The sequence below is a fragment of the Rhinolophus hipposideros genome (genome assembly GCF_964194185.1).
Source record: "Rhinolophus hipposideros genome assembly, chromosome: 17".
Classification (NCBI taxonomy): domain Eukaryota; kingdom Metazoa; phylum Chordata; class Mammalia; order Chiroptera; family Rhinolophidae; genus Rhinolophus; species Rhinolophus hipposideros.
The window spans coordinates 38,475,983-38,620,161 of NC_138063.1; the positions used below are offsets into that span (position 1 = coordinate 38,475,983).

Consider the following 144,179-nt stretch of genomic DNA (forward strand, 5'->3'; position numbering starts at 1 on the left):
TCAATTCAATGTTAAAGTAACTAAGAAAATTTAGTACTTTAAAAAATATGTATTCCCTCCCTTGAGGTGGGTTTGACTTATATGGAGAGTCTAGTCTCTGAGTAAACCCATGATGAAAACCAAACATTAACAAATTGTGTGTTATAATAGTTCTGTTACTAGAGCTAACCTAAACCAAATCCAGGACCACAGTCTTGGTGAATTTCACATTTTTTGTAGTTCATGTAATAGAAACTCCAAAAACACTTTAGCTCCAATTTTCTTTTCTTTTCTTTTAAATTAAAGTTTATTGGGGTGACAATTCTTAGTAAAGTTACATAGATTTCAGGTGCACAATTCAGTAATAAATTATCTATATCTCACATTGTGTGTTCACCACCCAGAGTCAGTTCTCCTTCCATCACCATATATTTGATCTCCTTTACCCTCATCTCCCACCCCCCTTACCCTCTGGTAACCACTAAACTATTGTCTATGTCTATGAATTTTTGTTTCTTCATTTGTTTGTCTTGTTCTTTTGTTGTTTTCAGTTTTATGTATCACAATCAGTGAAATAATATGGTTCTCTACTTTTTCTGTCTGAATTATTTTGCTTAGCATTATAATCTCAAGATCCATCCATGTTGTCACAAATGGTACTATTTCATGTTTTCTTATTGCCGAATATATTTCATCTTTTCTTACTGCCATTGTATATATATACCACAACTTCTTTATCCACTCATCTATCGAAGCACATTTTGGTTATTTCCACGTCTTGGCCACCGTAAATAAAGCTGCAATGAACATTGGAGCACACGTGTCTTTATGTATAAATGTTTTCAGATTTTTTGGGTAGATACCCACGAGAGGAATTGCTGGGTCTTATGGTAATTCTATTCTTAATTTTTTGAGGAACCTCCTCACTGCCTTCCATGGCGGCTGCACCAGTCTGCATTCCCACCAACAGTATATGAGGTTTCCTTTTTCTCCACAGCCTCTCCAACACTTGTTACTATTTGTCTTGTTGATGATAGCCATTCTGACTGGGGTGAGGTGATATCTCATTGTGGTTTTTATTTGCATTTCTCTGATGGTTAGTGATGTTGAGCATTTTTTCATATGTCTATTTGCCATTTGTATATCCTCTTTGGAGAAATGTCTCTTCAGGTCCTCTGCCCATTTTTCAATTATGTTGTTTGTTTCATACAACTCAACTCATACAACAGTTGAGTTGTATGAGTTCCTCATACATTTTGGATATTAGCCCCTTACCAGAGGCGTTGTTTGCAAAAATCTTCTCCCATTCAGTTGGTTGCCTCTTTATTTTGTCGATGGTTTCTTTTGCTGTGCAGAAGATTTAAAGTTTGATATAGTCCCATTCATTTATTTTAGCTTTTACTTCCCTTCCCTTTGGAGTCAAATTCATAAAATGCTCTTTGAACCCAAGGTCCATAAGTTTAGTACCTATGTTTTCTTCTATGCAGTTTATTGTGTCAGGTCTTATGCTTAAGTCTTTGATCCATTTTGAATTAATTTTGGTTCATGGTGACAGATAGTCCAGTTTCATTCTTTTGCACGTGGCTATCCAATTCTGCCAGCACCATTTATTGAAGAGGCTGTCTTTCGCCTATTGTATGTTTTTGGCTTCTTTGTCAAAAATTATCTGTCCATATTTATGTGGTTTTATTTCTGGGTTCTCAATTCTATTCCATTGGTCTATGTGTCTGTTTTTCTGCCAATACCATGCTGTTTTGATTATTGTTGCCCTGTAGTACAAGCCAAGAGTCAGGGAGTGTGATACCTCCAGCACTGTTTTTTTTTCTTAGGATTCCTTTGGCTATTCAGGGTCTTTTGTGGTTCCATACAAATCTGATGATTTTTTGTTCTATTTCTTTGAAAAATGTCATTGGGTATTGATGGGGATTACATTAAATCTGTATATTGATTTGGGTAATATGACCATTTTAACTATGTTGATTCTCCAAATCCATGAGCACAGAATGTCTTTCCATTTCTTTGTGTCTTCTTCAATTTCTTTTAAAAATGTCTTATAGTTTTCATCATATAGGTCTTTCATATCCTTGGTTAAGTTTATTCCCAGGTATTTTATTACTTTTGTTGCAATTGCAAAAGGAATTGTTTTTTTAATTTTTTTTTCTGAGATTTCATTGTTAGTGTATAGAAATGGAATGGACTTTTGTACATTGATTTTGTAGCCGGCAATTTTACTGTATTCGTTTATTGTTTCTAATAGCTTTTTGGTGGAGTCTTTAGGGTTTTTTATATATAGCATCATGTCATCTGCAAAGAGTGACAATTTAACTTCTTCATTCCCAATTTGGATGCCTTTTATTTCTTTCTCTTGCCTGGTTGCTCTGGCGAGGACTTCCAAGACTATGTTGGAAAGCGGCGGTAATAGGAGACAGCCCTGTCGTGTTCCTGAACGTAGAGCAAAGGGCTTCAGTTTTTCACCGTTAATTATGAGATTAGCTGAGGGTTTGTCATATATGGCCTTGATTATATTAAGTATTGTCCTTTAATACCTATTTTATTAAGTGTTTTAATCATAAATGGATGTTGTATCTTGTCAAACACTTTTTCTGCATCAATTGATATAATCATAAGATTTTTGCCCTTTATTTTGTTTATGTGATGTATCACATTGATGGATTTGCAGATGTTGAACCATCCTTCTGCCCCGGGGATGAACCCCACTTTGTCGTGATGAATAATCTTTTTAATGCATTGTTGCATTTGATATCCTAGAATTTTGTTTAGGAGTTTTGCATCTGTATTCATCAGAGACATTGGACTGTGATTTTATTTTTTTTGTGTTATCATTACCAGGTTTTGGTATCAGAGAATGTTGGCCTCATAAAATGAATTAGGGAGTACTGTGTCTTCTTCAATTTTTTTGGAAGAGTTTGAGTAGGACAGGTATTAGATCCTCTTTGAATGTTTGGTAGAATTCACTAGTGAAGCCATCTGGTCCCGGATTTTTTCTTTTGGAAAGGTTCCGGATAACTGGTTCACTTTTCTTACTGATGATTGGTCCATTTAGATTTTCCAATTCTTCCTGATTCAACCTAGGAAGGCAATATGTTTCTAAGAACATGTCCATTTCTTCTAGGTTATTGAATTTGTTGGCATATAGTCCTTCATAGTATTCTTGGATGATCCTTTGCATTTCTGTGGCATTCGTGATAACTTCCCCCTTTCATATCTGATTTTGTTTATTTGTGTCTTTTTTCTTTTTATCTTAGTGAGTCTAGCCAAGGGATTGTGAATTTTATTAATCTTTTCAAAGAACCAGTTTTGTCACATAAATTTTTTCTACTGTCTTTTTGTTCTCTATTTCATTTAGTTCTGCTCTGATTTTTATTATTTCCTTTCTTGTACTGTCTTAGGTTTCATTTGTTTTTCTTTTTCTAGATCTTTAAGGTGTAACATGAGGTTATTTATCTGGGATTTTTCATGTTCCTTGAGATAGTCCGGTAATGATATAAATTTTCCTCTTAAAACTGCTTTCGCTGCATCCCCCAAATTTTGGTAGTGTGTATTTTCATTGTCATTTTTCTCTATATATCTTTTTTTTCCTATATATCTTTTGATCTCTCCTCTTATTTCTTCTCTGATGTGGTTGTTCTTTAAAAGTGTGTTGTTTAATCTCCACATATTTGTGGCTTTCCGGGCTTTCTTTTTGCAGTTGTTATCCAATTTTAAAGCCTTGTGATCAGAGAATGTGCTTGGGATGATTTCAGTCTTCTTAAATTTGCTGAGGCTAGTTTTATGTCCCAATATATGGTGCATCGTTTAGAATGTTTCATGTGCACTAGAAAAGAATGTAAAGTCTGATGGTCTAGGATGAAGTGCTCTATAAATGTCAATTGTGGCTATTTCATCTAATGTGTCATTTAGGGCTGCTTTTTCTTTCTTTATTTTCTGTTTGGATAACCTATGCATGGCTGTCAATGATATAGTTAGGTCCCCTACTATAATTGTCTTTTGGTCAATTTCTCCCTTAAGTTTTGTTAGTAGTTGCTTGGTATATTTCAGTGCTCCCTGATTGGGGGCATAAATATTGATAACTGTTATGTCTTCTTGTTGTATAGTCCCCTTTATCATTATGAAATGTCTATCTTTGTTTCTTGTTACCTCTTTTATCCTGAAGTCTGTTTTATCTGATATCAGTATGAATACACCTGATTTTCTCTGGATTCCATTTGCTGGGAGTGTCAATCTCCACCCATTTACTTTGAGTCTATATTTGTGCTTGTAGCTGAGATGTGTCTCTTGGAGGCAACATATGGTTGGGTTCAGTTTTTTGATCTAATCTGCTACTCTGTGACTTTTTATTTGTGAGTTTAGCCCATTTACATTTAAGGTGATTAGTGATATGTGAGGATTTCCTATCATTCTGTCTTTGATTTTCTGGTAAGACATTGTCTCCATTGTTTCTTTGCCTTTTGTTGTTGTCTATTATTTTTGTGTGGTTGTATTCTAGGATTTTTTCCTCTGTTTCTTCTTTTATTATGTTATATATTTCAGGTCTGAGTTTTTTTTTTTTTGAGTAGTTACCATTAAGTTTATATAAGAGAAAGTTTCATATTTGAGTATTCCATTTTCTTCAGCATGCTTACCAGTTCAGGCCTTTACTCTCCCCCCCTTCATGTTTTTTTTTTTTTTTTTGTCACAAATTATCCCTATTTATGCTGGTCAAATACCCTCTGTCAGTATTTCTTGTAGTGCAGGTCGTGTGTTAGAAAATTCCCTCAGTTTCTGTACGTCTGGAAAGGTCTTTATTCCTCCTTCATATCTAAAGGATATCTTTGCTGGATATTTTATTCTTGGCTCATAATTTCTCTCTTTCAATAGTTTGAATATTTGATTCCACTCTCTCCTGGCTTGTAGAGTTTCTGCTAAAAAATCTGATGATAATCTAATGGGCTTTCCTTTGTAGGTTACTGTCTTCTTTTCACTGGCTGCCTTGAGGATTCTTTCTTTGTAGTTAATTTTTGACAGCTTCTATACAATGTGCGTTGGAGAAGGGCTATTGGGGTTGAGGGAATTAGGAGTTCTATTTACTTCTTGGATTCGAGGATCCAGTTCTTTCCACAAGTTTGGGAAGCTCTTGTCAAGTATTTGTTTGAATATACTTTTTTTTCCTTCTCCCTTTCTTCTCCTTCTGGTATGGCCATTATTCTTATACTGGTGTTTCTGATGGAGCCAGAAGAACGTTCTTATAGAGTTCTCTCATTTATTAAGTCCCAAGTCTTTCTTTTTCCATCTATGTCATTTCCAGACTTCTGTCTTCAATGTCACTGATTCTTTCCTCCATCTGGTCAACTCTAGTACCTAAGCTGACTATTTCATTGTTCATTTGTTTTTCCACTTCCCCCCTTTCCTTTTTCCGCTTTCCCCCCACCCCAACTCCAGTTCAAGCCATTGTTTCTCAGTCTAGTTGTGTAGGGTATAGCTCCCTGACCCATGCTGGTATTACGAGCCTTGTGCATCTCGGCTGAGGCAGTCGGTCGCCAGTCATAGGTTAGCCACTCACAGCAGCTCATGGCAGCTTACTGCAGCTCACGCCAACCTCCGGCTGCTCATGGAAGTCGAGCTCCAGGAAGAGCTGTTGTTCCCTATCTTAGCTGTAGATGGCGCAGCTCACTGGCCCATGTGGGATTCGAACCAGTGACCTCAGTGTTAGGATCATGGTACTTCAACCGCCTGAACCACCAGGCCAGCCCTCATTTTTCATTTCTTTTATTGAGTTCTTAATCTCCAGAAATTGTATTTGTTTCTTTTTAAAAATTTCAATCTCTTTGGCAAAATGTTCATTTTGTTCTTTGATTGTGTTTCTGAGTTCATTAAACTGCCTGTCTGTGTTTTCTTGCATCTTGTTGAGTTTTTTTTCAGAACTGCAATCTTGAATTCTCTGTCATTTAAGTCATATATTTCCATGTCTTTAAGTTCACTTTCTGGAGACTTTTCATGTCCTTCCTGAGCTATCTTGTTACCTTGGTTATTCTTAGCTATTAATGATTTATTATTTATCTTCCTAGACAGCTACTGGAGTGGTTTGATAGAAAGAGGTCTTTTTGTTTGTTTTTCAGTAGGTGTTGGTAGAATGTTTTATTTTCTCTCTGACTACAGCCTTTTATTCTCTCTCACACTGTAGTGTTATATTTTCTCTGCACTAGTCCAGGTTCTCACATGATGGGGGGATTCCGTGGAAGGCGGGCTTCTCCTCTGTGAACAGTTCGCCTAGGTCATAGGGTACCACTTTTGTGGAGGGATGTGGAGAGCTTCTGAAGTTGGAAAGCTCTTCCTGCACAAGATTCAGAGCCTGTGTGTTTCAGCAGCTCTGTTTACTCCTGCAGGGATCGCCCAGATAGGTGGGGAGAACAGCATGGTGGATTGTGAGTGGTGGCCCAGGGCAATGGCAGCGACCACCACCACAGCCGATCCTGTTTCCATGGTTTCTCCCCTTTGCTGGAACTAGTTGGGCTGCGAGTCCATGTCTGCTGACCACAGTTCTCAGAACTGCAAATATTCTGTTCTTTTGATCTAACACTGCTACTGTTCTGCTCTAGCACTGGGTAGGTGGGACCGTGGCAAACTCTGGGTGGGTAGGGATGGGGCAGCTAGGCTCAGTGCCTAAGGTTTCCATTCTCTACTCGGCAGTGAGGGTTTAAACCACTGTTTTCAGCCTTCTTCCCTGGGTCTCTGCTGTGAGCCCTAGGTTCAGTCGTGTTATATGCTGTCCTCTCAGCCCTGTGCCATAAGCAGAGCCCTAGCAGTATGAGCTCTTTCCTCTCCCGCAGCTGCAGTAGTTCCGGAATGCAGCGAGCTTGGAGCACCAAGCTAGGTCTGTGTCCTTCGCCCGCAAGGCCCCATCTGCACACTTTTTCTTTCCCTTGTCCCCCACTCGTGTAATTTGCCCATCTTTAGGTGATTTCAGTAGTGGACCTCTTACTCTTGCCTATCTGCTGTGCAGGGAGTCCTTTGTGGAGTTGTAGTTGTTCAATTTGTTGTAAATTCCCAGGGAGATTTCAAGAGGCTTACCTTACGCCACCATTTTTATGACGTTCCCCTATTGAATACCCCAATTTTCAAAATGATCGGGTTGCCTTAGTAGGAAATCAAGGACTGTGAATGAAAGCTCTGCTTGAGCGTCATCTATATGAAAAAAGCACGATGGGATATAAGTATGGGGAGAGCTTGTTCTCATATGAATTCAAGAATTAATTCCACTGCTATTCACCAATCTTTAGGAATCTGGAAATAATATGCCTGGTGGCTATTTTTGTTATAATAGGTGTAAAATTACGCAGTCTAGCTAATAGTACCAGGTCTTCCTTGGCCAGTAAAAGATTTAAAAATAGTTCTGCCAACAGAGGAACCATAAAAAAGGCCTCCAAATCACATTATTCGTAGGCCCAAATATTGTCATTGCATTATAGTTACTCATGTTTTTCTTCTCATGAATCATTTTTACCTTCTCCCAGGAAATACAAGGTCATTTCCTTTCAAAACTCTCCCTTCCTGGAAGGCAGTTTTCCTGGCCACTACATCTGTGCCTTCTTGGAACGCTTTGGTAAGAATCATATATGTGACCTGAGCAGCTAGCTCTTCAGCTGCTCTTCCAGGATTCGGAGCCTCTGTCCCTTGAAAGACTAAGAAGCAGGGGATGACCCTGTTTGATTCCAGAGGACATACCTGTACTCTGTTGGCCATGGTATTTGGAGAAATATACACCCCCCCCACCAGTTCTCTGCTGCTTCAACTTGCCCTTTTGCTGCTAACATAAAAACAAAGATAAATTATTTCAATAAATATTCTCGATTCCTTCCCAATCATCTTCCAAGACTGAGCAACACAGGGAAGTTGTTAATTAAACTGTTAGATAAGAACGACATCTACAATTCATGAAACACATTAAAGGAAACCAAGACTTTTATACCATAAAAAACAATGTTGACAGCATTTAACTTTGAGTAGAAGACCTCAGCTTGAGATCTAACGTCAGTATTTTTAGACCAATCCCACCCAACAGCCAGTAAATATAAATACTGGACACGTGAACAACTTTGTGGTATTTATCCAGAACCCTCCTTGCTTGGTTTTTTACCACAGTCTCCAAATATTTTATTTTTCTATCTTGTTCCTCTTTTAACTGTCAGCATTCCTTATAACCTAGATTCAAACTCACTTCATTGCAAGTCAAATTCACTTCACTGTTAGCCTCTTTTAGCTAAGTTTTCCAGCCCTAACACCAACCCCTGGTGACCTAGTTCCCGCACTGGCTCATCCAAGAGCCTGTGAGAATAGGAATTACACATAAATTCTCAGAGCCTCAAGTTTCCTCATGTATAGAATAGAGCCTAAAATTTATCTCACATGATTTTGTGACATTAAAGCACCATGTTAGCTCAATTTTATTCAACAAACTTACTGACAAATGTACTTGGTACTGTGATCTACAGACATATAAGAGTTTTCTGGTGAAGACAAACAAGAAGTCAAGGCTTATAGAGGAACAGAAAGGAAGTCATAGGAATGGGAGATTGGTCAATAGAATATCAATTTATTAGCTTGGGTAAGAGAAAAGGTGCTTGTATAAAGGCTTCCAAAAGAAAGTCACACTTGAGCTGAGTTTCAGTGCACATTTTGGAGTTAGACAAATGAGGAAGTAGGGTAAAATCCTTTTAGACAAAAGGAACAGATGGGTGTTAAGAAACAATGGCCATGTCATAAAAAGCAGGCCTCTGTGGTCCTCGGCAAGTGGCTTAACCTCTGTGAGCTTTAGTCGCCCAAACTATTAAAACAAGCTGGGGGGAAGAGTGGGCATTATTTATGATCATGGGGTTGTATATTGAGAGTTGGTTATTGTTGTTATTTCTTATTTCCCCTTTCTTCTTATAACTGTATGCGAAGTTTGCTATGGAGAAACCACCCATTTCTCACATTTGGGTGAGCCTCATGAGGCAGAGTTCATTCCCAGCTTCAAGGGGAGGCAAGTATCCTGGGCGTGGCCATTCAGAGCCTTGTGTTTTCCTATGGCAATGGTTGGTTCAGGAATGGGCACATGAGGGCCAGCAAGACTCAATTTTGAGAACTTTGAGTTTGCTCTTTTGGTCTGAGAGGCTTGAATCTACAATAATATTGGGCTAGGCCTGCCACAGCCATCTAAATCCCATAGAAATACCAATATCAGGAAAACAGCTCAGAAGTGGGAAAAGGAACTCTGTACCTCAAATTCCTTGCTGTTGCCCCAGTGAGGCCAAGCCTGACACTAGTTTTCCTCCTGTATTCTATTATGAATCAAATCTCCTTTATGCATAAGCCAGTTTTTTTCAGGGTTTCTGTCCCTTGCCATAACAACTGAAGTTCTAAGATAGGCTACTTTGAAGACTGAATGAGACAATATATTACAAGTGCCTGGTACCATGTTTGACCTACAAGCTTCAAGAAATGCTAGCTCCTGTTAGGAGCAGAGGCCAGAATGCTGAGAGCGTGCTGTGCATTTGGGGGTTTGCTGGTAAGTTGCTATGGTGGTGATGAATTGTGCACATGGAGAAGTGGCAGAACCTGAGCTGGGCCCACTAGCAGTAAAAGCCATATGTTATACCATAGTAAAGAGTTTGAACTTCCTCCTTAAGTGGTTTCAAGGGTGATGAGAGCCATAATAAAGAAAGGCAGGACACTATGAGGACATCTGACCTGGGCACCCAATGCAGTCGGTAGGGTGAGGAAAAGCTCTCTTAAGTACATGGCATTGCAGCTGAGACCTGAAGGATGAGTATAGAGTTGGGACCATCCTTCTGACATTATTGTGGAGAATGAACTAAAGTGATATAAGACCCACTAGCCTATAACCTGCATGAGGGGGAGATTGTTTTACCCCCGTTATATCAAAGTCTAGAGGAGTCTTTAGCTACTTAGCACAAAGTAGACACTTAAATATTTGTTGAATGAATGCTGTATGAATGGGAGCAAGGACAACTTTTAGAAGGGATCTTAGTTTGGACTCCTATAACAGAATAGCATACTTGGTTGTCTTATACAAAACAGAAATTTAATTCTCACAATTCTGGAGTTTGGGAAGTCCAAGATCAAGTTGCTGGCAAATTCTGTGTCTAGTGAGAGCCTGCTTCCTTGTCAGAGATGGCTATCTTCTTGCTGTGTCCTTCTGTAGTGAAAGGGGCAAGAGAGCTCCCTGGGGTCTCTTTTAGAAGGGCACTAATCGAATTAATGAGAGTTTTAGCATCATGACCTAATCCCCTCCCAAAGGCCCCACTTCAAATTCCATCACATTTGGGCTTTGGTTCTAACATATGAATTTTGAGGGGACACAAACATTTGGTCTATAGCAGAAAGAGAGAAATTCGAACAAATAATTCAGGCAAGAAATAATAAGGACCTGAACTGAGGTAGGGGAGGAAAATGATTGGTATGGATTTAATAGGTACTGACAGGATAGATTGGATAGATCTTAGTGACTGGGATAATAATGAAAATATTTCAATTTATTGAGCAGCTACTGCGTTCTGGACTCAGATTAAGGATAAGACGCTTTATATAGTTAATTCATAGTCCACTAGAGTACGTGTTCCAGGGCATAGACATTTTATAGTGTTTACTGTTGAACCCTAGTGACTAGCATAGCACCTGACACGTTTCTTTTTGTAAAATGATTAAATGAGCCAGCCCTTATGACAATTCTTAAAGGTAAGTATTGTTATTAGATAACAGATATCTCCATTTTACATTTGAGAAAGTTAAGGCTCAGACAGTTTAATTCATTTGCCCAAAGTCACACAGTCCAAATTTGAGCCCAAGTTTAGCCTGCCCTGCCCCTAAAGCCTCTGCTTTCCCACTCTTGTTTGCTGAGCCCTCTCATATAAAAGTATTTTGAGGGTAAGAGGAAGGCCCACATTTTTTAATTTAGTTGACTGGGCATATGGTAGAGAAGGAACGTGGAGAAGAACAGGTCAATTCTGGGCATGTGGAATGTGAGGAGCTGTGAGACATCAAATGGAGACGATATGTGAGCAAGTCAAAATAAAAGTGAAATTTAGAGGCAAGAGCTGAGCTGGAGACAGAGACTTAGGAATCATCAGTTAGAGAGGTGGTAGGCTGAGCCCTGAATATCCCAGCATTCAATGAACAAGCAAAGGAAGCTGTTTGAGGGGAGATGGTGGTGACTGAGAAACCAAAAGGGCAAGACTCTCAAAGTGAAATGAGCAGGCAACCCCAGCAAATGTGGCATGCTGGTGGAAGGAAGGAAGAGAGGCAGGGCAGGAGGAAAGTGGGAGAGGGAGAAGAGAGAAAGAGGTGAAAATTTGTCCATTTGGATTTAGCGATTGAGTGAGAAGAATTTCAGTGCTGTTGTGTGGCATGGTGGGGCAGAATCCAGGCTGTGGGAGTAGAAGAGGGTGCCTGTTGAAATGAAGGCACAGATTAGTCATATAAGAAGTTTGACTAATTCCTTCCAGTAAACTGTAGAGTTCAGGAAATGCATTTTCTCCTACTTGAAACTTTTCTATAGAGATGAAAGCAGGTTAAAAGGAATATTTAGTACAGGTTCAGTCCTATGAGGCAAAGTCTAAGGGAAAAGTGAATATGGGAGTGTGGATTTTTACACTGATAATGTAGTTGTGAGAGTGTGTTTATATGTACATTGTTTATGGATTGGTATTCATTTGTTTATTCAACAAATACATATTTATTAAGTACCTCTCCTATGCTAGACACTATTCTAGGAATTGGGGAAATAGGAGTGAACAGAAATGACAAAATTCCCTTTTCTTGTGGCACCTATATCCTAGTGATGTGTGAATGTGTGCGCATGTGCGCGCACAGAGACTTTGGAGAAAAAGAAAGCAGAAGAGGGTAGGGGTTTGGAGTGGAGGAGTTGCAATTTTAAATAGGGAATCAGGGTAGTCCTCTCTGAGAAGGTGGCAACTGAGTGACCTGGGAAGAGGTGAGGGAGTGAGCCATCATGACACTGCTTGAAGAGTATTTTAGGCAGAGGGAACATAATCATATGAATAGCTTAGATTTTTTTTTTTTTTAAATGTTAGCTACCGAGCCATTTCCTCTCTCCTTGAGTCACTCTGCAGAACCAGTGCAGGGTGGTGAATATGAAGCACTCGAAAAAACAATAGTTCTACTGAGAGGAACTTTCCATTGGGGCCTCTTAGTCATTGCTTCCTTTAGTCAAGTATATGGGCCCTGTAGGTTCTGGGCGTAAGACTGACCGAAAGAAAGAGGCGTAGTCACCCTGAAGAGGTTAGAATAGCAACTGTCGAGACTGGTAAAATTTAAAATATCAATTTTCCTTTCAACTTTTATGTGTAAATTTACAATTATGCTTCACTAAGTATAAATGAGTTCATTTTGCCTTTGCACAGAGCAAGTTTATGAGGGAAATGTTACAAATCATCTTTTTGTATTTGCTAAATCTGGACCTAATTCCATTTTCGAGAAGTCGTGTTTGCAGAAATAAGGCACATGGAAATGAACAAATAATGAAAAATAGAATATAACAAACCTCTGAAGTCCTAGAGAATTAAAACTCTGTCAGAATTATTTATAAAATGTGCACCAGCATCCAAAAGTATTTACAATTTGCTGCATGGCTTATAAAATCTGGTGCAACCCAAACATACTTGGTAGTTTCATGAGACCCAAAATATGTTTCTGAAATCCTGTGCCCAACTCCAATGCAAAGCAAAGATCTCCATATGGTGGGATCATAATTATGACATGCAAAATTCTTTGTAGCTAGAGTCCTTTAGGATTATGCAGAAGAGAAGTTGAATTCTGCGTGTAACTGGGTTACTCTCTAAGCAGTCTAAGCGTAGATGAATATCCAATTTCCAATAACTCAGTGAAGTTGATGCAAGCTCAGGGAGTCAGGAATCCTGAATTTGAGGTTGCTGAGGGTGAAAGGATGGATTGCAAAAACATCAATGTAGGGAAGAAAGAATGAAGATCATAAGGGCCTTTGAAATACAGAAGGGTATCTCAACGTTAAATAGTCAAGTGATTTGTTAATGTTTGAGTGCTGTAGAAGCAGCTCAAGCTTTAAAAGTTCTCCAGTATATAGCAGTGTCGGGAGGGACACTGGAGAGATTTCGGTGTCATGTCCTCCACCACACATCCCTTGCTCCCATGACCCATTCAGATGGTAGAAACACAATGCCATCTATCTGTACCTCTTTGAAATAAGAATCTCATGTTCAAGTGTCCCTTTTAAATGGTGGCTACTGAAGCCAACTCTTGCTGCTAGCACAAGGTCTCACAAGGCTGTTAATCAAGTACTGATAGCTACTGTTCCACATTGGATGAATACTAATTAGAGAGCTGGGGCGACCTGAAGAATGGAGAGGAGAGAGCAGTGGGGGACTGGCTTTGTTGTTTTGGGGAGGGGTTGCCAAAAAAATATTACCTGGGGCGCCAGTGCTCTTCTCGCCAACCCTGAGGGGCGACTCATGCAAATGGCAGGCTAATTTACAAAGTATAAAGTAGGGGATATAACAGAAGCATCATATTATTATTAATAGAGTTTGCTTTTTCTATACAGTTATGGCTGAATCTTATTTGTTTTCAGTTTTTTCTGAACTTTATCATTTTGTTTGCATTTTCTCTTATGGTTATCTCCTAAAAGAGGTTGTGTGAAGCCCCGGGAAAGATTAGAAGGAAAGGTTCTGGAAACAAACAAACAAAAACAACTTATCATATACAAAGGAGAAGAATTCACCAGGGACTGTTTAAGAAAACAGAATAGAGTTGTTCCAAGTTAAAGAATGTCTCCATAGGAACACAGTCCAAATTGGAGCAGGTAGGTTAAACCAGTAGGGCTTTCATCAACATGAGATTTTACGTGCTCCTGTATATCTCTCTACTCCGCCAATGACGTACAAAATCCAGCGTTCATTGCAGAGACTTGGTCTCTTGAGAGGCCCCTCCTTTGTCTTGCTCAAGTCCCTGCCTGGCATCAGAAATCTCTCAGCACCTTTATTATCTTTTTAAATTAGTTTCAGGTGTACAAAACAATGTACTGGTTAGGCATTTACACCCCTCACAAAGTGATAACACCCCTCCCCTACTCTACTACCCCTCTGACATCGTATATAACTGTTACAAGTCTATCGACTCTATTCCCTAAACTGTACTCCACATCCTCTCAGCACCTTTGGATGCATCTTGGGGACAGTGATTCTCAATATGATCATAGGGTTTTATGACCAGCTACTCTATGTCAGAAGCAAACTTGTTGAGAACCAACTACATACTTGGGACGAAGGAAAGAAAAACATATTTCCCCCCAGTTTATTTTAGCGTTGTCTTCCACTGTCCCAGAGTGCTGAGAGCACAGCGTGGAGCTGTTCAGAAATCCTGATTAGGTCCCATAGTGCTAAGCACATAGAGTTTCAAGAGGCTGGGAAATTGTTACCATTGGAAGTACTATAAAAAATGGTCCATGTGGGGGAGGACAAAAATTAAACTGAGATGACTAAGAAACATATTAACTAAAATTATGTTTGATTTGCCGTCGAGGGCTCTCTCTTCTAGATGCTTGGGAAAGTGCCTCCGTGGGGAGCTGAAAAGTGTTCACGGCCTCTTCTGAATTGATAGTACTCCCAGGGCTGATGTGAACAGTTTAGGAGTAGGGAGTCACGGAGACCTTTCAATTAGCTGGGAGGCCCTTGTGGTGGATTTGAGAACAGGTTGAAGAAATAAGAAAAATATTATTTAGCTGTAAGATTTGTTCCTTTGTTCCTCTGTTCCTTGCATAGGCATTGAATAGATATTGATTGAATAAAGGAATGTTTATTCTAACATATTAAACTAGTATGTAATTTGAAACCAAGTAGTGGATCTGGCCAGATGTTTGTCAGATGACAAGAAACACTTCACTCCGTGTGAAAATAAAGTCAAAAGGTTGCTTTGTAGAAATTTCCCTTGGATTTGAGTTTATTGGCTCAATATTTGCTCAAGTGATTCATGATCAAGAGATCGTGGAAGCCATAGAGTACTGAAATTGCCAAGTAGAAATAAGAGCAAACCCTGTGTAGCAAAATCTTGGATTGAACATAATCATGGAGGCAGCTGAGAAGGAAGTATATTTTAGGGAGGAGAAGAATCTACAAAGGCTGCTTCCTGTACAAAGCAGACGTTGGCCTTTTGGTTGATATACTAGTTACCATAGTGATTGATTGGACTTTGCTCTCCTTCAATCTTTTTTTGTACCTGTGAACTCGATGCAATGGACCTGATGTAGCTGGGTTTGTGTTTTTGTTTTTCGTTTCTATTAAAGGTCATTAGAGGGTATGTGCCCTCATATATTGATGCCCTTTGCAATCTTCCAACAGAATCACAGAGGATAGGAGACACTGTTCCATTTCTGTTGATAGGGTAGGGTGAAAACGTGGGAGCCTGAGAAGGACCTGGAAGAAGGCCTTTGAAATCATTTTAGGGAGAACACATTCCTGATTGGCCCTCTCTATAAAGAACAAATGTCACTTTACAAAGAGTTTCTTTTTGCATAAAGACTATCAGACCAAAACCAGTTAAACCCAGACAAGTGAAGAAGAGAAACAGAAAAATATCTGAAGAAGAAAAACTGGAAGAAGAATAGAAAACTTCATATACCTGGGCTGCCAAGTTGCAGCAGATTGTGAGATCAGGGGGAGACATATGTCAAGCATAGGGAGAAAAACAATCCATCCCAACAGCTATTCAGGGGCAGAAAGATCAGACCAAGGACTAAACTGAAAATATATAGCATCAATGTCTTGTCAATGTTTCTGTGAGGAGCTCAGTGAAAGCAGTTCTTCTGAAAAGAAGAGAGGGGATTCAATCCTTTGGACCAGTGGTACTGGGGAAAATTCTTGGAAGCTGCCAAAATGGAGTGTGACTTTTGGGAGTTCCACCACATCGTGAAAGTCAAGGAAGTGATTGACAAGTGGGGAAGTAGAGAAAGGAGACAACTGTGCTGTGATGTAAAGGCTTAGTGCCTGAAAATAGGTAGGATGCAAAGGGTCTAGGTCAGTGCTTCTCAAAGTTAAATACATGAATGAATCATCTGAGGTTCTTGTTAAGATGTAGATTCAGTCAGTGTTGGGTAGGGCCAAGGTTCTGCATTTCCAACAAGCTTCCAGACTGTGCTCATAGTATTGTTTAAAAAATCATACCTTTAATAGCAAGGGGCTAGTTCCAAAGACCATCGTCTGAGTAGCTAGTGTCAAGAGGCGGGACCATGATGTCTTAGTTTGGTCAACACAAATTGTTGTCAAAGAAGAGTTTAACATGGTGCCATGTTCATGATTACATATGTTAATTTTACTAGGTAATTAGTTAACATGTTTTCATTGTTAATATTCCAAGTATATTGGATTATAGGTTGCTTAAAACTGCCTTTAGTGACAACTATTGTATCAATGTCCTATTCAGATTACTGACAATTTATATTTTGGGTTGTTGGGATTTGATTGTCTCTTTCCAGATGGTATTATGCAGGGAAAATTCTGAGAAGTGTCATTACCTTTATCTAATTCTAACTGCAACAGGATGTACTAGGACTCCTTTCTTCCCCTTTTCTTCTCTTGATATATTTTTTTAAACCACTACTGAGTCCATGGATCTCAGCCAAATCCCTGGAAATAATCCAGACCTACACATTTCTCTTGCCCATTACAACCAAAACAGGAGTAGCAAAATAGATATAGCTCTATTTACTAAGACATTTTCCCCCTACAATTTAAGATTACAACTGGCATGCCAAATCAATATTAGGGACATGTTTAATACACTTAGGTATTTTGGGGGTGGGGAATAGAAATAACACCTTTTATTTCGGAATCAATTGGAAGGGAGCTGACTTTATACGCTGAATAGAGATCTCAGCCCATAATCTTGGGTTCCTGAGCACATAGCACCAGTTTAGCTTCTAATTTACTCTCGGGTGACTTAATGCTATTGCTTAATTATAACAGTTGCAAATTCCATCCCCCAAAATATATCACAGGCAGCCAAACATCTGTGGGGTTTTGTAGTAGGGAGGATGCCAAAATGAAATGCTCATTTTTTGTATTATTTTGCTTTTATTAGTTTTTAATACATATATGTAATAAACAAGATGAGCAAGACAACACTTACATATGCACCAATGGTAATCAAATGTAAGATATTAAGTTGCAAAAATGCCCATTCTATGGAAAGGAATATGCTCCTCAGGAGAATCTAGGCAGTGACAGGGGACATTTTAAAATAACATTAACTTTTCAGTGTAGAAAAAAAGTAGGAAGACTTCTCAACATGGGAAGTGCAGATCAGAGCTGGAAAAAAACCTGCAGAGTATACTGAACACTAGCGAAAATTTTGTTTTTCTGAGAAGAGGAGGCCTAACTGTTGACTGATTGAAACCCCTTCATTACTCAATACTGTCTTCAAAATAGGTTATAGAGAGGCAAACGGGTGTCAATAAACTCAGAAAGTTAAAAATAGACTAGCTCTGGTTTGTCTCATGCTTGTGAGTGAGAAATAATAATTAAAATAATCTGGTTTTTTTTCAATTAGAGAAAAGATGTTTTCAAGATAAGCACATGATACATAACTATCATTTCTAGAAATTAAAATTATACCTTATTGGCAAAGTAATGAATTATATAATTCTACATATACAGTAGTTTTAGAAAGTATTTTAGAGCCAGTTTTTCTTTATTTTGTTGTTCAAAGATATTTCCCATCATTAAGAAAAATGTATATATTTCTAAATTGTCTAGGTCTAAAAAGAATATTCTTTACCATAATGCTTGAAAAATGTCCTTAACAAATAAAACTTTAAATTTCACCAATGACTCATCTCCCTTGTGCAATAGTATTTGTGTAAATTTAAAAAGAGAAAAAGAAAGAAAAGTACAAAATATAAAAAAAATAGCCAATTAAAAAAATTGCTTCTGTTTATGCTCAGCAGGGATCTGGTAAAAATTAAGCTGGGGCTAATGAAGCTCCAAGCCCCTGCATAACGCCACAGAGGGAGGAAGACTGAATATTGCCTGCTATGAGGCAAACTGCTTAAGAAGCTCTGTGAAAGTCTCACTGAAACCAGCTTAGCAAACGCTCCTGTCCCCCAGCCTTTATGAAGATCAGCGCCAATCAGACAATATTGCTGCCACCACGGAGCTAGGTGTGACTCCAGTGCATGCTTACTGCTTAGTCACCTCGGTGAGATGTTAACCTGAGAGTCAAGGGAGCCTGGTAAGTAGGTCTTATTAAACAATCCAGGGCTCTAGGCTCTCATCGAGCCCCAGGTGGGTGCTAAGCATCTAGATGGCTCTTTATAAGACTTACCCATTCCCTTTACTGAACCCCACTTTGTGGTTATTTTTTTCTTTCTTCAAACTAGGCAGATTTCAGCAAAACAGATATTTTGGTGCCTTGCCTTTTCTCTGCCTCATGACCATAGTCAGGCCCTTCCTAGAGGATTTTCAGAATGTTCTACAGTAGGAACCCCCCCCAAGGCCTGGCCTTTCTGAATCTGGAGCTCCTGCTGAAGTCTCATTGCGAACAGATCTATGCCTGTTCTCTTCCCGCTAGGTCTTGTCTGGAGACTTGTTTGCTAACTTCAGACAACCACTCAAAGGTGGTCCTCTCAGGCCAGCAACATTACAGCACCTGTGAGCTTGTTTGAAATGCAGAAACTCAGGCCCCACCCCAGAACAACTGAATCAGAAGCTGCTTGGTAATAAAAGTCCTAGACGAAGGCTGTGCACAATTGTCTGAAGCACTGTTCAAATTTATTTTAATAGTGACTGAAACAAGTCCTACCCAGGTCTTCTTTCTACTAGAATCAGAAAAAGGGACTTCTGGTGATGCAAAATTTTGTACTAAAGAACAAAACTATGTGATAAACAGAAATCTCTACAAAAAAGACTTGGAAATTGGGTACACTTGGGCGTTGCCATACCCACCCCTCTCGAAGTTCCACTACCTAAGGGACCCCCCACCCCATCTCAACTCAAGGCCGAGTTTTGGGAAAAGCATGGCCAGCCATGATGATGGACTTGAACATATTTTCCTTGAAGTGTGCCCCTATTTTTCCATGGAATAGGAGATTAGTACAATGATTCAGCAATTATTTATTTAACTTATGACCATAAAAACTGTACGCAGTGTGACAATGGCAGTAATAACACTGTGCTGGGAATCCAGAGACCTAGGTTTCAGTCCCAGCTTAGCTCTAACCAGCTGTATTGTCTTGGGCGAGTGACTTAATTCAACCAACATTTATGGAGTTGCTACTATAGACTAAGACCACTAGGGTAATAAGAAAATAAGCGCCTTCTAGTGGCTTTTGTAAATAAGTGTACCGCTTTTGATCAGGATTTTGTTTTTCCAAGGAACCCTTAAAAAAATAAAAATAAAAGAAAGAAAAAAAGAAAGAAAGAAGGAAGTGAAGGAAGGAAGGAAGGAAGAAAGAAAAAAAGAAAGAAAGAGACAAGAAAGAAAGAAAGAGAGAGAGAGAGAGAGAGAGAGAGAGAGAGAGAGAGAGAGAGAGAAAGAAAAACATGTTCTGGAAGCCTAATACAAAAACAGGTAAAATTTGAGCTGTTCTGTTTGAAGCTGAAGTAGGAAGTCTCATGCTCAGTCTCCCCCTTACTCCTGGTGGTGATGCTGAAGCATTTCTTTGGAATTCCATGTTTCCAGAGTTTGAAAACAATTGAATTTGATGATATCTATAGTCACCTTTTGTCACTGCCAACTTTAACATTCCCCAACTGTCTATGTATCTTATTACTATGGAATAACTGTGGTTCTGCTGGAGCCAGTGCCTCCCTTGACTTCCCTCATATATATCACTCCACTCTCTTTTAAGAACTGTGGGCACCAAGTAGTACTGTGGACACCTGAAAAGGAAGGAATGATACATTTGATTCATAAACAATTTTAAACTTCTTTTTGGCAGAATAAAAAGCAACACAATTAATAACATAGAAAAACCAAACTGATAAACTGGAAAAAAAACAAAACAAAACACTTGCAATTTATATGGCTAAAAATGAGTACATTTATTTATTTTTTAAAATTTTTATTAAAATACAGCTATCATACAACACTATATTAGTTTCAGGTGTACACCATAGTTATCCAACATTAATATACCTAAAAGAGTGATCACTATAAGTCCAGCAACCATCTGACACCATACCACACTATCACAAAATTATTGATTATATTTCCTATGCTGTACTTTATGTACCCACGACTTATTTATTTTATACCTGGAAATTTGAAACTTTTACTCCCTTTCACCTTTCCCTCATTTTTAAAAAATTTTCAATTACAGTTGACATTCAATATTATTTTAATTTTATGTTAATTTCAGGTGTATAGTGTAGTGGTTAGACATTTATACAATTAAAGAAGTGATCCCCCTGACTAGTCTAGTACCCAGCTGGCACTACACATTGTTATTACCATATCATAGACTATATTCCCTATGTTTTACTTTACATCCCCATGACTTTTTTGTAACTACCAATTTGTACTTCTTAATCCCTTCCTATTTTTCACTCACCTGCTCAATCCCCTACCCATCTGGCAAACATCAAAAAGTTCTTTGTATCTATGAGTTTGTTTCTGTTTTGCTTGTTTATTTTGTACTTTAGATTCCACATATGAGCAAAATCACATTGCATCTGTTTTTTGCTGTCTGACACTCCGCTCAGCACAATACTGTCCACATGCATCCATACTGCCCCAGATGGCAAGAACCCATTCCCTTCCATGGCCACACAATATTCCATTGTATATATGTACCACCACTTCTTTATCCATTCTTCTATCGACACCCATGCTGCACATATCCCCTGGAAGTAGCGTTTTGGGTTTTTTCGGATAAATACCCAGAAACAGGATTACTGAGTGCTTCTTTGTCTCTTGTTACTGCTTTTATTTTAAAGTCTATTTTGTCTGTTATAAGTATTGCTACCCATCTTATTCGTTTATTTACATTTTCATGAAATATCTTTTTCCATCCCTTTATTTTCCATCTGTGTGTGTCTTTGGATCTGAAGTGGGTCTCTTATAGGCATAGGCAGCATATGTCAGGGTTTTGTTTTCTTATCCATTCAGTCACCCTATGTTTTGATTACAGCATTTAATCCATTTACATTTAAAGTGATTGTTGATAAATATGCAGTTATTGCCATTTTATTATTCATGTTTTTTATCTTTTTTTGTTTTTTGTTTTTTTCCATCTTAAAGACGTTCCTTTAACAGTTCTTGTAATCCTGGCTTGGTGATGATGAACTCCTTTAGCTTTTTCTTGTCTGGGAAGCTCTTTATCAGTCCTTCAATTCTAAATGATAGCCTTGCTGTGTAGAGTAATCTTGGTTGTAGGTGCTTGCTTTTCATCACTTTGAATGTTTTGAGCCGATCCATTCTGGCCTGCAAAATTTCTGTTGAGAAATCATCTGACAGTCTTATGGGAGCTCCCTTATAGGTAACTAACTGCTTTCTCTTGCTGTTTTTAAGATTCTTTGGCATTTTAATTATGTATCTTGGTGTGGGCCTCTTTGGGTTTATCTTGTTTGGGACTCTGCACTTCCTGGCATTCTGTGTTTATCTCTTTCACCAGATTAGGGAAGTTTTCTATCATTTTTCATCTAGGTTTTCAATTCCTTTCTCTCTTCTCCTTCTAGTACCCCTATGATGCAAGTATTTTTTTTTTTTTTAACTTGATGATGTCCTTAAACTATCCTTACTTTTGTGAGATTCTTTTTTCTTTTTGCTGTTCTGTTTGGGTGTTTTCTGCTACCTTATTTTTGAAATCACTGATTCAATCCTCTGCTTCATTTAACCTACTGTTGATCACCTCTAATGTATTTTTCACTTCTGACTGATTCTTTTTATGTTTTCTATCTCCATTTTTATGTTTCCTATCTCTTTGTTGAAGTTCTCTCTGAGATCATTAACCATCCTTATCAGCAGAGTTTTGAACTCTGCATCTGGTAGATTGCTTGGACTTTTGGCAGCTGCCAGAAGCTGGAAGAAGTGAGAAATGCATTCTCCCATAAAGCCTGTGGAGGGAGCACAGACCTTCCAATACCTATATTTTGGGCCAGTGATACTAATTTCAGATTTACAACCTCCAGAACTAAGAGAGAAAAATTTTATTTTGTTTTAAACCTCTGGTTTTGTGATAATTTGTTACAGTAGCCATAGAAAAGTTATATAGGCAGTTTGGAGCAAATTATTTCTAAAGTCTATTTTGTTCTAAAAGTATTAAATTATATAATTTGCTTTGTGAGATGGAGAGAAATTAAGGAATAATTATTTCCATGCAATAATTTGGATAAAATGGATTCTTCCCCTATTGTATATTATCTGTTTCTTTTAAAATAGATGTGAAGGTAATTAAATGTTACAAATACAAAGTTATGTAAGGGAGCAAGTAGCTTTATATTAGCTTATTTTATAGAGAACCAAATTGTGCTATTTATTATAGTGAATTGTGGGACCATCTTTATTTGCAGATACTTGTAGACCACATTTAGCTACTTCTAGACAAATTGGAGAAGGGTGAAAATAAAACAAAGAATAACATAGTTATCAGAGGTGTATGCTCATTCCCCAAGTCTCTGGTGGCAAGGAAATTCTTCATTTAGTACCATGTTGGGGACTATGAATCCTTCTGTAGTGGTCCTGTGGAGCAATGTGGAGAAATGTGAATGCATTTGGTCCGAGGTAATTATAGATGGAAGTCATACACCTGGATATGCCCCTTTTAATAGTTTCACTAGAACTTTGTGTTATGACAGGAAGTTGCATTAACATTAATATAAATGTAACATGTATTTTCCTCCTTTTAGATGTACCTCTACATGTAATACGAGGTATGATCAAACAATATGGTGAATGTTTAAATAAAAAAGAATTCTTACCGTAAAAGACACATTGCCATTAATCCTCCTCAAAATATTCCCCTTCACTTTGAACACACTTATCCCAGTGGTCTTGCCACTTTCTAAAACAGTTCTGGAAGTCCTCTTTCATGAGTGTCTTTAGTTGCACTCCCATGGCTGCCTCGATGTCCTCAATCATTTTTGACTTTGTGGAAGAGCCAGAAGTAGCACGGTGCCAGATCCAGTGAATAAGGTAGATGAAGACACACCGTAATGTTTTATTTGACAGACGTTGCCATACCAGAAGCGAAGTGTGACACAGAGCCTTTCTGTTGTGATCACAAAATACAGTGAATGCTGCTGCCAACTGCCATCCAAAGGAAAAGCAGGGAGCTTCAATATGGGAAGTGGCGAGTCAAACCTTAGTAACAGTGTGTGACAAGTTTCAACTTGTTCAGTGCTGTCAGTAGGGTGTAAACTATAGTTAAAAGAAGGTATGTTTTAAAGTGTGCCTAAATAATGGATCATGAACAATGCAGTAACATGAAATGGGGAAACGGTTTCAACTTCCATCATAACAATGCTCAGTGTCACACATCGCTTCTGGTATATGGCAATTTCTGTCAAATAAAAACATTACAGTGTGTCCTCATTCACCTTATTCACCAGATCTGGCACCATGCGACTTCTGGCTCTTCCCCAAAGTCAAAATGGTGATGAAAGGTAAATATTTTGAATCAATTCAGGACATTGAGGAAACCATGACAGCACAACAAAAGACACTCATGAAAGAGGACTTCCAGAACTGCTTCAGAAAATGGCAAGAACAATGGTGTGTTTTCAAAGTGAGGGAAAGTATTTTGAGGGGGATTAATGGCAATGTGTCTTTTATTGTAATAGTTTTTTAAATTAAATTTAAACATTCACCATAGTTTTTGATCACACCTCATATTTCATCTAAAAATATTGTATTAAAACAGTATAAGCTGAATGTTTACTACCATATTTTCCAGTCCTTGCTTTATCATATTCTGATGTATTTTTAATGATCTCAACAGATATTGTAAACCTATTGAGAATAGAATGTTAAAAAAATGTGATCAGTTCTGGCTCAGGTTACCAAATACCAAGGTGCCAAATAACTCCAAGTTCCAGACCACCAATAGTAATGGGGTTGTCTGAGAACTGGTTTAGTAACTTTTAGCTGATCACCCATCTCCAGCCTATCAGAGCTCTTGGAGAGGCAAAGAGGAGAAAAGGAACTCCTACCATTCCAAAGGGAGAGGAAGAAGGGAGTTCACTCTCACTTCATGCCTAGGGAGATATACTTCAACAGCGCTGACATTGTTGCCTTGACTGAAGCGGGGATTTTGGCTTCTGGGTAGGGGACACAATCAGGATTTGTGGAGGGAAAAAAATAAAAGCCTGATGGTTTCTCTGGAGCCAGTGTGGGAGGCAAAAGAGAGAAAACTGGTGCAGGATTGTCCAAGCTCCTTCCCTAAAGATCTAGTTGGATGGGTGAGGAAACCTTGGCAGGAAGATGCTAGAGTATAGCCAGATGGCAGAGACTGAGGGAGGAGGTGTGAGCTCCAGCCTAAGACAGTACCTTCCCTGTGTCCCCTATGTGGGAACTGCACATACGAGAACTTCTATTGCCCAAGAACCCACTAGAGAGCCCACAAGAGAGAGTCAGCTCTACAGGTTTTCCCAAATACAGTTTTATATCATATTGATCTTGCCCCTTCTCTCCCATTCCCCTCCAACTCTGTCAGGGCTGAAGCTTTAGCTAGAGCTGAGTTGAGTGTGGTGAGGAGGAGAGGGGTAGCACTGGCAGAGTAAACAAAGATGTCAATCAGGCTTATTTTTGCCACTGTTGATGTCCAGCCTGAATCAGACCTAGCTGCCAAGGGGAAGAGCACTTAACTTTAAGCATGGTTGGAAAATTTGACAAATAACAGGGGTTGAGCATTTTATTAATGAACCGAGACTGTTTGAGGGACTAGAGTCACCATAGGAACTTTTGTTACTTAAGGGTATCGTGAAAAACTATGCAACACGCCCTAATTTTTCATTCCTGGAGGAGGGAAAAAACAGCTTCAGAAAGGGCTGATTTAATGGTCATGGGGGACGCATATGGTTGCTTTATGACTACCAGTCCTATTTGTTCAAATGAATAGTTTTACTTACAATATTAATTTATTAATATACTAATAGATCCCTTTTTTAAATCTAGAAAAGGTATTACAAAATCAAACAATAACTGTATTAAATTCTGAAACCTTGTGAGTTTAAGACATTGTAAGTTTAATAAATGGTTGCACATGTTAGTATAGAACATGTAATCAAGGTAATTTGAGAACATGCCATTGCAAAGTCTCATTTTAGGTTATAAATTATATTGTTTCAGGTTAAAACTTTCCAAACCAACTGGTAGGTGTCTTTTTAAAGCTTCAGTTGGGTCACTTTAGCCATATTTGAGTCATGTGAGGGCAAAAAGCACACTTTTTTTTTCCCTCTAAAAAAAGTGCTCTGACCTTTTTGGGGTTTATATAACTTAAAGCTGAAGCCATAAACTTCAAACTGAATGTGAGTAGAGCTTTCATTGAGCAAGGAAAATGAAGTCAAATTAGAGGACAAACAGTTTCATATATTTTAGATTGGAATATTAAAAATTTAAGCCTGTTTCCACACATTTAGACAATTCATGACAATTCACGTGGCTTTTTAGAGATTTTCACGTAAGGCTAAAACAAGACACCATTTGTGTTAACTTTTAACTTTGCTTTGTTCTCTACTTCGGAAGTTTTATATTCACAAAATTAAATGCAAATATTTATGTTAATGAAGTGTTTAGATTAGAAAATGAAGAACTTTGGCATGAAGCTTCACTAAAACTGAGAAAAATATAGAATTGGTAATGTGGCCAAATTATTAATATTTTATAATGAGTTCCTCTTATTGTAGACTGGAGAACTTTATCTAAGGGAGTGAGGAGACAAACTCATTCTCCTAGACATTAATGTAAAAACTAGGGACATTAAAAAAAGTCATATTATTAAGTTTCTGACCAAATCACTAATATTAAATACATAAAACATAAACCAGCAGGTATATGCTTCTCTTGGTTTTGCCACTGGATTTTGCAGACTGCATAGACAATTGACTTCTTTGTTCCAAGTACATTCATCTACACGGATATTTTCCTCTATTCTGCAATTTGGAGTTAAAATAAAAGAGCGAGTGAATCTCATCCTTCAGAAGGAGGGATCCACTGGTTGGTGTAAAGGACATTGAAACACTCTTACATACTCCTAGAAAATCATTTGTTAAAGCAATCACCCAGTGAACGCAAGCCTAGGACCCGGTTTAGAGCATTTTTGTGCTGGGACTTCTATCAGTGACGGATATTGATGTTTCCCTTCCTATCAATTTCCTCTCCCCAAACTTCCTCTGTGTTTAGCATAGCAAGGAGTGGGGAGGAATCTTGCTCTTTTAAAAGGTACTGATATTGTGGGGGGATGATCCTTTCCTTTGTTAATATCTTTGTCCCTTTTCTGAAATAAGCCTCAGCTTTTAAAATACATTTATTGCTAATCCATGAGAAACCTATCCATATTCTTGAATCTTTTTCCAGATATCAAGCTGTGAATGTAATGACCCCTGTTTTGTTTTTCTTTTAAACTTCTTCTTGTTAGATATTTCCTTCTTGAAATAGTGCTCCCTCATACATATCTTTAGGATAAAACACCTTGGCCTTTTAATGTGTTCCTCTTATTAAACGCTGCCAAAGGCCTTGTAGGAATGCATATAGTAAAAAATTAATTTTATATGTTTTACTTTAAAATATTTTTATTTTCTCTTTATTTTGATACAATTTCAGGAATGTCAGATTCGCAGAGACCTGGCAAACATAGTACAATGAATCCCTGTTAGATTCTCCAGATTTTTATAACACATTTGCTTTATCGTATATGTCCTTCATTCTGTATGTGTGTATAACGTACATATACACACATATACGTACTTTATTCGTTTTTTTCTGAACTGTATTTTGAAGAGTAAGTTTCGGACACGATGCTCCTATACCCTTCAATATTTCAACATATGTTTCCTAAACAAGGACATTTCTTGTACATTAACCCAGTATGATCATCAAACTCAGAAAATTACCCTTGTTATAGTACTATTATTGAATCGACATTATTCAAGTTGCTGATTTTCCCAATAATCTCCTTTATAGCCAAAGAAAATCCCAGATTGATGCATTGCATTCAACTGTCAAGTCTCTTTAGTTTCCTTCAAGCTGCAAGTCTCCCTTCCGTCTTTGTCATGACCTTGATATTTTTGAAGATACAAATCAGTTATTTTGTAGAATGTCTCTCAATTTGGGTTTGTTTGCATATTTTTATAAGTATAAAATATTCACTCTGGAGGAGCTGGAAAATTCTTCTTACTCTAGAAACCCATAACTTCAAAAATGCATTGACTTATGTGAGCTCAAATATGTGAAACACTAAAAGGATCTATGTAATCTCTGAATTTACACACATGGTTCCTGAGCCATGTGCGATACGCATATATTCTTTAGATTCTGTACACTTTGTTCTTAAAAAAAAAAATAGCCAAACTCATGAGTTTAAAAATTTGTGATTCCCTTTTAAGAGAAAAGTTCCAAGTTCTTTATTTTAGTAAACATTACTATACATTTTTTTCTCCTCCTTGGGCTATTTGTCTCACACTGTCTTAAGTAACAGATAGGAATTAAAAGTTGCTAGTGAAAGGTTCAGGACAGATTTAATAGATAATTGAACTAGTTTACTGAAAAAGTCCAAAAAGATATGCTGTCAACTGAAGGCCTTTTTGAGGGACAGCTGACCCATTGCTACCCAGGGATTCTCTGTCTCTTTATTCCAAGACTGCTCTTCAGTCATGGCTTTGTTTGGGTGAGTCTATAACATGCAGGGCTATTAGCAAACATGACTTTCCACATACAACATTGTAGGATTTGTTTTTAATTATCAAGTCAAATTTTGGAATGTTTTTTTCTCTTTTATTTTATTAAATTTATTAGGGTGATATTGGTTAATAAGATTATATAAGTTTCAAGTGTTTAATACATCGTCTGTATATTTCATTGTGTGCTCACCACCTAAAGTTAAGTCTCCTTCCATCACCATATATTTGACCCCCATTACCCTTTACAACTTCCCTCAGCCTCCTTAAATTTTGGAATCTTGAGATCCTTCAGAAGTGCAGTGTGGGCTTGAGAATCAACATTCTTTCTCTTCTATGATAATGAATGAACTGAAACATGACGACTAGCTCAGGAATCATGTCTCTCCTTAAACAATAGATTTTTACTGTAGAGCTGAGGGGGTGCTGCTTGCGGGAACACAAATGTTGTTATTATTATTGTATTGTTAGGATAACATATGAGCATAAAGCCCTTTCGCACTGAGGTTAAAATTTACTTCCTAGGATACAATAAATTCATTCATTTCTTTCTTTTTTTTAATAGAAAGTCAAAAAGAAATGATGATAAATAAATTTAAAAACCACAAATAGGGAGTGACATTCAAGCCCCTATTGATGGCTGTTGACTTTGGTAGAACTGTCAACTAGACATAAGGAACATTTTTGTGCTGGACCTTTTGCAGGTCTTGTGCTCCTATGACCACCAATTCCCTCTCTTCAAAGAGTTTCTCTATAATAACAAATAGCTAGTGTAAGAATTATTGAATAACTGTCTTGTAAAGACAACTGTAGTCTTCTTCACCATTATAAAATATGACTGGACACTTAAAGTGCTATGCTTCTGATTTTAAAAAAACAACTATAGCCTATTGTACAACCTTTCTTTTGGATTTATTCTTTTTTGCAAGTGAAATGATTAAAATTACAATTCTCTTAATTGGCCTCAAACATTGCAGTGCTTCTTTCCCAGAAAAATCAATGCAAAAAAACCCTTTCTTCTCCTGTTAATTGCTACCACCTGCCTTCTAGAGGTGCCTGAATAATTATTATTATTTTTTGGTGGTCTTAATATTTACCTGATTCTGAGCAATAGTAGGTTACTTTGCCACTTACTTACTTCTCATTCTCCTAATGTCATCCAGAATTTTCTTGCTGAATCAACTTGAGCTCTCAACTTTCTTTTCAGTCATCTCAACTCTGTTGCTGATCTGTCAGGCTTAGGGATTCAGCTCTGTTGCACAAACGCACACTTCAAAGATGTTTCAGAATTCGCACTTCAAAATTAAAATATACATTTTCTTTTCAATGACTGAGCCATGAAACAGAATCACATGGGATACGGAAGTGGAAGAGTAGAACAGAAAAAAAACTACAACATAGAAGCAAGCACTTCCCAGGGAATTAACTTTCTCAAACATGTGTTTCCCAGAGCTCACAAAACACTAATTTCTGTGTTGTTGGTATTGTTTCTTTGTTCTACTCTGCCACTTCCTCATCCCACATGATTCCATTTCACACCTCAGTCACCAAATAAGAAAATGTGTATTTTAGGTTAGATTTTAACTTTAAGCACATTTTTGAAGTGAGCCCTTAGTACTTAAAATGCTAGCACCGGGGTTTTAGCTAAAAGCTGAGTGATAGGATATGAAAAGCTCCTTAAAATCAGAAAAACAAGGGTAAATACATCACCTGGAGACAGACTATAGCTCCTTCCATAGAGCAGGGAACTAGAGTCCTGTAGGGACCAATGGAACCTCAGCACCTGAGCTTCCTGTTGTCAGATGTGGGAAGGTTCCATATTTCAGAAGTTGCACAATTGTAAGGCTGTTCTGATGGGGGTGATATGTCCCACTGCTGTGTTGATGGGTGGCTGATTTCAAATGATTCCATCTGTTCCTGCCTATCAGGGTCTTTCCCTTCCAGCCATCACCTGAAGGTGGTGATGTTCACTCTCTATTTTGAGCGGTTCCAGAGCCATTTTGGGATGAGAGCGTTGTGTAAGAGGACGGGTGGGGAGCGAATGGGTGGGGAGAGGAGAGTAGGCGAAATTTATGTGACCTTATGAGAGTCACTCCAACCCAGAGAATCCCCGGGTGATTGGCTGGCTGCTGTCAGCTGGCGGTCCGGGAACACAGGAGCGAGAGGGTGTTTTTCTTCTCAAATGCTCCCCATAGTGTGATCACTTTTCCTTCTTTTCTCCCATTTGAAGCTGAGAAGAGAACGTTTTCTTATTTCTAGGAACAGAAAAACCCACTTTGCAAGTACGCATTTGAATCTTTCACTTTGGATTTTTGGATTAAGGTTAGTAGATTCCCCCCGCCCCCTCCCCAAATAGTTAAGTGCCTGAAGCTTTTACTTCTTGTTCTATTAAAAAAAATATTCAATGATACTTGAAAAGATAGTAAGGCAGGCTTTATAAAGGACCATTGCAATAGGTATAAGGACCACTGCAATGGGATTTTATAGTGGGGAAGAGAGATTGGGTTCAGCTCCAACTACAGTATGAGCAAGTGGGAATTTATAACCAAGGAACAGTGTGGGGGTAAGTGGATGGAAAGTTACTAGGAGGAACCATCAGGGCTAAGGGGGGGTTCTGGCTAAACCAACCTAACAGGATTCTTGCTGAAGACAGGCCGGAATGATCAGACATCACTGGCAGATGGTGGAGAGACCGGATCAGATATCAAGGGTGATAAGATATCAAGGGTGGGAGTGTACTGGTTAGACTGACTTAGCAGGGTTCTTGCTTAAAGTAGATTTTACAAGGAAGTACACAGATGGGTCTAGAAGAAGGTTCAAGAGCCTGACAAACATTTGGTTAAGCCAAGTCCTTGTTTCGTAGTGAGAGACTTCTAACCAGGAGCTGAGGAGAAAAGAGGTTCTGGTATATAAGGTAAAATTCAGGGGGTCTGTGGTGGGAATGGGGAGACGCAGGCAATAACAAAGTAAATATTTCAAAACACTTTCTGTAAATATGTTCTATAACTTCACTGAGCACCCAGTTCTTCTTTATCCCAACTTCTCACCAGTGCGGGTCTTGAATTCTAAAAGGTTAAGTCTAATAAGTCTTAAGAATCTAATTTGAAGTATGGTAGACAGCATTGGAAGTATGAAGACCTCACCCAAGCCATCTGGGAGCCTGGCAAATCCCTACTGTAACATTTGGAATTTTTCATCAGACTTAAAACTCTTGTTCAGATAGTTCAATAAACCCTAATTAAGCCCTCAGAAAATGGTAAGCCCTTTGCTAGCATTGAGGATTACAGAGAGGGGTAAAAATCTCTGTTTTTGTGGAGTTTAGAGTCAAGCATGAGAAATAAATACATGAATGAGGCAGGCAGTAATAAAGTCTATACAAAGTAAAGAAATAGGACAGAGCTTGGAGTGATTTATTCTCATGGAGAGAAGGAATTGTCAGGGAAATATTTCTAGAACTGATAATGCCTGACCTGAGTTTTGAAGGATGAACAGGATTTTGACAGACAAACAAGAGAGAAGCAGGCCCATCCAACTGGAAGGAACATATACTACACTCCTCTGCTGGCTGCATATTGGACCTTTGAGGCCCGGAGTGATTTAGGGAAAGAAGTTTAGAGCCTGCTGGGGCTTTCCACATCTGCTTGTGGATCTAGGAGAGTCTGGAGAGTTCAGGGTAAGAAGTGGGTTCTAAATCCTCCAGAAATCTCTTGTGTAACCAAGTTTGGAAAGCAGTTATTGGAATCCTGTCTTACTCCGGAAGTTCCACTTTTGGTCTCTGAAATCCCTATTTTTTTGAATAGCATTGGGTGCTGAGCACTGTTGCTCCTTTCTTAGGGATTGGAAGCTAGGTGGCCTCTGGGCAGATGTCTGGTGATAAGGGCTGGTCCAAGCCTGAGACGTTGCAGGGACAAACCAGTATCCATCCAGGGGACTAGAAGAATACATGCTTTTAAACTTTTAGAGAGAGAACGAAGAAGCATCAGCAGTCCTGGTCTGTCATGTAGCATTGTGGAAACGTGCTTGGTTCTTTTGGGAAGGTTATCCAGTGCTTCCAATGGGCTTTCAGTGAAGTTCAGAGCCCTCAGAGTGTAGGATGAGTCCACTGAATATGGAGGCTGTTTCTTCGAGAGAATTCTTTGTGATCCTGTGTACTAGTATTTGGTGGACTGTTTGGTATTACCTTGGTCAACTAGTCCACCGGTGTTGACTGAGAATTCAGAGAAACCCTCATAGTCCTGTTACAAAATTCCAGGTCACACAGAAGTGTATCTGTGCAAAGTGACAGTTCAGCTGGGTGGGCAATTGAGCTTAGGATATTCAGTTTTACAAAAGATTCTCTAGGATAGGATCTTCATTTTTCCCCAAACATGTTTCTATTGTTAGCAGCAACATTATATTAGGTGGTCCTACACAGACTATTATTTGATTATATGCTTTGGTATTTTATTGAGCATTGATTTAAGGTATTAGTAAATCTGTTCTTGACTATATTCTTCTCAAATTGTTCAATGTTGCTTCCATAAAGATTTATACAATAAGTTCTCCTCAAAAATTATAAAGAGATCCTGAAAAACTGATATTCTTCTTTGTTTGTTTAATTGGGGAATATTGGGGAAGAGTGTATTTCTCCAGGGCCCATCAGTCCAAGTTGTTGTCCTTCAGTCTAGTTGTGGAGGGCACAGCTCAGCTCCAAGTCCAGTTGCTGTTTTCAATCTTAATTGCAGGGGGTGCAGCCCACCATCCCATGTGAGAATTGAACCAGCAAACTTGTTGTTAAGAGCTCGCGCTCTAACCAACTGAGCCATCTGGCCACCCCTCTGGCAGCTCAGTGGCAGCTCGTTGTCTTCAATCTAGTTGTGGAGGGTGTAGCTCACTGGCCCATGTGGGAATCGAACTGGCAACCCTGTAATTCAGAGCTCATGCTCTAACCAACTGAACCATCCCGCTGTCCCACTGATATTCTTCTTTTTATTAGTTAATGAGAGCAGTGTAACCCAGGATGTTTTACATTTTGCCTTAGCTAACATGAAGCTCAGAGATAAGTCCTAACTTAATGTAGTTGATTTGTAGGTTCTTGGAACTGTGGCAAAATGACATTTAATGAAACCAATTTTACCATAGGCCAACTGATGTAAACAAGAGTTAAGTTCCTACAGCATTTCATCAGCAAAATGAAACAACTTTGAATGAAACGTTATTTGAAGACCTGCTGTATTCTTATTAATTTAGTCATTCTAGTTTTCTGTTATGTCTCATCCTCTCTTGTCTTTTACAAAATCTTCCTATTATATAGATGTTTTTCATTATAAGTGATTTCAAATCCATTTTTAGAAACAGTGGGGGTGTAGAAAATAAGTATGTGCAATGAAACCATAACATTTTATTAAATGGTATTGTCTTATTTTCTAATGAAACATATATGTGGAAACTCTTTGTACTAAGCACAATTGAAGGCTCTGATTGTGGCTGTTATTCACTTGGAAGTATTATTGACAGGAAAGCACTCTCATTCCTACTGGAATGCCTGTGTGGGCATTTTTCTGTTAAACCCTCCTAGATTAACTCGCTCATCTCCAGACACTCTTATCGAGTCTAAGCACCCCTAAGCACTCATGTATATGTGTCTGGGTAACCATAACTGTCATTAGTTATGTATTTCATAGAACGTAGAAATTTAGAGCTGGAAGGAACGTAATCACCCAAATCCCATTTAGCTAAAGTGATAGATGGGCATTTTGCAACCACTAAAAGATTACAACAGAAGTTAGTGCGCTGTAGGTTATTGCATGGGCTCTATGGGACCCTCTTCCAAATGTGTATACTGGGCCTAGGAGACTCTGGGTGGTGTTTGCCTTGTTCTTCCTTGAATGGCAAACAGAAACTTGGCTTTGGGACTTTCTTCTTGAAAATAAATTTTCATCTAGTTATTTGTTTCTGGTTTTTATTTATACGCTACTGTCTTTTCTGGAAGGACTGGGCCTTGAGGGCAGGGGCCATGTCTCAGTCATCTTTCTATCTCTGGCACTAGGTCACATCCCGGTACAAAACAAACACAATAAAAATTGACTGAGTGAATGAATGAATGGCATACTGTTTCTTTGGTAGGACTGTATATTCACTGAAGGGAAGTCCTACTCCTGCCATTTATTTTCTGCCTTGCAAGATGAACTGCTCAAGAAAACACAATGGTCAGTGACTGACAAAAACAGAAGATACAGCCAAGACAGTGATCAAAGCGTCATGTTATGAGGTTGGCAAACAGCTTTAGTAGCTGCTGTCACTATCACTGCCAATCAGATAGCTGCTCAGGCAGGGCCAGGTTAGAGGGAAGAGCATGCAGTGATGAAAGAATTAGAAAGATGTAGCGAAGGGTTTGCTGTCTGATGACAGAAATAAGGGAGCTGAGGAAGATGCCAAAGTTATGAGTAGTTTTGTGTCTGGGACTCTGGTAATGTTGTATCTGGAGACTGGGGAAGCCTAGAGGAAGAAAAATTGAGAGGAAAAATAAAATCATTTGTGAGCAATTTTACAGAGTTGTCAGGGGCCCAGGTTCCATCCACTTCCCTGGGGTGCGGCCCTTATCTGTGTGGTCCCAAATAGCTGCTGGTGTTCTGGCTGTCACAGTGGAGTCAGACACGGAATGGAGGAAGGGCAAGCCGGAGGAAGAAAAAGGTCATGGGTAAAGACTAAATTGTAAAGAGGCTTCCTGGGAGTCACACATTTGTGCTTAAATCTTATTGGCCAGAACTTTGTCACGTGGCTGTATCTAGCTACAAGGAAGTTTAGGAAATGCAGTGTTATAGTTAAACACGTGCACTAAATAAAATTGGGTTGTCTTTTACTATGGAAAAGATGAGGCTGAATACTGAGGGTCCACTAAAAGTATGTCACACAAAGCTAGATGTGGAACTCGGTCTCAGACTCCTAATCCAGTGCTCTTTTAACTCTACTACACAACTGATGATGGGAACTCTATTTTGTGGAGGCAGAATGGGGGACAGAGACATGCCTGAGGCTTAGTGGTCAATGTCTTTGTTCTGTCATTTAGTGTTATCTTGGATATAACATATAATTTCTCTGAATCCTTGCTTCTAAGTCTGTAAAATGGTTTGTTGGATAAAATGATCTCTGAATTTCTATCAGCTAAAATATCTTATGGTTTTTAAAAAATGATGGTAGTTAAAACTGAGAGAGCAATTGAACACATCAAAGGAGTCTTTGCAGTCCTCTAATTAATGGCCATTCTGGTTTGAGAGCCATTGTGGAGCCCCATGATTAGGCTGAATTATAAATACACCTCTTCTCTTCACAGATAATTTACCCAAATGGGGTCTAAGGTGGTTGTCTACTCAACAATTATTTCTCCATTTTTTCCTTGTTAGCAGAATCCCATTTTTATTTGAATGTTGGTCAGAAATCCTGTGGTAACTTGATTTTAAAGATGGCTGCCGTGAATTCCTTCCCCCTGTTTAAACACATGCTACTCCCCCTATTGAGAAGTGGAGTCTCTAGAATCTGGGTTGGATTGATTTGACCCATAAAATATGGCAGAAGAATTTGACACAGTAGAATATGGCTAGTTCTAGGCTTAACATTAAAGAGGGCTGGCAGTTTCTTCTTCTTGTCTTCTGTAGCTGCCATGTAAGAGGCTATTCTGATAGAGAGAGAGGCCATGTGGAAGAGTCCCCAAGGACAGATGACCAGATGTGTGAGCACGGAAGCCATCTTGGAAAACATCGCAGCCCAGTGGAGCCTTCAGAAGACTTGAACCCCAGTCATTATCTGACTGTGGCCACATGAGAGCCCCCAGAAATGCCTAACCGAGTCCAGTCAACTCACAAAACTGTAAGAGATAACAGAAAAATTGCTGTTTTAAACTACTACATTTTTGGATGGTTGGTTATGTAATAAGAGATAACCAGAACAAATGTACTCAGGAAATGGCTTCTTCTCAGTTCTAGGAGGCAACTCATGATTGGTTTAAGTCAACTTTGGTAACTCAATTTCCCCCCCAAGTATTTTAGTGGGATACATATGACCATTTTCAGTCGATGAATGGCTGGATGGCTTTTTCTTATAGATAAAAAAACACTTATGGGGGGAAATGTGTGTGTGTTTTCAGTCTGATATTGTTGTGTCTGCATTTGACTTCTGGAACTATGGCAGCTATATTGTGACCATAAGTGGGTAGCTCTAAGGATCCAGCCAGTAAGCTAAAGATGACAGAACAAAAAAGATGGAGGAATTTGTGTCCTGAAATCAATCTCCAAACCTCCCAAACTCTAGACTTCCTGTTACATAATATAATAAACCTTTTTGTTTAAATCAGTTTGAATTGGGTTTCTATTACTTATAGCTCAAATCATCCTAATTGATAGAGTGGGAAAAGGAATCTCTGTACTACTCCCTTCCATTGATGGAGAAAGAAGAAATTGAAATTACAAAGACTCTTCTCTTTCTTTTATGCTATTCAACTATGGGCCTCAGAGTACATAGACCTTTTCTGGAAGCCTTGGATATACGAAGGTAACAGCTGAGTTGTGAGTGAGACCTACGTTGATTTGCATAATTAAATGAAAGGAATTAAATTTTGAGAGAAGAAGGTCAGAGAACACAGAATCAAAGAGGGAGAATGAGAGTCTTGGGCTGGATGTGTAGCAGACTCTGGATAGACTTATACCCTTGGCTCTGAAAGCTCCTAGCCCTGGGAAGGAGTCACAACCAGAGAAGGGTCAGAGTGGGTTTGTCTATAATCCAGTAGCAGGAGCAGGAGCAAACACTTTCCTTCTTACTTGGGTCTAAGGGTGCATAGTGTATACTGATACATAGAGTTAGAATGAAAATCTCACCTGATTTCCTTTCACTTTCACCCCTGCCCCAGAGGTACCCACTCACTATCAATAGTTGGATATGTATCCTTCTGTGATGGTGAATTTTATGTGTCAACTTGGCTGGGCCATGGTACCCAAGATATTTAGTCAAATATTATTCTAGATATTTTCTGTGAAGGTGTTTTTGGATGAAATTAACTTTACATTGGTAGATTTTGAGTAAAGTAGATTACTCTCCCTACTTGGATGGATGGGCCTCACCCAATCAGTTGAAGGCCTTAATAGAACAAAGAGTGCCCTTCCCAGAGAAAGAAGGAATTCTGCCATCAGATTGCCTTTGGACTGGAAATGAACTCTTTCCTATGTCTCCATCCTGCCACCTTGCCCCATCAGATTTTGGATTCACCAATCCTCCACAATAGCATGAGCCAATTCCTTAAAATCAATCTCCATCTCTCTATATACACACATCTTGTTAATTATGTTTCTCTGGAGAATCCTGACTAATAAGCCTTCCCATCATTTTCCTGCACATTTTCAAATGTACATACTCAAACAAAAACACACACACATGCACACACACACACATACACACACACACTTTCTTTTGTTTATTTGTTTTTAACTTAAATGGGATTCTATTGCCCTGCACTTTGGGTCTTCTTTCCATGAAAATAGCTATGTTTTAAGTGATATAATGCAATGAAGTGTTCAGCACTGTACTTGGCAAAGTTAGCACTCGATAAATGTTAATGCATTGGTGCATGGAGCATGCAGGGCTATCATCAGAAAGCAAATGTTTATTATCTCCTGACCATTTAAACTTTATTCAGTGGGGGATGTTTTCCCCTTGTTCTAGAAATCCCACAACTCTTCTGATTATCCTTAGGTAATGTAAGGTCCTAAAGTCACTTTAAATTGTAAATATAGAGTCAATTCAGAAATTAAAATATCCAGGACCATGTAAGAAACAAAACTCTGAACTTGCAAATAAACCTAAAACCTCTCCTCTCATTCAGCTAAGACCTGTTGTAGGTGGGAAGTCTACTCCTGGGAAAGGTGGGTTGAGTTCAAGTTCGTTCTCCACATTCTTTCTCCATCCTATCCTTCTACCCCCCTTCTGGCATATTCTATGGTCTCTGACACATACAGGGTTGAAACAGGGGAGAATAAGTAACCACAAAGGGGCAGGAAAGTTATTTCATAGTTGGGTGATTTTGTGCTATCTGAATCTGGCAGCTTGTAAATGGACTCTTTTTCTTATCGATGTTTGCATGGGTTCTTTTGGGATATCCCGAGTCACTAGGGACGTCCCACCTGTATTTCCCTTGACAAGAATGATGAACTGGCTTCCAACTGGCTGCTTTTCCATTATGCGGCCCCCGAAACACATTGCTACCTTCAGCTTCTCTCTGCTGAGGCCTGTCCACCCTCTTAGTTGGCCCAATTGGACAGGCCCCACAGAAGATATTAGGCTTGTTTGTTCTCCCCAACAGCCCGCATCTGACCCATGGAAATCGTTCAAGCCTTTCTACTTCCATAAACTCTGGCAGTACAGGTCACCCCCAACACAGTTTCTGTAAGGGTTTTGTTTTTGTATTCATTCAGCCCTCCTATATCTTTTGATTGAAGCATTTAATACATTTACATTGAAAGAAATTGTTGATAGGTATGTAGCTATTGCCATTTTATTATTTATAATTTTGATCATCCCCCCCCCCCCTTCTTAAAGAAGTCTCTCTAATATTCCTTATAAGACTGGTTTGGTGTTGATGAATTCCTTTAGCTTTTACTTGTCTGGGAAGCTTTTTATCTGTCCTTTGATTTTAAATGATAGCCTTGCTGGGTAGAGTACCCTGGGTTGTATGTCCTTGCTTTTCCTCATGTTGAATATTTTGTGCCAATCCCTTCTGGCCTGCAAAGTTTCTGTTGAGAAATCAGCTTACCATCTTATGGGAGCTCCCTTATAAGTTACTAATTTGCTTTCTCTTGCTGCTTTTAGAATTCTCTCTTTTAACATTTGCCATTTTAATTATAATGGGTTTTGTTGTCGGCCTGTTTGAGTTCATCTTGTTTGGGAATCTGCACTTCCTGGGCTTGTATATTTATTATCTTTGCCAGATTAGGAAAGTTTTCAGTCATTATTTCTTCAAATAAGTTCTAAATCCCTTGCTTCCTCTCTTCTTCTGTTACTCCCATGATATGAATGTTTCTATGCTTGATGTTGTCCAAGAGATCTCTTAAACTATTCTCAATTTTTGGTGTTCCAATTGGATATTTTCTGCTACCTTGTCTTCCAAATTGCTGATTTGATCCTCTGCTTCATCTAGTCTGCTGGTGATACCTTCTAGTGCATTCTTCATTTTAGTTATTGTTTTCTTCATTTCTGATGTGGTTCTTTTTATGGTTTTTATGTCCTTTTTTATGCTTGCTATCTGTATGTTGAAGTTTTCACTAAGCTCTTTGAGCTTCCTTATAACCATTGTTTTGAACTCTGTGGTAGATTGCTTGCTTCTATTTTGTTTAATTCTTTTTGTGGAGTTTTCTCCTGTTCTTTCATTTGGGATGTATTTCTTTGTTTCCTCATTTTTGCTGCCTCTCTGTGTTTGTTTGTATGTATTAGATAAATCTGCTATGTATCCCAGTCTTAGCTGGGTGGCCTTATGTAGTAGGTGCTGTGTGGGGCCCTGGCACAGTCTCCCTGGTTACCTGCTCCAGGAGTATCCCTTATGTGGGTTGGGTGTGCCCTCCTGTTATAGTTGAGCCTTGATTACTGTTGACATGTCAGTGCATAGGATTGGCCCTAAGCCTGACTGGCTGTGGGGTTTGACCATGTCTACAGTTGTGGGCTTCTGTGTGTGGGGTTTATCCCACTGAGTAGGATTCTGCCCAGTGAACTCTGATGCTTGTTGAGACCATTTTTTGTGTGTGTCACTTATGGGGCTAATTGGGTGGTGCTCTGCTGAGGTTTGAAGCTAACCTCCAAGTTTGTTGGTTCTGCATGTTCTTGGGAGGGACTCTGGTGCAGGCCAAGGTCATCCACTGCTTGTGACTGGCCAGGGACTACCGATAGAAGCTACAAAGCAATCCACAGATTTTTGCTGCCTGTGCTAAAGTTTGAGGCACATGGGAAAGGCCATGCTGCGAACCGAGGATGGCTACCACCAGTTCCAGGCCTGGCGTAGCTCTGCAAAAAGCCAGGACACCCTGAGGCCTGCTGCCAAATGTTGGCTACTTTAAATTTCCGCCACTCATCTATCCGGAGAAATCCAAAACTCCAATTCAAAAATCTGTATGCACTCCTATGTTTATTGCAGCACGATACACAATTGACAAGACATGGAAACGACCGAAATGCCCATCGGTAGATGACTGGATTAAGAAACTGTGGTACATTTATGCAATGGAGTATTTTGCAGCCATAAAGAAAAAAGAAATCTTACCATTTGCAACAACATGGATAGATCTAGAGAACATTATGTTACGCGAAATAAGTCAGAAAGAGAAAGACAAGTACCATATGATCTCACTTATATGCGGAATCTAAAGAAAAGAATAAGTGAATGAACTAATCAGAAACAGTTCTGGGGACAAAGAGGAAAAACTGAGGGTTGTTAGATAGGCGAGGGGGGGGTGGGGATAAGGGGAAAGGTGAGGGGATTAGAAAACAGTCGGTAACCACAAAATGGCCTCAGGGTTTTTGAAAAATATTTTGGGGAACGTAATCAATAATGTTGTAAAGATTTTGTAGGGTATCTGATGGACACGTGTCCCATTTGGGAGACCACCTCAGGGAAGATGTAGATGCTTGATCAATGTACTGTACACCTGAAGCTGAACAATAATGAATGCCAACTATAATTTTATATATATAATGTGATGGCTGGGTGTTATGTTGGAGGGATAGTGGAAGGGGGGATGGGGGGAGGAGGGTCCACAGTGTGAGGGATATAAATGATGAACGTCTAAGTATTACCTTGTCTTGTGCACCTGAAACTAATAAAAAAAAAATAAAGTTCCACAACTGATAAAACCTCGGGTGATATGTAGTTGGGTGAGGCAGGGTCTCAGAGAGTCATTAGAGTGGGAAGAGCTGTGATCACCAGGTTAATGTAGACTCTCATTTGGTGCCAGTGCTGAGTCTGGAGCTACTCAGCGAAAATCTCAGAGCACACTGAGGCCAGTCGCCACCCACCTGGGGCCCGTGGACTCTGATAGCTTTCCAAGAAAGAATGCAATGTGAGTGGGGCTAGCTGCTCGGGAGGAAGTGTCTATATGTGTTGTGGGTGTTCAGTGGGGCAGGGTCCCAGCAGAGATCACCAGGCCTATCATTCAGATTTGGCTGTGTGGGAGAGGGCTCAACACAGGAAGATAGCACCTGCCACCCAGCTGCTTGGGAGGAGAACTCCACAGTGAAAATGGTGACTGTCTCCAGCTCTTGCTCTGAAGCCACACACCTCAATCTGTCCCCGGTATGCCTCTGACACCCCGTTGTCACCATCCCTATGCTGGAGTCCAAGATTAATCTGTGAGTGGGCCGTTTAAGAGGATATCTGGATTCCCACATCCTTCCTGCCCACCTGGATGGTTGGAATCCCCACTATTTTTTCACAGCCAGATATTGTAGGTGTTCCTCTTCCAGGCACTAGTACTCCTGGCTGGGGAGTCTGGTGTAGGGCTGGGGTCCCTTGATTTTCCAGGGAGAACCTCTGTGGCTGAGATATCCTTCCTGATTCCCAACCACCACAAGGAGGTTTGGGGCCTGTTTCACATCTTTGCCCCTCCTACCAGTCTCAACATGGCTTCTTTTGTATATCCTTAACTAAAAAACTTCTGTTCAGCCAGACTTCAGATGGTTCTCCAGGTTGATTTTTCTATAATTTAGTTGTAATTTTAATGTGTTCACAGAAGGAAGCATGCACAATGTTTATCTACTCTGCCATCTTGGATTTTTATTTACTTTTATTTGCAATGTAGATTTAGTTCCCTTCTCTGTAACAAAACTGCTTCCTGATGTTCACTGGTAACTCTCTGATCTAGAGTCTTCAGCTGTATTCTCAACCTGGTGTTTACTGTAGTATACGATACCATTTTCCCCCTGTTTTCTCAAAGTTCACTTGAAAGCCTTTGTTTTGGCGATAATGCCCAATGTCCCTTCTTGTATGTCTCTGGCCCCTTCGTTGACAACTTCACAGACTCCCTCTCCTCTTTTGCCCCTATGATAAGTCTATTCCTGAGACTGTCTTTCACTGTCTTCTCTTCCCTCCCTTCTTTTGGAAATGAGTCCTTTATTTCTATATCCAGACCTGATCAGGCTTTAATCCAGCATTTGTTGTTTGTTCAACATCTCCACCTGGCTACCTCCTCTACGTATCCAGCACCTAGGTGTGTTCTATTTCTGTTAATGGTACCAGTGTTCTCCCGGTCACCCAGAGTTCAGCATTGTATTTGACTCTTCCCTTCTTCTTGACCTCTTGAATCTGGTAAATCACTGAGTCTTTGTGTTTCTTCTTCACATTTCTCTGTCTTTTTTCATCTGTCTTCCCACTGACTTGAGTGACCTTGTACCCCAGTTTGCTCAGGATAGTTGGGGTTTACACTCAGCACCCCATTCTGTTAGCACCTTCTTTCACTCACAAAAGTGATCCAGTTAGGGCCAGAAATTAGATAGTCACCCTACCACTTCCACAACACTAGTTCAGATCTTGAGTGGCTCTTGCAATACCTCCTAAGTGGACTCTCACTTCTAGGCTGTACTTGAATGTATGCTACTGGAAAAGACTCATATGTTTAAAGTATTTTTAAAAAAGAAGTTTACTTGTCTGCTTTAAAATCTTTGCTAACTCATCACTGCCTTTTAAATAAAGTAAATGCCCATTGGTCTTATTTAAGGCCCTCCACAATTTGGCCCCAAACTGTGTTTTCAGTCTTATTTTCTGCTTCTATCTAAAGGGAAAGAATGAATCATCAAAGTATGAGGCACATATGAACCAGCATTTCAACATGGTTGCCAGTGTGGGCATATAGAGAATATTTTAGGAACGTTCAGAATTGGGAATGAGTCCTCTTTCTGAGATAAGCCCAACTTTGGTTCCTTTCGTAGCAATGAGACAGAAATTTCAGGGCTCCAAGAGACTACTTACTCTGTTTTTATTGTCCCTTTATTCTCAGTTCAAGGAAATGTGAAGATACTATTTCTGAGTCCTCTGCCAAAGGTGGAATGCTTCCCTGTATGAACACTCTAGCACCTTAGAACCTAAGTGGTCCCGTTGGGTGAAGGGATGCCCACTGAGGGCATGCCCACAACCCACAGCTGAGTTTCATGGGAATCACCAGGCAAGTACTTCCAACAAAGGAGATGTTTTGGCCTCCTAAGGCAATTACAGATTCTGAGGTGACATCCAATCACAACTTTTTTTAAACCTCATATCATACTACCTTTTAAATTCTCTGCTGGAAACATTACCCAAGAAGCAAGTATAGTGTCAAAGTATAATTTCAGTGGACTTGGCTTTCTCCAAGAATTTTGGATACCTTTCCTTGCTGCTATGCATGACTTTTTCATATCCTTTGTGCATAGAAAGAACCACTTATAATACTTGTTTTAAATTAATAATTTATAAAATTAAAAAATTAAATCTATTTTATTAAGCTTTTAATTTTAACTTTTAAATCTTGTGTTCTGCATACAAATCTATTAAAATAAGAATAAATAACTCCACTTTTCTTAGATTAATTATTTAATTAACTCAAGTTGAAAAAAACTAGAAGTCCTGAAACAACCAGTCCTATTTACAAATCTAATTTAATTAAATTCCTTAAACACTTAAAAATGCACCAATATTTTTAATAGATTTTATTTTCTTTGATAGAACTGTGAATGCCTGAAATCTACTACATAGGGAAAATCTTGTAAATCAAGCACATCAAGTTTGCTAACATAGAAAAACAAACGATAAACATAAACAAATTCTCTGAAACATTCCAATATTATTTACTATGTTTTAAAAAAATTCTCTTAATCTTTTGAAAGCAATTCTAAAATTAAACATTTTGTTGAAATCACAAAGCTTAATAACCTGCCACAGTCCTTAATATGCTTAATTCTGTTAAAATTAAAAATAATTTAATACCAGATAACTACCAATTGTCCCAATGATATAAAAACTTTTTCTGAATTTAACACAAAATTGTTACTACTATGGGTTTGATTTATTATATTTATATTTCATGATAACCTTTCCCAATCTGGAAAACACACTTGCCCATTAGAATATTCACTTTAGTGGGTGAGCTGAGGTTGGTTATTGAATTGACAAGTCATGGCCAGAATGTCATCAGATGTAGGAGATAGGATGTGGGGCTTTAGGGCTACTTGCTTCTGTGATGATTCTTTATCACCAAGCGACGTCTTAGCTAATTTTCCAAGTTTCTATGGCAAGGGGAGAACTCCAAATCCACACTTTGACCCAATATTGTTCTGTGATGTGAGTCTTCACCTCTGTCCGGATTGCAGTTAACTTTATTCATTACTTTTCTTTACTACTCTGTTTAAATCAGCATCCTTTTAAAAGTGTCTAGGGAAACACTGTCCAATAGAAATATGATGTAAGCCACAAATGTGAGACATACATTAAAAATTTCTGATAACAACATTAAAAAATAGACAAGTGAAATGAATTTTAATAGTATACAAGGTGTGATCAAGAGATACAGTGAATGTTTAAATTAAAAAAGTTTATTACAGTAAAAGACATATTAATCTCCCTCAAAAATACACCCTCTTGCTTCCAATACACTTATCCCATTGTTTGTGTCACTTTCTGAAGCAGTTCTGGAAGTCCGCTTTCATGGGTGTCTTTACTTCATTCTCCGTCATGACAGTGCTCTGTGTCACACATTGCTTCCGCTAGGGCAATTTCTGTCAAATAAAAACATTACAGTGTGTCCTCATCCACCTTATTCACCAGATCTGACACCGCGTAACTTCTGGCTCTTTCCCAAAGTCAAAATGACCATGAAAGGAAAATGTTTGAATTGACTCAGTACATCGAGGCAGCCACGACAGCGTAACTAAAGACACTCACAAAAGAGGACTTCCAGAACTGCTTCAGAAAGTGGCAAGAATGATGAGAAAAGTGAGTTCAAAGTGAGGGAGAGTATTTTGAGGGGAATTAATGGCAATGTTTCTTTGCTGTCTTAAACTTTTTATTTATTTATTGTTTTTAACAGCTTCTTATTAGTTTCAGGTGTACAAAACAATGTAATAGTTAAACATTTATCATTTATATCCCTCACACAGTGATAAACCCCCACCCCCCAACACCCCTCTGACATCGCATTCAGCTATGTAATAAACTTTTTAACATTTAAACATTCACTGTATTTTTTTGATCACACCTCATATTTTATTTAACTAACTATATCCACAATAGTATTTCAATGTGTGATCAATATGTAAATTATTGTGTTCCAAATCACTTTTTACTTTACTACCAAAGTCAAGAGCAGTTAAATTAGGATTAAGGTAGAGGCTGAGTGGCTGTCAGCAGAGTATGTTTCAGAATATATTTTAATAGAAAATCTAGAGATTGCTTCTAGGATCTGTGTGACTAGACATTTTTTCTCTCCTTTAGAAGATTAAGCATCCTTAAGGTAGAAACCATTGCCTGCCAACACCTGCTTCATTAGCTATTGAACTCTAAGTAAATATGTTTTGAATGACTGAATGAATGAAAGACAGAATGGCTTTACTCTTTCAGAGTTGACCTCATCAGGCCTGAGAGTAAGGATGCCTAAGGATAGGAAACTTTCCACATTACTAGTGCATTTGGGACTTGGGACGTGTGTCTCTACCAAGGTTGTAGGTTCAAATTCTGAGTCTTAAGGATAGCCTGGGAAGGAGGTCTCCTTCAGCTCATAGATATCTCAAATACCACATTCTACTCACTGAAGAAAAGAATCATTGAAGACTGTAGGAACCACTCAGATGATAGGTACAAAACAGCGAATCCATTTTGGGGGCTAGTGAACATTGAGAAGGTAGACAGTTTACCATAATATGTTATTGAATGTGAACTAAAGAATAGTCAGTGTACTAGCTCTTTGGCCTAGTAAATTCATTTCTGGGAAGTGGCATAGGGAAATATAAGAAAAGTCTGTATTAGTTAGCTTTTGCTGTATAACCAACCTCTCCAAAACAAAGTGGCTTGAAATAATAACCATATATTTGGGTCATGATTCTGTGGATCACTAGGTGTTTCTTTTTGTTTGGGCCAGCTCTGCTGATTTCAGCAAGGCTTGCTCTAATCTGTGTTCAATTGGTGAGTTGACTGCTGGCTGTGTGACCTAGGGTGTCTGTTGGTTGGTAGGCCTGATGAAGGGATGGGAGCAACTGGGCCATGTGTCTCATCATCTAATAAGCTAGCCTGGGTTTGCTGATATGGAAACCCAGGAAAGCAAGGGGGAAAGCTCTAATGTTCAAGCACTTGCATGCATCAGGGTTGCTAGTAATAGTCTATCTGCCAAGCAAGTCACATGGCTGAGCTTAGAGTCAGAGCAAGAGGGTGGGCACTCAAAGTTCCACGGCAAGAAGGTAAGGGGAAGAACTGCTGACCTTTTTGCAAAATCTATCTACACAAGCAATCAAAACATATGCATTAGGATATTCATTACAGTGGTTTTTATAGCATAGCAATACATAAACGTAATTCAAATGTCCTACAAAAGCAATACAAAATTATGACACACTGGGTAACTGTATTTGGTAACTGTATGCAGTAACATAAAAAATGCTTCTGATATGCTGTTAAATGGAAAAAGGATACACGATTTTATGAACCCCATGATAACAACTATATAATAAACACTAATTCAAATAAAATTGTTAGAAAGGAGTAGAGAAAAATTTTAATAATTGTGGGTATTGAGGAATGACATCATGAGTCAGTCTTCTCTTCATTAATCAAAACTTCTGAAATATTATAAGGCATGTTTATATATAAAATTTACTTAAAATCATATTCAAAATCAACTTTCAATGTTCCATGTTTATTAAGAAGAAATAATTCTGTACATCTTCAAATCATTTAACATGTCATATTACAGAAATTCAGAAAATGTGGTTCAGTAACATTTCCTCTTGGTAGAAAGGAAAATTTTTATAATTTCTTCTTATGAAAGAGTAATATAAGACTACAAGAGCAAGAAGTAATTTAAAAATGTTCAGGGACCATTTTCTTCTTTAGAATTAAGGATTATTTTAATTTTGCATTGTTGCCTTTTCTCTTTACTTTCCTTTTTAGTTTTATCATTTTAGGATTCCCTATTTTTAATTTTCATATAGAGATTTCTTTAATTGATCATTATAACTAAGCATAAAGTCATAAGTTACAAAGTCATATTTTGCTGGATCCTAGAGTTTTAAATTATTCATTCCACTTACTGTTTTTAGATTAGTTTATTTGAAAATTTCCAGTTTATTGTTGTTTTTTATTTTGTATGAATAAGACGGCAGAAAAAAGGAAGGGCATTATAAAATGGATCTCTAAGTTTGTTGATTTTAAAGTTTATATTGCTTGATGCTCTTGTGTCTGTATCAGACATCAATTTCTCCCAGAAGTTCTTGATTTTGTCTTCTATAAATCTTGATGTACTCAATGTATTCCAGCAAACCCTCACCGTTTCTTCTTGGACCTTAACTTCTTAACTAAAGCCATTTATTGATATACTACGTTTTTTCAGTGAGATAGAAAATCAATAAATTAAAGATTAGTTCAGCGTGTCAGCTTTTCCTAAGCATTCTGGGACTCACTTACTACTTTGGTCGACATGGAGGCCAGGTGGCAGCCTCACACAGAAATAATGGGTTTCCCTGTCAAACATTTTTAGAAGTTACCTTTTATACTAATTATTGAGTTTTGAAACTCCTTTAAATGAGAAATTGGATGTAGATCATAACTTCATATGTACTAGCATTACTAGTTAAAACAATTATTTTCATTACATCCCATTTCATATTACCCTACCAGGCTCAAATCCAGTTTTAGAAGGATTCTTTGGGGAGATAGTTTGTTCATTACATAAAACAAACCTGCTGCCATGGCCTGACACAGCCTGCATTTTTTTCTGTTTTTCTTTTTTAGGACACACATTTCCATAAGCTCTCTTTCACAATCCTATTTATATAACTATGTGGGTGGGATATATTAGTGCTACACTGGATTTCATCAATCTTATCTCTTGGAATCGGTACAGTCTATTTACTCTGATATTGTTCTGTTCACTACTGCTAGCTTTTACCCAGCTTTCATTCCTCAGAGGTCCGTTCAGGAATCTGAGCTGTTTACTCTTTAGATCTTCCTGTTAGTATCACAGTCATTGCCGAGAACTCTCCTCTCCACTGACAGTTTTACAATTCAAAACCTCATTACGTTTTATAGAACCATATTTGGAATCTCTTTCCCCAACAGTTTGAAATTGCCTTTATTTTTACTTAAGAGCATTTAGATATCCAATCACAAACATTTTGTGTGGATGAAAAAGAACAGATTAGCCATAGAAAGTATGGATCTGGAAGCCACATTAGAACAGTGTCCAGTGATCAGCTTTAACATGTTGACAGCCAGTTTTTGACAGGTTTACGAAAGACATTGTGGGAACATGTTTAACTCTAATCATTCCCATTCATTTATTGGTTTAGAGACAATGGTCAGAATAAGTTCTATTCTAAAAAACAGAAGATCAAAATAATGGGAATCCTAGTGCTGAAAAATAGGAAAAATGCACTTTGTTAATGGGAGGAATGTAAATTGGTATAATCTTTCTGAAAAGCAATTTTACAATATATAAAAAGCCTTAATAATTGCCTAATCCCAATGACTCAATTTTAAGATTTTACCCTAAGGAAATAATTCTGGATTTAAGCAAGGATAAAAGGATAGGCAACATAATTTAGCTGATGATAACAAAATATCGGCAACAACTTCATCATCCAACAATAGGGGATGGTTAAATAACTTCAGGTATATGTATTGTATAGCATAATACATATCTTTTGGAAATCATGCTTGAAAGAATATTTAATGATAAAGAAAAATGTGTGTGACATATTAAGTGAAAAAACTGCTTATAAAATAGTATAATGCAGATATCAAATTATAATGTACACTTGAAAAAATATGTATTCATAGTGTAATGCTATTTTGGAAGTAAAACATGGATTTATGCATAGAAAACCAGATTAGAAGTGTATGTACCAAAATGATGAGTGTTTATTTCTGGGTAGGGGCTTATGAATGATTTTTATTTTCTCCCTCGTGCCTTCCTTTACTTTCTAAATTTTCTATAATAAACAAGTATTCCATTTGTGAGTAGGGAAAATATTATTTTAGAAAATGATGGGTATCAGGAGGGCAGATCGCTCAAAAACTGTATATAGTGCATATATATACAACCACTACAAGAATTCCCATTAACAAAGAGACATTAACATTTGCAAAGGAATTCATGCAGGCTGCTAAAATGTGTTGTGTGGATGTATGTGCAGAACCAGTGGTCTGAAAACCCAATGATTTTTATGCAAAAAGGCATAAACAGAATTAATAATCCATATAATTTTCTCTTTCCATAGACGGATTGACTTAAACATTTTATAAAAGCAAAATTAGGGGTTGGTAAAATAAACAACGCAATGCAATGTGAAACTTTATACCTCCCAAATTATGATTTATTCCACCCATGTCCTACCTGCCCAGACTCTCAAGAGCTGTCGGGATTTCTGGGTGTGTCTGTGTGTATCTGTGGTCTGGGGGGATAGAACATAGCCCCAGGGACATGAGCTGGGAGAGATCTGAAGAACTGATGCTGCCCATGGAGTATTTTTGAGCTCAACTGCACAGCCCTGTGTCCTAATAGTGGAGATGGAGCAGGAGAACTTGACAAACACTCTCTCACTTCCATACATAAAATAAAAACAAATAACAAAATTGTAAAAATAATTGGGAATATTTTCTTTCTTCTGTTTCAGTTCTGTAACAAGGGACCATGAACTCAGTTGGGGGTCATGTTCACATTTCCCTCCTATCTGCTCTTTCCCCCCAGGACACCCTGGGTGACTTTCCTAAGAGGTCAAATAGGGTAAAATGCTCTCCCCTATCACCAATTTAGCCTTTATTTCGCTTGGTAAACCTATTATCATTGAACGGTGGGCTGAACATCCTACTTGTCCAGCTGCTTTGTGAGCCGTGGCGCTAGGGCTGCTTCTGTTCCTAAATACCTATTTTCAAATCTGGTTCATTTACAGGTATTAGGATTAACCTTCTAATAGGCAAATCCAAGAGGCCATATGATAATTTGGAGAGCCTGAAGCCCCCCTCTCTTTAGATTTCTCCTCAGTCTGACTCTTTTACAATATAACCTTGCTCAGTGATCTATGGGGAGACAATCTATGGAAAATGGTAGCAATTGGAGAGTTCCTAGGGACTAGTGGGTTCACCCTAGAAATTCAGAGCGTTCACCCTAGAAATTCAACAGTAAGCTTACCTCATCTGAGACATCTGCATTTCTCTCTGTGAAATATTTGGGGGCACATTTTGAGAAATTTACTGGAAGTCATTTGTATGATATGCTAAATTTTACTTGCTCATTTTAACAAATTCTCCTTTACTTAACTAATTAAGGTACCATCGAGATTTATACCACTTTGGTCAAGGGAGTGGAACCAAGGCAGCCTACCCGTTATTGCTTTTTTGGTATCTCTGCACCTTTCCTCATTTTTCCTGTTACTTCCACAGACCTGGCTGAATCTATCAAACCCACAGCTGGGAAATCCCTCCTGCTCTTTTCTTTTCTTTTTTTTTTTCGCCAATCATCATCGACCATCCCCTGCTCTTTTCAAAGGGCTCCTACAAGCCTACAAGCACCAGTCTTTGAAAACAGGGGCTAATGTTCATCTCAAAACTCATTTTACTGTCAGGAACACATGTAATGCTTTGGCAGTAATGACAATTGGTGAGTACAGAGACATCATCTTGGATTGTTCTTCAGGTGACCCTGGGTGAGGTGACATTAAGACATGCTGGACAACTGTGTTTCATTTCCTGTATTCTTGGCACTGATTTGAGTTTCCTGTTTGTGATTCCTTCGTGTTTTTTTTCTCTCAACCTGTTGACATTGTGCCTAACTGTAGTGGTATGTTTTAGGGGTGCTGGAAAACCATGGCATTTGTTCTCTATTTATTGCTTCTTATAAAGTACTTCCTACATTCTTATGATATCAGTAGATTTTTTTTTTGCTATATCTTTCATTTTTCCTTTTCTCTGGGTCCTTCCCTAAAATATGCAAAATGTTCCCAGATCTCCCTTTTCTCAAATAATTCTCTCTTTGGCCAAGATACTGCTATTTATCGCTATAGCCTATTATAGCCCTATTTCTTGAAAGAGTATTCTGCCTAGCTTTTGTCTCTTCCTCCCTTTCACTCAGTCTTCACTGTATTCTGGTTTTTGCTCCCACAAAACTACCAAGGTGCTCACATCTCATTCATCAATTGCTCCTGATTGCTCACTTTCAATTTCTATCCTACATGACTTTTCTAGAGCATAACCTGAGTTGTTCACATCCTTTTTCATGAAACTCTGCTTTCTGGGTGCCCGAGATACCATTTACTCTGAGTGTTCTTGTTTCTGACTATTGCTTCAATTTTGTATTCTCTAGTGTAGTCTCTTTGATCTTATTCTCTTGTCACTGTAGTCTACATAGTCTCCCTTTCTAGACAACCTCTTGAAAAATCTGTGGCTTTAAACACCACCTATGCATGACTTCCAAATCAACAACACTGGTTCTGATATGTCTTGACATCCAGAAACGTTCCCAGCAGCTGCCTGCCTTGTTTCTTTGACTCCAGATCCTTTCTACTTAAGTTAAACCTGTTGCTGACGTTCCTCTCTTCGTTATAAATATCTATCTCCATGTTGCCCAGAAGTGAAGCCCAGAATCCTTAGGCTGGCACTCAGGGCCCTTCATGAATCAGTCCAAGTCCAGTCAGTACCTTGAGAGGCAGGCATTTCTCTCTCATCATGGCCCTGAACTATGTCACATTTAATTAGCCAATCTGCTGGTAATTATGACAACATTTTTGAGTGTATCTCCCTCTGCACCTTCACCCATGACATTTTTCAGCACATGTTATGGCTCAGCAAGTATACACTCAGTGAATAAATGGAATATCTGCTCAGCTATTGAACAGTATTATCATTCTTCACAGCCAAGTTTTGTTCTATCACCTTTAGGAAGTCTTTCCCGATCTTTTCCCTGGAAGGCATCTCTCCTTTGAGCGCCTCTGGCACTTATTTTATTATATTAGTCCGATGACACTTTGTGCATTTTTGTAGTCTTTCCAATGCCCATCATACTACTTTATACCTACACTTATTAAAGATGAAAGACTTAATGCAGTCTTTTAAAAACTGTATAACATGAAGCCCTTGGGATATGAACTTTGTATCCAAATAAAGTTTAAAAACCCCACTTAATAAATAATTTAATAATTAGCAAACTAAAATAAAAAAGTAAATCTCTTTCTATGTTTTTTTTTTTTTGTAATATAGATATATTCCTAGAATCTACACAGAGTAGATTAGTATATGGATTTGACAAAGGAATTGTAAGGTATTAAAGTAAAACCAAATAAGGTTGAGAGATTGGGATAGTTTTCCATATATTAACAGTCAGTGATTTTCAACATAGTTTGCCATTTCAACAATGTCTATCATAGTTTAATTTCTAATTCAACAACAGTTTGCTCTAATGCACGGGTGTCCAAACTGCGGCCCAAGGGCCAACTGCAGCCCGCAATCCATTTTTAATTGGCCCACAGCAAATTCCAAAAATATATTTAGTTTACTTAAATAAACCAGGTGAGGCAATACGTACTTCACCTCGAGTGAGTGGCCTGGCTGTTTGTGGATTTTACCGCATGTGGCCCTTGGTAAAAAACGTTGAAAAAAGTTTGGACATCCCTGCTCTAATGTATTAGACAAGTGGAGCCCTAATACAGTTAAAGGATTATGGCCAGATTAATTTAAGTATTAAAAAAATCATATTTGATGGCTATATGATAGCATGGTTATCAAAAGATGTTACCAATTTCAGGATCATCTAATCCTGTATCGATATGTACATAATTATGGCTTATGCTGACCTTTTCATCTCTATCACATGAACATGGCAGCGATTGAACAGAGTTCTTTGCTACTTAGCAATGAAACACATTTCTGAAAGTCTTTGGGTTAACTCTATTTTCAATAAACATGTAATTGGTGTGTATGTCATGTGGTAACTTGGCATGAAGCCGCAAGTGATCTGTTATGCACAAATGCAAATGAGATCCTATGTCTGCAGTTGTAGACCTGGAGTGGACACAGGACAATTTGGACAATATGCTATTGTGGAAGAATGGGGATGGGGTTTTTTAATCTTTGACTTTAGCTAGATTTCTGATGGCCAGTATCACAGAAAAACCTGCTAACGAGTAGGCCACTTATGTAATCTTTTCTATCTTAAAGTAAAATGTAAAATGTCAGGCAACTATCCATGACTTACTTTTGGGAAAGGAAACAGCTAATGATTACTTTTCTGTTTATAATTAAAGTCTGATTTCTTTTCCTAATTTTGGTTCACTTGCTATTGGTCCTCTGGACTCCTAATAGGCCTTGAGAATTCTAAATAGATTCTGCTTTGACTCCTAATTACCATACAATTAAAGGACCTCCAAATGCTACCCTTTAATTTTGTTTATGTTCATTTTCTCCATGCTTTTGTTCTATAATCTACTTTTAGTACCATATCACTAATTTATAATTTTGTATTTGTTCTTTGATGATATACCACCCCAATTTTCCAACATAGCCCTTCTTTGTTAAGAAAAAACAAACAACTAAGAAAATCACCAAAATGCCTGCATAAACTTGGGTGGAAACAAGTGGTGTGAAAATGGACTCAGTCAGGAGAGGATGAGCTTAAGAGTATGGGTTTGGTAACTAGCTCCAGCCGTGGAACAATGGGTGAATGAATACCTTCATCTTTTTGCACTTAGCCTCCTAGATTTAACTGAAGAGACAGACATTTTGTTTGTTTTCCAAAGTAAGGGTCTATTTCGTCCATTCTCTGGGAGTCTGCGCATGAACTCAAATAGTTAAGCAGCTTAATAATGGATAGTTAACCCCTGTCCTTTCACCATATAGGATATAGTCCTGAGGTTATTTACAAAAACTCCCCTTTGCAGGGTCAGAGTCCCTGAGCCTTCCTAGGTGATCATTAGTTAAGCCGATAATGGAAGAAAATTAGGGGAGAGGCCCCAGGACAGGCAGGCCACAGATATACATACTTTCTATCAGTGACCTTTAAGGGGCCATGCCCCAAACTCCCAAAGAATCACTCAAATCGGGACTAGTAAAGACTTTTTCTGAAAGCAGTCTAAAAAGCGACTTCAATATTGGGGATTTCAGGAGTGTAAAGTGTAAAACACCTGGTATCTGCTGGGGCCTTTTAAATCACACTTGGTCTCCTCTAGCTCTATAGAGTGGTGGCCCTAGACCCAAAGATCTTCGAAGGTCTGAAAGGCTGTAGTAAGAAGGCAGGGTACCAGCCCTTAATGAAGATGAGTTCAGCACCGTAAGCGATATTCACCATCAGGCCTAGCAAAAAGTGCTGAGTTACTTTTCCTTCTTCTTCTCCTGATGATTCTGGAGGGTAGAGGGGAAAAGTCACTGATATGGGTTACCCCAATCCATAAATAATTGAAAGAATATGTAATGCAAATTGAAATTCATTTTATTTCATAACAATCTTATTTAAATAGCTCATTCAATTATGTATGCCAGTAAATGGAGTGGAATTGGAATTGGCAGGAGGGGTTTCTTTTGACTGTGCTTTAATATACCAACTGAGATGCAGAAATGCTTTCTGGGGCAAAACAAAGAAATCAGCAAATGAAGGCAGTTGTTTTGAGCTATCCCACTTCTTTCTTCCCTTCCTGATGAAGCACCTAATGAAATGTAAAGTGGTCCAGGAGCTGTAGGCAGAAGAATGCCTAAGTGGGATAATAGAGAGAGAGATGGTTGCCATAAAAATGGGTGAAGGTGAAAAACGCACTTCCAGGCTGGAAATAAGCAAAGAACAAGGTTCGTAATCTGAGAATCTAGGAAAATACTCTGCAGGGAAGGCTTCTTTCAATCACTAATGTCTTCTGAAATTTAAGAACAAGACAATTCCAAATCAGGTAATAGCAGATGTAAACATGATGGCATTTAAAAATATTAACTGATGTTTTTCTCTTTCTTTCTCCCCTGATATTATTCTCCCCTTTCCTCTACTGCTCCACCAGATTAAGTAAATCTTCTAGAGTCATTGCTTCAAGGGAGAGTGTGACAGGTGTCAAAGAAAAAGAGGAAGTGGCTTTGGTTTCTAAAACCTAAACACTGAGGAGCACCGACAAGGTTTGGGATACAGGTAGAGGTTAGTAGACTAAGGTTTGAGGAGAGAGGGATTTCTTTTAGACTGGGAAAAGTTTCCCTCAGGCCAGAGAGTGAAGGGAGGGCTTGGGGAAAAGATATGCACAGAGATGTTGGTGGGCACTGGAGGGAGGGCGCTGTGTCTTGCTTCTCAGGCATTCCAGGGGGAGGTAGCAAGACTGCCAGCACCCAAGAGTATGCACAGTTTGCAGAGATGACTCAGCTAAAGTTGGTACCCAAAGAACAAAAGGTTCTTGTGTCCTAGCAAGTGCCATGGCAGCTGGGGACAGAGCCAGTGGGCTCAAAGGGGCACAAAGGAATAAAGAACAGACCCTTCATATTTTCCTATAAGGACCAAAGATGTTAATACTATCTGAAGTCCCCTTGGAATTTAAGCGCAACCCTGGAGAAAGAAGATGGATTCCAAATTAACTAGGACTCAGTTCTATCCTGGAAGAATGTGGTACTAGTGTAGAAATGAAGCAAGTTAATATAAAAATAAAGAGTTTATGAAAATAAAGTGTTATAAACTATTATTTGTACCTGCCACGAGTGGGCCAGATGTAGGATTTCTAAGCCTCCTGAGAGACTGCGTGAGAGACTCATTATAATCCCTTAGTCTAGAAGGGCAAAGGCCATGACCCAGGTAGGCAATTGGTAGGCAGAGATGAGGTGGACTCTTGAAAGTAACAATGAATTTCAGAAATATGGGTAGACTGTGAAGAAATCAAATTTAAAATAGTGTCACAGACTGCTTTAACCCCCAGGGACAGACCCAGAAAAAGTAGCAGAGAGAACAAGAAGAGTAAGAGTTGTGGTGGGTAGAAAGCAGAAGGAGAGTGCCTTATTGGGAGCTATAGAAGAGATTAAATTATTTGATTCTTGGGATAATCTTCTAGAAAGGAAAGGAAAAGTGACCTTAATGGCTCCAGCTCAGTTCCTGACACTAGGGCTGATGGAGTAAACGGATAAGCCCCAAATGACACTTCTCAGGCTTTTGGGGGGGAAAGCAGGTAGAATCCCCCTTTCCCAGAGCTGCCCCAACACACAACACACAACACACAAATAGGCACACACCTTGCTGCAGGGGCCTGGAGCCTATGAGCTGGCCGAGACTGTGCCTTGTCTGCAGAATGCTGCCAAGCCTCAGAAAATATTTCCAGAAATTTAGGTGTGGGGACAGAGCCAGGTGTGCAGTTTCCAGGCTCTCGGCCTCATATGGAAAGGTGCTGGCTCAGGTAGTAAATGCCCATCAACTGTGATTGGATGGCCATCAGCTGTGGCTAGTTGGCTGTCAGCTGTAACCAGTGAGCCATTGGCAACTAATATAACTGCCGTGGCTACGCTAGCAGAAAATGGGGGCGAGCAAAAAGATGGTGGCTGAGCTAGCAAGGAGTGGAGTACGGGTTGCGGATTACAGAGAAGTGGATGGCAGGTTGCCGATAGTGTGGCTCCTGCTTCCTGTGTCTCCAACCCAGCAGCCAGCGAGAATATAGTAGTATGACTCCCCTATCTGTGTCTCCGGGGGTGTTCCTTTTTGGCCTAGCTATATCCTGCGTTCTTATGTGGGGAGTGGGACCAGAGGCCCCGAAGGCCACCCCGCATGACACATTTTGATCTTGTTGTGTGTGGGCTTCCAGCTGATGTTCTGAATGATCCCATCGCCTTTGGCTTTAGAATTTCAGAATTCCCTTATCGTTAAATGAAGTGGTTCCCTTTTGTTTAGTCCCACTTTCTCACAAGGTTCTAAGAAGCATCTAAGGGATGATGAAAAGTGCATGCCACCCCCATGACACTGCAACTCTTTCTACTTGCTAAGGATGGTGTCTCTATTATTCATCCATCAAAACAACAGTTATTAAGGGGCTCCACCTGTACCCGGCATTTGTTTGGTACTGGAAATTAGATGGAAGCCCCTTCACCGCCTGATGGAGAAGACAGTTGTGAAGACTGAGAGTCGCGGTCCAGTGTGACAAGTGCACTGGGGTCTGACGGAGGATATGATTCAGATTTTAGGGGTTGCGAGGCGCATCCCAGCTGAAGAAGCTTCCCAGTTGCTTTGGATTTTTTTTTTTTTAAGGTGGTGATTTTTGCAAGAGTTTCATAGGGATATTGAGTTAGCAAGTTGACATCAGTGACAGCCTGAATCAAGCCCTAGAATTTCCTATCACAGACTTCTTGTTATCTGAAGTAATTAAATTATTGCTTAGACAATGTTAGATTTTCTGTAGCTTTCTGCCAAAAGCAATCCTGGCTGATACAATGTTCTTTGCCAATTTTTGTATTAAAGCATACTGAGGAAAAAGTTGAAATTATACATTGTTTTTGCTGTAATTACCATTCTGTTTTACTTGCAGTGTAATTTATATAAGAAGGAAAAGAGATGGCTTTCTAACTCCGGGAAAAAAATTAGAACAGACTTTTCTTTTTCTTCTCTCCCTTGCTCCCTCCTGCCCTCTTACCATCCTACTCTCTCCCCATCCCCCCTTTTTTTGCTATTTGAATTATTTAAAATAATGTCAGTAAAGTAAAAATCAGTGGTTAAATATTACATTGTTGAATTAATTTAAATTCATTTTCACATAACAAATGAACAGCGAATGAAGTTTCCTATGACAAGAAAATAAGCATACTTACTAATCTCACAGTTAAAGGTTATGTAACAAAATATTACTTATAAACTAGAACCTCAAAAGAACTTTTTGCAAATGACCAAACCAGAGTTCAATTTTGTAATGATGAGACATTGGTTAAGTATAAAGAAGATAAGAAAGAACATTCACTTCTATCTGGGTAATATTTATAATCTTACTTTCTTTGAGTTTTAAATATCATCCATTACTTATCTTTATCTGAGTTTTAAATATAAGTACTTGAATTTTAAATATTAGTATCTGAGTTATAAATATCCTGCAATTTCATCCTTATCTTATAATAAAATGTTAAAGGCTTTCTCAGTGATTTGTTTTCTCAGTATTCTCTCAATGTTCCTGCTGCTAAATGCCTGTGACCTCTGATTTTAACTTACATTTTAATTAAGAAGGTGTAAAAAATTGGGGCTTGTAATTTTTTGGGTCACTGGTAGTAATCTTTCTCTCAGTGATTTGCAAGGGAGCTTGACATCTTAACATATTAGCCCTTTCTTGCAAATATTTTTGCTATATATTGTTTGTATTTTAACTTTGCAGTGATTTTTGCTTTAGAGAATTTTAATGTTGTCAGATGTACGATCTTTTGATGTTATAGTTTCTGGCTCTTTATATAAGTTTAAAGAGGCTTCCTTCAAACCATGATGATAAAAAATTGTTATCCATATTTTTGTCTATTATTTTCCTGGTTTCATAAGTGACTTTGAAATCTTTAATCCATTGGGACTTTATTTTCATATGAAAATAAATTAGGAATACAAGCATATTTTTTGGGAAATAGCTAATCTATTCTTTTATAGAATTTACTGAGTTTTTCTTTTTCTACTGCTTTGAAATATTACCTTAATCCTATACTAAATTTTTATATCTCCTTGATTCCATTTGTGGGATTTATATTCGATTTTACTCATCTGTCCATCTATATATCCATGCCACTATCTCATTGAAAAATGACTATGGCTTTAAGGATATTGTAATAATTGGTAAGACAAGTTCTCACACATAATTCTACTTTTTAAGGAATGTCTTCCCTCTTCTTGCATTTTTATTCTTTCAGATTGATTTTTAAAAATAGTGCATATTATATCAGGCATTTTGTTTCTTTGTTTATTGATTGATTTTTTCAGGAAAACAAATTACAAAAGAAACATACGCTTGCAAAAACAAAGTCAAGTAATACAAACATGTGGAGAATAAGCCTTGACAAGCTTCCTGTCTTCTATTTTAACAGCACATCCCGAAGGTAACTCCTGTTAGCCATTTGTTGAGTTCTTTTAAATTTTCTCTTATTCTTAAGCACAAATACATTTCATGAATAAGTGCCCCAGAATATCAGGGATATTTTGACTTATATTTCTCAATAAATATTTGGTAAGACATGTTTTCTTTCACATTTCTGGCTTTCAAATCATGTAATATATATATATATATATACATATATATATACACACATATATATATGTATACACACACACACATATATATACACACATATATATGTATATATATATATATATATATATATTACACTGGTATAACACTACTTATTTGTATCACAGAAATTTCATGAGATAGTTCATAATATTAAAACACATTTCAAATATATCTTATGCCCTTTCTTAAATCATGTCCTATCACATATAGATCCTGCAGGATACTCTGCAAAGAAAACATAGATGTATTTGGATATTTGTAATACAAGGCAACTTGGAATTCCTATATTAAAGGCATCACTTTGACCCAGTGTTTTCCAAACTTATTTCATCATGGAAACTTTCTCCGATTGAGAAGATATTCATAGAACATAACTGGGAAATACTGAGCTACATAGATTGACACAGCTACTGGCGGGGGTGGGATGGTAAAAAACCTAGAACAACTAACTGCTGGTCTCTGGCTTTGATAAATGCATGATTAGTGTTGTCACTGAATAAAATTAAGAAATAGGAGTGGAGGATCAATTTTGGACATGTTGAGTTTTGATGGCTCTGGGAGACTTGAGTGGAGATGTTTAGTAAACTGAGATTATACAGGTCTAGAACTCAGGTGAGAGGTCAGAGCTAAAGGATGGTGGGTTCCAAAGTTCGCTTTGTGTTAAAATGTGTTGTTAAAAAAGGCCCATTTAAAAATGCACATATATTACCTGGGAAAGGTAAGCATTCAATTATTAATACTTATTATATAATTGTACTAGCTTACTATTATTTTAAAGCACAGATCAGGCCCCTGAAGGAATGAAAATCAGAACTAGTGAATTTTGAGTGGAGGGTTGGCAAAGACATAATCTAAAGTGGTGATTTCCAACCCTTTAGAATCTGGGGCCTGTTTTTAATGCTAAGTTGTTGTTTTTTTTTTAAAAAAAACCTTTTCCACTGCTCCATAGAGCCTGATTTTACTATTATTTGATTGAGAAAATATGCCCTGATCAAAACTATTATGAATTAACTTTGAGAGGAATCAGTATACATTTAGTAAGATGTTTATTTATTCAGCTTATTGCCAGTAGCATTGCACATATGGATTTCTGATCTTCCTGTTACCCCTGTGTTTCCAAGGACCCTGACTTTCAGTTTTGAGCAAACACTGTTCTCTCACTTATTCAGGCTCATGTCAAATTTAAATGAGAAACTGAGGGAGAAAAAGATGCAAGTATAATTTTTACATCAGTTATCTGATATCTTTTCAGCCTGAGTCCATTTTAACCAAGACTGAGCTCTTAGCCTGGCTTCCCCCATCACTAACTAGCTGACCTCTGAGAAACCTCGCTGCGACTTTTGCCTTAACTATCAAGATGGGGTAATAGCAATAGCTTTCCTTGCCTCCCAGGGCCCTTGTGCAGAAGTCAATAAGATAAATAGTTGTGAAAGTGAGTGGGAAGGTTTAAAATGCTCTAAAATGTGAGGTATTTTCATGGCTGCATTTTAATATGGTTTACCACTAGGAATCCTGAAGGTAGCAATTCCCTGGGAGGGAGTTTAATCATTTGGGCTCACCAGAGGGTGGGCTCCATTTAACCTGTGAGTTCTAGTTGATTAGGTTATTGTGTGTAGATTGCAGGAATTTCAAGCTCAACTCCATCTTTTTCCTTTTGATATAATTTTAATGAGATTTTCCCTATTCTTTTATTGCATGGCAGGCTACCTCTAGAATAAATATACAGAAGTTTTAAAAAATGCAGAAAACAGGAGCGCTGGGGAGATGGAAAAATGCAGGGGGTAAGGCAGAGGATGAGGATGGGAAAGCTTCTCGTGGATCTGCACAGCTCTCCTGACGACTTTATAATTCCTGGGAGCACTTCCTTATGTGCCTTGCACTCTGAAAGATAAGAGAGGAGGCCCAACTAAGGCCGCTGAGGAAATGTCTTCTTCAATTGTTTAAAAAAATGCCATATTCTTTCAAATAAACTTCATCATCAGGCCTACGAATCTAGTGATTTTCTTTGTATTGTACAAGCAAAGCCTGCCATCCAGACTCTTCCCATACAATGTCCTCCAGTGCGTTTCCCTGAATGGGAAGTTGTGTGGGATACATTTAAAATGATATGAGTGTTTTGGAAGAGTATATTTTTCATCAGACCAATCCAGGTAACACTTAAAAGCCATTTTTCCTGAGTTGAGACTGTTATTTTTAATTAATCGAGTCCACCTTCGTTGACTATCACTGAAGTATATCCACCTTCATTGAAGTAACTATCACTGACGAGTGTGTCAGTAACTGGCAAGTCATTTCGTCCCCAGTGTTTCGTTCATTTTCTTCTCCTGGGAAGGAGTGTTTGTGTGTGTGTGCACGCATGTGTGCACATGTGCATATTGAGGTGGGAAGCAAGAGAAGTGTGAGTACCTGATGTATGCCAGGCACACTTTAAAGTGGATCACTGAGATTATTTAATCCAATAATCCAGGTAGGCATTAGTTCTCCCATTTCACTGACAAGACTCAGATGGAGTAACCTGTTAAGGTCAACAGCTTAGAGTAGCTAGGATAAAATTTGAACCCGTCTGATTCTAGGTCAAACTCTTCCCACTGTACCAAGTTGTCTTTGGTTTGATTCAGAGGTGGCAAAGAAATTTCTACCCATGCTTCAACTCTGGAGTGGCTGCCTGTTGATGGGTCCCCACTAAAAAGCACTGTGAATAAATCACTAATATTTTAGGCAGTAGAGGATGGGGAGAGTGGGTCACATGAGCAATGTATATGCCTTCCTTTGTTTAGATGATCTCCTCCACCAAGCTTTCCAATTTTACTGTCCTCTGGTTCTTTTTGGGCAAGACATGGGTCTCTGAAAAAAGGGAGAGAGGAAACAAAACATTTATGGAGCATAGAAAGGACTCTCTAAGTTTGATTATCCAAGACTAGAAGGAAGGGTCACAAATGACCTAGAGAATCCCTCCAACATTTCATAAATTCTTTCATAACCAATTTTTTAGTGATTTATTTCTATGCAGTAGGAATAGTTTTTGAGTAGAACATTCTGGGACCTAAGTAGAGTCCCTTTTGTTAAAGCATGACAACCTGTCCCTGGGATGAAGGTGCTGCATTCTCTGGAATTTGGGAATAATGCTTCTGTAAGGACAACCTCTGATCCTATCTATGCCAAGAATAGCATGGGGTAGAGTGTGGACAAAGGAGTGGGCAGAGCCTGCCATTGTAGATGCCATCATGACACAAAGGGACATAATCAACCTGGCTTGGGTGAATCATACCAATTAGGACTAACAGTGGGGGTGTGGAAACTATGTTTACAGTATCACTGTCTGCTTTTCTTATTACTTAGGGACAACTTTTGCAATTTTTTTCAGGACAGAAATTACTGTAATCTGACTTACTTTGCTCTGCCAATTTTACTCACTATTGACTTAGAGCATTTTATAGCTGCCAGCATTGGAACTCCATCATCAGCTTACATCCTCTTGAGGTGTTCGGGTACAAAGAATCCCATTCCCCTGGCTCTAGGCTCTAGATCAGTGGTTCTCAATCCTGATTGTACATTAGAATCCCCGGAGGGGCTATTAAAAATACTGATGGCTGGGCCCCATCCTAAGAGAGTCTGATTTAATTGGTCTAGGTGGGACCCTCACATTGGTACTTTTCAACAGCTCCCCAAGTGATTCTAATGAGCAGCCAAAATTGGGAACTGCTGCTCTGGATGATTGACTCATCCTACATAACCTGTCAGCTGGAGTCTCTGTGGCTTCTGGGGCTGTGCAAGTACATTGGTGCCTTTGTGTGAATTAGAAAAAGATGTTCCTCTGCCTGCACATGTTAGAAAAATGTGCCGATACTTCTGGGTTGACACAGCTCCAAGGACACATGGCTTGGAGAGCAGAGTGCAGAGTGTTCCCAACATTGCGGGTCAGTCCTGGTGGCTTCTAACTCTAGGTTCCTCTGCATCTTCTGGTTTGGTAGGGTTCCTCTTCTAAGGGTCTCTCCTGGAGCTCGGCCTTAGGCAAATATCATCTGTTAAAGAAATATAGAAGAAATACATCTAAAATTGTAGTTTTAGGAGCTCTACTGATTTTCTTCTCTCCCACACAACTCTAACTTACGACAAATTTGAAAAACAACCATTTAAAGTTTCCAGAAATTGTCCTCAGGGCAGACAGCAAATAGAGAAACATTTATCTAAGAAAACCTGGTAAATCTCTGTAAGAACAATGAGTTTGTGGCCAAAGGCCACAATGAGCCAAAGGCCGATGCATTGCCACTCAGCCTAGTGTGATGGAAGCTTTACTCCAGGTGGGTGTGGCCAGAAAGGGCTTTCACTTTCCCTAGTTCCCAGGCTAGGGCTACAGTTTCTTTCTTGGAGGAGCAAGCTGCCAGAGCTTCTCATTCCCCAACCCCAGCTTCGGGTTGTAGAAACTATCAGAGTCAGGTCGAGAATACTGGGGACTTCATCCCAGTTTATTCAAAAGGTCAAATTTCCATATCAGGAAAAGTAAGTTAAGAAGACCCAGGCTACTGTCCTATCCCAATGTCCCACTTGTAGAGCAGGGATGTCACTCTAAGAGAAGCAGGACCCTGTCTCTGTCCCAAGCTCCAGAGCAGTGGTACAAAGGTTTTGCCAGAGAGAGGCAGGCGGTAGGAACAGAGAGTTCCATAGCTCTCCCTAAGGGCATTACTTTTATTTGGAATAGAGTGTGGTAAAGTTCAAACATAAAGGTGCTATTAAAACCAATGGGGATTTTGGTAGTAAGCAATTATGAGGCGATAGGTAACTCTGAGATAGCAACAATCTAAGCTTTAGAACTGCTAGAAGTGTAAAAGCTTTAGAACAGCTAGAAAGAAACAACTAAGAAGACCTCTCGTGAAATTGGAACAAGCTTCAAAGACTGGCCTCAAAGACTTTCCTTGAAAAGAGGTCTGAATTTAATTGGATTGGGCTGTGGAGCAGTTTGCGGCATGAGCATTGCTGAAAACAATAGAGAATTCAGCTAGCAATTTATGGAGGCTTATAGCTGAGTGTGATACCAATAGAGGCAGACAAACAGGAAGCTAAAAAAAAAAAAAAAAAACAAGAGCTCAAGGAATGAGATAAAGAGGGTCCTGGTAAAACAATTCTCACTTCAGGGTGGCTATTATTGTGTCCCACACTGTACCCTCTGAGGATTGACATTGGAGGCTGCCCACTCTGTGAGAAATAAACTTCTAGAAATAGTCCAGTCAAGTCACTAAACAAATAAGAAGCCAACAATAAAAACAAGACCAGAGAGGGGATAGTGGGAAATCAGTATGCAGAGTTGCTAAAATCTATCATTGAAAATGCCCAGTTTTGGACCAAAAAAAAAAATATAAAAAATCATGAAACATGCAAACAAACAGGAAAGTGTGATTTGTATGGAGGAAAAACAGCAGACAACAGAAATAGCCTTTGAGAGGACCGAGAGATTAGACTTAGCAAAGACTTTGGATTAACCATTAGACATATGTTTAAAGAACTAAAGGAAATGGTGGTTAAAGAAGTAATGAAGTAATAATGACAAGGTTGTATCGATTATAAAATTCCAATAAAAATAGAAATTTTATAAAAGAATGAAATGGAAATTCTGGAGTTGAAAAGTACAATAACCAAAGTGAAAACTTCAGTGGGGCTCAACAAAGCTCTGAGATAGCAGAAGAAAGAATCAGTGAGCTTGGAAACAGATTGACAGAGATTATGCAATCTGAAGAACAGAGAAAAAAAGTATAAATAATAATGAGCCTCAAAGAAATATGCGCACCAGAAGGACAGGAAAAAGAGAAAGGGTAAGAGAACATTAAACAATAATGGCTGAAAACTTCCCCAATTTTTTTTTTAAGTTTATTGGGTGACAATGGTTAGTAAAGTTACATAGGTTTCAGGTGCACAATTCTGTAATACATCATCTATATATCACCTTGTGTTCACCACCCAGAGTCAGTTCTCCTTCCATCACCATATATTTGATCCCTTTTACCCTCATCTTCCCAAATTTGATGAAAGAGATCAATCTATACATGGAAGAAGCTCAATGAACTCCAAGTAAAATAAATTAGACAAATCCACACCAACATGCATTATAATAAAAATGTTGAAAGCCAAAGGCAAAGAGAAAATTTGAAAGCAGCAAGAGGAAAAATACGTGTTATGTTCAAGGGAGCCCCAATAAGACTTACAGTTGCTTTCTCATCAGAAACAATGGAAACCAGAAGGCAGTGAGATGTCATATTCAATGGGATGAAAGAAAAACAGTCAACCAAAAATATCCAGCAAAATTGTCTTTCAAAAATGAAGGTGAAATAAAAATATTTCCAGATAAACAAAAACCATTGCTAGTAGACATGGCTTTAAAAAAATGTTAAAGGAAGTTGTTAAAGATGAAAGAAAGCGACACCAGCCAGTACTTTGATTCTGCATGAAAAATAGTGTATCAAGAAAGGTAAAAATAACTGTGTAGGTAATTATAAAAGACATATGTAATTACATTAATGGGTGTATACATAGAAAGATATAATTCTTAAATAAAAACAAATAAAAAGAACCAGAAATGGTAAATAAGATTAACATGACAAACTCTGTAAATATATACTTGCTCTCATTTATTATCTCAACTTATTTACAAAACATAAAGTTATATAAAGTCACCTGAAACTAATAAAAAAAAAGTTATATAAAGTAATAGTATTACAATATATTCTTGGGTTTGTAACATGTATAAACATAATATGTATAACAATAGTAGTACAAAAAGGGAAATGGAAATAAAGTTTTATGGGAGTAACATTTCTATATCTCATTTAAATTAAGTTAGTATAAATCAGAAGTAGATTCTGATAAGTTACGACGTACATGGTAAGCTTTATAGCAAGAACTAAAAATCTATAATGAAAAAAATTATTAAAACTTTAAATGTTACACCAGAAAATATTTATTTAATGTAAAAGAAAGAAGTAAAGAAGGAACAAAGAAACAAAAAAATACCTGAGCCCTATGGAAAACAAAAAGTAAAGTGGCAGATGTAAATCCATCCATATCAATAATAGCATCAAATATTAGAAGCAAATATTAGAAGTTGTCAGGCTGGATATTACACAAGATCCAACTGCATGCTATGTGTAGCAAGTAAAATTTAGACTCAAGATACAAGTAGGTTGAAAACAAAATATGGAACCACATGTAGCATATAAATAGCAATGGCAAGAAAGGAGTGGCTATAGTAATATCAGACAAAAAAGACTTTATTTTTTAAAGATTTTAATTAAAATATAGCTAACATACAATATTATATTAGTTTCAGGTGTACACTATAGTTATTCAACATTCATATACCTAAAGAAGTAATCACCATGATAAGTCCAGCAACCATCTGACACCATACCATACTATCACAATGTTACTGACTATATTCCCTATGCTGTACATCGCATCCCCACGACTTAATTGTTTTATACCTGGAAATTTGGACCTCTTATTCCATGCAGCTTTCCCTCCCTTTTAAACATTTTCAATTACAGTTGACATTCAATATTATTTTTATATTAATTTCAAGTGTACAGCCTAGTGGTTTAGACATTGATATAATTTAAGAAGTGATCCACCTGACTAGTCTAGTACCCACCTGGCACAATACATAGTTATTATCATATTAATGACTATATTCCCTATGGTTTGCTTTACATCCCCATGGAATTTGTAACTACCAAATTATACTTCTTAGTTCCTTCACCTTTTTCACCCTGCCCCCAACCCACTCCCATCTATTACCCTGATAAATCTAGTACCCATCAGACATCATATATGGTTATTACAATATTATTGAATATTATTCTTTCTGCTATACCCTAATTACCCATAATTACTTCGTAACAAACAATTTGTGCTTCTTAATTTTTTCCCCTTTTTCACTCATCCCCAACTCCCTCCCATCTGGCAACTATCAAAATGTTCTCTGTATCTATGAGTTTGTTTCTGTTTTGTTTGTTTATTTTGTTCTTTAGATTCCACATATAAGTGAAATCACATTTCATCTGTCTTTGTCTGTCTGACATACTACACTCAGTAAAATAACTTGAGGGCCACCCATGCCATCACAGATGGCAAGAACCCATTCCTTTCCGTGGCTGAGCAATATTTCATTGTATAAATGTACCTCCTCTTTATCCATTCATCCATTGATGGACACCCAGGCTGCCTCCACATCTTGGCCACTGTAAACAATGCTGCAGTGAACATATGAATGCACACATCCCCTCGAAGTAGTCTTTTGGATTTCTTTGAATAAATACCCAAAAGTGGAATTACTGGATCCTTCTTTGGCTCTTGTTATAGCCTTTGTTTTAATGTCTGTTTTGTCTGCTAACCCAGACATGGGTCCATTTTCTTAAAATATCTTTTTCCATTTCTTGACTTTCAGTTTGTGTGTGTCTTTTGATGTTAAGTGAGTCTCTTGTAGGCAGCATATGTAAGGGTCTTATCCATTCAGCTACCTTATCTTTTCATTGAAGCATTCACTCCATTTACATTTAATTGTTGATATATATATCCATTTTATTATTCATATAGTTTTTTGAATCTCACAATTTTTTTATCATTAGTTTCATGTGTATATTATTCATATTTTTTATCTTTTTTTCTTCATCTTAAAGAAGTTCCTCTAACATTTCTTGTAATACTGGCTTGGTGATGATGAACTCCTTTAGCTTTTTCTTGTCTGGGAAGATCTTTATCTGTCCTTTAATTCTAAATGATAGCTTTGCTGGGTAGAGTAATCTTCGTTGTAGGTGCTTGCTTTTCACCACTTTGAATATTTTGTGCCACTCCCTTCTGGCCTGTAAAATTTCTGGTGAGAAATCATCTGACAGTCTTATGGCAGGTCCCTTGTAGGTAAATAATTGCCTTTCTCTTGCTGCTTTTAAGATTTCTTTCTTTGTCTTTAACTTTTGGCATTTTTAAATTATGATGTATCTTGGTGTGGGCCACTTTGGGTTCATTTTATTGTGCTTTCTGGGCTTGTAGGGCCAGGTTAGGGAAGTTTTCCAGCATTATTTCTTCAACCAGGTTTTCCATTCCTTTCTCTCTCTCTTCTTCTGGTACCTCTATGAGCTAATGTTGGTATACTTGATGTTGTTCCAGAGGCCCCTTAAACTATCCTCATTTTTTTGGATTCTTTTTTCTTTTTGCGCTTCTCTTTGGGTGTTTTTTGCTACCTTATCTTCTAAATCACTGACTCAATCCTCTGATTCATCTAATCTACTGTTGATTCCCTCTAATGTATTCTTCATTTCAGTTATTGTATTTTTTATTTCTGACTGGTTCTTTTTAATGTTTTCTATCTCTTTTTTGAAGTTCTTCTTGAGATCATTGAGAATCCTTATAACCAGTGTTTTGAACTCTACACCTGGTAGATTGCTTGTCTCCATTTTGTTTAGTAGTTTTTCTTTTTCTCTAGAGCTTTTTTTCATTTGGGACATGTTTCTCTGTCTCCCATTTTGGTTGCCTCCCTGTGTTTGTTTCTATATATTAGGTAGGGTTGCTATTGCTATGCCTCCTTGTCTTAGTAGAGTGGTCTTATGTATTGCGTGTGCTGGAGGCCTATTGGCGCAGTCTCCCTGATCACCCGAGACAGGTGCTCCAGGTGTGTTCCTTGTGTGGGTTGTGTGTGTCCTGTTGTAATTTAGCCTTGGTTACTGTTGCACATCAGTGTTAGGGATTGACTCTGGAACTGATTGGTTGTGAGGACTGGCTGTGACTACAGTAGAGGAGCTGTTGTGCAGGGGCTAACCCTACAGAGCAGGATTTACTTAGCAGGACTCTGATGCCAGTCCAGTGTGCACTTTGGGTGTGTCATCCATGAAGATGGCCAGGGGATGCTCTGGCCCAGTCTGAAGCTGGCCACCAGGTGTGCCAATCCCGGGGCCTCCTGGTTGGGCCCTGCTGCAAGCCAAGTTCAGCCTCAGCCTGTGCCTTTCCTGGATCCACCTGGCATGAGCCACAATGCAATCTGCAGATGTCCACCACCTGTGATCAGCTTGGAAGTGCCTCAAGAGGCCAAGCTGTGAACTGAGGATCGTTGCCACTAGTGCTGGGCTTGGCGCTGCTCAGTAAGAGGTACAGAACACGCAGAAGACAGACATTTCTTGTTTGAGTTTTATGAACCTTTGGAACTAGCTTGGGTGGGCCTGCAAGTTGGGTGGAGTAGGGTCTCAGGAAATCGTCAGCGCAGGGTGAATTAAGATTGTTAGCTAGATTGATGGAGTCTCAGATATGGCAGCCACCTGTGTCTGCACACTGGGAGATGGGAGGGCTCAACAAAGAAAGAGTGGATTCTGCCAGTACTTTTGTCAGGAAGAGCCTGCCCCTCCAGCCCTCACCCAGATAACTCAGTTCCTCCCCAAATGTCCCTGGTGACTTTCAAGCTGCTGTTCAGTACTGGAGGTCAGAATGAATGAGTCTGTCAGTGAGTTTGTCCATGTATGAGGGGCCCTTTAAGAAGAGCTCTTGGAACTCTAGCTGTCCTCCATCTCACTCAGCCACGATCTTCCCTGGTTTACACAACCAGAAGTGATGGAGTGTCTTCTTTCCTCAGCATTGGAATCCTGGCCTGGGGAGCCTGGTTTGGGGTTGGGACCCCTTACTCCTCCGGGGGAGACCTCCACAGCCTAGGTATCCTTCCTGATTTTTAATGGTTGCACATAAGTGTTGGACTAGCCCATTCCACATCTCTGCCCCTCCTACTAGTCTTGAGGTAGCTTCTTCTGTATGTTTTCAGTTGTGGGAATTTGTTCAGCTAGACTTCAGGTGATTCTCAGTGACGGTTGTTCTGTAGTTTAGTTGTAATTTTGATGTGGTCATGAGAGGGGGCAAGCACGACATTTATCTACTCTGCCATCTTTACTGGAAATACCAGACAAGACAGAGTTTTAAACAAAATATATAGAGATGTAGATGGACATTTTTATAATGATAAAAGGTCAGTCCATCATGAAGATATAAAAAAAGTATATATAGTAGTCCCCTCTTATCCACGATGTTGCTTTCTACAGTTTTAATTACCTGTTGTGAATCATGGTCTGAAAATGTTAAATGGAAAATTCCAGAAATAAACAATTCATAATTTTTAACTTACACATTGTTCACACAGATCACGTGGTAGTGTGATGAAGTCTTGCGCCACCCTGCTGCATTCTGCTCGGGAGGTGACTCATCCCTCTGTCCAGTGTATCACTCTGTATAACCTGGAGGTTCCCCTGCTGATCTCACACTGCCATTACTGGAAGGTGAGTCTTGGGATCTTTTGCTCTTTGATCTTAGTCACCATGCTGTAAAGAAGTGTAAGAACCATATGGAGAGGCGGTAGGTGCTGTGGCCAACAGCCGCAGCTGAGATTCTAGATGAGCTGCCGCACCCACCTTCAGATACATCAGTGAGTCACCTGCAGTATCTGAGTTTTCCCAGCTAAGGCCCCAGACGCTGCAGAGCAGAGATAAGAAACCTCTGCTGTGCCCTTTCCAACTCCTGAGCCACTGAATCAGGGATGTAATAAATTGGTTTTTGTTTCTCCACTAAGTTGGAGGTGACTGTTATGCAGCAATAGATGGTCTGAGTAACTTAGAATGGCAATTGGAATATTTTTCATAAAATAGTGGCCACCTGAAGATAGAACTACAAGCTCCTTTTCTAACGTCATTTAATAAGGAAATCAGATTCCATTTCAATGTTTCACTGATAGCATTATATCTCATATAGAAGCTGCCTATTTCTTTGTAGAGTTATATAGTTCCACTCTGAATGCTTGATTCATTACACAAATCTTAAGTCTTCTCAGAACTACTGAAAGATATCCAAAGAAAGAAAACATGTTTTAAATTATTTGTGAAACATCTCTATTTTGCTGGAAAGGATTATTCCAAAACTCAAGTCTAATTTTGCCCCCACAAGATATGTTGTAGTAAAGAAAGTACTGGGATGGAAAACTAGGAAACCTGGACTGGAGTACGGTTGCCTGACCCTGGACTGGTCACATCAATTCCATAAACCTCAGAAATGTACTAAAAACCAAAAGTTTTTGACCAGGAAATTTTGAGAATCCTTCCAGTGCTAACATTTAAGATTAATTCCAAAGGCCTGTTAACTTCTTAAGTATGCCTGTCTTTTGGACAGAATTTGGCACTATCTTCCAAAATTTAATATTAGTACATCCTTCGGCCCAGGAGTTCCACTTTTATATATCTAGCCAACAAGAATACTTCTAAATGTTTACCACGATAGTTCAAGGTATTCTTTAAAGTATTATTTGTAATCAGAAAATGTTAGGAAAAACCTTAAATCAGTAGGGAAATAACCCAGTAAATGGCGATACATCCTTATTGTTCAATGCTGTGCAATAATTGAAAGAGTATGAGAGAGGTCTATAGGTACCAATGAAGATATATTATCAGTACATAATGATAAGTGAAAGAACAGCTCACAGAGCAACACATATAGGAGGATCCTGTTTTTTTTAAGAGTGAAACAAACCCGAACTGTTTATGTGTTATATACAAAAGATTGGGGAAAAACACAACAAATGTTTCAAGTTGTTTTTTTGCCTTTGATCATTTTCTAGTGATCTGAAATGATTATTTTCAATAAAGTCCAGTTTCATACTTATTTCTGTGGAAGGGATGCTCCCAGCCTCTTCATCCTTTGGTGGGGGAAAGTGGGATGGGTGAGGAGGTGAAATATAAAAGGGAGTACACGATTTAGACATTTCTGTGTTATTTAAAATGTTCACTAGCAACACATATTCATGTATTTCTTGTGTAATTAAATACATATATAAAAGTCTGTCACATGTTGTGAATTTCATTGCTACTTCCTGAAACAAAAGTTTTGGTTCAGAAGAAAAAGAATTTCTAAACATCCATGAAGTTCCTATTTGCCTGGGGGGAGAAACAAAAGAGGAGCAGCTGCCAGGGTTGAGAGCATGTTGCCAGTTGAGTAAAACAGCAGGGGGACCTGCTGGTGACCAGATTTGCCCACCCCAGTGAAGGTGCCACTGCCGTTAATAGGAATTACTATTTACTATTTTTAAGAAACTAAGATGGGAGATGGAGGACTCATCTAGATCATCTGTTGGTAATAAAAAGGAAATAAATATGACCAAAGCAGTTATTGAAATGAAACATAGTTCATCCTTCCTTTCCTACCATTTTTGTTCTTAGCTTTCAAGGTATAAGACATTACTGGGTAGAAAGAAGGAGCGATCCCAGTAAAGTTCCTGCCTGGTGTTTAATTAAACTGTAATATGTAGTAAAATAAATTAAACATCAGTGAAATTACAAGTAACATTGAATGTGGATTGGGATGTTTTAAAATGATGGATTCATGAGAATATTTTATGTAGACAAGCTGAAAATGTCCCAGCCTCACCATTTTTAATCCTTTTTTGAAAACACTCTTGTGCAAGTTATTTTTGTGGAAACAATGTTGTCAGAGATTGAGAGAATTTAATTAAGAGTTATAGAAGCCAAAGGTTGTAAATGGAAGAAAATACAAAAACCCACTTTAGAATTGGATCCTGGATATATTTTAATATACTGTATTAGTGATCATAATGTATTATATTAATATATTAACAATTTAAAATATAAGATATATTTTGTATTTAGTTACCTTGCCTTTGTTTCATATTTCATAGTCAACAAAAATATGTGATCTTCTTAGTTGCTATAACTGATACTACATCTTGACTTATTTTTCTATCTACCTATTAAAAAGAAACCATTGTATTTGTATTGGTACTAATAGCTAGATACTTGCCACTGGTACCCACTAGGGGTCATGCTATTTACATGGGGAAAGTAGTATGGGTATTGTTACTGTGGCTGGATGCAGAAAGGATTCCTTTGGATTATTTCATTGGCATTACTGTATAGAGAAAGAAGGTAGAGCTGTTGTTCTAGAGGACAGTGCTCAGGGCTGCTGTCCTCTAAAGAGGGGAAATTATTTGAGGAATCACAAAAATAGGTTTGAGGAATATGTCATTGGAGAAAGGGCCTTCTCTGTAGGAAGGTAGAGAGAAAATGGAGTCCTATCTGAGAGTGAATATCAAATAGGCCGGTAGAAGCAAAGGTGAGATAGTGCAGAATCCTTAAATAAAGGATTCTTTATTTAAATCCTGTATTTTCTACTTGCTAACTTCAATTCCCTCTGGATCCTCATTTGTAGGATGGGAATCATGCTACCTACTTCACCAGCAAGTATAAGAATTAAATGCTTGTCCATTGTCTGGCACATAATCAATGTTCAAAAACTGCAAACTGCTGTTATGACTGAAAATAATTGCTTTCCTTTTCTAATTTCAAAATAGCCGAATTTCTAGAAAGGATTTCTTATTTAGTTTCCTTTCTCTGTTCTTAAGACAAACAATTAGAAAGAGAAATTTATCTTTCTCCTTTTCTTTTGAAAAATCTTCCCTCTGAAAGATTGTGTCTTAATTAGACAAATATTTGAGCAAGGGGTGGGGGAACAAAGGTGAGATAAAGATGGCTTCTTTTTTTCTTTCAACAACAACAGCAATGATAACCATAACACAAACTACTGATTCAGTGAGGGACGAAGGAAATGTTTGCAGAGACCTAGATTCAAGGTAATACGTGATCAGTACTCTAAAAGGTATATAAATATGAGTAACATGATATGGAATTATTTGGTGGAAAGGATATGCTTTTACGTCTGATAGGCAAAGGTTTTATTCAAAGAAGTTCTCTGGAAAGGGAACACTATGCACTGTCGATGGGAAGGTAAATTTGTGAAACCATTATGGAAAATAGTGTGGAGGTTCCTTGAAATATTAAAAACGGAACTACTGCATGATGCAGTGATTCCACTTCTTGGCATATATCCAACGGATATGAAATCGTGATCTCAAATTGATATCTGTAGCTCTATGTTCATTACAACATTATTCACAGTAGCCAAGATAGGGAACAAATTAAGTGTCTTTAATGAATGACACTTTAAATGAATAGATAAAAAAATGTGAAAATATGGTATGTGTATATATAAAATCTCACTTATATGTGGAATCTAAAGAAAAGAATAAATGAATGAACTAATCGGAAACAGTCTCAGAGACAGAGGAAAAACTGAGGGTTGCTAGATGGCAGGGGGGTGGGGATAAGGGGGAAGGTGAGGGGATTAGAAAGCACAAGTTGGTAACCACAGATGGCCACGGGGTTACGAAAGTCAGTTTGGGGAATGTAATCAATAATGTTGTAAAGATATTGTAGGGTATACGATGGACACTTGTCTCATTAGGGAGAGCACCTCAGGGAAGAGGTAGATGCCGACTACAATTATATATATATATATATTTACAAGAAGCGGAGTACAGCATTAGGAATAGAGACAGTGGAAATGTAATGGGCTGTGTGCAATGTCAGAGGGGCAGTGGATGGGGGGAGAGGGGTTGTCACTGTGTGAGGGCTATAAATGATAAATGTCTAATTATTACATTGTTTTGTGCATTTGAAACTAATAAAAATGTTTATATATATATATATATATATATACATATATATATATGTATATATATATATATAATGGAATATTATTAGGCCTTAAAAAAGAAGGAAATCCTGACAAATTTATGCTTGTGACAACATAAATAAGCCTGAGGACATTATGTAAGTGAAATAAGCCAGACACAGAAAGACAAATGCTGTATGATCGATCTCAGCTATATGTAGAAACTAAAAAATCAAACTGATAGAACCAGAGATAGAATGGTGGTTACCAGGGGCTGTGGGATTAGTTGAAATGGGGAAATGGTCAAATGCTATCAGTTATAAGATTAATAAGTTCAGCATGGTGACTCTAGTTAATAATAATATATTGTATACTTGAAATTTGCTAAGAAAGTACATATCGAGTGTTCTCACCACACACACGCACACACTGGTAACTATGTGAGATGATGATATGTTAATTAGTTTGATTCTAGTAATCATTTCACAATGTTTACATATATCAAAATATTACATTATATATCACTTAAACATATACAAAATTTATTTATCGACTATACCTCAATAAGGCTGGAAAAAAAAAAGTTTTCTCAGCCTCACTTTCATTGTCAGTTAAATGAAGATAATAATACCTGCCTTGTAGGACTGTGCGAGGTGAAAGGAAACAGTTGTAAAGCAACTAATAGGGAAGGGCTATAGTTTGTTGCCTTTCTTCATCTGAATGTCAAGGTTTCTTTCTCTCTGATTTTCTTCAAAGAGGAGGAAATGTATTCGAGAGAGGTGTTGTTTTCTTTGCTATGGGAGATAGAAAGAAAAATACCTGGTCAGGGAATTAGGGAATCCAAGTGTTTGAATCGTGCCTTAAAATTTGTGTAGGATTTTAACAGGAAGAGCTTCCAGAAGGAAAGATATCATAGGTGGTGCCTATGACTTGTCTAATGACTAAGCATCTTGGTTTCCCTGGTTTCACTTAGAGTCCTGAATAATTCAGCTTACTAGAATTATGATACATATAGGGAAAGAGTTGAATAAAGTTGGATTGAAACTTAGAGACATATCACAGAAGGTCTTAAATGCCAGACTAAGGAGTTAGACTTCTTGGTGAGAAAAGGAGAGCAGTTGGACATCTACTCTAGAGACCAGAGATTTGGGAATCTAAAAGAAAGTCTTTTTCCCCTCAGCTGGGAGAACACCTTTCACCCACGTTCAACATGGGCTACAGGAGTCCTAGAAACCAGACTCTGCTACCTACATGTAGTTCGTATGCAAACATGTTGCCTTCTTAGGGTACAGAAGATGGGTTCTATGGAATCACGTGTCAGAGGTGACACTGAAAAACAGCAAGCTGTTCTGCCTCCACATGCATGTTCAAACTGGAAAGTAATCAGCTACTCTGTCTCTGGACAGATGTAACCACAGTTACATAGGTCCTTACTGTGATACAATGTTCCTTAAATGAACACACTATGAGTTACTATTCCTTTTCATCAGATCAGATCAGATCAAGTTAAAATGACATTTCAAGTGATAGCAACACACACACACACACACACACACACACACACACACACACACACACACACCCCTTAAGTTGCTCTGGGTTGAAAGACTGTTTCTTACCAAAGGAAAGGAGGGGCCTTCCAGTTCATGTGGTCTGGGGATGAATTTCAAAATCCCATTTGCACTTATTCTGCACTGCACTTTTTATTTATTCTGGAGACAAAGGAGGATGAAATTCTTGGAAGAAACTTTAAAAAATCCCACTATGGGTAACTGGTGGATCACAGCACTAGAAATACCAACAAAAATAATATGTTGATTCATAATGATTTATTCTCTGTAGTTTTGGGGGCCTATTCTATCATCTCCGACCCTCAGTAAGGAAAGAAGAGGTTAGTTATAAGAGGAGGAATTCCCATACTCATTACTTCTGCCCACTGCTTCCAGCTGTATTTATCAGGACAACTTTGCTGGGTAAAACTGTGCACTCAAACAGGAACACAGCTTCAGAGGCAATTAAAGTAGAGACCAGCTAAAAATAGATTTTTTGAAAAAATCACCAGATATTGAACACCTACTTACAATTTATTAGGGTTTTCTTTTTGAAAAAAGCTATGCGCTTGTGTGTCTGTGTCTATGAGAGTGTGTTCTTCAAGGTAAATGAGTATCACTGCCGACAGGTACATTATTACTTTATAACCCCCGGTGAATATTACTCAGACAGGCTACATTCAGTTGATAAAGATATGAGCAAAGCATTGTGGTTGGAGTTGATTTACAGGAAGGTGAAGCAGGGTGATAGGCTTGTAAGGTCCCTAAATGTGTGATAACTCTTGCTGGAAATTGGGCAGCATTTGCAACTTAGGATGTTATGAAGCAGGAATAATAACAACAGTGTCAACAATATTTAAGTATCGTTACAGTTTACAAAATCCGTTCACATGCATTATCAGAACAGCTGTACCCTTCAGTGTAGCTCACTGAAGCAGGATGTTAAGGCACCTTGCAAGGGACCCTATTAACCTAATGGTCCACTTGGGGGTCCCAGGCCAATCTTTTAACAATAACTGAAGGAGTTTTCTAACTTTTAAAACAGCAAAAGGGCTTGTTGAGACTGGCAGAACCCATTCTCTGGAGTGCACAATTTACAGTTTACCAAATAGTTAATGTAAAATTAAGGACACACACCACAAATGACAATTACAATAAAGTGACTATGGAGTCAACTCCAATCTCTCTTCACCAAGGAACTGGCAAAATCCTTAGGAGAACAGGCTCTGGCCAGCTTCTCTGCTTTGACCGACCCAGCTCTGCATAACTTCCTGATCTTTTCTGTCTACTGTTCTATTGCCCCCCAAGCAAGTCACCTACTTGGACGGTGGAAGATACAAAGAAGCAATACAGAGATCTCAGATTTTCTGATGGAAATTACTCAAAATTTAGAACAAGTTCAGAGCCTTAGAATTATATAATTATAACTCTAGTGATTGCTCTTCCTAATTGTCTGGAGCATTGGTTCATGCAATACTACAGGTCAATTCACAGACTCTATTTACTAGAAATCTGGTAACCAAAGCATCACATTCCTTCCCCCCGCCCACTTTAGTGAAACTGCTTTCTACCTGCCCACCATTATACTCCAAATCACCAAAAGCTAGGACTGTGTCTTTTGCAGGAATATTAACAAGGTGATCTAAAGCCATGAGTTTATGCAACGTCATTTCTATGAGCTTAATTCTGAGAGTTTGCAAATGATTCAATAATCTTGTTTTGTTTCCCTACAAAAATAGCCTGTATGTCGTGGGTCCCTGGACCACAGTAGGAAGTAACTTGATTTTGCTGCAGTCTTTCAGTTGAAAAGTCCTATGCCTGTTACTATCCACAGGGAATTTTGTTTGAATCAAGAAAGACCCAGCCCAGGCTGGCTCTTGACATTCAATAAAAATATGAACAATTGTCTTGAGCTTTATGAGTTTAGGAAACTTGCTTTAATAATTTGATTTTTATCAAGGGAGAGATTTAGATCATCTAGTCTTAGGTTTTTCAAAAAAACTAAAAGTGCAGAGACAAATCTTATTTGCTTTTGAGAATTAAATGCGTTAGTGAGAACAAGGACGCTTCTGGATGCCAGTGGGTTTACTTTCCTTCTTGGACGATAGACTGATAATCCCTCAACCCCACTAACTATTTGCTATAGAAAAACTAATTTTACTTCTGCCAATAAAGTTCTTGCATACGTTTGATTTTCTCTTGATGAAAATTAATATTCTTTCTGTTTGTCCCCACTCTTCTCTTTGCTAAGATACTATAGAGGCTTATACTGTCTCACCCAGCTTCTGATCAGGCCATAGTTGTCCACAGAGAAACTGGAATCTCTAAGTGGGCTGACCTTTACATGGTGTTATGTCACTGATGGGCTGAAACTGTATGTTTTGAATACCTTATATTTAGGTGAGATGTTTTGAATATAGATTTTTATACACATGTAAAGATACATTGAACACCAAAATACTAACCTTTGCTTCAATGTTTTCTCCCTATTCTTTACACTAGAAAATATTTTTTTCCCTTGGCCTAAGGGAAACTTTTAACAGAATTAAAAATAAAAAAAGTGGGCCGGCTGGTGGCTCAAGCGGTTAGAGCTCCATGCTCCTAACTCCGAAGGCTGCCGGTTTGATTCCCACATGGGCCAGTGGGCTCTCAACCACAAGGTTGCCAGTTCAACTTCTCTAGTCCCGCAAGGGATGGTGGGCTGCGCCCCCTGCAACTACTAACAGCAACTGGACCTGGAGCTGAGCTGTGCCCTCCACAACTAAGACTGAAAGGACAACAACTTGAAGCTGAACTGCACAACTAAGATAAAAAGGACAACAACTTGACTTGAAAAAAAGGCCTGGAAGTACACACTGTTCCCCAATAAAGTCCTGTTCCCCTTCCCAATAAAATCTTAAAAGAAAAAAAAAATAAAAAAGTGTGTAGGGGTGGAGAAGAAGACGAGAACACCTTAATGAGACTGAGATTTCCATTGTATTTACGTTTTGTTTTCTTTTTTACAGAAACGGAAATTGATTTTGTCTGTATTTAGTGGAGTTGGGAGGGGCTCCCACTTTCAGATGATAGTTATTCCATTTCATTTATGGGCTGAGGTTTTTGTTTTTGTTTTTGGAAGTCACTAGGATTGAAGGAGCTTTGAATTCATGCACAAGCAAAAACCAATCATGCTGAACAATTACCAGTAAATGGACTTTACTTGACTCACAGTTGGCTAACAATTGTTTACCCAGGGCCTACCCATTAGGATATTTGGAGGTTGTTGGCTGGGTAACACTATGCACAATTGTCAGGTAAGATGTACTTTCTAGGGAGGCAGGACCACACAGGGGATGAACAACGAGGGGTTTAAGAGACTAGCAGAACTGAATTTGGTCCTAGCTCAGGCTCTTTCCAATTGTATGATCTTGACATATTTTTTATTGCCTCTCACTTGCTTTCCTTGTACTCTGTTTACATTTCTTCTTAGCACTTATCACCATCTGCTATGCTATACATTCATGTTAAAAATATGTGTTGTCTGTCTTCCCCAGATACCCCAAGTTAGCTCCATGAGAGCAGGGACTTTGCCAGTTTTGATTTTCCAATATTTCTAGGAACTAGAAGAATGCTGAGCAATTATAGCACATGCTCAATAAATATTTGTTGAATGAATGAATGAATGAATGAATGCCAATTGGGAATAATAATCCTGTTTTGCTGGGGTGTTGGGTTAAATACGGTGTATGTACAACAACTAGCCCAGTGACCAGTATATGAATGTGTTCTTTAAATGTTTGTTCCCTTTGTTTCTCCGAAGTCTCATCCCCTTAACTATTAGGCATCTAGTATTCATTCACTTGACCCTTTTAAAACCTCTTCGCAGGAAAGTACTTGATAGACGATCTGAATACCTCAGGTGAATTTAAACCAAGGGATGACCTCTTCTAGGTTATATGTGCTTTGTTAAGCCTTATTTCTTAAGAATAAAAGGAAACTTCAGGTATTAGGAAAGCAGATGGAAGAGGGGCAGAAGATGGATGGAAATTCTAGGTGTCCCTGAAATTATTCTATGTAGGGGTCTGACTGTGAGCATGTTTGGCCCAGAGTAATTCTCAGAATTCTTGGCTGGTCTCAGCCTCCATGATGAGATTCGATGAATGTGTCTTTTGCTGGGATAAATTTAGTGCCCCATGGAAAAAGCACTTGTCTGTGAATCAGGAGACTCTGGTTCTGGTCTTAAGTCTTCCGTTAATTAGTGTGGAAACATACACATATTTCATTTGACAAAACATGTGTCTATAAATAAAATAGCAGTGATAATCTTAATGGCCTTCGGCTAAGACTTAACAGCAAAACAATGTGCATGATCTATTTCCATTGGGTTATACGGTTTAATTATGACGTAACCCAAATCTAGACTGTGGTTTGGTATAAGTAAACTGATTGTTTTTAATAACTTTTTGGTGTGATGCTAATAGTAATATATGTTTATTAGGGGATATTTGGAAAATGAAGAAAGACATAAAGAAAATAATAAAAATTACTTCCATCAAGATATAATCATTACAAACATTTCAGTATATTTCATTTTATTCTTTTTTCCCTTTATCTCTATCTATAATTTATATCTATATCTATACCTATATTTGTATAGATCATTCTGTATAAATAGTATTGTGTTCTCTTTTAACTTAATATATTATGAGCATTTTCCTATATAATAACTGTTTTTTAATATCACAATTTTTATAGAAGGCCTAATACACATTTATACTATTACTTATTTAACCACCTCAATTGCTGTGTATTTACTTTGTTTTTGATTTTCACTTTTATAAATAATGCTAATATGGAATTCTTGATTTACCACTTAAGTTGTTCCCCCTTCAGGCTTTCCCATCTTAGCAAATGCCCTCATCATTTATTCAGCTGCTCAAATCCGAAATACAGAAGTCATCCTTTCTCATACTTGAATTCCGTTTCTTATCCAGCAGTAGCTATCACTAGTTCTAGCTCCAAATGCATCTTTAGCTTGTCCCTCCGGCCCAGCTCCATGGACCCAGCCCTGGGCTTGTACCTGCTCCACTGGCACAATTGCTTCATGGCTCTTTTGGCTGCTCCCCATGTCCCTTACTGTCCGTTTCCATGTAACCTTTTAAACACATAAATCAGGTCACATCAGTCCCCTGCTTTAGACCCTTCAGTGGCTTCTTACTGCACTTGTATAAAATTCAAAGTCCTCCAAGCCCTCCAGGCCCTACATGACCCAGCTCCTGGCTCTCTTTCCAACCTGATAGCATACCATTCTTTTTTCTTTTTACCATTTCCTAGCCACGTAGCCATTGGCCATTTTCTAGTCATGCCACGGACTGCTCTTCATTCTCCAAGGATGTTGCACCAGCTGCTCCCCTCCCTTGAAAGCCCTTGGCCTTGCTCTTTCCTTGACTGGCTCCTTGGCTTCAATGTCATTTCCTCAGCTGGGACTCTCCTAACTCACAGTGTCTACAGGCACTACACTTTATCACGACTCAATTCTTCTTTCCTTCATAAACCGTTCTGCAATTAGTATTTACTTATTTATTTTATTTTTTATTATCTGTATCTTCATTAGAATTAGTAAACTGTGCAATAACAAGGACCATATCTGTTTTTCTATACTTTTATGGCCCCTGGACATAGCATATACTTGGGGAATGATAGGCTCTTAATCAAATACTTAGAAATGCAAAAACCTCATTAATAAACCCTAAACTGGAAATTAAAACATTTTTTTTTTTTGCCAAAATATTGGAACACTTATTGATGGACACTCCCAATGTTGATAAAGGTAGAGAGAAATGTACATTTTAATAAGTTGGCAAAAGGTGAAAATTACTGCATTTCTGGAATGTAATTTGTAATATGCACCGAAATTTAAAAAGCCACAATTGTATGCATGAAGATATTTACTACAATATTATTTATGGTAATGAAGAAAGGGAAATGACTGAAAACTCCAAAATAAGAGCTGAAGTCAAATCCATTATGGCATGCCTATGTGAGAAAACTTATACATAGTGATGTAAATGTGTGCTCACTGATATTGCAAGAGCTCCTCACCATATTATTAAGGGGGAAAAGTAGGAGACTAAATAGGAGCTTAATTCCATTTAGGTACAAGGTGAACATGTATTATATGAGGTGTGGTCACACAATACAGTGAATGGTTAAATAAAAAAAATTGATTACAGTAAAAGACACATTGCCATTAATCCTTCTCAAAATACTTCCCCTCCTTCGAACACACTTACCCAGCATTCTTGCCACTTTCTGAAGCAGTTCTGGAAGTCCTCTCTCATGAGTGTCTTTAGTTGTGCTGTCGTGGCTGTCTCCATGTCCTGAATCATTTTAACTTTGGGGAAGAGTTGCACCATTCCAGATTCCATGAATAAGGTGGATGAGGACACACTGTAATGTTTTCATTGGACAGAAATTGCCATATACCAAAAACGATGTGGGCCATGGAGTGTGGTAGTGATGGAGGATGATTTACAGCACTCTTTAAAACACAGCTTCTCTCAACAACCGTAGCTCACACCTGACTGACCGCACCCAACAAGTTGAAACTTGTCACACACTATTACTAAGGTTCAACACGCCGCTTCCTGTATTGAAGCTCCCTGCCTTTCCATTGGATGGCACTTGGCAGCAGCATTCACCGTATTTTGTGATCACAGTGGAAAGGCTGCTTGTCACACATCACTCCTGCTACAGCAATTTCTGTCAAATAAAAACATTACAGTGTGTCCTCATCCACCTTATTCACTGGATCTGGCACCATGTGACTTCTGGCTCTTCCCCAAAGTCAAAATGATTTGGAATATCGAAGCAGCCACAACAACACAACTAAAGACACTCACGAAAGAAGACTTCCAGAACTGCTTCAGAAAGTGGCAAGAATGATGGGAAGCGAGTGTTTGAAATGAGGGGAAGTATTTTGACGGGGATTAATGGCAATGTGCCTTTTACTGTAATAATTTTTTAAAAATTTAAATATTCACCGTATTTTTTGATCCCACCTCATGAATAGGCACAGCAAGTCTTCAGGAAGGTTGTCACCTCAGCACTAACAGTGGGCATATGTGGCTGGTGAACTTGTTAGCTCTTTTGATATATTTCTTTAAACTTTTCTTCTTTTTCTTTCTTCCTCCTCCTCCTTCTCTTTCTTCTTGTAGTATTATGAGAACGTATGGTAATAAAACGTGTATACAGTAAGAGCAAGAAAAAGCTATTTTTGTTTGGGGGTATAAAAGAAAAAAATCTTTCTGCAAATCTCCTACATTTCTAGCCCTGAACTATGCACTGAGAATACAGAGATAAGAGAGATGTTTATGATTATAGAGAGGCTGCAAATTTCCAAAGCTTGAGTTCTACCACTTGCAGCAAATTTGTAGACCACATTCAACCCATTGTTCTGTTCACTTGAATCTACAATCATAGATACCACCTCTAACCAACCCACCTTCCTGCCATGGTGAAGAGAGAGATGGTAAAATATCTATCTGACAAAAATGAAAAATTCTGGAAAGAACTAACCACTTGACTTCCCTTCCTGCTTAGGAGTTCATTCGAGCAGTTATTAGGAAGTATGTGTGAGTTCAGCGGCTGAGACCAGACTCAGGAGGTGAAGTTTTTTTATTAACAGTGTTTTATGAAATCTATGAGATAATTGCAAGACCCAGGATGTTTTGAACCTAATGGGACGTCAGTGCAATTGAACTCCCAAACAGCTGTCATTCATTTTGGGGTAAAACTTGTGAATTAATCCCTTGATGTCTTTTTTTCAGTTGGTTTCCTTTTGGACTGGAGGAAGTGTGCCTCAGCTAGAGGTTAAACTTCTAAACCTGTTCAGGAGGCAAATCCTTTCAAAGAATTTGCATGGAAAATATTCTTTTAATTCAAATTTGGTGAGAGTTGCCAGGGTAGCAAATTAAAGATTTATTGTCTGGGAATTTCTGGATCACAACCTAACAAAGGTCTGGCTGTTTTATTCTATAGTGTTTGGAGGTTTTCCAGTCACTGCGCTTTCTACTTGGGCCACTTATTGGAAGTGTAGCCAATGCATCAATTGATTAATGAAGGCAAAACATGTCATGAATTCTGTTTCTGTGGCAGATATTCATAAAAAGAAAATGTAGACATAACAGTTTAATGGTTTTTCTTTGCCAGATCATTGCATGTCGGCAATAGTTTTGTATCACGATAACCATACAAAGGTACCTTCTAGTTAGGCAGATAAAGCCTTGGAGGATCAATACAGTTTTGCAAGAGCATGAACTCATCAAATAATGGCATGTCCAAGATCACAAGCGAAAACAAGGTTTTGGGTGGCTGTGACAAGTAGCTACTGAACCCAGATAGAAAGCAATAAAGTGAAAAGGTATTTTAAACTTCAGAAACTTCAGGATAAATGGGATGTTACTGATCTGAATTCCCACAAGGCACCCAGATGGATGCACTTTTACTCTGTTTTGAAATTAATTCCAAGTCCAGAGAGTGGAATACATAATGTCTGTAATAATTTCAGAGTGAATCCCAGGGAAATGAAACATTAAATCTGGCTGAGATTTCACATTATAGGAATTATCGAATGTGTGCCATTAGCAAACACCATTCAGCAACTTACTGTATCTGAAGCTGTGAGGTTTGAACAAATACTCCAGTGTAACATTTCACTTATTAGGAGGCGTGACCAAACAATCAAATTACCACGAATAAAATGGGAGTTCTAAACAGCCTGGTGGTGTAAATAAAACTACTCTCACTGCTGCATGAGGCGTGCTTTCTTTTGGGTGCCTTTCAATCCAAAAGCCAAGGGAAAGGTGGGACATAAAATAAGTTTAAGGCACTCTTTCAGTAGAAATAAAGATTTAAAAAAAAATACCATAAATCCTTCCATTCCTCACATTGCCACTATGCCATTCTGCTTCAGTGTTCCTTTTCTCTCTTTATCTCTCTCCCTCTTCTCCCCCCACCCCGCCCTTACAAATAGTTTATCTTACTGAAAACCCTATAACAGAACATAGAAGACTGGTAACTTGTAACTTGTGAGCTGAGATGTATACTTACTTGTAAATTGGCTTCATGAATTTAGATGAATGATACATTGCCAGTTCTTTGTTTAAACTCTGGCTGAATTAATCTCATTTAGTTCCCCTCCCTTTAATACCAGTGTACCTCTACACTATGGTCAAGGACCTGCTTTGTGATATGGTCCCCTGTCTGTGACATCTCTGACATAACTCCTAGGTTGAGCAATACCCAGAAACTACCTGCAATCTATGCTGAGCATTAGCTTCTAGGGGGAAAGCGACCAAAAGTTCATTGGTGGTGAATGAGTCGTTTCCAGCTTCCACAGTGCTTCTGGGGGTGGATGATCATTCTGACCTTCAACAGAACTTCTTGCCCCCCAGGAGCTAACTGTATGGCTAATATAAGGCTTAGGGTCATAAAAAACAATTCCAGACTCAGGCAGCATCTGGTCAAGTCCCCAGACATGCCCTGTTTATGTGGAGCCATTCGTTCAGGTGGTGAGCACATGGCGAGCTTTAGGGGTTAGGACTGGATTCTGACAGCACCCTTTTCTGTGGCAGCTGCTGGGCAAGCCTGCTGTTAGCCACATGGGCAACGAGGGCAGTGAGTGGAGATGGACCCCAGAAGTGCATGCAAAAGAACACAAAACCACTCAAAGCTTATGGCCAGCTAATACAGAAATTTGATGAGTGTGCTTTCTGAACAAACCAAAAATCAGTCCATGCTGTTGGAGAAAACCTTGTTTAAGATGTGTTTTGAATAAATGAGCTTTATTGAAAGACATGTAGTTACAGGCAGTTAGAGCTGTTGCTGGAACCTGGGATGTGTGGCTGACGTGCATAAGAAGACGGTGCCTGTTTCCAGCTCTCTCCTCTTGGTTTGGAGCCTTTTTTGTATGCATACGAAGGAAGCATACAAATGGAAGCTCTTTCCATTTGTAAAACCCCCGAGTCTTTAATGCACACAGGTATATTGTAACTTGCAGTCAGACAGCAAAATAAAAGTCACGATGTACAGTGTGTACTACCTCAGTATATTTTTTCCATGTAGGACAATGTGGAGATGGAAACTTTTTAAAACTAAGCAGAGAGCACCCAGGAGCTAAATCCAAAGCACATAAAACAAAAATCCCAATTTAACAAGTGGAAGAAAATATCACATTCTAGCTACACGATACGTAGCACGAAGAATTTTAGTTTCTGCTTTTCCCAGAAAACCTCCCTGAACTTTACCCCCCTGTGACTCCCGGAACCAAGACAAAGATCTTTGCCCCCAGCTCCAACCCCCATTTCCCGCTGCAGACTAAGCCTTTTGCCTCCTGTGATGACCTACCATCCTCACCCATCAGTAATCACCAGCCCTTCTTTCCCTTTCCCTGGGATGGAATGTTTTCTCAGCTGCTGTCATTCCTCTGGTTCTAGCAAGAGGAGGGCGTGTGCGAGGTTGGGAAAAGGGCTTCAGGAAAACAAACTATCTGAGTTGCCTGAAGGAGTCAGTTCGTTGGAAATAATGACACCACTTGGAGATAAAATTCAATAGCATCTTTTCCTTTTCATTTAACACATCGCTGGGTTACTGAGAGTCTGACTTCAGTGCATTGGAGATTAATCTTTTCCCTCTGTCGTACTTCACCTTTAAGGAAGTGTCCACATCTGGATGCACTAACTGCCTGGCTGACACTCCTCCAGGCAGAGCTCTTGATGCACCGAGAAGCCTAATTAGCAGAAGGGGTGAGGGGCAGGACTTCCAAGACACTCTCTAAGAGCGTTTAGCCAGATGGAAAGGATCAGTGTTTGCTTAAATGTAAATATTACTTATATATCATTGCACTTTTCCTAGGAGATTTTCCTAGGAGAGTGGCTCACTCAGGAACTCTCTATTTGTGACCTTTCTTTTGGGACATAAAGAGTTCAAATGAGTAACATTTTGCGTCTGCCTCTCCGTACACCATAATGAGCCTTATTTCACCTAGCCCTCTTTTCAGATTTGGTTAATAGTTATGCAATTTTTCCATAATAAGGTTCAAGAGCCAGAACTCTTTAGGACACTTCTACCTTACATCCAGATCAGAATATTCCCCTTAAGAGCAAGCGAAAGCAAAGGCTTTGTTTGGACTCAAAGTGAAGTGTAAGCTTTGGCCATTCTTCCTGCTACTCTGTTTCTAGCCTGGCCCAGTACAAGTCCCTAGAGTTATAATTAACTTGGCCCCTTGCCATTTATATATTTAATTGGGCCAAGTGACATTAGGGCTTGAGTAGCTCTTTTGTGAAAACAAGTAAAAGCAAGTACTTTTCTTTATAGCTACCCTGAATCAATAACTAATGATCCTTTTTTTATTTGCAGGATATGTTCATTGCAAAGGCTTCCAAATTCAGGTATAGAATAATGTAAAACACATAACTTTAACTACAGAAGTTATTCCAGGGCTCTGAAGAGCATCCAGCAGAAATTGGTAAAGGTACCTTTGGACGTTTGACCATTTTTAAAAATCATTACTTGGACTACCAGTTTCCAAATGAATCGGTTCCCCAAGACATTTTGTGGGTGGAGGGATAGAAGATACAAAATACTCCAGAGTCCACTTAGTTTCTGCTTCTAAGTGACCCTGCCAAAAATCAAATCTCTTGAGAGTTAATGAAGAAACCAGGATTGATTTACATTGGACACCATAGCATACATGGTTTATCAGAATATTATTTTTATCCCTCTTTTAATAATGTGGAGTTGTAACTAGGAGATAATTATCTTGCTTCTCTTGCATCCATGAGTGGCCACATGACTGCCTCTCTCCAATAAAACATGAGTAAAGAGGCTAGATGGTCACCGTCAGGCTGAGGCTTTCAAGTAGATAAAGTAGATACTCTTTCTTTTCCCCTTGCTCTGGCTGGAAGCAGAGTTCTCCAAGGTCCTACGAGATGGTGGCAACACAGAAGGAACTGGATCCCTAAATCACCGTGTGAAGGAACCCACCCAAATGACCAAGAAAATCCTCATTGGACTGTTAGATGAATGAGAAATAAATTCTGTTGTGTCAAACCACTGAAAATTCAGGTTTATTTGTCACAATAGCTAGTATGAGCCTAATACACCAATAAGATAGTGTTTGATTTTTATATCTTAAATGAATTAAGGAAAAAAGGAGAGGTATTCTGTTTCTGTGAACATTCGTATGTTACTGTGAACTTTCATAGCATAAGATGGTAAAGAACCTCCAAGAAGCCCATTGAGATTACCAGATCCCAAGTCAAGAGCTAATGATCTTTTCATTTCTATACTGATTCAGCTTTGCTTTTACATGTTAGCTTCATGTTGCCCTAAAAATGGCATATTAAAATTGGCAAACGGATACTTTCTTTGAATTATGAATCTGTATTTTAAAAATCCAAGAGCATCAGTGTGTTTTCCTTGATATCTGTGTTATAGCAGTAGACATTGTTTCCATGTGTAGAATGCTTATTCCATACTTATGGAATAAGTATAGTGTTAGTCCAATTTTTATGAATTTAGGCATTTGCTTTTGTCTTCTGAAAGAATGCTACAAATTCCAGTTAATCGGGATCTTTTATGCTTTCTATATTTACTCAGTATCTGTGGAAGAACTACTTAGAAACATGATATTATGGGACTTTGTTTTGGTAAGGAAAGTCCTAACCAAGGTATAAGATAAAAAAAATAATAATGGTTAAAATAAGTCACAAGTTTTATTAATAGAAACCCATGCATGGTCACTGATATGGTTTCAACAATAACTCTAATTTTCAGAAGCACAGATGTTAAACTGCTTTGCGTCTCCAGATGTGCTCACACAGGGGTCCGTCCAAATGGAGCAATATATAGTCTACAACACGCTGCCCTCTCAGAGAACAGAGAGGTACTTACTTATTCCAATTGTCCAACATCTTTGTTTTTCCTCCAGTAAAGATCAAAACAGAGTTCTTAATATGTGTTTGGTTTAACTTTAGTGACATACAGTATTTACTCCCATCGGCACTTCCTCTCACCTGTGGAGATAAACTGTGTTATTCTAATACAAACCCATATGGTTTCCATCTCAATCTTGCCTGCCTTGGTGTAATATCTGTTTACTGTGGGACGGTCACCGAGTCCTGCAAACACTTCATGCAGAGTGGTAATAGACTGAATTTTATATTTGCTCTTTTCTGTTCAGCTTATGTTAGCACCATCTTAAAATAAACACAAATTCATTGACAAATGTTTTTGACCAGACTGAGCCTTAAATGTGGTCAGACTACCTGAGATCGGAAAGTTTCATGAAATTCTGTAATTCTTATGTGTTTTTCTTTCATTATTAACTCTGATTTAAAATATAATTTTTCTCAGAAAATCATTCTTTTCTTTTTAACAAAATATTTTAGTGCTCTTCTTTTTTTTTCCTTTTTTTTTGTCTTGGTTTTTTTTTGTATTGAGAGGTAAAAATTCTTTTTTTTATATATCAATGTTTTTATTTTATTCATTTGTACGTAGATATATATTTGATATTCTTTTTTTTAATTAATTTTATTGGGGTGACAATTGTTAGTAAATTTACATAGATTTCAGGTGTACAATTCTGTATTACATCGTCTATAAATCCCATTGTGTGTTCACCACCCAGAGTCAGTTCTCCTTCCATCACCATATATTTGATCCCCTTTACCCTCATCACCCACCCCCCACCCCCTTACCCTCTGGTAACCACTAAATTATTGTCTGTGTCTATGAGTTTTTGTTTCTCATTTGTTTGTCTTGTTCTTTTTGGTTTATATACCACATATCAGTGAAATCATAGGGTTCTCTGCTTTTTCTGTCTGACTTATTTCACTTAGCATTATTCTCTCGAGATCCATCCATGTTGTCACAAATGTTCCTATATCATCTTTCCTTAACGCCGAATAGTATTCCATTGTGTATATGTACCACAACTTCTTTATCCATTCATCTATCGAAGGACATTTTGGTTGTTTCCATGTCTTGGCCACCGTAAACAAAGCTGCAATGAACATTGGCGTACACGTGTCTCTATAGAGAAATGCTTTTATATTTTTGGGGTAGATACCCAGGAGAGTAATTGCTGGGTCATATGGTAATTCTATTCGTAATTTCTTGAGAAACCTCCACACTGCCTTCCATAGCGGCTGCACCAGTCTGCATTCCCACCAACAGTGTATGAGAGTTCCTTTTTCTCCACAGCCTCTCCAACACTTGTTACTATTTGTTTTGTTGATGAAAGCCATTCTGACTGGGGTGAGGTGATATCTCATTGTGGTTTTCATTTGCATTTCTCTGATGATTAGCGATGTTGAGCATTTTTTCATATATCTATTTGCCATTTGTATATAGAGGTAAAAATTCTTGTGATGGAGATTTTTATGGCATGACAAGCTCAGATTTCCTTTTTTGAAAAAAAGGAAGAGAAATCAACATTAATTTATTGATTTAATCCAATTAATAAATGCTTATAGGGCACATTGAAAATGCCAAACATAATGCAAGGAGGCCCTGTACCTCCAGAAGTAAGTAAAACAGACATGGTATGTGCTATAATAGGACTTAACAGGTACTAGGAACAAATTATTTTAAATGTGATTAGTGTTGCAAAAGTTAAGGTAACAGGACTCTAGGGTCCCTAGGATACCAATTGCTTTATTTGGAGATGTTTTCCTCAGATTAGGAGAATCCAGGAATATTACAAAGTTAATATGCCATTAGTAGAATATTTTTAAAGTATGCTGAACTGTAAAGCAAATATAATATGCAGACTAAGTTGGCTTTCAGACATTAAAGAATCTCAGATTGGGATAAAGATTGATTCTCTTTCTGACTTGGTGGGTTATAATGAAATGTGCAACAAAAGTTGTACAACACAACCAAAATAATGATAATATTCCATGAGAAAAAGCTTGCTAGGGCTTAATGCATTTTATTCTTTACTTCCCTCCCTCTTTTTGTAACTTAGAAATGGAATACTAAGTTTAATTATGCTCCCACCAATTAAAACAAAACAAAATAAACAAAAGAAAGAAAATCAAAATGAATGGAAAAATAACCTGCCCTTGCTTTCTACAATTATTTTAAACTGGACAAAACAGATGGTAATTATTTGAGTATGAAAATTGGGTTGTAAAAAGAATATCTACAAAAATGTCAAGAGTAATTGCTCACTTGCAGGCAAGCATGAGGCTAAATGAATTCCAACAGCACACTGCCCAAGGCTCTTCATTCCATATAAATTGAGCTTAAAGGAAAATTAGTCTCTAAGAGAGACTTTCGATAGTCAAGGTACTTGAATGAGAAGAAAAGAAGATCATGAGTTCTTGAATGTTTTATAGTTTACAGGTTTTGGGGTTTGAAGTATAAAGAATCTGCATATATACTTTGTGGGAAAAGCGCAAAACACAGTTAATGGAATCAGGTGGTTCAATAGCCAAGTTGATCTCATTCATCTTTTCTTTCCAAATGAGACTTGGAAAGGTAGAAAGCTGCCAAGAAAAATGAATTTATCTCTAATCACACAACTATCCCCTTTTAAAATAGATATACAATCTGATTATGGGATACAAATTTTAAGAAAAATTAGTGAGAAAAGATGAAGGAATAGGTAAACGCTGTGCCTGCTGCCTCCCATGATCATATTAAAATTACAACTAAGTTATAGGACAATAAACCTTGAGAATCATCTGAAGACTAGCTGAACAGAACCCCTATAACTAAGGATATAAAGAAGAGGACAAGTCCAGACTTGTAGGGGGTGCGGAGAAGTGAAATGGCTGACCCCACCTCCACAGGTAGTGGTTGAGCTTTGAGAGGGGTACCTCAGTGGTGGAGGTATGCCCTGAAAGAGTGAAGGGTTCCAACCCCATACTGGGCTCCCCAGCCCAGGGGTACAGTCCTGGGAAGAAGACCCCCCACAATATCTGGCTGTGAAAATCAGTGAGGATTTTGCCCAGCCTGGTAAGATGGAAGGTGGTTGGAAACCCAATGTCCTCTTAAAGAGTCTGTGCACAGGCTCACTTGCAGGCACTCACCTTGGGCTCCAGCAGAGGGACGGTGACTTGGGAGGCCACAGAGACATACAGGGAAACACTAAGTTGTGTGGCTGAGGGTGAGGTCTAGAGGGACAGCTGTTATTATCCTTGTGAGGAGCCTACCTCATATGTAGCCTATAGGCAGGTACCATCTTTCCTGTGTTGAATCCTTCCCTATGTGGCCAAATTTGAGACTTGATTGGCCTGGTGAATTCCACGTGGCTCACTCTGATGACTACCTGGGACTCTGCCCCACCTAGCACATGTGGCATTGTGGGGGGTACTCTTAGCACCTGGGAAGCCAGCCCTATCCCATACACTGAGAGGGACTTTTCCAGCAGCAGATGGCCCATGGCTGCTTGTGCAGCTGCCTGGGACACTTTCAGTGGTGGGCAGTAAGCTCTGGCTCATGCTGCAGGCTTTCTTGGATAGCTCTCGGGGATCTGAGGACTGTGACAAGCGGCAGCTGGCCTTGGTGTTCTCTGGGCATTTCTCTGGGCCACAGGCTTGACACTGGCCCAAGAACCAAATCTGCATTAACCTTGTGAACACCACCCATCCCACCCCAGTGATTCCTTGGGACCATCCCTGCGCAACTCGAGTAGCACCACTGGAGGCACTGTCAGCACTGGGGCAATCCGCCCAGCCCCATACATTTAATAAGGCTCTTTCAGTAGTTGAGCCTATAGACAGCTAACAGGTTCAATAGCCAAGCTGCAGGCTTAAGTGTTATTATTTGTAGATGACATGACACTATATAAAGAGAACCCTAAAGATTCCACCCAAAAACTATTAGAAGTGATAAATGAATTTAATAAAGTAGTAGGATACAAAATTAATATTCAGAAATTGGTTGCACTTTTATATGTCAATAATGAACTATCAGAAAGAGAAATTAAGAAAAAATCCCTTTTACAATAGCATCAGAAAAAAAACCCAAAACAAACAAACAAAAAAAACCTAGAAATAAATTTAACCAAGGAGGTAAAGGACTTGTACTCAGAAAATTATAAGACATTAAGAAAATAAATTGAAGAAGATACAAATAAATGGAAGTATATACTGTATTCATGGATAAAAAGAATTAATATAGTTAAAATGTCCATACTACCCAAAGCAATCTATTGATTCAGTGCGATCCCTATCAAAATACCAGTGGCATTTTTCACAGAACCAGAACAAATAATCTTAAAATTTTTATGGAACCATAAAAGACCCCAAATAGCCACAGCAATCTTGAGAAAGAAGAACAATATTTGAGGCATCGTGCAATCTGATATCAAACTATACTACTAGGCCATAATAATCAAAACAGCATGGTATTGGTATAAAAACAGACACATAGATCAATGGAACAGAATAGAGAGCCCAGAAATAAACCCACACTTATATGGTCATTTAATTTATGAGAAAGGAGGAGTTAAGAATATACAAAGGGGTAAAGACAGTCTATTCAATAAATGGTGTTGGGAAAACTGGACAGATTCATGTAAAAAAATGAAACTGGTCCATCTTCTTAGTCTATATACAAGTATCAATTCAAAATGGATTAAAGACTTAAATGTAAGACCTGAAACCTTAACTCCTAGAAGAAAACATAGGCAGTAAACTCTCCATTGCCCTTAGTAATTTTTTTTTCTGATATATCTCCTCAGGCAAGGGAAACAAAACAAAAATAAACAAATGGACTACATCAAACTAAAAAGCTTTGTACAGCAAAAGAAGCCATCAACAAAACAAAACGACATTCTACTGAATGGCAAAAGATATTTGCAACGATACAACTGATAGGGTGTTAATATCCAAAAGAACTCATACAACTCATAAACAACAACAAAGAAACCCCCCCAAACAATCCAATTAAAAAAATGGGCAAACAACCAGAACAGGTATTTCTCCAAAGAGGACATACAGATGGCCAATAGACACATGAAAAAATGCTCAACACCACTAATCATCAGAGAAATGCAAATTAAAACCACAGTGAGATACCACCTCACACCTGTCAGGTTGGCTATCATCAACAAATTAATAAAAAACATTTGATTAAGGGTTAAGAGAGACAAAAAGGCAAAATTTGGTGGTTGTAGAGTGTGAGGAAGAGAGAAAGGTGATGACAGGGTGGGTTTATTCATTGAGAAAGGGAAAACAGGGTTGAAGCAAGTGAAGGAAGCTGAATTGAGTTTGAGACATGTTGAATTTTTTTTTATATTGGGGAATATTGGGGAACAGTGTGTTTTTCAAGGATGTCAGGACGTTGTTTTTAATCTAGTTGTGGAAGATGCAGCTCACTGGCCCATGTGGGAATCAAACCTGCGACCCTCGTGCTACGAGCACCACACTCTAACCACTGAGCCAATCGGCTGCCCTGGGACATGTTGAATTGGAGGTGCCTACAGGAGGACATCCAAATGAAATCTCAACAGGAAGTTGAAAATATAGTTCTGGAGTAGACTTATGCCTGAGATACATAGGTTTGGAGGATGCAATAGTAATTGAAGCCAAGAGAGAACAGACAGGTCATCTTTGTCAAGGGAAAACAGAAAAGAGTCAATGAGAGAACCATAAGGAAAACCAGCATTTACAAGATTGGCAGCAAAAAAGCAGAGATGGTGAAGGAAGGATAAAATAGAATGATTGACCAGAACCGTAAAGAACAGTCAATGAGATGTGGGGCATAGTTCTATTTGGTCAAGTGGCTTATTCTCCAGAAACTAGTCACTTCCCTTTCTCTGACCCTCTAACAAAGCTTCTGTTCATTCAGCAAACTTTACTGAACCTATGCTATGTGGCAGACACTGTTCTAAGTGCTGGGGACATATCAGTGAACAAAAAGGAAAGAAAAGCCCTGACTTTAGGGAGCTTATGAAACTGGAGGCCAAACAAGTCCAGGGCCTCATGCCGCCTGCACCGCTGAGCCAATAGACCAACACAGGACGTGGGTCACCGAATAAGCATTTATTATCAGAGCACCTGTGATCTGAGATGGCAGCAGGTTAACACCTCCAAAGACTGCCTTAACCTTCTCAGACCTGCTTGGGGTTTTTAAGGGAAAATCGGAGCATTCCTCCAGAGGCTACATGATGGTTCCAGGGGTTTGCATGGAGACTTCCCTGTCGCTACGTGGTTCTCTGGTGGAGGCAGCAACCCTGGAACAATGACGGGAGTAGCCTGGAAAGAATACTAGACCATAGAGATTGTGATCAATAAGCAGAAGGATTTTAATAATAAGTTTCAGGGTAATTTTCTTTTTTATTTTTTAATATGCAAGCAGGGTTTATTAGTGATACATTCCCAGAGAAGAAAACGGGTTAGCCGAGGAGGGGGACAAAGGGTGAGGGGGAGAAGGAAAGAGAGCGCTAGTGCCAGAGAGAGCAGGGTAATTTTCTAAAACTGGGAACTGGGTGGGACAGGAGACATTTCAAATTCAAGCCACAGGGACATAAGAAAGACAACAAAAACCCCCCAAAACATTGAATGATGGTGAGAATGTGTATAATAGGGAACCCTTGTGTACTTTTGATGGGATTGCAAATTGCTGCTGCCACTATGGAAAATAGTTTGGAGGTACCTTAAAAAACTAAAAGTAGAACTATCTTATGACCTAGCAATTCCACTTATGGGTATTTAGCTGAAGAATCCAAAACACTAATTTGAAAAGATATATACACACCTATGTTCACTGCAGTGCTATTTACAATAGCCAAGATATGGAAGCAACTGAAATGCCCATCATCAAATGATTGGATAAAGAAGAAATAGCACATATACTCATATGTGTATACAATGGAATATTACTCTTCCAAACAAAAGACTGAAACCTTACCATTTGCAATAATATGGATGAACCTAGAGGGTATTATTTTAAGTGAAATAAGACAGACTGAGAGAGACAAATACCATGTGATCTCACTTATATGTGTAATCTAAAGAACAAAATAAACAAAACAGAAACAGACTCATAGAAACAGAGAACAAACCAATGGTTATCAGATGGGAGGAGGTTTGGGGGACTGGGTAAAAAAAGTAAAGGGATTAAGAAGTACAAATGGCTAGTTACAAAACAGTCATGGGAATGTAAAGTACAGTATAGAGAATATGGTCAATAATATTGTAATAATTATGTATAGTGTCAGGCAGGTATTAGATTTATCAGGGGGATCACCTAATAAATTATATAACTATCTAACCTCTACACTCTACACCTGAAACTAATATAAAATAATATTGAATGTTAACTATAATTGAAAACAAAAACCTTGGATAATTATTCCCTCTCCCTCCCCCACCCCACACACAAAATTAATGAATGGCACACACACAGTTCCTTTAGATACATAAGGATGGAAGGGAATGCAAACAATACAATTTTATGAGAAATACAGTGAAAATTCCAATCCAAGTTCTTCCTTCTTGTTTGTGCTGGAGAGAATTCTGAACAATACAACAAAAGCAACAAAAAACAACAAAAAAAAACAAGCAAATAAGCACATGATTGGAAGGAACTGTCAGAAGAAAAACTTTCAGTCAAAATCTACAAGAGAAAAACTAAGTTTCTTCCTCACTCAATGGCCTTTCCTTCTTGGGAAATGATAGAGAATAGTAGGATAAGGAATCAAGGGCTGAGTAATACTCTTCTTTTTGTTGATATTTCAGGGGTGGTTCACTTACATTAGATAATCCTTATGGTCCTTAGGGTTTCTGAACAAACTTCTTCCTCTTATAAAAGGTGTACCATTTCCACCTCTCAGCCAGTGGAAGTGGATGAATATGGAACTGCTGAAACCAGTGCAGGGAGGAGGCCAGGAGAATTTCTGGATTCATGGGGCTCCAGTTTTCCTCCCAGGGAAGGACTGACTGTCCAGGATACTGGATCCTCATGCATGGGACATACTCAAGTTTCAGCAGGTGCCTATTAAAATCCAAGGTGGGGGAGAGGTTATAATGGAAAAAGAAACTTCTGGGAGACTGCAGCTCTTACCATCTGATGGGAGCTTATCTAGGTCATTCCAGAAGGAGATCAGAGATGGTGTAGGAGAGAATATAGGATTTAGTTGAGAGGGTTGGGCTTCAGCCTCGTATCTATGGTGCAGAGATAGATTTTAGTTCCTACCTGGGTCCTAGAGGGAAAACTGGACACCAGAAGCCAGGGCAAAAGAACTAGTTACAACAAATGCAAATGCACAAGGGGTTAAGCAGGGAAAACCCCACTAGATGCTTCCAGAAGTGTCTGGTTGTCTAAACCTATCCCTGAGGCACACCAGACAATGAGCCCAGAGCTACAGATTGTACCCACACTTCATTTGCTGAAGAGAAAGGCCCCAAACGCACCACCAGAACTGGCTCTCTGTTCAAGCAGGAAGTAGGGGAACTGTCTCTGCAGGTGACAGATGCCATTGAAAGCGTGTGTGTGTGTGTGTGTGTGTGTGTGTGTGTGTGTGTGTGTTGGGTGGGGGTAGATGGTAGAATTCTGGGCAGACCCTGAATTAATAACTGCTTAAGAACCACTGGAATTTCAAAGGAAGTGAGAAAGACTCTTTTTTCAAAGAAAAACTTCCTAAGCCATACTACCTAAAATACTACTGATCATTCCACAAAAGAAAGTCTACCAGTGCCATTTTACAGGTAGAGAAAGAGGAAATAAATTAAAAGTGATCACTTCAGGCCACACATTTAATCATAGTGAAAATTGTTTTGAAATTTGGTATCCCAAATTTGCTTTTTTATATATGACCTCTGTTTATTTTGCATCAAAATATTTTATTCACTTTAGTTATACAACTGTAAATCTTTTAAGAGCCTGTTGTTATGGAAAAATATTTTGAACTCCATGTTTGTGAGAAATGCTTTAGTGTGTAGCCTTTACCAGAATTAGTAGTTCTACACCAGATTCATGCGTCATACAACTCAATTATGAATAACAACCTTTTTATTTTTAATAATCAGTTATTCATTCATTTCTGTTTGGTATAAGGAAAGATTGGTAAAAGTGTCAGGTTGCAAGAGTTGACTCTTATGTTGCATTTGACGTTGCTTCTCTTTCTGATCTGTTCAGCCCATTAGCGTTTATTTCAGAGTTCTGTAGAAAACAAACAACACACTAATACAGGGCCAAAAAAAAAAAGAAAAATGAAGGCAAAGGCTCAGGGAGATGAAGACAGTCTCACTAATGAGTCCCCAACTGATTAAAAATAAATACATTTCTGTTCCTAGAAAAGTATAAGTAGCATTTGTTGCCACAAACTGTTTAACTTTAGCAAAAATAAAGAGTTGCCCTCAAATTTGTTATGGGAGGACAGCAACACTGCAACTAATTATTTCCCAGGTGCCTCTTGTCTGAATTTAGAAATGAAGTACTCCTGGCAACATGTGGAATGGGCCCATCTTTGGGCCCAGCTTGACAGATAGCTTCTTGTTATCCTTTTTTATTTTCTTTAATTAAAGTTTATTGGGGTGATAGTTGTTAGTAAAGTTACATAGATTTCAGGTGTACAATTCTGTATTATATCATCTATAAATCCCATTGTGTGTTCACCACCCAGAGTCAGTTCTTCTTCCATCACCATATATTTGAATCCTTGTTATCTTTAAGAGGACACTGTATCACCACTGAGCATTGACTTTACCCAAGGGTATGGACTAGATTCATGGGACTTTCACAGTAACATGAGATTAAGCACTTGGCCTCTAGAGTCAAGACCACCTGGCTTTGAATCTTAGTTGTGCTTGGGTCAGTTAGCTCTGGCTGTGTAACGAGCTATCGCCAAATGCAGCTGCTTAAAAAATTATTATGTATTTTGCTCATGATTTGGTGGATTGACAATTTAGTTGGGCTCAGCTGGGACAGCGTATTTTTGTTCCTCATATTATTGGCTGGTTCATCTGGGGACTTTGCTGGGGTCCTTCCCTAGATGAATCTTTCTTCATCTAACAAACTAGTCTGGGTTTCTTTACGTGATGGCCAAAAGTTCCCAGGAGCAAAAGAGGGTAAATTCCGACAAGCAAGCATCTTTCAAGCCTTGAGTTATATCATATTTGCTAGTGTCCCATTGAATAAAGCGAGTCACATGACCAAGCTCAGATTTAAGGCTTAGAGACACAGACTCTACTTTATACAGGCATGCATATGGGGAGTTGCGACTGCATTTGGGGCCATAACCATGTGCCTCACTACTTCTTTCAGGGTTCTTGTGAAGATTAAATGAAATAATCCCTGTAAAGTGCTGAGCACAGGGTTCAATCAATGTTAGGTGCAATTATGTTATTGACACTTAAGAAAAGAGAAATTAGGAGTGACGTCATAGGAATGGCGGCAGCGGGGCACATTTTCTGTGTTCTCCTCCGGATTTTATTACAAACGGGACATAGAACCCATCAAACAACTCTTTGCTCGTCACGCAGAACAGCTAAGAGACTCCTAAGAGACTCGTGGAAGGATTACTTGAAGGTGCGCAAATTGGGTGAGCAGAGGAAGAAGGAAAGGAGCAGAGTGGAAACGCACGGTCTCGTGGTGGAATCAGGCCGGCGGCGGCTGCTGTGGCGGCGGTAAACCGCAGCTCTAAAGACACAGGGAGATATAGAACACGCAGAACAGCGGGGAGACTCGTGGAGGAATTACCTGAAGGTGTGCGCTGATTGCGAGCAGGGGAGGAGGCAGGACAGCGAAGTGGAAGCGCGCCCCCCCACCCCCACCGCCGCTGCGGCGCCCAGGACAGAGCGCAGACTCGTGGAAGAGCCCAGGCCGGAAGGCGACCTCTGCGGGAATCTCAGGACAGAGCGGAGACTCGTGGAAGGTTTGCTTTGGGGTGTGCTAGTTGGGCAAGTAGGGGAGGAGCGAGGAGGGCAAGAGGAAACGCGCCGCACTCTCCCCACCCGCCACCGTAGAGCCGCGGCCCTGCAGCGTGCCCACAGCAGCAGCGGCAGGCAGCACCCAGGGCTCTAGAGTCCCACGGGAGCCGAGGGTGCAGCGGAGAGCGCAGGGTCCAGGAGGTGGGCTCTTTCCCTGCGTCCCACAGCTGATCGCTCCCACCGGGGCGGGCAGCTCGTGGGCCCTAGGGCAGACAAAGAACTCAGACGCCACACCTGGGCCCCTCACTGCGCTTTTCGAATCCTCCCCCCGCCCTTCCAGAGACTTAAACTGACCCTTGAACTGAGAAGTAGTGTCAGATTACAAAGGGGCGTCTGTGCTCAGGCACTGGGAAGGTTGGCAGCCAGCTCTGACCTTCGGAAGAGGCTGGGAGGAGGGGACTTCCCCTGGACGAGGAGAGAGGAGACTCCCACACCCCCAGCCACGCCTTTTCGGGCCTGCGGGAGGAGTGTGACGTGGCTGGCCTGGGAGAGAGAAGACCTCTCCATCCCCAGCCCCCACCCTCTCTGGCTGGCCTGGGGTGGGGCAAGGGCAACCGAGGAAGCACTCCCTGAGTTCAGCAGTAAGTGGCAGACGCAGCTCCCAGCTTTCAGCAGCTTAGAGATCTCCCGCCTGCCCCCTTCCACACACCCACGGAGGTAGGGCCCTAAGACTCAGGAGTACTGGGCACAGGGCTGGTGGAGCTACTCTCAGTGTATATTTGTGCAGGAAAGGACAGAAACTGCACGGTCTCTCTGAAAACTGTCATCCAGACCCCTCAGCCCCTCGCATTTAAATCTACACTCCCAAATTCACTCTGGGCACCAGGTGACCAGCGCTGCCTGCGCAATAGGCAGGGAACTCTTTGGCACAGCGGAGGACAACCTGGAGATTACTTGGTGGGCTTAAGCCAAGACTGGTGCTGCTTTCTGTTTTGCTTTGCTTGATGTTTTTTTTTCTGCTTGTTGTGATTTGCTTTGTTCTGCCTTTTTTTCTTTGATATCTTTGCCTATGTTGAGTGGGTATTGTCGGTTGTATTTTACATGTGAATGTACTTGATTTGTTTTCTTTGTTGTTGTTGTTGTTGTACTTGGTAACTTGATTTGTGCTGAAACTGCCCTAACAGGGCCCAGCTTAAGAGGCACAAGATTCAACATATCCAGAAGCCAACTCTGGACCAAACCAGAGTACTACCAGGTTTGACCAACAAGTCACACACCCAGAGGGAATCCTCTGAAGGCACAAGAGCCCATAGAGGCCAAACCTCATTTAAGTGGCCAACCCTCACCCAGCAGAACACCCTGCGGTGGGCAGAGCCAAGTTTCACAACTAGACGGCCTAGGAGTTAAACCCACCTACTCACAAGCAAAAAGCAATTAAAGTTCTTCTTGAACAGGACAATATACTAAACACACGGACCATCTGTGGAGCACATGCAGAGGAGAAGAACGAAGTAGTCCAAGTCAAATATAAAGGACACATACTACATAAGATAACCCAGCAAGAACTAAGAGCTCTAGGGGATCTTCCTACTACATCAAAGCAAACACAGAGAGTCAGTCAGAATGGGGAGACAAAGAAACATGTCCCAAATAAAAGAACAGAAGAAACCTCCACAACTGGAACCAAATGAAGCAGAGGTAACCAACCTGTCAGAGACAGAGTTCAGAACACTGGTGATAAGAATGTTTAAGGAGCTTAGAGAAGACAAAGAACTAAAGTACACGATTACCGAAATTAAGAACTCACTTGAAGGAATGACCAGCAGGTTAGATGAAGCAGAGGATCGAATCAGCAACTTAGAAGACAAGTTAGCAGAGATCACTCAAACTGAACAACAGAAAGAAAAAATAATAAAAAACAATGAAGATGGGTTAAGAGACCTCTGGGATAACATCAAGCACAACAACATGCGCATCATAGGAATACCAGAAGGCAAAGAGAGGAAGCAAGGGATTGAGAACATATTTGAGGTAATAATGTCTGAAAACTTCCCTAACCTGATGAAGGAAACCAACATACAAGCCCAGGAAGTGCAGAGAGTTCCAACCAGGATAAACCCAAACAGGCCCACACCAAGACACATTATAGTTAAAATGGCAAAGCTTAAGGACAAAGAGAGAATCTTAAAAGCAGCAAGAGAAAGGCAGAAGGTTACGTACAAGGGTACTCCCATAAGGCTATCAAATGACTTTTCTACAGAAACATTGAAGGCCAGGAGGGAGTGGCAGGAGATACTCAAAGTGATGGAACATAAAGGCCTACAACCTAGATTGCTTTATCCAGCAAGGCTATCATTTAAAGTTGATGGAGAGATAAAGAGCTTCCCAGAAAAGAACAAACTGAAAGAATTTATTACAACCAAGCCAGCATTGCAAGAAATACTAAAAGGACTTCTGTAAATAGAAGAAAGATGAAAACAATTTACTACAAATTTAAAAACGGCAATAACTATGTACCTATCAATAATCACTTTAAATGTAAACGGATTAAATGCTCCAATCTAGAGACATAGGGTGGCTGAGTGGATAAGGAAGCAAGACCCTCGTATATGCTGTATACAAGAGACTCATCTCAGATCAAAAGACACACACAGGCTGAAAGTGAAAGGTTGGAGTAAGATATTTCATGCAAATGGAAGTGAGAAAAAAGCTGGAGTTGCAATACTTATATCTGACAAAATAGACTTTAAAATGAAGAACGTATTAAAAGACAAAGATGGGCACTATATAATAATAAAGGGATCAATCCGACAAGAGGACATAACCCTAGTAAACATCTATGCACCTAACACAGGTGCACCTAAATATATAAAACAGGTACTGATGGACATAAAGACACAGATCAACAGCAACACTATCATAGTGGGGGACTTCAACACACCTCTGACAACAAGGGACAGGTCCTCCAGACAGAAAATCAATATGGAAACAACAGCCTTAAATGATACTTTGGAGCAGTTGGATTTAATTGATATTTTCAGAGCATTTCACCCCAATGCTGCAGAATACACGTTCTTCTCAAGTGCACATGGAACATTTTCCAAGATAGACCATATGTTAGACCACAAAACAAGCCTTGATAAATTTAAGAAAATTGAAATCATACCAATTGTCTTCTCTGACCACAGTGCTATGAAATTAGAAATGAACTACAGGGGAATAAAACCAGGAAGACACACCAATTCATGGAAGCTGAATAACATGTTACTAAATAATGAATGGGTCAAGGAGCAGATCAAAGAAGAAATCAAAAGATATCTCGAGACAAATGAGAATGAGAACACGACGACCCAAAATCTATGGGATGCTGCAAAAGCAGTCCTAAGAGGGAAGTTCATAGCACTGCAGGCCTACCTAAAGAAACAAGAAACATCACTAATTGACAGTTTATCTTCACACTTAAGGGATCTGGAAAAAGAACAGCAAAATAAGCCCAAAGGGAGCACAAGGAAGGAGATAATAAGGATCAGAGCAGAAATAAATGAAATAGAAACCAGAAAAACAATACAAAAGATCAATGAATCCAAGAGCTGGTTCTTCGAGAAGATAAAAAAATTGACAAGCCTTTAGCCAGACTCATTAAAAAAAGGAGAGAGAGGACCCAAATTAATAAAATCAGAAATGAAAGAGGAGAAGTGACAACAGACACCACAGAAATACAAAAAATTTTAAGAAATTACTATGAGCAACTATATGCCAACAAATTTGACAATCTGGAAGAAATGGACAATTTCCTAGAGGCGCACAACCTTCCAAGGCTAACTCAAGAAGAAACAGAAAGCCTGAACAGTCTGATTACCACCAGGGAAATTGAATCAGTAATCAATAATCTCCCAACAAACAAAAGCCCTGGACCAGATGGCTTTACAGGTGAATTTTTCAAAACATTCAAATAAGAATTATCACCTATTCTCCTCAAGCTCTTCCAAAAAATCCAGAAGGAAGGAAGACTCCCAAACACTTTTTACGAAGCCACTATCACTCTGATCCCAAAAGCAGACAAAGACACCACAAAAAAAGAAAACTACAGGCCGATATCTCTAATGAACATAGATGCAAAAATTCTCAACAAAATATTAGCGAACAGAATTCAGCAATACATTAAAAAGATCATACACCATGATCAAGTGGGATTCATCCCTGGTATGCAGGGGTGGTTCAACATCCGCAAATCAATTAATGTGATACACCACATTAACAAAATGAAAAATAAAAATCACATGATCATATCAATAGATGCAGAAAAAGCATTTGATAAAATACAGCAACCTTTTATGATAAAAACCCTTAAGAAAGTGGGAATAGAGGGATCATACCTTAACATAATAAAGGCCATATATGACAAACCCACATCTAACATCATACTCAATGGGGAAAAGCTAAAACCATTTCCCCTAAGATCAGGAACAAGACAAGGTTGCCCACTTTCTCCACTTCTATTCAACATAGTGCTGGAAGTTCTAGCCACAGCAATCAGACAAGAGAAAGAAATAAAAGGCATCCAAATTGGTAAGGAGGAAGTAAAATTATCACTATATGCAGATGATATGATACTATATATAGAGAACCCTAAAGACTCCACCAAGAAACTACTAGAACTGATAGATGAATTTAGTAAAGTAGCAGGATATAAAATTAATATTCGGAAATCAGTTGCATTTGTATATACCAATGATAAAATATCAGAAGGAGAAATTAAAAAAACAATTCCATTTACAATTGCTCCAAAGACTATAAAATATCTGGGAATAAATCTAACCAAAGATGTAAAAGATCTGTACTCAGAAAATTATACGACACTGAAGAAAGAAATGAAAGAAGACATAAATAGATGGAAACACATTCCATGTTCATGGATAGGAAGAATTAATATAGTTAAAATGTCCATACTGCCTAAGGCAATATACATATTCAATGCAATTCCTATCAAACTACCAACGACGTTTTTCACAGAAATAAAACATATAATCCTGAAATTTATATGGGACCATAAAAAACCACGAATAGCCTCAGCAATCTTGAGAAATAAGAACAAAATGGGAGGTATAACGATACCTGATTTCAAACTATACTACAAAGCTACAGTAATCAAAACAGCATGGTACTGGCATAAAAATAGACACATAGATCAATGGAACAGAATAGAGAGCCCAGAAGTGAATCCATGCCTATATGCCCATCTAATCTACGACAATGGAAGCAAGAATGTACGATGGGGTAAAGACAGTCTGTTCAATAAGTGCTGTTGGGAAACCTGGACGGACACATGCAGGAAAATAAAGCTGGACCACCTCCTTACACCTATACAAAAATAAATTCAAAATGGCTTAAAGACTTAAATATAAGATCTGAAACCATAAAATATCTTGAAGAAAATATAGGAAGAAACTTCATGGACATTACCCTGAGTAAGATTTTCACTGATATATCCCCCTCGCGCAAGGGAAGTAAGAGAAAAAATAAACATGTGTGATTACATCAAACTAAAAAGTTTTTTCACAGCAAAGGAAACCATCAATAAAACAAAAAGGGATCCTACTGAATGGGAAAAGATATTTGCCAATGATATATCTGATAAGGGATTAATATCACAAATCTATAAAAAACTTACTCAACTCAACTCCAAAAAAACAAACAACCCAATTAAAAAATGGGCAGAGGACTTGAGGAGACATTTTTCTAAAAAGGACATACAGAAGGCAAGAAGATATATGAAGAAATGCTCAACCTCACTAACCATCAGAGAAATGCAAATAAAAACCACAATGAGATACCACCTCACCCCAGTCAAAATGGCTATCATCAATAAATCAACAAACAGCAAATGCTGGCGGGGATGTGGAGAAAAGGGAACGCTAGTGCACTGTTGGTGGGATCGCAGATTAGTGCAGCCACTATGGAAAACAGTATGGAGGTATCTCAGGAATCTGAAGATAGAACTACCCTATGATCCCGTAATTCCACTCCTAGGCATCTACCCGGAGAAATCCAAAACTGCAATTCAAAAATCTGTATGCACTCCTATGTTTATTGCAGCACTTTACACAATAGCCAAGATATGGAAACAACCGAAATGCCCATCGGTCGATGACTAGATTAAGAAGCTGTGGTACATTTATACAATGGAGTACTACGCAGCCATAAAGAAAAAAAAATCTTATCATTTGCAACAACATGGATGGATCTAGAGAACATTATGTTAAGTGAAATAAGTCAGAAAGAGAAAGACAAGTACCATATGATCTCACGTATATGCGGAATCTAAAGAAAAGAATATGTGTATGAACTAATCAGAAACAGTTTTGGGGACATAAAAAACCTAGAGTTGTTAGATGGGCGGGGGGGAGGGGGTTGGGGATTGGGGGAAGGGTGAAGGGATTGGGGGGCGGCTGGTGACCACAGGATGGCCTCAGGGTTTTTTGAGAATTACTTTGGGGAACTTATTCAATAGTGTTTGGGGATTTTGTTGGGTGTCCGATGGACATGTGTCCTGTTTGGGAGACCACCTCAGGGATGCTGTGGATGCCTGGTCATGGCATTGTACACCAGAGACTGGACATTAATGAATGCCAACTATAATTTTATGTGTATAATGTGATGGCTCGGTGTGAGGTCGGGGTGGTGGTGGATGGGGGGAGGGGGGTTCACGGTGTGAGGGATGTAAAAATAAAATAAAATAAAACTAAAAAAAAAAAAAAAGAAAAATTGAAAGGCAATATGCTGTCAAGTTAGGGATATGATTGAGTAACAGATACTTTTCTACATTTTAATTGGGCATTACAAACAAAAGAGAATGTTAAATTAAAATTACAAGGGGGGGGTATTTTATATACTAATAGCATCAAAGGGTACCTAATATCTATGTGAAGGTGGGAATACCCATGAAATTTAATGGTAGTAATACAATAGAATGCAGGATATAAGACACGGGTAAAGAAAGATAGATAAATAGATAGATAGAAAGATAGATACATAGACAGGTAGATAGAAAGAGATGATAAATATTTATAGAAAATTAAGGTTATGTTTTTGTAACATATATAAATATATGTAATAATATAAATATAAAAATGGATGGAATATTTACTCAATTATAATAAATAATTAAACTAAAAATAAAGTGTAAAATGATTATACGTATAAGTAACCAAAGTTTTAATCCATGACGGACTTAAGTGCAGCACATTATAGACTAATGTTCAATTTATGTTTAGTAAATTTTTACTTTTTACCCTGCTATGTACTTTTACACACTTTTAAAATTAGGATGTAAAGTCCTATTTCCCATTTTGTTTTAATAGCATTAAAAACAGAAAAAAAGTGAAAAAAAAAAGAAATTAGGGAGAAGGAATAGAAAGTAGGAAAATTGGGGATCATTCAGAAAGGCTAAGGTAGGAGAGGGCTCTGTGAAGAGCATATCAATGATACTCACAGGAGATAATACTTACTTGGTCTTGGCTACCTGTTTTCACTGACCTTCGAGGTTCTTGTTAACTATTCAGCAATTTAGAAACAGTTCTTTCCATACCATAAAAAGAGATTTATTCTAATTTTAAAGTACAAGTTTTCTCTTTTTAGTAACAATGATTGGGTTTTGATGGTGTGAACATAGGTGGATTTGCTTTTCTCTGTTTTATACATTTTCTATAATGGGGTTATATAGCTTTTATAATAAAAAGAAAACATTAAAACTACATTCGTTTTAGAGCAAAAGTTCTTTTAAAAACTATTCTGGAATTCTAAACAATTTTGCATTTGTTTGTAAAATTGACGATTTTCATCATTTCCTTTTTTTACCTTAGAGATATCAATTTCCTCACTACACCCTGAAATTTTCCTTTACATGTGCCAGCTATCTGCCCCTCTGCTTTTTTCAAGAGATTAGAACGTCCTAATTCCAAAATGCCTGAAGGTTACATTTGGAACAAGCATTTGTTTATATGAGAGTACAAGTTAAAATTCTGTTCAGCTTTCTGGACTGCGGAAAGTTGGGTTCTATAAATTTAAAATTATCTTTACAAATATGGAGATGGAGTATTAATATAAATTTAAAGAAGAATGTTAAATGAAAATCACACATTCTAAGCTAAATTAATTAAACCAGCTTGGAAGTTTAAATTTATCCTTCTACTTCCTGCCAAATTTTTTAGAAACTGCAAAAAATCAGTTGCAATTGGGGGATTTAGACTAGATTTTTATTTGATGAACCGTAAGAGAACCAAGTTGCGCTCATGTCTTCATGCATCTGAAGAGCCAGATCAATCCCCATTTTTCAAAGTATGGTCTGTGGACTATCTTGTGTAAAATCACCATGGAGGCTTTTTATAAGTCAAACTGTCTTTGGGGGGCCCTGCACCTGTCTCTAGATTCAGGCCTGGGGTTCTCTGGCACCAGAACACTCTGTGCTTTCCTCACCGAGCTCCCTCTGTTGTCATCCCTGCTCCACCCCATCTCACGACCTCATCCCTGCCACCTCTTGCTCTGAGTTCCTACTTCGGTGTGAGCTAATTATGTATTTAGAACAGTGGTCTAAAAATATTTTTTGTAAAGAAGTAGAGAATAGGTATTTTAGGCTTTGCAGGTCGTAGGGTCTCTGTCACACTCCTCAACTCTGCTGCTGTAGTTTGAAAGTAACCCTAGACGATGTGTAATGAGTGGGGGTAGCTATGTTCCAATAAACTTCATTTACAAAAATAGGGGGCCAGCCAGATTTGGCCAACCCCTGATCTAGGCGGGCTCTGGTCTGGAACCTTTCAGTCTTTTCCATCTCCAAGCTCAGGGCAAACTTTTTTTTAAAATTGTTTTGCTCAGTTCCTCCAGAGGACCTAGATTTATGCAGAATGAGGTCTGAGTACTTCTTGGCAACCCCAGAGACTTTGCAGAAGAAACTGAGATGTTCAGAATTGGTTGTTCTGATTGTCTAGCCAGGGGCATATGGTAAAGTAGCAGGTTTGGACCACAGTGGTTGAAATAACTAAACATTTCCTAGCTGATGGGATGGAAGGACAGCAAGGTTAAGGGACTTTCATAAGGTCATCAGTTGAGTGGAAGGGCTAAGAGATGACCATGAAGATCCCCGTGTATTCTCCAGAACAATGGTTCTTTGACTCGAACTGGCATCAGAACTACTTGGGGGCTCCTTAAAACAGGTTGCTGGGCCCTACTGCCAGAGTTTCTGGATGAGTAGGTCTAGGCTGGGGCCAGAGAATTTGCATTCCCGACAAGCTTATGGATGTTGCTGCTGCTGCTGGCCCTTGAGACCATTGCCCTAGAATAAACCACTCTAATCATATCTGGCTGCAGGTGAATATTCTTTTGTTACATGAAGCTTTCCAGCAGCTTCTGTTTCTCATTCTGATGAACGGATTTAAAGTGTTTTCCAGATTCAAGACTATAGAATCTTTATTTTTCTTTTGAGTAGCAAGCTTTAGCACATCTCACAGAGGCACTCCACATTGGCATTGTTAATTTTTGACATGCTGTCTGCCTACACGTGGTAAATACACCAATAATTGGTGTGTTAAACAGCCAATCTGCAGTGAGGCTCTGGCACCAATGCTTCTTGCTTCCGATAATTTATACACAGTCACTTGGACATTTTCTAGAGCAAGTTCTTTACCAGCTCCCTATGGTATCCCCATACTTGGCTTTAACCCCTCATGTTTCCTGATATGTCCAGTCACATTTTACTGGCTGAAACGGCTTTGAAGCTTTCCCTATGGAACCAATTTTCACCCTCAGCAGAGGGCAGCTCCTGTCCTTTAGCAAGGAGTTGACTTCAGTGATAGGTTTGCGTACAAATCCAGAACTCAAATGTTTTTTGACTGTTGTCCTGATGGCAGCGCTTTAACATCGGCAGCAGAAGTAGATTTGTCATGGAGCTTTTCTGATGCGACAGGCTCTCCAAACTAATCGAGTCTGATGGCAGATTTTGTCAGCAAGAGGAGATGTTGCCCACAGCTAGTCAGTCTGCTGGAATTTTTGGTGCTAATGGCAGGGGTTCATTGAGAGAAGTGTTTATGAGAGTCACAGCTAATATGATTCTAGATCCTCCCAGGAAAATGATGAGCTTATAAACCACAGGACACTGATATTAAGGCAGCTGTTATACACTAGCCAAAAATTCATGACTCAGATTCCTTAATGAATTCTTTGGGGCAGGAAGGATAAAAGCCAACCAACCAAACTGTTCAACTGCAATATCAAAAGCTTGAAAAATCTTAAAACGTCCTTAAATTCTGCACAACACCAATATCAGTTTAACTACTTCTGTGGACTGTAATCCAACAGAAATATCATACCTCTTGGCTTTGTCCTGGGCAAACTTTTCACTGAAGTCATTCGTTTTGTTTTTTGTTATGGTTACCTAACCTCAGAATGCAGCAGGCTACCAAAAATGTGAGGCAGACACTATGCCAGTTCCTACCATTTCTCTACTTTGGAACTAGAATGAACTCCACAGACTTTTTCTGAATTTAGTCTTTATTTTAAAGAAAGATGTGATGAGACATGGGAGGGGACTAGAATGTCAGCTTGAGAGAAGGACAGTCTGTCTCATGACACACACACATGCGTGGGATTACTAACTTGGCTGGGCGCCTGGAAATATTTGCAGCCCCAGTCTACATCTCCCGTTTTCTCAGAGGAAAGCCCTAGACAGTGAATTTCAGCAACAGTTCCTATTCCCAACTGGAAACTCTTTTTAAGTCTTCCGGTTCCAGAATCAGACTATTACATTGTTTTAAACTTTATATGGTATACTATATTCATGTGGCTCTTTTAGATATTTCTACTTTAACAAATTTCTCCCAGGAAACCCCCTTTCTTAGCTCATTTACTATATGCAGTTTCACCCTTAACTAGTAACTCAGACCCATGATAAAGATTCATGAGAAAGTAAACCCTATTTGTTTTTTTTGTTTCCATGGCCAAATCCTTCCAAAGCCCCTCTTCATGGGATAATTCATTTATTCATATATCAAATATGTATTGTGTGTTTATAGGTGGCTGGCATAGTGCTGGGAAGCGAGGAGTCACTGATGAGAAAGGTATTCTTTTGTCTTTTGAATTGGAGTTAGATATGTAGACAAATCATTGTAAAGTGCAATGATATAGGCACAGCAGAGATTTATATTAAAACTGTGGGAGCACAAGTGAGGGGGAAATAATTGTCTGAAGAGGTCAGGAAGGTGACATTTGATCAGTGTCTAGAAGACGAGCAGGTGTTTGCCAGGAAGAGATGTGGAAAGGTATTTTAAGCAAAAGTCATAGTATATGTGGCAGACACAATTTGTGCTCACTAATTGTCTATGTGCTTCCCTGTATATTTCAGATTTCTCGCAGTTGGATTGGATCCATGTGACTGACCCTTAGTAAATGGGATTGTGAGCAGAAGTGATGCATTTCTTAGTATCCTAGGCACATAAGCATCAACGTGCATTGCCCATTTCTCTCTTCTGCTGCCAGACTTGGTAGTAATATGTAGAAACAGTTGAGTCACAAGATGAAGGGAACCTGGATCCCTATGTCACTGAATGGAAGAGAACCTCCTCTGCATCATACTTCATGTGAGAGAGAAACAGGCTGGTTTGTTGTGGTAGTTGGCATTAATTACTCTTACTAATACAGTATGTGAAAGGTTTGGAGACATAGAAGACTGGCATCTTTGGAAAATGTTTGACACTTCAATAGAGCTGGGGGCTAGAATATGGAGGAAAGAGTAAGTTGGAATCACATAGGGATTATTTCGTAAGCCATGATGAAGAGATTGGATTTCATTCTTGAAGCAACTGGGAGACATGGAAGTTGTGTGGGTTTTTTTTTTTTTGTGTGTGTGTGTGTTGTTATTTTTTTGTTTTTTTATATTGATATTTCACAATTTATTAAACTAAACTATTCCCTAATGTTTGACATTTAGAATTTTTTTTTAACACGAGAAGTTTCTATGCAGGTAGTCATACACTCAAGATTGAATTAAGATTGAAGGTAAACTATGGTGGAGTGCATAGGATGAACAGGAATAAGGAGAAGCTGAGGCCAGAAATCAGTTAGAAGTTACTGTGATAATCTGCATAATAGATGGTGAGGGTTCTAGCTATGGACACATCTTTTGCATTTTTATGCCAAATTCCTTAGATAAAAAAGGGACATTGTCCTCCTCAATTAGACCATGGGTCGGCAAATCATTCTTCACCTGCTTTTGTAAATTAAGTTCAATTGGAATGGAGCCACATCCACTCATGCATGTACTATCTATGTCTGCTTTCACCCTGTAACAACAGAGATGAGTAGTTGCGACAGGGACTGTATGGCCTGCAAAGCCTAAAATATTGGGTTGGTGCAAAAGCAATTACTGTTTTTGCAATTGTTTTTAATCTTTTAAACTGCAGTTACTTTTGCACCAACCGAATATTTACTGTCTGACCCTTTAAGAAAAAAATTCACTGATCTCTGCGTTAGATTGTATGGATAAGCATACGTTGGACCACTGTGCTGGTTCAGAGATGCCTGTAACCTGGCTAGTTGTGTTATGGACTAATTTGTACTAACTAAGTTCAAATCTGTTATTACACACCTGTTTAGTTCCCCCGTGTAGCAACATAGTAGTATTTGGAAGTAACCTTCTCTCCTCTCTGCCCCTCTCTGCCCCTCTCACTGGTGGGTTTCCATGGGAATAGGAGATATATGTGAATGGTGAGGTAGCAAGGGTGTTATATCCACTATTTCTCTAGTGAAAGGGGTTAATAGCTTACAGGTGGCTACATATGTATGGCTTTTCTTTTTTCAGTACTCTGTGCTCAACAGGAGGTGATTTGAGCCATAATCTTTTAAGTGACTGCCTAGTTTATTATCCACTCTGTTGTCCCAAATTTCCTATGTGCAGAGTCTAAAATCCAGACTTGATGAAATGGTGTAAACAGCCTGTTTTGATCTCTGGTCATGTTTACATACATGTACACATAAAGATGACATGCACCATGTACAGTTATGCACCTGTTTTTAAAAATTTAACTATGTACGAGTATCTTGGAGCTTGTTCCTTTTCAGTAAATATTGAGCTGCCTCATTCTTTGTACCAGTAGTAAAATTGGTATTTTGATCTTTATTTGACTCTTAAATTGAGAGGATGTATAATTTAGTAGCCTCCTCAAACTCCTGTTTATGATGTAAAGCCTGGAAACCTCAAGACTGGAAGCTGGACATCATTTAGGACCTAAACATTGTGAAAGGACATTAAGGCTGCTGATGGCATAGTTTGGAAGATGGCTTTGGAAAGGGTGGGTCTCTCAGGCTTTTCTTTACAATCTGTGACATCTTTATTGCTGGTAGTCACAGGTGTGTGGCTATTTTTTTCAGGCACAGGCTATGGGAACTGGGTTGCTGTTTTTGACCTTAGCAGGTGCACTGGGTATAAAAAAAAGTATATTTTGGTCGTACAGGTTTTTTGGCACTGATAAGTAGCAACATGTTTGTTCTCTTTACATATTTCTCTGCAGGCCAGGACTTAGGAACACTGATGTGTATAGTTCCAGCCTCTAAATTATAAAGAGATTGCTAGCATTTAATGATTGGCTGCCTCAAATCCCATTCTTTAACTTGTTTTGAACAAGTTACTTGTTTTAAACCAGTTTTAGGGTCAAAGAGGGGACAGTGGCAAGACCATACTCTTGGTTTGTTCATGGGCTATTGAAGCCAGTGCCCTTCCTTAGCTAACATGGTATCAGATTGACTTTCCCTTGTTCATTATGTAACTTCCTATCATAGTTGTAGATTTCAAGGACCCAGCCTGAAGTTCAACCATAGGCAGAATTTTGTTAGTGAATGTAACAAGGAGGAATGGGTCATTACAATACAGGGATGTCATCCTCTTAAGTTAGGTGAAAGAAAAACACAATGGAATTATTGCAATCTCATGTTTTTAATAAAAAGAACTTTAAAAGTCTATGTAGGTCTCTGGGCATCAGGTTTGCTGAGACTCTCCAGACGGAATCGCGTAGGTCTAAAAGCAGGACTTCACCTAGAAGTAAGAACAGGCGCAGTGGGAGACTGAAAGAAAAATAGAGTCATTTTGATTAAATTCACGGAAGAAGAATTTCTTTTAAAAAAGATTGAAATCAAATAGCTTAAGCTAGACCGTTAGGAAAAAGAAAATGATATCTACCAGGTTATAAAGAAAGATTAGGGTCTTGGGTGCTGGGTGAGACAGCTCTGAAGGCAGGCAAGAGGTTGAGATCCTGGAGACCAGGTGTTCCAGAAGACTCCTGGTCTAATTCTCCTCTGTAGGCCTGATACTCTCTTCACTCCATCATATATTTTATTTGATGATTCATTCATTCGTTCTCTGTGGAGAAATAAGGAAGTAATACATTGTGAGAGTTAGCTATTGTTTTCAGTTAAGTCACATTAAAATGTGTGTGTACTTTCTTCAGAAGATAATTTTACATCATTACAAGGTGTGGACATTATATATCACTTGACAAGTATTAAAAAATATTGTGGCAGCTTGATCTCTGACATCAGTCTATAAAACCTACATCAAAGATTGGATGAATGTCATCAATCATTTCTAGTGCTGAGCCCATCCACTATCTGCCCTGCTTTATTGCAGTAGTTTGGTTGTAGACATGCCACCATGCCTGCTCCCCTTAAAGCACAGGGACTCCGAGCTCTGTGGGTGTTTGAAAGCACTCATCTCATAAGCAAAAGCTTAAAACCCATGTATAGTATCTGAATGTTGAGTAGTCTGTGAAGAGTCAAGGACAAAGTGGTGGTAACAAACTGTGTATTGACTAGTGTCTAGGTCAGTCAGAGGTTAAGGTCTGCAGAGACTGGTTTGTGGTCTCTAAATTTTTTAGTGTTCTAAGATGTCTGTCTCCTTGACTATTTTAAAGGAAACACAATTTGGTCTTGTTCCAAAGATGTTGGCAAGCACCTGAAATACCAGGCTAGACTGATGAGAAAGCGAAAAGGAAATAACCCAGGTATATTTCTAGTTGCTGGCAGACTAAGAGGGATACTAGACCAGGGGAGTGCCTAGAGTACAAAGAGATTCACCAGAGGAGAACAGGTAAGATCTTGGAGAGCCTCACGGAGTCAAGAAGCCCCTATTTTGAGGGGCTTCTTAATGCTGTGGATAGGGAAACAAAATTATAACATTGAAGATTGTGATGGTGATGCTGGACTTTTTGAATGGATTTGAGATAGGAAGACTAGGCAGGTGAGCATTGAAAATTTTCATCAGAGTTAGATGAGTGTTGGTGTAGCACAGAAATTGCAGGTGGGAATCCAGCATTGTTTATTTCCCTCCCCCATCCCCAGGGAAGTTTCCTGGGAAATTTATGGAAGGATAAGAAAGAAGAGATAGGGAGGGGTAGGTGCATTAGTTGGGAATAAGGGGTGAAACAATAGATTGTGTGTAGTCCTGGATTAATTGTTGTCTGGTGGGGAGGCATTTCCTGATGCAGAATTATCCAGTTTAGGGAATAAAGTGTAGACAAGATTAGTGTGTGCAGTGGATGCTTTTTGCAGACTGGCCCCCAAAACCTTGACTTTATTTCTTTCATTATATGGGGGAGGGGGCTCCAAGAGAATATGCAAGAATAGGTAAGGAAGATAAATATCTGGGCTAACAAGAAAAGGGGAAGCAGAATGAAACAATTCTCTGGGATCTAGTCCTACATGTGGAAGAAGACAAATGGACTCAACTTTAGAATTAGGGAAAGATCAGAAAGACTCAGCTTTAGTACACACACTAAAGAGTAGGACAGCAGAGGGAAATAGAACACTAGGGGCCTATGTTGTTTTATTACTGATGGAAGGTGGAGAAAGGCATGTTTCTGTGTTGCTCAAGCAGTAAATGCAGCTCTCCCGTTTGTGGATCTCAAGGTGTTGGTTGGCTTGGAGCTCAGAGAAGTAGAAAGCCCATTTGGCCTTGAGTCAAGTAGGTTTCAACAATCCAATTTCACCAGTTGCAAAACTAACATTTGGATCCATTTAGAGGCCTGAGTCTGTTTTTCAGTTTGCTGAGAACTCAGTGTGGAAAATTATCAATTAACCTAAAACATACCCAGATTTCCTATGTGATAGGCTCTGTTCTATGGTCTCTACATGCATCCTTTTATATAAACTTTTCAAAAACTCTGCAATGGATTGAAAATTTATGTCCTTGCCGCCACCCAAATTCATATTGAAATCCTAACCCACAATATGATAATATTAGGAGGTGGCACCTTTGGGAAGTTACTAGGTCATGAGGGTAGAACCCTCATGGTTGGGATTAGTGCCCTTATAAAAGAGACCCCAGAGAGTTAGGCATGTGAGATACAATGAGAAATCAGCAATCTGTAACCCAGAAGAAGGCTCTTACCAGAACTTGAGCATGCAAGCTCCTTGACCTTGGACTTCCAGTCTCCAGAACTATAGGAAATAAATTTCTGTTGTTTATAAGCCATTAGTCTGGTACTTGGTTATAGGCTGAACTAAGACATCCGGTGATGTGGTTATCACCCTCATTCTACAGATGAAGAATGTGAGTCTCAGAGAGCTTCAGTAATTTGTCCGTGGTTCAAGTGCCAAAACTAGAATTAGAATGTAGATTGTATACCTTTAGAATTTGTAACCTTAATACCTCCATTAAATTACTTTGCTGAAGTGTTATTAGCTTAAGCTCAGGGATCTATTCTGAGATGAGACTCTCTATATAGACATCCAACTTTCTACGGGTTTCTTTTCTTCTTGTAGTGGTTTTTGGAAGGAGCCATTGGTACTGTTGTTCACATGTGCTCCCTCTACCCCAACTCTCCATCCCAATATGGGCTTTCTTAAAATCATCAGGAGCTACTTGGCCTAGCAGTTCCTTTCAAATTCACAGGCACATTAGGGTGGAAAACAAGACCAAAAAAAAAAAAATCAAACTTCCATTGCTATCCTCTTTTATTAGGCTGTGTTTGGCAGCTGACCTTGAGACTTGAAGTTCAGAATGTAACAGATGAAATGATGTGACCAAAACCTCCTCATTTCCTGGCACTGGAAGAATGATGATTGGGATAGAAAGTTCAAGAGAGAAAACTGCCTGCCACATAAGGCAGCTTGTGCTAAGAGATATCATATGCATTAGTGTTATCGCCATTTGATGCAGAGTGAGTAACAACTTGCCTAAGTTCACACAGCTTCATACATGGTGGATATGAGTAACATCCTTATTTATTCTCAAGGAATTCATAAAGTATGGACTAACATGTAAAAGACTACAATGAACGAGTACATTTTTGGAAATAAATAAAATGGAAAGACTTTTAAAAAATATAAAGTCCTTTATGTTTACTATCCATAGGGTTTGCCAACAGTCAACATACCCGGGCCTCTTTCTTAGTCTTTGCAGGATAAACATCCCCCATTTCTCCTGAGAATTTTTAGTGTTACAGGTGACATGGTGGCTAGAATTTCCCTTTGAGTTTTAAGCTCACACCAGGGTGTCCTGACCCAGGAAATGTACCCAGCCCAGCACACCTTGGTAATCTACAGCAAGTAGACTGGCTGCATGGGGGTGGGAGGGGGAAGGAATGAAGTGGCCGTTTACTGTCTCTTCCATGCCAGGAACATCCATTACCGAGTCTGCCTGCACAGGCCAGAGATGCTGCAGCTGTTAAAAAGGCTGCAGACGACTCCTATTATCACCTCTCCTAATCTGCACAAAAGCATTTTGCAGGCTTTTTACTGGTTTGCCTGGCCTGAGGGGGTCAAGGCACAAGTGGCATTCTTCCTGCTGAACCTCTTAAATCGTTGCCTAATAGCTACCATTCTTTTTCTCGTTACCATAATGGCTTCAGAAGCCTGGATTCCTGTAAGGCAGTATATACTGAGTTCAGCCACAATGGTAGGTGTACCCCGATAAGCTCCTGTGTCCATGGGGTGGGCAAACTGGCATCCTGTTGTACACGTGCACATGCACGTTGATTGCTAAGTACTCATTTGCCCACCGTGGGTCTCCGAAATTGCAAATATGGAGGTTGGATGGCAGTGTGTGGGTGGATGAGGGGTGGGTTGGTCGGTGCTGTATGTGACAAGTGCCCCCACTGTGTCTGCTTTTGAATGTGCAGTCCTGCAGCTAATGACACCTCTCAATTAAATTGCCCTTTTGCTCTCAGTAGCTTTGCTCTATTGTCCAGGCCACTTGACCTGTCAAGCAGAGAGGAGAAGGTGTGTGGGAAGGAAAGTTCCCTCCCTGCTCACAGGGAGAGAACCCTGTTCCCATTCTGAGGGGCCCTCAACTTTTCAGAGCTGGCTCAGCCTATCTGTAAACGTAATCGGATGCAAATAAAACAAAGCCTTGGAGCTCTGGCAGTGCCGTGCTCTCTGTCTGTCCTGTGAGTCACTGGGCCCGTAGTAATGGCTTGCCCTATAAGCTGCTATCAAGTGTGCATGTTTTTCTTTTTGAGAGGTGACAGTTCCCAAGTGAAAGGACACTTCAGCTCTGATAAAACTTTCCTCCTATTGTCTGAGTTTTGTGTTTGTTTTCTGGCAAAGCCCACTGCTGCCTGAGCATTGTGTGCTGTGGAACATTTTCCATTTTTATACAGTGAGGCCAGCCAGGGTCTTTGGGGGGTTCTTCCTAGTATTGCCTGAAGCAAATACCACAGCTCAATAGCAATTTAATATTGTAATCAGGCAGCAAACTGTGCAGTTTGGGCACATTGTGATAATTATTAACTACATCTATTAGTGTTACGGTTCTAGTAACTAATATTTACAAAAGGTTCCCTGTGTAGGGGAGACCTTGCCCAGACACAAATGTCTGAGTTATTCCTAAGTGATTGTCAGAGGCCCTTTGAGCCAGTGTTTATGTTCACTGTTTAAAGATAAAGCATCAATCCTGAGAAATCAGACTTCAAAAGGCCTGCTTCATGAATAACCAATTCTCAGGGTGTAAACCTATGCTGATGTTTGGAACACTGTGAGTTTTGAGGAAAGTTTTCCTGGGGGAAAAAAATAATCCAATATATAAGTTGAGAGAGACCAAGAAGGAGAAAGAGAGAGAATCAGTAGATAAAATAAAAAGGAAGTAGTACTTAATTGTTGTCATTCAGGAAAAAATATGAAGTATGTTCTCCTTTACGTGGCAGTAGAGTAGCTTTGGAGTATCAGTGTTTTTATTCTCCTGGGGTGCTAACTGGTGTCAGTGGGTGGCTTCTGAGGGTGGGATACAGTTGTATATTAGCATCTCTACCCTTTAGCACAGAGATGCAACAAAACCAGCTGCCCAGGGTTAAATGAAGCTGATAAAGGCAGAAGCATTCTCTAAGCACCACAATTCTGCCATTGCTCAATTGATGTTCCAGGACATCAAGGCCTCATTACTGTCACTTACAAAATAACATCATATGTGTTTTCCATGAATCTCCTTCAATAGGTGTATTTTGTGAAGAGAGTTTATTGCTAAGTAGTATTCCGGGTGAAAACGAAATGTTTTATGAACTAAAGAGAATTAATTGTTCAAGCACAGATTTGTTCACTTATTCATTATTCCTTTATTGTACCCCTACAATAGCACTGTTTCGGGTACTGAGGATAAAGCGATGAAAAGACAGACAATCTCTTGCCCCCATGAATCCCTTCTCCCCATTGCTCTGGGAGAAGACCCCAAATTAGTAAATGAATGAATAAATAAATGAGAAATAATTACAGAGTGGTAATCACTATAAAGGAATAAAGCAGCCTTGTAAAGGGACTACAAGCTGGTCATGGAAGTCCTCTCTGAGGAGGTGACATTTGAGCAGAAACCTGAAATGAGGATGAGAAGAGCCATGCCCCTCATTCAGATGATTCCTGAAAATCACCTATTCATTATCTCATTATCCCATGGTGTTTTGTTTTTAATCTTGTGCCCATGGAACTCTGGTGCAATGTTTCTTATAGTGTAAGGACCACCTGCATCAGAATAACCCTGGGTTTTTGTTTAATATGCAAATTCCTGTGCTTCATTACAGACCAACTTAGAATTTCTAGGGTGAAGCTTTGGAATATACATTTTAAAACTCCACAATGGGATCGATGACCCCCCTCTAATCATATGCAATATGCTGTGCGTACATATCTATATGTCAGATCACAGAGGGTTCTCTGTCCCCTACCATCCCCCACTCCTCAAAAAAAGTTAAGGAGCAGAAGAGGAACTTAGAGCCTTTCCTATGTCCCATTCCATCCCAGAGAGAAAGAATTTGGAAATGTGTCAAGGACAACATAGATTCTCCAAGAACACGTAGTTATTTGCTATAGTAGAGGTGTAGTTTTATGGGATTAGAGAAGTTGTTCAAAATTCTCTTTTCAGTATCACGTAGGGTTGGATCATTTGGATCCAGAAAGATCAGTGTGAAGGTCAGAAATAATGGGTTAAGGACCAATCTTAAGCTTGGACCTTAGAAGGAAAAAACACTCTCTTCCCTTCTGAGTAGATAGATAGTAAGACAGATATTGGGGTGCTTCTGCTGAGGAAGTACCTTCTCTTTCCCTGGTAAGGCCAAGCAAGACCAATTGGGGTCCAGAGGTAGAAAAGCATGGATTGAAAGGTTGGAGTTGGCTTTAATTTTGACTACAGTTGGAAAATAGATGGAACACATGCTATCGTTTCCTTCTTCTAATCCCTTGGCAACCATTGGTCATCACTCACAGCAGTTTCCTTTCTTGTAATCAATCTAAATGGATGCTCCAGGCATTCATTAACAATAGATTGTTATTAATATGAAACTGGTTGTCATTTTTGGGTCTTAAGGAGAAAGGCAACAGGGGTCTTTGAGGGTTTGCTATATGTCTGTTTCAGTCTTCATTCATTCATTCAATAAGTAATGATTGGGATTTACAATGTGCCAGGTATTATAGTAGGTGCTAGGGCTATGGTGGTAAATAAAAAAAAAATTCCTACTCTCTTGCATTTTTTGTTTTCATAGGGTGAGAAAGATGATAAACAAACACAGAAGTATATGCAGAGACTATCTTTGGAGAAAGTCCAAAATGGCAGAATAGGTAAATGCTATGCCTGCTGGATCCCAAGATCACATAAAAGTAAAAATTATAGAACAATCAAGTAAATTATAGAACAATCAACCTTGAGAATCATCTATAGACTAACTGAAGAGAACCCCTATAACTAAGGATATAAAGAAGAAGCCACATCAAGACTGGTACGAGGGGTGGAGATGCAAAACAGGTTGACCCCAAACCCACAGGTAGTGGTTGAGCACTGCAAAGGACACCTCAGTGGTGCAGGTACTCCCTGAAGAGTGAGAGGTCCCAGAGCCACACTGGGATCCCCAGCCTAGAGGCCCAGTGCCAGGAAGAGGAGTCCCCACAATATCTGGCCATGTAAACCAGATAGGATTCCATCCATTTGCCCAGGTGAAGCAGAAGGCGGCTGGAAATCCAGATGTCCTCTTAAAGGACGCATGCATAGATTTGCTCGCAGGCATTCATCTTGGGCTTCAGAGAAGAAAGGGTGATTCAGGAGGCACCAGAGACATACGGGGAAAGACTGAGTTATGTGGCTCCAGAGCAAGGGCTAGAGAGACAGCTGCCATTATCCCTGCCATTATTCACCTCACATGAAACCTATAGGAGGGCATCATCTTTCCTGTGTTGAACCCACTGCCCTAGGGCCAAATTTGAGATCGCATTGGACTGGTAAAATCTGTGCACGTGTGCACCACCTTGGTGACTCCCTTGGACCCCACCCAAGGGAGTTGCCCCAGGCACCTTCAGCTCCTGGATGGCCAACCCTACCCTGCAAACTGTGGGAGGCTTCTACAACAGCAGACAGCCTGGGGTGGCTTGGGAAACTTTTGATGGTGGGCGGTCAGCCCCAGCTTGAGTTGCAACCATTCCTATCTCTCAGACATCTGTGGTCCAGAGGTGATTGGTGGCTGGCCTCGGTGTTCTCAGGGTATTTTGCAGAGTGGCCACAGACTCAGCACTGGTACAGGGGCTGAATCTTCATTAACTTTGAAGAAAACCACTGTGCATACTCCATGACTCCCTGTGACCCTGTCCCACCCAACTCCGGTGTCATCACTAGATGCACTTTCAACACAGGATCAAATAGCCTGGCCACACACTGAAGGAGTCTCTTTCAGCTACTGAGCCTTAAAGGCAGCCAGAAGGTGGCAACAGGCCTAGGGAGACTCTGGGCCATTTGCTAAGCTGCCCCAGTCCCGATATTGGTGGCAGTTGGCATCGGTTGACAGCAAGGCCACCCCCACACACCTTCAGGTCCAAACATTCAAAGAAGAATTAACACCTATTCTCAAACTATTCCAAAAAATTGAAGAGGAGGGAAGGCTTCCAAGCTCATTCTATGAGGCCACAATTAATCAATTAATTAACCTGATTCCAAAACCAGAGAAAGACATTACAAAACAAAAACAAACAAACAACAAAAAAAATTATAGACCTGATGAACATACATGCAAAAATCCTCTACAAAATATTAGCAAACTGAATTCAGCAATACATTAAATAGATCACATACCATGATCAAGTGAGATTTATTTCTGGGAAGCAAGGTTATTTCAATATTCGCAAATGAATTAACATGATACACCACATTAAACAAATGAAAAATAAAAATCCTATGATCGTATCAATTGATGCAAAGAAAGTGTTTGACTAAATCCAGCATCCATTTATGATAAAAATTCTCAGCACAGTGGGAATAGAGAGAATATATCTCAACATAATAAAGGCCATACATGACAAACCACATCATACTCAAAGGGGGAAAAGCTAAAAGCATTCCCTTAAGATCAGAAACAAGACAAGGATGTCCACTGTCACTACTTTCATTCAACATCGTACTGGAAGACCTAGCCACAACTATCAGACAAGAAAAAGGAATGAAAAGCATCCAATTGCAATCCAAATCGCAAAGAATGTAAAACTGTCATGATTCTATATGTAAAGAACCCCCAAAATTCCACCAAAATACTATTCGAACTGATAAATGAATTTAGTAAAGTGGCAGGATACAAAATTAATATTCAGAAATTAGTTGCATTATTATATACAAATAATGAACTATCAGAAAAGAAATTAAGAAAACAATCACATTTACAATTGCATCAAAAAAAAACACCTATAAATAAATTTAACCAAGGAAGTAAAAGACCTATCCTAATAAAAATATGACACTGAAGAGAGAAAGCAAAGAAAATACAAATAATGGAAGCATATACCATACTCATGGATAGGAAGAATTAACATGAGGTCTGACAATTAAGTTTGTGGATTCATCCTAGAAAAAGTGCTACATACCTCATTGCTGAATATCACTACAGTCACCTTCAAAGTACTCCCCTTGGGAAGCTATGCAGTGAGTCCAGCGTCTAGTCTACCCTTCAAAGAAACTTTGGAACTCTTTTTCTGGAATGGCCATCAGAGCTGTCTTAATATTATCCTTGATGTCCTGAATGTCATCAAAATGTCTTCCTTTCAATATTTACTTTATCTTTGGGTAAAGAAAGAAGTCATTGGGGGCCAGTTCAGGTGAGTAGGAAGGGTATTCCAATACAGTTATTTGTTTACTGGCTAATAATTCCCTCCCAGACAGTGCCATGTGAGCTGGTGCATTGTCGTGATGCAAGAGCCATGCATTGTTGGCGAAAAGTTCAGGTCGTTTCCGTCTAACGTTTTCATGCAGCCTTTTCAGTACTTCCAAATAATAAACTTGGTTAACTATTTGTCCAGTTGGTACAAATTCATAATGAATAATCCCTCTGACATCAAAAAAGGTTAGCAACATTGTTGCAACAAGTTCGCAAACTTAATTGTCTGACCTCATATATCACTAGCCCAGGAAAATATTAAAATTCAAAATTTAAAGTACAGTTTCTACTGAATGTATATTGCTTTCACACCATCATAAAGTTGAAGAATGGTAAATTGAACCATTGTCAGTAGGGAAACTTCTCTGTCTATATATATAGTAAGTGCTATGGAAAGAAATAAAACACACCAAGTGAGATGAAAGGTATCAGGTTATTATTTTAGAGACAGCATCAAAGAGGTAGACAGCTGAATGAAGGGCAGCTTAAAGAGGATGCAGAGCTCCAAAATGATGATCGCTCCCTCTTTAGGCATAACCAAATAATGGGAATAGTGAGATAAGCTACTCAAGAGGCAATGTGATTAACTGAATGTGAACTAGCCAAGAGTCATCCTTAATTATATAATAATGATAAATATTTTAAGTACTTGTTAAGTGCTTGGCATTGTTCTAAGTGTTTATCATATGTTGACTTTATTTAATTACCACAACAGTACTTTCAGGTAGATTATTATTATTGGCTCCACTTTACAAATAAGAAAAGTGAAGCACAGAGAGATTAAGTACTCACTCAAAATTGCCACTAGTAAACAGCAGAATTGGGTTTCAAACCCAGGTAGTCTGACTCCAGAATTCTAATATGTTCTCTTGCCTCTCAGCTTTAGTATATAGCATGGTAATACCTTGGAGTTTTAATCTTTATGTTTTTGTTTTTGCATTTCATGATCTATGATTTATCCTCTGGTTAGTAATCACATTTTCTTGAGCAGATTTAGGATTGCAACTTCAGAGGATAGACTCAATACTCAGTCTATTTGACTTTCAGTATAAGCTCTTGAGAATCAAAAGAGGAGAAAAGCTGAGGATGGATTTCATACCATCACCACAGGTTGGGAAAAGAATTCAAGGAAAATCAGATCACATTGGAGGAATTGTGGGGGACAGGGCTGAGAAGGGATAGCTGAAAATGGAGGAAAACCCGTGGTGAGTTTATTTAGATACTGCTGAGCATCATCAGTGGCATTACCAGAGAAGCCCATGGAAATAGAGGCAATCTTGCAGAAGGTTCTTTGTATGTAAGAGGGCATAGCCTGTGGCCGAAGTGAAGGAACTGGGAAGAACTGGACTTACTCTTCTTGGGACTATCAGGTAGGTTCATCAACTGCCAGTTGCCTACACATTGCCTAAGGATCATCCAGTAGAAGAAGGTGTAGCTGAGCCCAGTTGCGTTGAACTGTAACCAAACAGCCCTGAGGGGAACAATCATCCTGTCCCCTGCTCTTCAGTGACCCAGAGACAATGGTGACGTAGAAGAGAAAGCCTAAGTACTGGTACTTGATGAGGTATGGGCTGGTGTGTGTAAGTGAGAGCTGGTATGGTGAAAGCAGTGCACTGCAATTATGTAAGCCACTATCATCTATGAGAGGCTGGAGGATTGATTTCCTGTAGGACATTGCATGGCAGAAAGAAACAAATGTAGATATTTGTGTCCTGGAGTTTGGAAAATTCAGATGAAGGGCTAGACGTCCAAGAGTTACTGAATTTCTGAAGTCATGGAGAGTGGATTCTCAGTAAATACAAAAAAAAAAAATCTCTATTTATTTATTTATTTATTTTTGTGTGTGTGTGTTTGATTTTTTTATTGGGTGTCATCAGATTGTCAGTGGAGTCATGAGCTACAGGCATTGTCTGTCTGATTCTCACTGGAGTAGCGCTGTTGTTACGCATAGAGCTGAGAACCTTGTAGGCATTAAATAATATTTGTTGAATCAGTGAAGGCTGAGCCCTATATTAGCAGATGGAAATATTATAAAATACTCTTAAAAAGTTAAAGTTTTCTTCATTAGATGTTGCGTTCCTAGCTTATTTGTTATAAACCTTGTTTCCTTTTGGAAAATTATTAACTGCACAAAAATGAGTAACATTAATTAATATCAGCAGTAGTCAATTAGAAAACATAATAGTACAATATCCTTCATTGGTGTTATAAAAAAACTACAAAATATCTAAGAATTGATATAACATGCAAAACACCTTTTGGAAAAATCTTACAAACCATTGAAGCCCACAAAGACTGAATAGAATGAGAGACAAATTTAAATAGTAAGATGTAGAAAATTGACAAAAATAAAACCATCTCTACACTACCAAATGTTGATAAAGGAACAGTGAAATAGGAACTTGCATACACAACTTGTGGGAAAGTAAAGCAGTATAACCACTTTGGAGAGCAATTGGATATTGTAATAGTGATACATTGGAAATAGCCGAAACATCCCTTAATGAATAGGGAAATGGATAAATAAGCTCTCGCTATATTTATACAATGGATTAAAACCACATAGCAATTAAAGATGAATGAACTATATCTATATGTGTCAAATTGATTTTATGTCAAAATATTATGTTTAGTGAAAAAGAATTAAGTTATGTAGAGATACTTACAATACAATGACATTCATGTAAAGTAGAACACACAACACATTCTGTATGATCAGATATAGTATAAAAAAGCAGACTGGGTTTTTTTCTGAGGTGGAAATAAAGGAAATAAGATGAGGGAGGGAAACGGAGGAACTTTGACTATTAGCTTTGTTTCTTGTGTATATCAAGAAATATAACCATTTAAAATGTAGTTGTTATGTTATTCCTTCTATTAAATAACTTTACAGAACATTTTGAAATTAAAACACACACACATATGCAGATATGTAACCCAGTGTAATTCTTTATAATTCAAAAATAAATTGATTTTGTCAGTTTTCTCTTTGGGTAGTACTTTATAGATTAAGGTCCTTTGGCAAGGTCTCCTCAAAATGAAATAACAATTTACACAAATATATAAAATAGAATGACTGATTAGCAAGGTTAAAATAAAAAATACATACATAGGAAAGATAATAGAAAATAAGAAAAGGTATTAGGTATTTAAAAAAAAATTTTCATTATTTCAAAATGGACACTCAGAGTTAATTTTACTCTATAATTGATAGAGAAATATCTCCTGTAGGATCTCAGAAGGCCAAACTCAGGTCAATGTGAGAAGCTGTAGGAAAAGAGATTTTTGCATCAATATAAAAAGTCTGTCTAATAGCTAGTGGTTTAATAGCACCAGAATGCGTCTTATTTAAACCGCTTTCAAACGCAGGTTGGGCAGCTCTTCAGGGAAGCACTCCTTAGTGGTTATTTAGGTGTCTAATATCCTTTCCTCCTGTGTTGCTACCTCATCAACATCCATGCTCATGATTGTCAGCAAAGGGGAAGAGAAAGCATGGAGGGTCACACAGAGTGCTTTGTGTCCAGGCCAGAAAAATGGTAGCCACCATTCTTTCCATTATTAGATTGGCCCAATCCTAATCCCATGACCTCAATTTAACTGCAAGGGAGGCTGGGAAATGCAGTCTTCCAGTATGGCCAAGAAGAGAAAAAGGAAATGGGTTTTAAAAATATGGCATTGTCTCTGCTTCAGATGCTAAAGCAGAAGAGAGTGAAAAGGAAGAGATTTTTATTTTATTTATTTTATTTTTACAAGGTCCTCTTCACCCCTCCTCCCTCAGGGAGAAGATAATATCAACTATAAATTGCTTCCTGGAATAAGTTCCAGTTGTAATAGGAGGATAGAAGGCCAAAGGGACGACATAGTTAGAAAACTTAGAAAAACCTAATACGTTCAAGTCAGCAGGACCTGATGGTTTGCCCTGTAGGATACTAAATGAATTTTCAACTTTCATCTGAGGACTATTAGCCAGTGTTTCTCCCAAATCACAGAGGATTGGAAAAGCCCCTAAGGATAGCAAAAGGGTAAATGAGATTCCCATTTCCGAGAGAAAGACAGGATGACCTGGAAATTTCAGACCTGTGAGCTCAACATCAATGCCTGGAAAGATCTTGGAATAAATCATCGAATAATCAATTACATAACACCTGAAAGACTGTAAAGTACTAAGTAGCAATCAGCAAAGCTTTGTAAAGAGCAAATAGTGCCAGGCCAATTTAATTTCCTCCAGTGATTGTGAGCCGCTACATACCCCAGGAGAATCAATAGATGGGATCTATCTCAATTTTAGTAAAGCTTTTGATTTCTTAAACCAGTCATTGTCTTTGACACATTAGAAAAGTATGTTGCTATCTACACTTCTGCTAGAGGCAGGAAGGCTTCAGTCCAAGGGGAGTTATCAATGGCCCAGTTATCAATCTGGGGGTGCATATTGAGTGCTATCTTCGAGGTTGTGGGATCAGGATCTATCCTACTCAGTAACTATATTGATGGCCTGGATGAAGGAATTAAGACCGTGCTCATTAAATTTGCAGGAGGCACTAAATTAGGTGGAGTTGTTATTACTCTGCAAGACAGAAATAAAATTCAAAATGGCCTTGACTCTTGAGAAAATGGCCCCACAAAATTGGGATAAACTTCAACGGGGACAGTGAAAAGTGGCACAGGAGCCCCCACAGCCCTAGAACAGTGCCTTGAGCATACTTGATGCTCAGCAAATATCTGCAGTACTTTCCTTGTGGGGTTGTTGTGAGGATCAAAGTGTGATGAGATGCTGAAATACTCTGTAAATCACAAAGTGCCGTATAAATGGCAAAGGTCTGCATCAATGCAAGGAAATTTATTATTAAAAGGATGGAAACATATCCTCTGAGGCAATGTTAAAGGCACTGGAGCTGTTCAATTAAGAGAAGAGAAGAATAAGGGATGATTTCATGTGTAACCATTTTAGAAAGGTTTTAACAAAAGAGATGATTATCTCTTCTCTATTTGTATCAAGGAAAAATGGGCTTGAATGACACAAAATGGATGTCAGTTAGGTAAGAGGAAGAACTTCTTATCTACAGTGAATCCATCTATGGGAGGTGCTGCCACTTCTCTTGCCTCACAGATGTTACATTCATTCAACCATGGCCTTCCTAGTTCACTGTGACTCCCTAAGAGTAGGGTCTCTGCAGGCTCCTGTTTTATCTGAGTATCTAGAACAGGACTTGACGTATAGTATGTGCACAATAAATATTTGTTGAATGAGTGAAGGTCAGTGGCATAAAATATCATCTCAGAACTTGGGGAGTCATTATTCTCGGAGTCTTAAAAAATAGGGGTGATTTAGTCTAGGAGACAAAGTGATCTTTCCAACATTAATTTCATGATTTCTATGTATGTAGAAAAAAGTGAAAATATTTATGATATAGTCTCATTCTAGTCTTAGTTTTGGTTTTGTAGTTGCTGATGAATGAAATTATTGGTGAGAGGGGAAAGGAAGCAAAATCTTACTGATTTCAGTCCCATCCTCACCTCTTACTGAGCCACAGAACCCTTACAAAGAAAAAAGGACGAGGAAAGGAAGTGCTGCTCTTCAAGTTCCCTGCTAACATTGGATCCATTTCCCAGGTCTTAGCTGTTCATTGGTATACTTGGTTTTCTAGAACCTCTAATTCAGGCCATGAAAGCTATAATCAATGGTGTGACACTGCGACATTCTCTTTTCAACCCTCAGACTTGGGAGGGAGAAAGGTCAGTCCTTGCCCCCATTGATGGGGTATTTATTCCTGACAGTTCCAGGGATTCTAGACTAAGTTTTCCCACTGACGCCTATTTTTTAAAACGAATTACTGTACAATTAACATATATCTTGTTTAAACAAGATGTGTTATTTTGCTTTTAAGTAAAGCCATAAATTTTGCACTGTTTTAGAAGTATGCCCAGAGGGATCATTCTTAGGGGTAGCCAATCCAGATGGCTTCCTTCTAGCATTCAACATTACCATCAGTGGCTTGGTGCTGGTGGTATCCACTCCCCTTCTCAGCTGCTAGGTAAGAGGATAAACTGGACATGTATTGAACCATGTAATCGAAGGCAGGGGTTCTGAATTTGGGGTTCATGTATTGGCTTCTGATGGGTCAGTGAACCCCTTGTGGCCAAACTACATTTCCCTGTGTACAGGGGTATGTGGTTTTTCCTGAGGAGAGGCTTCATTGGTTAAGAAAGAATATTTTGGGGTTTTAGGAGAAAGTTAAGAGATAAAAGGGTTGGATTATTCTTATCAAGATGGAACGGATAGCAAAGAAAATGCTTTGGTACAATTTGTGGTATAGGGATCAGCTACACTGGTGGCTGTTCAAACATGGGAGTCAGATGGGTAGTCTCTTGTCATTTGAGAGGTCTCCCTATTTGGCATCCCCAAAAGAATGCCAGCCAGCTGGCAGAAGTGTAGGCCAGTCCCAGGAGGATGGATGCTGGCAAAAAGGTGGGGGAAATGGACCTCAGTCCCAAAAACCAAAGTATGTGTAAAATTATTTTATTTTCCAAAATGATGTAATTCTATTAGAACCCCTACCCCACTGGACTAATAGGAAACAATCTAAATTATTTCAAAGCCCCCGCCCCCCATCGAGATCCATGAAAATTTTCTAGAGGACTGACACAATTTCAAGCCATAGAGAGACCATGTGGAGGTTAATCATATGCCTTCATACGTCATTGATGAAATGTCTATTGTCCAGTCTATGTCTGGGCAACTAGGCAAGAGAACTGGTCATAATTATGGAGCTTATGGATTGTACCCATGTGAGGTGGGCATGGGGTCTTGATTGGAGAGCTGTAACTCAGGTGAATCTGACACCAGGGATGTTTTAGGAACCTAGAGACTGGATCTGATTAATAAACAGCAAAGAAATTTAGGGAGAACATGTGAACCCAGCAGTCGTGACTGGGCTTATGGCTAGAGCAGCAGGTTATGCTGAGACAATGATATAGTTTTGGTTTTTGGCAGAACTGACTCAGGAATTGAGTCTGGAAATGAGGCACCTCCCTGTTAAGTGCTGGGGGAGGCTGAGGCCAGAGACAAGTCCACAAACACTAGGAAGAGCCTGGACAGGCCCAAGAAGCTTGATCATCCAATTAAATGAGTCTATTTACCTTGAACCGTGATACTTCCATTTAAGAAAAATGTCACGTATCAACCTGCCTCAAACTTCCGTTCTCGCTTTCTTCCAACTGTTGGATAGAAATAGTTCATGCTTCAACCTTTTAAAATAATCCTTTCAACTTCAAGGTTTCTGTTTAACGTAAATAGGCTTTTTGATAGTAAATACATTGGGGCCAACTGGTGCTGCCAATGGTGGCAAAATGTAGAGCAAAAATAGCAAAAACACTGAGAGTGATGGTGGTATCTGTTGTGCAATTTGAGCTGCTTGGATGTTACATTAGGACTGGTTATTACTACCTTCATCATTATTATATTAAAATGAAAACCAGCTGAATAAAAATGATGTCTTTACTTAAGTCACCCGTCAATTGAAAAAACCCTGGAAATCAAATATTGGGGAAGTTTCACAATATCTGGGGTAAACTAAGGCAGGTAAAAATTACACAATTTATTCCAAGTCAAATTGTGGCTCGGTTGTGGAGAAGAGACCAAGGCCAGTGTTCCTAATCCTCAACTTCTTCCTTGCATTAAGTATTTAGAAGTCATTATTCCCCCTTCTCCCCCCCAATCTAATAATGTGTAATAGTTTCCAAATATGTGTTCTCTTTTTTCTTTATTTACTTCTTTTCCCTTGTTCCTTTTTTTCTCAAACAAGTACAATTCCTATTAGAGTAATATTTATATTTTTAGTCTCACTTTGCATTTGGGGAAACGGTGACTGAGAGCTTTGGCAATGCCCTTGTCTGAGGCAGGATAAGGTGCAAATGTTTCTGGGATTTACTTTCATTCTTAGATGTCCTGAATATGTAATATTCAGAGCAATGTCCTCTGGAAAGTGTCTCTCTTGGAGGCTTCTTCATTTAGAATCATGCTTCTCTACTTAAAAAAATGACTTTAAAATCCCCTTTCAACCAGTAAGTATCCCAAATAAAATTTCATTTCCATTTAAATAAACTACGGTTGGAAATTTTAGGGTGGACACATGAGGTTAGTTGGGGAAATATGTATTTGGAGGGCAAGGGAGATGAAAGGGAAACTTCATATCTTAATGGTAAATATGACTTACCATTAAATGGTAAAAATGACTGACTGTAATATATTCCAGTTCCAACTTTATCTCTCCATTCTCACCAGAGCAATTTCTGAAGGGATTTAGTTTTATCCCAACTGCTATTAGTCTTGATTTTTCCATAACAGTAACAGCACCAACAACTGAATCTAAACTTACTACTGTTTTCTGAGGCACAGAAAAGCTAAGTTTTCCTAATTTAAAAAGCTAATTTCCCTAAAGTCATATAGCCAATGTTAGAGACAAAATTCAAACCCAGGCAGTTGGCTCCTGGGTCTTTAATCTTCTCTTTAGAAAAGCTATTCCCTTGGTTATGTTGGGAGTCACCTAGTCTCCTTTTTCTTCTCCACGCCCAGTTTAAGCATAAGTCCTGTCGATTTTTCCTTCACAGCCTTTTCTCACACACCCCTTCCATTCTATTGCCACTACTATTAAGTTAAAGTCTCTGCTATTTTCCTGTCTTCTCTCATCCAGGCAGCACATTTCTGTTTTCTAAGATATTACTCCCAACATATTCCTTCTCTGAACACAGACTATAAATGGTTCCCATCCCCACATTTACAGCAGAACATCTCTTTTCCTGGCATTGCAGCCCTTTACCGTATGCCATCAACCTGACTTTCTAACTGCATCTCCTGTTGCTTCTTCACACAGCCTCTGCTTTAGTGAGTCTAGGAGTACATTGAACCCACCGTATGCGTCCCTGCCTGTGCCTTTGCCCCATCTGTCTGGAATATCTGTTCTCTTTCTCATCACCATTGTAAGTCTATTTGTTCTTCAAAGCTAAGCTGAAGACTCAACTTCTCTTTAAACTTCCCTTCTCTCAACTGCTACAGCACTTACTTATCAAAGTTGTAGAGTGTTTTTCTTAAAATTCTCTTTGCAACTATTGAAACTTGGGGACTCAGATGAAAAGGAATGCTTGAATGTGAAAAATTCCCTTTTCAGATGTACTTTTTCCATCTACTTAGAAAAGACAGGTGTCAGTGTTGTAATAACATTGAAGATTCAGACAGTGATCAGACAGTATTGGTTCAAAAGAGTTCATGAGTCAAAAGAAAACTTTGTAATGGTGAACAGGATTGACACAACTGGATGGGCCCAACTAAAAGATGATTCTGATTTATTAAGTTTTTTTCCTCCTCAGTTAGATAGGTAGTTGAGAAATAGCAACTAGTCACCCTCTTCTCTGTATAGGTTTTAAGAAGAAATTAGCCAATGTGAGAAAAGTTCCCTGTTTCTTAGGCAGTGGGAAAGAGCTGGAGTGGAAAGCTAGTTCTTCTTAGATGGCGAGACTGAGACAGGGGGACATGTTTTACGTTCTGAAACCCGGTCACAGGAAGGGATTGTTGTAGCTTATGTTTCCTCCACTCTGTCAAAATGATGCCCTGGGACCTGACTTTATTGTCTAGCAGCCACTGGGAAGGGAGAGATGGAGATCTTCGAAGCTGAACTTTATTCATATTTTTTGTAGTGTTATTCATCTTTTTAAAGGGATATGAGTGGTCTCTGCCTCTAGATATCTCTTTCTGTCATGGTGAAAACAATAGGTTAAACCTTTGTACACCTACCACAATGCTTTGTATGTAGGCATGCAATAGGTACTCGGTAGATAAGTTTGTTCATTATGGTCACATTAACAAATCTTATCTTCTCTCCAATCCAACCTGTTCTTCACGATCTTTATGCTTAGAGAAGCCTGGCTTAACTTTAGACACTATTCTTATGTGCTTAACTCACCTTGAGAAGAACAGCTTCTATCATATAGTGAATGGTATTGTAATCGCTATATACGGTTTCATATGGGTAATAGACGTGTTGGGGTAATGACTTTGTGAGGTGTGTAAATGTCTTATCACTATGTTGTTTTGTATACCTGAAACTAATACAAAAAAGAAAAAAAGAACAGATTCTATCATTTTTTTTAGACAGTGTGTGAACAAGGGCATAGAAAGCTACCTGAATCAACGTTCATGTGAGAGTGCCAACTCCTACAATTAATGAAGATGTATCATTGAGTACTCCCTGAAATGCTCACACTGTGAGAAGTCGTACAGGATTCATAAAGATGCCCAGGTAAATGGCAGTGAACTAAAAATTGTATGAGGAGTTTGGTGAAGGATGCCAGAAGAGAGGAGTTTTGACTCTGTAATCATCATAGGGAGCAACTCAGTTTGACGTGGGAGAGTTTTGAAACGTATATAACTTCAAGGTACAGTTATGACTGAAACAAAGGCTGTACATTTAAAGGAGGACCAATGTGGCTCTGTGTGGGGATAATTTAACTGAGCTGGCTGAGTAATTGGGAATGAGAAGTGTTCAGAGGTGAGCGCTAGGGTCTGGGCCCTCTATGAGGCTGGCTCACTTGTGGCCAACCTTGGCTCTCTACCACGATGTCTGCTGACTTCAAGATATGTTTAAGAATTGATGTTTTTATTCTTAGAAAGTATTTTGAAATCTTGAGTAAAAACTTTCTTGAAACATGTCTGCAGAGCTGAGATGAATTTACACATTTATCAGTTAAACTCTGAGGCTATTGAAGATGAATAAGGTCAGGCTTCCCTCAAGAATTTTATTACCTAGAAGAGGGTAAGATACAGTCATTTAAAGAAATGCACTAAAATGTTACAGATGCTGATAAAAGCAGGTATGGGATTCCTGGTGTCAATGAGAGAGAGAGAGAGAGAGAGAGAGAGAGAGAGAGAGAGAGAGAGAGAGAGAGAGAAAGGGAGAGAGAGAGAGAGATTGACCATAGGAATCTGAAGATGATCAGAAATATAATGCATTAAAGAAGAAGTTCTTGGGCTGAAGTTTGAAAAGATAATTATTAGATAAACAAACAAGTAGGCAAGTGGAGCAGAAGGGAGAAAGCATCCTAGGTAGAGAAAAGACAAGAAGATGAGGCTGGCTTAGTTTATACAGAGGCCCTCAGATCGGTATGGTTCTCATTTTGAGAACAAGATGAAAGTTGTCAAGAGAGGGCAGAAGAGGCATTTTTATGAGTCTATTCAGAAGGTCTTGTGTGTCCAACTCAGGAGTTTGTACTTTGTTGCTTAGAAGTTGGAAGGTTATTTATTTATTTTTAAACTAAACCACAAATTTTATTCACATTTCACCAATTTCTCCACTAATTTCTTTCTCTGTTCTAGGATCCATTCAGGATCCCACATTACATTTAGTTATGTCATCTTATTCTCCTTTAATTTGTGACACTTCCTCAATCTTTCTTTGTTCTTCATGAACTTGACACTCTTGAAGAGTATGGGTCAGGTATTTGTAGACTGTCCCTAGATTTGGGTTTTGCTGATATTTTCTCATGAATAGACTGAGATTATGGATTTTTGGGAAGAAGGTATCCCATCAGTGCATCATATCAAAGGATACACGATATTAACATGATTTATTACTGGTGTTGTTGATCTTGATTACTTAACCAAGTGGTGCTCCACTGCAGTGTTACTATTTTCCCCTTTTCATATTCCATTTATTGTGGATTGAATGTTTGTGTTCCCCCCAAATTAGTATGTTGAACTTCTAAACGTTAAGGTGATGATTGCGAGGTGAGGCCTTTAGGAGGTTGAAGCCCTCATGAATGAGATTAGTGCTTTTTATAAAAGAGACCTCAGAGAGCTCTCTTGCCCATTCCATCACTTGAGGACATAGTGAAAAGATGGCTTTCTATCGACCAGGAAGTGGCTCTCACCAGACACTGAATCTGCCAGTGCCTTGATCTCAGATTTCCCAGCCTCAAGAACTATAAGAAACAAATTTCTGTTGTTTCTAAGGCACCAAGTCTATGACATTCTGTTGTAGCAGCGTAAACTGAGACACCATTCTTTAGAAGAGAGTCACTAAGTCCAGCCCACACTCAAAGGCAGGGGTCTTAAGCTCTACTTCCTGGAGAGAGGAGTATTAAAGAATCTGTGGGCATATGTTAAAACCACCACAGTAATTAATAAATATTATTGTGGAGATAATTTGAGGCCATACCAATATCTTGTCTCTTCTTAATGTTCTACCTTCTAAGTTTAATATTCATTAGTGGATCTTGCCTGCAGCCACAATTAACGTGGTGTTCCTCTGGTGATTTTCTATTTTTCTCATTCCTTTTACATTTATTATTTGGAATTATTCTGTAAGGAAGTTTTGTACCTTCTCCCTTATCTATTTATTCAATCACTTATTTATATCATTATGTCTCATGGACACTTATTAATTCTTTGGGTATTTTTCAGTTATAACCAATACTATTATTATTTATTCTATTACTCAAATTATTCTAGCTTTGTCTATTGGGAATTCGTGCAATTGTCTCCTGTGTTGTTTTGACATGCTCCCTCATTGTGTGTATGTGTGTGTGTGTGTGTGTGTGTGTGTGTGTGTGTATTGAATACTACCTTGCTTTCTGACATTACAAGATGTTTCAGGTTTGTATTGTATCTTCCCTGTCTCAGCTCCATAATCAACTGTTTCTCCAACAAGCTTTGATTCCTTTTATTGGAGAATGGTGTTGGAAAACGAATATTTGGGTGTTGGGTGTGCTTCTTACTACATGTCACTGTTTATAAATTTTTAAGTAGAGGAAAAAACATAACTGTAATTAGAACATGTCTTGGCAGGTCATTGGCAAGGAGTAGCACAGGAGCCAGGAAGATGAGCGAGGAAGCTGTGCCAACTGTCCTGGTGAGAAATAAGGTGCTAAATCCCTGCAGGAGCAGACTTGGTGGAAAAGAAGGTGGGAATTTTGTGGATTATCTAGATGTTCATCTCCAACTTACGTAGCCTGAGTTCTACTCTGCTACTTGCTGGCTGTATAGACTTGGACAAGACTTTCAACCTTTCTTTGCCTTAGTTTCCTCATCTAGAAAAAGATGCTAACAACACCTGTTGAGGGAGTCACCTTGAAATGAAATGTGACATTCCTTGGTGATGACAAACCATACCCCAATGTGAGGAATTCAGCTTTTCCCTTTCCTTTTTTGGTAGTGAAGGACCTAGCCCCTAATAGAGGCAAGGAAACATGGAATCTGTCATGGGACAGGCAGGACAAAGAGGCCTGGAGAAGGGCTGAAAACACCCAGCCAACCTGGATGCCACGGACTGAATGTCTGTTTCTGCTCCTCATCCCCACTTCCTCTCCCCCCAATTCATGTGTTGGGTTGCCCAATATTACTGTATCTGGAGATAGACTCTTTAGGAGGTAATGAAGATTAAATTAGGTCATAATAGTGGGCTCCTCATCTGACAGGATTGTGTTTTCATAAGAAGAGTAAAGAGATTGGGGGTAGTGGAGATATCTGGTGTGTGAGGAAACAGCAAGAAAGTGCTTGTCTATAAGCCAGAGTCCTCACTAGGAACTGAAGTGGCTGACACCTTGACCTAGGGCTTTCAGTCTCCACAACTGTGAGAAAATAAAGATCTATTGTTTACACCGCTCAGCCTATGGTATTTTGTTATAGCAGCCCGAGTGACTAATACACTAGTTATAACCAGAAATCTGTAGGCCTCATCGGAGCAGAGTGAAGCCCTGGGACATATTTCAGATAACTGTGACCCATAAAGGCTGATAACTGAAGAAGAGCTTGTGCCAGAAAACTTCTAAATAGTTCTTGTGGGGGCAGGGTTTCCCCAAGCATGGCTGGCTTGAGGCTGGGAGGTGGAAATGACTGAGAACACCTGGCTGGAGTAGGAGCCAGAATGTGCCTCCTGATGGTGCTGGCAGCGCGATGAGGCCACAGAAGAATGTTCATCAGGAATGTCTGACATCATTGGGGCAAATATGGCCAGTGAGTATCTTTACCCTCTCCCTTCTGGATTAGGATTTGTGGTCTGGCAATGCCGTTTTCTGATTTGTGTTTTACACTATGTGGAAAACATAACAATGTGCCCAGCACACTATCCCCATGTGGAAAGCATGACAGAATTGCCTTGCCACAAGTGATCTTGCTGTTAGCCAACCAAGCACCCCCTCTAAGACTCAAGATGTCTTGTATTTGGGATTTAAATAATATATATTCCAAACAATTTTGGAGCCCTCACGGGAAGTTAGTAATTGGATACCTTCTCTGCTCTGTTCTAGTGCCTTTGCTTCCAACCATTTTCTTCACCGGAGTGGGCACAGGTCAAACTCTCTATCGTAGGCAGAGGATCTTCTTTGTCATTTGACCTCTTTTTTCTTCTCTGTGCCCCTCATCTCCTCCTTGTTTGGTCACCCGTAGAGTCTACTTCTCTTTGTGCTGATGGTCAGTCCTCCCTCTCCGGCTGGCTCCCCGCTACCTCTCAGGAGGCTGAGGTTGGAGTGGGAGGAGTGCGGAGGGGGAAAGGTGACTTCACAGAGTTAGGATGAAATATTTGCAAAATAATTAAATATTTATTGAACGTAGGCTAGCAATCCTGTGGGGAATTAGGCTGAAATGGGTCTCTCTTTCTCCTTTAGTCATTTTAGTTTGGTATGTGTAAATCTTAGGAGGAAGGAGGGGGGAAGGAAATGAATACGTTACTTCTCAAGTATAATATAATATCTAATATGTGTGTATGTTCAATGTTCTAAGCACTTTGCGTGCATTAAATATTCTTAGTAATCTTATTATATAAGCATCATTATACGCCCATTTTACCAAGGGGGAAACTGAGGCTCAGACAGGAGAAATAACTTATCCAAGTTCTCATAGCTAGTATGTGGCAGAGCAGGGTTTCAAATTTAAGTCAACCTGACTCCAGAGCCCACCTTCTTAACTGTTACACAATGCTCTAAATTACAGAATTAAATTGTGCATGGTAATGCACTTAGTAAAGTGCCTTTACTGATATCTGAAATGTCTGAAAAAATTGAGCATGAGTGGGTGCCAGTGAGAGAAGACATGAGTGAGAGATGGGTAAATGATAGTATGTGACAGTACCGATGCTTGGTTGAAGAGGGAGCTATCTTGTGGTGTGGAGGCCGATGAGCCCATTTCCTGTACTGCTGGCCATGGTTCCTACGCTTACTTCCTTTCCTTATAACAAGTAGCAACTATTTTTCCACAGCTGCTCCTTTAGTTCAACTCTGCAATATAATCTAGTCTTCTACATAATTTAGGAATTTCTTTGATGTTGTACGATTTGCTGGGTTTGTAATCTGAAGGTTGTCTGGGGGAAATTTCTTATAAGTGGCTGTCGTGAGCACTTGCAGTCTAAATCACAATGATTTTTTTCCCCTCACCTAGTGCTGGCTCCCCGTGTCCACTACTTGTTTAACCTAAATATCTAGTTGCCCTATTTTCATCGCTATACTAGAAATAGCTCACAGATGCCCCAAGTTCTTTTGATATATGGTAGAGTTTTATTTACTCCACTATTTTTTTTCCTGTGACCTTATATAGAAATAATCTGTTTTGACATTTTGGTCATAGTGAGGATATACCAGACTTTGCATTTGTCACGAGCAGAAAATGTTGTTTGTGTACAGAAGAACCAGGTTTGAGATATTTACATTGCATAAAGGTAATTTTTCAGTTACTTATTTCTGTACAACAAACCAACTCCAAATTATTGGCTTAAAAATAATTTCATGTCACCTTCCAAGTTCTGTGGGTTCACTGGGCTCAGCTGAAATGTTTTTGCCTGAGTGATTGAATTAGACACTGTTGAAGCTGGAGTCATTTGATAACTTGACTGAGCTGATACCCAAGTGGCTTCTTCACTCCCATGTTTGCTACCATGTCAGTTGTAAGGGCTGGTGTAGCTTAGGGCTACCCAGGCATCTTCATTTCTTGGCATGGGATGTCTCCTTAGCATGGCCATCCCAGGGTAGTTTAACTTGTTACACAGTAGATGGCTCCTCCCACAGCAAAAGCTATGTTTCTTATGACATAATAACGTTGGAAGTTATAGTGAGGGACTTGTGCCGCATTCTGCTGGTCACCCCTTCACTGTAGGATGTCCTAGAGAAGATCATGGATACCAGGGTGTGTGATTTACTGAGGTGACACATCTTGGTAGAGGAGTTATCTTAGAAGGCATTCTACCTGTACTAATTCATGTCATTCCACATGCAGTATATATTCACCTCCACCTGAAAGACACTCACCCACACACACACATACAAACTATTATCTCCTTTTGGCATTAGGCTCAGTGTTCTGATTATCTATTTCCAGGTAACAAAGCACTCCAAAACTTAGTGGCTTAAAATAACTGCCATTTTATTATGATTCTGTGGTTGGTTGGGTTCCTCTGGGAGGTTCTGTTTTTCCCTGTGATGTTGGCTCAGGCTTTAGTCATCCATGGCTTGGCTACAGGTCCAACATAGCTCATGTTATGGCTGGCAGCTGATACTTGCAGTCCAGGCCTTTAGCACAGGATGATAAGCCCCTGTAGACTTTGACTACTTCTGGGGTGGTTGAGGACTGGGTCAGATCTCTATCTGGATTGGGGTCGGACTAATCTCAACCAGTGAAGATGTGAGCGCCAGGAGGTTTCCTTTAAGCTGACATCATGCCTGTCATGAGTGTTTAGAGCTACAGGGAATCCAGGAACTGAAAGAGTGAGTACTTCCAGTGACCTCCTCACAACTCACGTGAGGTAGAGAGAGGCTAGTGCTTCTTATCTTAGGCTCCTGTCTTACTCATTACTTTGACTCTCACTAACTCCTTTAGAAACTACCATTGGGTATATTTTCTCTTTCTAGCATGTGCTCCCTGGCCTTCATTCATGGTGACTAGCAGAAAACAGATCTGGTGGACGATGTTGTGTACCATAAAAGAAAGCCATTAATGCCCAGCCATTGCTCTACTTGACAGGACCGTTGCCAGAGACTCCCAGATCCATTCTACTTCTTTATTTGTATCCCGTTTACCCTCTTATTCAAATCTATAGGCACAGGTGGAGTTCCCGCAGTTACCCTGAAAGGTACCATGTTGTGGTACAAACAAACCAGAAATTGTCCCTCACCCTAAGGAGCTAATTGCCACATGGGGAGAAAAGATGAATTTACAAATAACAGGACATATTGTAGAAACTAATGCAGTCTGTGAGAAAGGGGTAAACTGCATATTATAGGAGGTCAGAGGACAGAAAAATTCTACCTCTATTTTCTGTCTTTGATTTTCCTTCCAGCTCTGGACAAACTATTACATTTCACACTTCAATTTTGCCATATGTCTAATGAGGAAACCATACCTTCTTTTACATATTTTACTGGGGAGCAATGAGAATCAGTGACAAAGTATCCATAAGGGCTCTGGGATTTTATTTTCATAGAGTCCAAACACATCTTTAACACGATAGTGCGTGGAATGTAGAGGGCAGGTGATGTGGTTTAGATTTGCATATGTGTGTGTGTGTGTGTGTGTGTGCATATGTGTGACTGCAATGCTCCAAATGAGGCTGCAGGGGGTAATAAACAGAAGGCCTGCTGGGACCACCAATTTCTTTTTCCCATCTGTGATGGCTGGGGCCCTGTGCTTCACACTGGGAAGGGTATCAGCAAACTCTCCTCTGTCTTGTGGTGCGGCTGCCTTTAATTCATATTTGCATGTGTTGTGAGACTAGCCAGGCGGCTGAACGACTGCCCAGGAGTGGAGCTTGTGATGATGTAGAGAAATGAAATCACTGTTTAATGAGAATTGGTGAGATAAGGTCCACAGATGGACCATTCGGAGGGCTGTGTTTGAACCACAGTATTCCATTCATTTTATAATATACCTTACTGTGGGCTTAAATTGCATTCTTGGAAAATTTAGCCCAGCATGACTAGTTCTTCCTAGAATAGCATCACTAACATAATGTTGTGTTCAATAAGACTGTTGCATAAAAGGTTATCATGTAATTTTTATCATTATAAGTCTCCAGTGCTTCTGGAACTTACCTTCAAAAATAGTGCAAAATCATATTTTTGAAGCAACTGTGTTTTGAAGTAAGTTCTAAAAAGCGTGGCTTCAAATCCCATGTCTCAGTTTACACTTTGGAACATTGTTTCCCAATTTTTACAGAAGTTATTTTTATAAATCAACTTTCTAAAAGAATACAGTGATGGTATTTTTTCCTATAGCATTTAATCTTTGACTAATGTTTTAATTGTGTCTTTTTCTCTATTTTTCTCTATATAGTATATTGGACTAAGCATAGGGTTTGGAATTAGACAAACTAGAGTCCGAGTCCCAACTCTTGCCAATACTAGCTGTGATCATGGACAAATTACGGAATGTTTCTAAGCAATAATTTTTTATGGCACTGAAATGATTTGAGATAAGGTAGTAATAAAACACTTAACACACAGTCTATCACATAGTAAAAACTCAATAATCAATTCCAGCTATTATTATTGTCATCACATGAGTGATAAAATCTCTGATTTAGACCCTCTAACATAAACGATGACCAGATCTTTGAAAATTTCACCTGACCTTGTTTCATTTGTATTGGTAATTACTGTTCTTATCGGAAGACCCACTATGAATAATTTCAGCTTCATGAGTTCTTGTGTGATAGGAAACTAATGAATGAATTAAGCATATATTTCACAAGAGATTGCTATATTTATGTGTATACATGAATATAATTTTCAACATTGAAAAATAGCTTGTCATGAATAGTTTATTTCATGAGATAAAAAGATAGAAAAACAATAAAGGACACTTAACAATGTAATTCTGTGTAGCACAAATCCTTGTGACATTACAGACAATCTTTGGTTGCCTGTATTACACTAATAAGACTATTGGACAGCAAAACAGCCAGCTGCAACATGGAATATACTATTGGAGCAAATTGTTGGAAAGGAAAGAAAAAAGCTTTCTAGGAATTTCTAATCACAGGGAATTTAGAAGGAAGAAATTTGCCACAGTGTTCTCTGACTAAGCTTAGAATTTTCTACTGGATTAAAAAATTGGTTTAGGGAGGGAGTGGCTTTTCAGAATGAAGCATTTCCAGGCTCCTTCTTGCTTTGTTTTTGCCCGGAGCATTGTTTTTTGTTTGCCAAGACCAGCTGCTTCCTTGCTGGCCAGGTTTCAATTTAGCGGCCCAGGGCCGCTTCTCTGATGTGGGGGAATTTACCCCTCTGAGGTGGACGGGCAGCCTGTATCCCCAGGCTGGGCAAGGAGGATGAGCTGACTGGAGGCCTGGAAGGTTGCATTCGCACGGCTGTATTTTCACCAGGATCTCTTCTCCGATCTTCAACAAATGTGACCTCTGCCAGCTCTGCCTGAGGTTCTCAGCTCTGCTGCCTCTGGGATATAGGCTGGGAGACAAAGGGGCTGGCTCATTGTTAGATGCCAGCTATTTTTTTCCACATGGTCTCTGGGAATAGTTACTAATCATATCAGACCCTGAAACGATTTTAGACTTTCTTATCTGCAAAGCATGAGATCTGTTGCTGGCACACAAACTAATCCCAAACTACCTCAGCACAATAACACACACATTCTTAAATTTTAGTGTAAAATATACCATTAATCAACTATCAACAAGTATTCATTCACTTATGACATGCTGTGCTAGGCGATGTGGGGGAGACAGTAAAAAGCTCAGACCTGCTCTGGAAGAGTTGGTCAGATCATTATGGGTAAATCTTGTTCTCCACCCCACCTTAATGGACCCTTTTATTACAGAAACATTGTTATAAGTTGAATTGTGCCACCCCAGATTCATATGTTGAAGTCCCAATGCCCAGTATCTCAGAATATGACTTTATTTGGTAATAGAGTCATTGCAGATGTAATTATTTAAGATGAGGTCATACTGAAATAAGGTAGGACTCTAATCCAATATGATTGGTATCTTTATAAAAAAGGGGAAATTTAGACACAGACTTATACACAGGGAGAATGCTATATGAAGGTAGAAGTTATGTCACCACAAGCCAAAGAGCTGCCAGAAGCTAGGAGAGAGGCCTGAAATAGTTCCTTTCCTGTGCCTTCATCAGAGGGAGCATGGCCCTGTTGACCTTGATCTTGAACTTATGGCCTCCAGAACTGTGAGACAATAAATGTATTGTTTAAGTCATCTGGCTTGTGACACTTTGTGATGGCAGTATAGTGAACCAATAGAAATGTGTAGCAAACCAATACAAATGTGAAGCATGTGTCCACCCATTTTTATTGGGGAAAACTGT

The 144,179-nt window shown here is 39.0% G+C and overlaps 1 long non-coding RNA gene across 1 annotated transcript; it reads left to right on the forward strand.

Moving 5' to 3' along the window:
- The first annotated feature begins 29,992 nt into the window (after positions 1–29,992).
- On the forward strand, positions 29,993–89,617 carry LOC308509800. Its single transcript, XR_013995256.1, has 4 exons — positions 29,993–30,176; positions 35,489–35,699; positions 70,438–70,573; positions 87,755–89,617. It is a non-coding gene; the product is annotated as an uncharacterized lncRNA (long non-coding RNA).
- Positions 89,618–144,179: the final 54,562 nt, after the last annotated feature.